General features: G+C 39.2%; 2 protein-coding genes across 2 annotated transcripts; one reads left to right on the top strand and one right to left on the bottom strand.

The window, feature by feature from the left end:
• The first annotated feature begins 1,708 nt into the window (after window positions 1-1,708).
• On the top strand, window positions 1,709-25,338 carry LOC120538754 (ADP-ribosylation factor-like protein 2-binding protein). Its single transcript, XM_039768207.1, has 7 exons — window positions 1,709-1,803; window positions 6,771-6,813; window positions 10,671-10,732; window positions 18,629-18,735; window positions 19,120-19,205; window positions 21,518-21,614; window positions 24,340-25,338. The coding sequence occupies exons 1-7, from the start codon at window positions 1,785-1,787 to the stop codon at window positions 24,424-24,426; spliced, it is 501 nt and encodes a 166-aa protein (XP_039624141.1). The 5' UTR covers window positions 1,709-1,784; the 3' UTR covers window positions 24,427-25,338.
• Window positions 25,339-25,590: 252 nt separating this feature from the next.
• On the bottom strand, window positions 25,591-61,603 carry LOC120538753 (cytochrome P450 2C23-like). Its single transcript, XM_039768206.1, has 9 exons — window positions 61,176-61,603; window positions 60,922-61,084; window positions 50,542-50,691; window positions 37,046-37,206; window positions 36,557-36,733; window positions 35,484-35,625; window positions 30,359-30,546; window positions 29,994-30,135; window positions 25,591-25,894 (listed from the first exon to the last, which is right to left on the bottom strand). Exons 1-9 carry the CDS (start codon window positions 61,257-61,259, stop codon window positions 25,713-25,715), a joined length of 1,389 nt encoding a protein of 462 aa, XP_039624140.1. The 5' UTR covers window positions 61,260-61,603; the 3' UTR covers window positions 25,591-25,712.
• Window positions 61,604-121,896: the final 60,293 nt, after the last annotated feature.

The following is a 121,896-nucleotide window of genomic DNA, read 5'->3' as shown; positions in this document are numbered from 1 at the left end:
GTAGCGCCACCCTTGCATCACCCCCAGTTCTGGAATGCTAAGTGAAATTAACATTCTTTTAGCTAATATAGTAAAAGGTCCAAAATCCATTTAATCTATCAAAAATGCTATAGACAATGATACGATATCAAAGGGTAAAGAATTAAGCATGAATCTTACATTTATGAAACTCTTGTGTAACCGGTCATACGATTGAGCAGTTGAGGGCGTGGTGGGCAGTTTTGGGGAGCCATTGACCGTTTTCCCTAGAGAAGCAAAAATGCTATATCGGCCATAGTCGCAGGTGACATTGGATTTATTGCTATGGACTTGAAAGCTCTGTCCAAATTTTGACCTGAAAATCTTAGTCTACACAAACATTTCGTAAAGGAAACGTCTGTGAGAATCACAACAAGCGACTGCATTATATTTTTGTGCTCATAAGAAAATGCTTTGAAATCACTTCAGTTTTTTTTTTTTCTGTCGCCAATTGACTGCCCGATACGAGAAAGCCCCCAGATATTGTTCGTCTCATCTTGTCCATAGGTAATAAAAATTAAGATGCCAAAGCAGTTCTTCAAAGTGATGGAATGGGGAAACTATGTTAGGTTCCTAAACGATCGTCCATACGGATGTTACAGAAATAATCTTTCATTTACATCCGTAACAGATTTCATAATAGATTATCACTGGGACAGGCGTCAGCTGAACCGAAGCCTTGCACTTGATAAGCGGAGGATATATAATAACACATTTGTGAAACATGGGTTCCTGGTTTTACAAGGACTCTCACATACACAATAACACGGGCTACGTTCAGGTTTTCTTGATCTGCCCGAATATTCTGCTATTGGTAGCCTAAAGGTTTCTGGTTTGTCCACAAACCTTTTCAAAGCCCAATGTCATATTCAAAGAACTCTTTCTCTCTTCTTTGTTAAGTAATGGTGCTACGAGGGTCAACATAACCCAGTAAAATACAGTTAAAGAATCAGTATTTCTAAAAGTTCGAATATGATGATTTATTTGATATTTCATTCTTTACTGGTGGTCCTAGCCTTGTAAGACCCACTCTCAGAAGGTAAAAATTACACATTTCAAACATAAGTATAAGAGTTATCGTTTCGGACTGTCAGCGATTACGAATATGATGTAATTTTTAATCTTTAAACATTTACTACGGATCTAGCCCTCTATGGACCTCTGTCAAAGGGTGGAAAATGACTAATTTCTGTTACAATTGATAAAACGTAGATTTTAAACATTTCAATTAAAACATGTATTTTAATATTTCAAACATATAACCATTGCTGTTTACTGTCTTTCTATTTCATAAAGTAAATCGTTACATTTCTTATAAGAAATGAACAACCCGAATTAGGGCAATTTACGGTAATTCATGACATTTTATGTTTAAATTTAAGAGTAAAAAAATACAATATTGAAAATAAGCCAATTAAATTATCCCAACGATCTCCTGAAACTTTAACGTGTAACCTTTTCAAGGGAACTAGTGCCTCGTCCAGGATCCCATCCACTCGACAATCAGGAAATCTCTCCTTGTAATTTTACTGTGTCTCAGTTGTGATTAATTCTTTGCTATTAATGGCATTTACTTTAATCAATGCATTGTGATTTACGTTAAAGTAGTCTACTGTATTTAATCGTACAGGATCTTACTTGCACACACAGGTAGTTTTACCTGGAACGTAAGTGTCCGCCTTTTGGTTTCCACTCGAACACGCAGGTTGTTGAAAGCGTCTCTCCGTTACTAGGAGACTGCCCGAGTAACTACACACGACAGGAAAATGGCAGCGATTGAAACGTGTAAGTTTTTAATATAACTTAACTAACATAAGTTATGATGAGAGCTTGAATGAGTCGAACCTTTTCAGTTTAAGCAAATGGCGATTAAAAGGAGACTTGAATGCAGTGTTTAAAATTATGAAGGAAATAATACAGTGGATCCTATAGCTGTTACTTTAAAATAAATTATGCAACAAGAACACGGGGATACAGTTGGAAACTTGTTAACGACAGATACGGCACACGTGTTAGGAAGCTGTCTTCACACAACACGTGGAATAAATTACCAAGTAGTGTGGTGGTAATGACATACGGGACCATAAAATGTCGACTTTGTTATTTTGGGCGATCGAGGTGGTTAGGATGGACGAGCTTGTTTGGTTGAATAGCCTATTCTCGTCTCAAGTGTACTGTACTCATACTCAATCAAATGTATTTATGTTCATCCTATAACTGTGGTTAGAGCACTGCACCGTGCTGTCAGGGCTTTTTGCGGCAATGCTGTTACAAACAACCAACATGGAAATACCGAGACGCACACCTAATGGGAATTAAGCCCGATAATAGGCTTTATTGATTTAACAATAACAATGATTACATCTTGCCTGAAGAAGGGGCCTGAGTTGCCTCGAAAGCTTGCATATTGTAATCTTTTTAGTTAGCCAATAAAAGGTGTCATTTTGCTTGGCTTTTCTCTTAATTTAACAACAAATAATTCACAGGGCTTTTAGCTGAATCATATACAACTAGGCAGGGTATTACACTCGTTTATTGTCACTGATCGTCCTTCTCCGTCCCTTCATTACTATCTGCATGTCGGTATTTATAATGCCCTGGAAATCTTCACCAGCCGTCTGGAGACTTCCTGGACGTGTAAGGTGCAACGAGAAAGTTACAGGGGTTCCTAGAATGCATACCTGTGAACGTTTTAGTGTCAATCATTCATCTAGCCCCGCCCATTTTAGTACTACAGTACTAAAAAATGTTACACCATATAATAGGCTCCAGCAGGCCTCCGCAACCCTATGCAAGTTTAAGACGGTTAGAAAATCACCGACAATTGCATTACCATTACAAGTCTGACTTTTAAAATTGTCCTTAAATGTTAATAAAGCAGTAAAATATTATGTGTAGTGGCGCAGGGGGAATGTCTTAATAACTGAAAGGCGTGATTTATAGGTGTTTAAAATGATACGTTAAGTGTAGGTGAGGCATTCAGTGCCGCGTGGCTGGAGGTCTCAAAAGCAGAGTTTTGGCACGGGGCTTTCTTGAAAATTTTGCTCATTACAAGGGTACGTCTTTAATAATAAAATACTATTTCTATTTTTCTGCCCTAACAGAGCCTCCTTAAAGCTAAAATTCATTGCGTGTGCGTTTAAGTAGCTAGTATAGCAAAGTTATCTCATGTTAAATAAACCGTAACGAAGATCAAGATGGGAAATGTGAGGCACACGCGGAATAGCAGTTACGCCCAACAACAAACGCGTGCATTTAACAAATGATAAACCGTCAGGAAACCTAACGTTCATAGACACATTTTCCTGGTGTTATGCGAAACACCTCATAGAAATAACAAGTACCGACTTAACAGTAATAATAATGATTCAGTTTGTACTTGGCACTAGACAGAAAATCACCAGTCTTTCCGTCTTATTCACCAAAGATCCTCATCGTCTTGTACATGCCTGGGGCTGCGCTTTATTTTCTCCTCTGAAAGTTTCCACCTGCAGTCTTGAATATTTTAGGGGTTGTAGAGTTTATAGAGTTTAGCACAGACCTTTCTGAAACCTGTAGAATGCAGTAGACTTGGTGGACCTCGCTGCAGCGTGCGGCACGGGGCGGTGTTAAACATTTAACTCATCCTGTAATTTATAGACATCACACGTTTGGGTCCTATCCTCCTCCATGTTAAGACAGATGATGAGAATTGCACGTTTACAGTATGTAACTTGGTTTACTCGACAGTCATCATTATTTGAGTCGGATAACCATCACACATCTGATCAAAACCATAGTGTAAGCAGGCGTATCGTGCTCAGTTGCTGTAGCGTGACGACTGCAACCAGCCGTGTGATGAATAGGACGTGATGCCTGTGGATTATGGGCGGAGTTAAACGTTTACTTCGACCCATATTTAGCTTTGCCCCATTACACAAGCTGCAGCGAGGATAAGAAGTCAATATAACAATTTCATATTTAAAAAAATATCTTAAAGGAATACTCCACCCATTTTGTATGTTACGTATCTAACATGGTTTTTACTGATAGCCTATAAAAAAAAAAAATCATATTTTCAATGCTAAAGATTCCTCAAATCCTTGTCTAAAACAACTAATCTAATCTAATCTAATCTAATCTAATCTAATCTAATCTAACTAGTCTAATCTAAGACAACCCAAAAGGTTGTTCATGTGTGAATGTGTTTCTTCTGCATGCACTACTCTGGGTTTCTGGAATACCTGTTTATCAATATTTTAGCAAAAATGCATTTATTTTGACGATTCTCAGCATACCAATAGAGGCCTTAACACATGATTTATGCAGTAGGACTAACGTGAGATTTTTTTGATGGTAGTTTTTATGCTGTTTGCTGTGTTTCAGCCTTGGTCACCATAAACATCCATTCAATTAGAAAGTGTTTTATCTCTGTTCTTCATGAAAAAATTACATTAATTTTTTTTTCTCAGTCATCACTACAAACTACATGAAGTAACACTAACTATTTGGGGGTACAAGAGACAGAAAGGTGGTGGTAGTTATCCCTGAAAAGGAGCACCTATTTCTTATCATCTGAACCCACTATCGGACACTCCTCCATGCTGTACAGGTTTTCTTCAGCTCGATGTGCTCCTGACTGCTTCATCACAGTGCTTGCACATACACACCACTAGCTTCATCTCATTCCACTCACCTAGGGTCAGAGGCAAACCATATGTTACACTTACCTCCGGCTCTATTAGCCAATCTAAGACAAGGATCGACACTGAGGATGTGAGGCTGCCACACACCCAGAGTGATGGGCCTTAGCAACAGGGAGACACATGTGACATTTATATTTATCTGTTTGACTGACGTCTTTATCCACGGTGACTTACAACATTTGAAATAACAATTGGTTACATTTCTCAAAGTGCTTATGCCCTGGTTAGATTAACAACTGGAAGTGCCTGTGTAGTGTTTTGTATGCTCTTTCAGGACTCTAAATTCTTTAGATTAAAGGGGCCAATCATTTAACCCTGGCATAGCCCTCCCTCCCCGTAACCCTACTCAAAATAAAGTGACAATTTTTTTTATTTTTTTTTTACAATTATTTATTTTTATTAACTACAAATGTTTAGATTTGGCCTCTGTCTCCCATATAAATTTGTTAATGAAGTTTTAAACTGAAAGTATGCTGCCATTATCACAGACTTGAGCTCAACTACCTTTTAGACAAGCTGCAAACTTAAGAGACGTTGAAGGTGAGCGTAGAGGATCTGAAGGCTACCATATGTTTACAACATCTGAGAAAATAATAGAGCCTGAAGAGCATAAAGTGGGGTATATTTATTAAATATTCATGTATTCAGGTGCTTAAGGAGCTCAGCTCATCCAACGTTGGAAGAGGTGAAAATCCAGAGTAAGCATAAAAGTAAGGTGGAAAAGTTTCAGACCTGGGCTGCCTTCATATTATGAGGAATATTTAATCACTTTTTAAAAAATTGAATCAGTTATCACATCACATGATGAGTCACAGCAAAATTAGTTACTGTGGTATTTTTGCTACTTCTGAGGACCATCTTAAACTTCTTATTTCAGATTCTGTTTAATGGTGGATGGTTTTTATCTGATATGATCAGACAGAGTGTAAAAGGCAAGAGGTGGACTAGAGATTTATGTGAATGAGCAATGACGAAAAAACAAGCACATCTAATACGTATATAATAAATCACTAGTGTCTGTGTGTGTCCAGTCCTTTAGAGCAATCAGATTGGTCAGTTTGTCATTGGTAATGTAATTGAAAGAGGAGGTGTGAGTGTGAAACTCATGAAGAGGAGAAAAGGCATAGGAGGCATGGTGAGAGAGTTTCCTTCAAAGATGGGAAGTATACAATTGGACAAGAGGTGAGGAAAGCGCCTCAAAAGTAATGTCAGTCTGAGAAGCAGGTTTTTCGGGAGATGGAGCGCCAGTCAAGAGAGGTTCAGGCATATGCAGATAACGAGGGAAGGCACTGAAGGTATATATAGGGCAAAAATGAACAAATATTTAAAAATTATTCTATAGCGTGTCTTTCACAGGTAGTGTGGCTAGTTACATTTAAAACTAAAACACGTGATACAGACTCTAAAATACTGACTGAATTCATCCAAGTTACCACCTAAGGTGATAAGTTACATCATTCTGGTTAATGTTTATTATTTAACCAACAAAAATCATTTACTCTCTTACTAACACTCTATTGATGAAGCATTCTGATTGTGGAATCCTGGTGACTTCAACCAGGGATCTTTGAAATGAACAAACATCTATCAGGATCTTCCATTAGTGGACACAACCAGCTGAATCATCTATCTATCTATCTATCTATCTATCTATCTATCTATCTATCTATCTATCTATCTATCTATCTATCTATCTATCTATCTATCTATCTATCTATCTATCTATCTATCTATCTATCTATCTATCTATCTATCTATCTATCAGTCAAATTACTCAGTTATTAAGGTGTGTGTGTTGTATGTGGGGTGGGGTGGTGGGATATGAGTTAACCAGAGAACCTTTTAGTGGCTGCTTTTGTCAAACCTGTTCGGTGCTGTAACCTTTCTGGGGGTGCAGCTTTCGGACACATTAGATCCCAGAAATTGAATGTTGAATACCATTAAAAAAACCTTGAACCTATTGAGTTATAATTCAAATGTTTGCTAAACAAAATGATGTGGAAAGGAATAGCAGTCTTTGATTATATTTTTCATCTCTTGTTCCTGTTTGTGGTGGATGTGACACAGCCGAAGGTGAAGATGTGGGAAAAGAAGAGTTTTTGGCATTGAGGTGAGCAAGTTGGCTATTACTAGATTTGAAGTGTTTTGTGGATGACTAACTAAACCCCAGGCCTGGTACACCCTTATCCTTTTTTGACATTGTTTCATTCTGCTGTTAGCTTGTAAGGGGCTCTTCTACATTGTAACTCTTGTGCTGTATATTGCACTGACTCCTTGAAAGATGATTAATTTGTAGATCTTCATGTGGTTGGATATTTTGTCTTCCATAATTACTAAGTTTCCAAAGGAATAAATTTAGACATCATACAGATTCATGGGTCAAATTAAGCATTTTTTAGGATCTACATAAAATAATTTTGATAGAGAAACACGATGCAAGGGACACTTTACATTTACATATTTTTTTGTATATTAAAAATATCCTGTGAGCAAAGTATCTGTGCCCCTTCTTTTTCTCCACACTTTATTGTGTTTCTTTTTAAATAGATTCAAATACCATTTTTGTCATTCAGTCAACACTCATTGATCCATAATGACAAAGGGAACTCATGATTTCAGAAAAGTTTGCAAATGTATTAAAATCAAACACTAAAATCTCTCATTCATAGAAGTATTCAGAACTTTTGCTGTTGCACTCCAAATTGGGGTCAGGTTCATCCTGTTTGCTTTAATTCTCCTTGAGTTGTGTCTAGGACTTGATTGGAGTTGACCTTTGGCAAACTGAATTGACTGGACATCGTTTAGAAAAGCACACACCTGTATCTATAAGGTCCCACAAGTTTCACAGCATGATAGGACAAAAACAGGTTATAAAGTCCAAGAAACTCTCTACAGACCTTTGCGATCAAACTGTGGCAAGACATTGACCACAGCAAGGGGATAAAATAATTTATAAAGCTTTGAGTCTTCCTAGGAGTACAGTGGCTTCAATAATTGTGAAATGGATGAAGTTTGGAAAAATAAGAAAACTTCCTAGAGATGGCTGTCTGGCCAAACTGAGTAGTTGGTCATTGAGGCAACCTAGAACCTAATGGTTTCTCTAACAGAGCTTCAGAAGTCCATTACTGAGTTGGGATGACCATCACTGCACTTAGCTGTTTCCTGTCTTGTTGTTAGTGCTGCCAGGACATAGCCTTCCCAACCCTGAATTGGAATACATTTATATATACAGTTTCCCCCTCCACTTGTGATGGAAGAGAAAGCTTTTATTATCCATGCAGTGCTATGAAACTGACCATAAAATACTTTTCACATGTGATTTTACAATTGTGAAACTCTGTAAAATTAGGTTATAGGGGATTTCTAAAGTTTTATGAGGCTGGAGAGTGGTGGATATTTACCACTAAGGGTTATTCCACAGCCAAAACCACTGTCTACTTCTACAGTCACCTTGATCTTCAACAGCTTTTTCCATGCAACTGCATGCACTCTTATTTTTCTGGTGCCACAAAGTTGGTATGCACATATCTCAAGAACTCAAGGACTAACTTCCATTTGATCCTGTGGCTTTTCCTGTGTGTAGCCTCTCATTTAGTTATCAGTTATAGAAAGCCCATATTGATATTCAGTGATGGACTCATCACTGGCCATACCAGGTGAAGTGGTAGGAGCTGTTGATTCAGTAGGGGTGGTGTTGGAGGACTGGTCATTAGAAGAGGTTATTGGGGGAAAGACAGAAAATCAAATTAAACAAATTGAGTCAGGGTGTTTGCTTTATCCATGTTCTCTTTCCCTCAAGCAACTGATCCCTGGATTACAGCAGTCTAGTAATTATGCCCAGTCTATTTGAAATATATTTTTTGTTCTGATTGGGTCTGTTTTGTATCTCAGCTCTGCAATCTTCTGTCTCTTCACTCAGCGTTTTCTTCTGCTTTGTCTTGTCACCATATTTGAATGGTCTCTTTGTGTCATTAAGGAGACTTTTTAGCTCTTTAGTAATCCGGCTTTTGTCGATTTGAAATCTGCACACTGTTTTTGGTGCACATTGCTTTTATCCAAATGAAGGCAGTCTGCAGAAGTGAAGTGAAAGGAGGCAAGTTCAGGGAAGCTTTGAAGAAGATACATTTAGCAAGTGCTTACTAGGAATTGTGGCTGTGAGTGTAGTCAGTTTTCCACTATTGATCAAATAAGAACGGTATTTAATGTATGTTACCCATCCTCCCCTTCATCTTATCCGCAGCTCTGTGCAAATGTCAAAGTTGGGACTATAATTCCCATCAGCCAGTGCACTGCTGTAGACAATTTCATCCGAACTCACAAAGTTTAAATAAGAACATCAACAAAAGCACCATGTCATCAATTTTATTTTCCTTCCCTCAACCTCCTTGGGATAACAATTTCATTGGATTGCACTGTTTATCTTAGAGCCGTGTTTATCAACCTTTACGACCTTGGGAGCCAGTTTTACCTTTTTTGAAGAACGGGGATTTCCCCCTTTGTGAATTAAGCGTGATTAAGAGTGCAGTGCTTTAGGAGGGCCCTTTGGTTAAACGAGCACAGTTAGAAATGGGAAAAATATCGTGTAGCATTGCTGATTGCTTCAGTGGACTGGGGGTGTGTCACATGTGGCAATAAATCTGACACAAACTGATTATATGACATTTTATTATCAACGCATTGCCTTGCATTTTTGAAAAAAACAAAACAGTTGTCCAACAGCATTTCATCATTAAGTTCATGATACCAATCGATGATCAGTGTTAAGTGCTTTTTGAAGTGAAAAAAAGCAAAGAGGAAATAAAAACAGAAAAAAAAAACTCATCAGATTAACTGAAGGAGCCCAGACACAACGGAACAGAATGAAGTGGGATTTTTTTTTCAATAGCTGATGGAGATTTCGCTTTTTAGAATGCGGTAAGAAGAGAATAGGATGGTGCTTTTGAATGAGTTTTTGTTGACATTTCTTCAAATCCACTGTATACTCTTTAGGTTTTGATGCTAATGGAGATTTCAGATTTTTAAAAGTCTTTAGCTTTGAATTAATTAACTTCAAATCACCATTGTAACATTACTGAATATCACTTTAAAAGCAAAGACTGTATGCCATGTTCAACAATTAGCAGCTTGAGTGAACTACTAATGTTAGCCACTATTAACAAAAAAAAAAAAAATACAAATAGCGTGTAAAAAGACACAAGAAACGTTAACAAGAGTCGAGGCACTGTAGTGATCCCCGTATATTGTAATGACTAAAACAGAAACAGAAAAAAAGTTTGTACAGGTAATCAAAGTTTTCTTGTTCAGACTTCCTCAAGAGCCAGTTATGATATCTGAGAACTGGAAGGGGCAGATTCAGGATGGCAGAAATTGTAAGTGATGCCAGAGATGGAAGACGTGCCATTCATCCTTTCTACAGAGGGGAAAAGACATTAGACAACAGCGCCACCCTCTGGTTTGGAGTGTAACAGTTATTAAATTATCTCTGTGGTTGTCTTCTGGATGCACATGTGTGACAACAGAAAAGTGCTTAGTTAAAATATACTTCTGATATATCCAGTTAACCAATGGTACTATAACTGAGGCCAATTGACATAGAAAATTTCCTGGGCAAAGCCATATAACACAGCTTGTAAGATTATAATACATGAAGAGAAAATTGTAGTTGAATGAACTGAGGCTGAAACAGTGATAGCTAAGATTGAAATTTCTAAGACTTGAAAAAAACTTAATTTTAGAAAAACTAACATTAGGTCCAATAGGTGAACCTGGAATTTGGTTTTAACGTGAAGTATGAATTGTAGAACTAAGCATGGAGACTAACCAGTCATCTGCTGTTGCTAGTGTGGCAAACTGTACTGAAAATCACCTGACAAAAAAGCATGGCATCAGAGCAGGGCATTTGCCAACTTTTTAATTACAATTAAAGGAATGCTTTAATAGTGTGTTTTCTTTTCTGTAAACCTTTAGTTTTTCTGGATCTGATGCAACATTTGACACGATCATTGGATACATTGAGCATGTGATTGTAGGTGAGTAAATATTCTTTTTTATTGTATTACAGCAATAAACACTTTAATGCTTTATAATAATAATTACTAATAATTTAGAACACTTTGCAGAGATATGTTTTTGTTTTGACGTTAAAGAGTCATTTTCTGTTAATCAACAACAAAAAATTGGGGCCAAATAAAGTCAGTCTATCTATCTATCTATCTATCTATCTATCTATCTATCTATCTATCTATCTATCTATCTATCTATCTATCTATCACCAAATTTAACCTGCTGTCAATTTTGTAGGATAGTAAAATGTGAAAATGTCCAAGGGGGTGATTACTTTTTGTAGGCACTGTAATTTGTGTACTCCATGCCTGGTAATTGCTTTCAATAAGCAATCCAATAGTTAGTGAGGTAGAAAAGAACTGGATGTGCCATATGTGTGTTGATGTACTTTAGAAATGAGCCTGTCCAAAAATGTCAGAATAATTTTGATGTGTCCTTTTGCTTATATTTTCACCAAAATATATCTTATTTGCGTTTTCAAAGTGTAGAATGTTGTTGGAACACACAAGTAAGTGTTTCATTGTAGCTTGTACACATGGCAGTTCTGCTACTGTTATTAATAGTGTGGTAAATATTTATCGATAATATCCAAATGTGTTTCTGCATCACAAACCCACAGTTTACAACAACATGTGACAATGTGACATAGTTACTTTATTTCAGCAGCACCATCTTCTAAATCATCTTCCAAGTTTCTGAAACACTATGCCATGTACGCCAAAATGGCTTCCAACCTAGGGTGCCCACACTCATAGGGTGTGCAAGATGATATTTCAGGGGGAGTGACAAAGTGGAAGGCTACATCACAATTGATCAAAATTGAGTGAGGAATGTTCTCTGCCTTCATGGTGGAGAAATTGGTGTCTTGTAGTGTGCCGTCATTTGTACGGCATTTATTGATTTGTGCCCCTCTTCAATGGTATGAAAAGAATGAAGCATTGTGCGCCCAGTTGTCACCTGTGAGTGAGCCACAGAAATGTACAGTGCATCCGGAAAGTATTCACAGCGCATCACTTTTTCCACATTTTGTTATGTTACAGCCTTATTCCAAAATGGATTAAATTCATTTTTTCCTCAAATTCTACACACAACACCCCATAATGACAACGTGAAAAAAGTTTACTTGAGGTTTTTGCAAATTTATTAAAAATAAAAAAAATTGAGAAAGCACATGTACATAAGTATTCACAGCCTTTGCCATGAAGCTCAAATTTGAACTCAGGTGCATCCTGTTTCCCCTGATCATCCTTGAGATGTTTCTGCAGCTTAATTGGAGTCCACCTGTGGTAAATTCAGTTGATTGGACATGATTTGGAAAGGCACACACCTGTCTATAGAAGGTCCCACAGTTGACAGTTCATGTCACAGCACAAACCAAGCATGAAGTGAAAGGAATTGTCTGTAGACCTCTGAGACAGGATTGTCTCGAGGCACAAATCTGGGGAAGGTTACAGAAAATTTTCTGCTGCTTTGAAGGTCCCAATGAGCACAGTGGCCTCCATCATCTGTAAGTGGAGGAAGTTCACACCCACTGGGACTCTTTCTAGAGCTGGCCAGCCATCTAAACTGAGCGATCGGGAGAGAAGGGCTTTAGTCAGGGAGGTGACCAAGAACCAGATGGTCACTCTGTCAGAGCTCCAGAGGTCCTCTGTGGAGAGAGGAGAACCTTCCAGAAGGACAACCATCTCTGCAGCAATCCACCAATCAGGCCTGTATGGTAGAGTGGCCAGATGGAAGCCACTCCTTAGTAAAAGGCACATGGCAGCCTGCCTGGAGTTTGCCAAAAGGCACCTGAAGGACTCTTAGACCATCAGAAACAAAATTCTCTGGTCTGATGAGACAAAGATTGAACTCTTTGGTGTGAATGCCAGGCGATATGTTTGGAGGAAACAAGGCACCGCTCATCACCAGGCCAATACCATCCCTAAAGTGAAGCTTGGTGGTGGCAGCATCATGCTGTGGGGATGTTTTTCAGTGGCAGGAACTGGGAGATTAGTCAGGATAAAGGGAAAGATGACTGCAGCAATGTACAGAGACATCCTGGATAAAAATCTGCTCCAGAGCACTCTTGACCTCAGACTGGGGCGAAGGTTCATCTTTCAGCAGGACAACGACCCTAACCACACAGCCAAGATATCAAAGCAGTGGCTTCAGGACAACTCTGTGAATGTCCTTGAGTGGCCCAGCCAGAGCCCAGACTTGAATCCGATTGAACATCTCTGGAGAGATCTTAAAATGGCTGTGCACCGACGCTTCCCATCCAACCTGATGGAGCTTGAGAGGTGCTGGAAAGAGGAATGGGCGAAACTGGCCAAGGATAGGTGTGCCAAGCTTGTGGCATCATATTCAAAAAGACTTGAGGCTGTAATTGCTGCCAAAGGTGCATCGACAAAGTATTGAGCAAAGGCTGTGAATACTTATGTACATGTGATTTCTCAGTGTTTTTATTTTTAATAAATTTTCAAAAACCTCAAGTAAACTTTTTTCATGTTGTCATTATGGGGTGTTGTGTGTAGAAAAAATGAATTAAATCCATTTTGGAATAAGGCTGTAACATAACAAAATGTGGAAAAAGTGATGTGCTGTGAATACTTTCCGAATGCACTGTACATTCTCGTGGGTTCCTTACTGCAGAAAATGTGTTTATAAAGGTCAGGAACTTTTTTTTAAGAGAATGGAATTTGGACCTTGTAATGATCCATATAAGGGCAAGGTCTAGTATTGGTTTCTGTGCAAGCCCTCATCATGAAACATCACTGATTTCAAAGTTTGATTGATATTTTTGCCAGGCGGGAACAAGGGATCTGAAATGGATGCAACTGCTGCTGATTACACTCAGCCCATCTGATGAAATTTAATGTCAGTGAATGTAAAATATTACACTTAGGAAGTAAAAATGTTAGGTTTGAATACACAATAGGAGGTTGGAAAATCAAGAGTCCACCTTATGAGAAGCATTTAGGAGTCACAGTGGACTCTATGGTATCAACTGCCATATAGTGTTCAGAAGCCATTAAGAAGGCAAACAGAATGTTAGGTTATGTAGCACGATGTGTGAAGTACAAGTCCAAGAAGGTTCTGCTCAACCTTTATAATGCACTGGTGAGGCATCATCTGGAGTCCTGTGTGCAGTTTTGGTCTCCAGGCTACAAAAAGGACATAGCAGCACTAGAAAAGGTCCAGAGAAGAGCGACTAGGCTGATTCCAGGGCTACAGGAGATTAATTATGAAGAAAGATTAAAAGAGCTGAACTTTTACAGTTTAAGCAAAAGAAGATTAAGAGGAGACATAACTGAAGTGTTTAAAATTATGAAAGGATTAAGTCCAGTGGATCGAAGCTGTTATTTTAAAATGAGTTCATGAAGAATACGGTGACACAGTTGGAAACTTGTTAAGGGTAAATTTCACACAAGCATTAGGAAGTCTTTCTTTACACAAAGAACGATAAACACTTGGAATAAGCTACCAAGTAGTGTAGTAGACAGTGGGACTTTAGGAATTTTCAAAACTTGACTTTTTTTGGAAGAAATCAGTGGATTGGACTGGCGAGCTTTGTTGGGCTGAATGGCCTGTTATCGTCTAGAGTGTTCTAATGTTCTAGTTTTCTAAATATTATATTACCTGTTTAGGAGGTATAAACATAAATCATTTTCTAGGGGTGCAGGGCATAGAAAAGTTTTGGAACCACTGGTGTAAAATAACATACCTTTAATGCTTTGTAGAAAAAAATATGTAGAACAGAGTGATTTTGAGTGCAAGAATGTACTGTTGTTTAAAATCAAAAATTAATAAAATGCAAAACAAGCCTGTACTAACTATGCACACACTCACTTCAATTCTTTGTTCTCCAATATCATTGCAAGCTTATAATCTCAGTAAGTGACAAGAGTGTTATAAAAAAATTCCCTGCAGGTGCCTTGTGTTGCTTCCTCTCAAATCCTGTGAAAATGACTGAATTCTGTGCCAAGTCTCTGCCTGTATGGAGTTTGCACCTTATCACTTTGTCTGTGTGTGCTTTTCCTCAAAGTACTGTTGTTCTCCTGAACGCATCCCTAAACATGTGCTTCTTAGGTTAATTGTCATAGCCAACTTAGCTTTATGTGAGTGTCAATGTGGCTGTTTGCATGAGTGGGCTTTGAGGTGGACAGCTGCCCCATCTGTAGCTGGTTCCTCTCTTGCACCCAATGCTGTCTGAGTAGCCTGTAATCTCTAATCTAGTTTAATTTCTAAGAAACAGTCAAGTCAAGTCAGGTTGGGGAGCATGCACTGGTACAGTGCATTGCCGCACCCACTACATGGTGAAACAACTCGGGATCCCGGTTGGCAACCCCCCAGGCAGACACACGGTCCAGTCCTACCCTCTGGAAATGACCCTCCATCTGCCGCAGCCAGGTGTTACGTGGGCGGCACCTTGGCCTGGTCCAGCCACTTGGGTCCCCAACAATGAGGATCTTATGAGCTGGATCACCCTCAGGGAAACGCGCCACATGGCCGTGGTGCCATAAGCGATACTCCCTCACAATGCAGGTAATGTGCCTCATTCGGGACTCCATGAGCAACTGCTCATTCGATACGAAGTCAAACCAACAGTACCCAAGGATTTTCCAGGGAGACACAGTACCAAAGGAGTCCAGTCTTCATCTCAGGTCACTGGATAGCGTCCATGTCTCACAACCATATAGCAAAACAGGAAGCAACAGGACTCTAAAGACTTGGACCTTCATCCTTCTGCATAGATATCAGGAGCGCCAGACTCCCCTTACCAACGACCTCATGACCCCCCCATGCTCTCCAAATCCATCTACTGACTTCACAGGAAGAGTCACCAGAGACATGAATGTCACTGCCAAGGTAAGTAAACCTCTCAACAAGGTCAACACTCTCTCCGCAAACAGACACACTGCTGATGGCCGTGCCCAAGAGGTCATTAAAGGCCTCTTTAAACAGAAACAGAAGCTCACAAATATTATTCCATTATTACAAAAAGGGCAGTTGGGCTAATCCAAGTAACTAGAGGCCAATATGTTTAATAAGCATCACATAAATGAAATTAATTATTAAGGAAAACAATGACAAAATCATGCAAAGAACAGGTGTGTTATTGAACACTTAACATGGGTTCAACTAGCAAAAAAAGAATATGATAAGAGATTTGCATATGTCATTATTTACCTTGATTTTCAGAATGCTTTTGATTAGGTACAACATGAAAGGTTGTGTATCAAACCAAAAAAGTGTGCATTCGTTGTGCTGATGTAGATGGGTGCAGAAGTTGCTTAAACACAGGAAGCAAAAGGTTATAGCCACGGCTATTTTTTTTTTCAAAATTAGGTGATGTTAAAAGCAGTGTCCCTCTGGAATCAGTACTTGGGACCTTGCTCTTTTTTAATATATATAAACAGTCTTGATAAGAATACAAATAAAAAGGTGGTTAAGTTAGCTGATGTTACATATATAGTTGAAATGGCAGATAATGTAGAATAAGCAGAAACATTAAACTATACAAGCTTATATTGTACAAGTTTAGTCCGATATCTTGTGGATGAAATTTTATTTAAATAAATGAAAAGTATTAAACATAGAAAGTAAAAATTGCATATTTGAAAACACAATGGGAGGTCTGAAACCTGAAAGTATCTGTAATGAGAAGAACCTGGGAGTCATAGTGGACTCATCACTATCTACAATCGGTTAGATTACAGAAGTGATTTAGAAGGCTAACAGGATGTTAGTTAGCCTATCTATCATAATGTGTGGAGTACAAATCAAAGGAGGTTATGTTTAATTTCTATAAATCACTAGTGGAGCCTTACCTGAAGTACTGTGGTCACTTTTGGTCTCCATATTACAAAAAGGACATAGCAGCACTAGAGAAGGTCCAGCTGAAGTGAAACAAGGCTGATTCAGGGACTGGCAGGTACAGTATGAGTTCTGAGGAGAGACTGAAGGAGTTGAACATTTTCAGTTTAAGCAAATAGACAGTAGGAAATGACATGATCAAAGTGTTTCAAATTAGAAAAACTATTAGTACCATGGATCCCATATGTTATTTTAAAATTAATTCTTCAACAAGAACACAATGACATGGTTGAAAACTTTTTAAGAAGAGGTTTTGCAGAAATATTACAAAGTTTCATTGACATGGAATGAATTAATCAATAGTATGGTGGTAAGAAAGGACTTTAGAGACCATTAGATCTTAAAATTATGCTATTTTGGAGAAATTAAATAAATAGGATCGACAAACTTGTTAGACAGAATGACCTTTATATATATTGTGGCAGATGGCTGGGGACCTTGCGCCACCGGATGCCTGGAGAATGGAAGTACTGGGAGAGAGGCAATATCTTCCCCGGGACACAAGAAGGTTGCCCCCCTGGATTGCATCGGGGCCATGTGACTGAAGCTTAGAAGCTCAACCCTGTTGGGTGTCCAGGCAGCACTTCTACCACACCAGGAAGTGCTGCATGGAAGTCATCAAAGAACACCTGGAGCTCATCCACCTCACTCCATTCAAGGAGCCGGCAGGCAGAGAACAGAGTTTGCGTGAGAGGAGTGGATGTGGTAGGAGAAGACAAAAGAAACAAAAAGAACAGAGCATTATTGATTGCTATAAAAGAAAATAAATATGTGTTTTTGGACTTTGGTGTCGAGTCTCTGTCTGGAGCCGGGCTGATCTCCACAATATATATCTTTCAGGAAAATCAGCAATGTCAAGGAGTATGCCATGGGCTGTGTTGATTTAATGGTCGATGTTGTTCATGAAATGGTCTTACTTCTCCCACTCTCTCCTGATGTCACTTTACGGTCATCGCTGTTTCTTCTTCTGACGTTGCTCTCATTTTTCGGTCCATTAGAAAGGGCATATTTATTTGAAAATTCCACATGGGACTCCAGAACATGTGATGTTACACACATTTCATTTACTGGTTATAAATATGATGGATGTCCTTGTTCAAACTCTTTGATCAGTTTAAATACATCCATTTCCCTTCCTTTCCCAAGCTGTAAACCAATTTGGCAATTTTTGTACCTGGCACCCATCTGTTTGCAGGTTATAAAGTAACCAATACAGCCTGAGGTATTATCTGGGTCTTCTGTTTTTGTTTGCACAGATGTTTTAAAAGTGAGGCACAATTTGGGAAGAGGACATGTTTTGATGTTAAATTGCCACCTTAAGTGTTAAATTCATCGTCTCCCACTGAGCAAAAATTAGTTTTAAGGTGATACAATCTGTTAACTGTACTTGTAAGATTAAGTTCATATTTATTTATGTGGGCAAAAAAATAAAATCCATCCATCCATCATCCAACCCGCTATATCCTAACTACAGGGTCACGGGGGTCTGCTAGAGCCATTCCCAGCCAACACAGGGCGCAAGGCAGGAAACAAACTCTGGGCAGGGCACCAGCCCACCACAGGGCACACAAACACACACACCAAGCACACAGGGACAATTTAGAATCGCCAATGCACCTAACCTGTATGTCTTTGGACTGTGGGAGGAAACCGGAGTACCCGGAAGAAACCCACGCAGACCCGGGGAGAACATGCAAGCTGCATACAGGAAGACCTGGGAAGCGAACCTGGGTCTCCTAACTGTGTGGCAACTGGTGCCACCGTGCCACCCAAAAAATAAAATGAAATGCAAAATTTTAGAAACCACGACACTACAGCCATTTAATTAGTATTTTAGTTTGTACTACTGGAAATGATGCTACAATGCATGGGCCTCATTATCAATCAATCAATCAATCAATCAATCAGACAGTGTACATTCCATCTTCACAAAGCTCTTTAGACAGAATTACAGTACAATAATAATGCAAATTACAAAGTATACATTTCTTTTTCCTGGACAGATGACAAGTTTCAGCAGCTACAGAGAAACTTCATGGAAAACTACTACCTGGAGTTTGAAGAGTCTGAAGAGAACAACTTAAACTATCCAGCTTTATTTAAGGAATATGTGAGTTTTGCCGAGGTTCCTCTTTGCTAGCATGGAATTATTTGGTATACTCTTTGTTTTGTACAATGGTTCAGTAGGTACAATCACCACCAGACAGCACTACAGCACCTGTTTAATTGCATGTTCTCCCTGTGCTTACAGATGGACATTTTGGTTAACAAGTCAAATGCATCTTGAGTTAGTGAATTTAAATATGTGCCAGGCATTGTGACCTAATGACTACGGCAATGGACCTTAAGATAGAAAAAAAACACTGTTTTAAACCCAGTGTCTGAGCAAGTCATTTAAATTGCATGTGCACCAACCTGCATTGGTGCATTCAAGCTTACAGTACATTATCGACAAGCTGTCTTTCCAAATAAAATAGATGCTGTTGTTTTTCAGAAAGAACAGCTTGGAAAATACATTGAAGAGCAACTCGTGGCAAGGATGCCGGGATTCAGCATGGAAAGCTTTACGGGTTCTTTAGAGTGAGTTCAGGTTCACAATTTTATCTCATGAAAGTACATTTTCTTTTTTTTTTTTTTTTCTCAAAACCAATGCATAAAATAGTTTATAAATAGTCTCATTATTCTTTCTCCTGGATGAAATAATTGGTGTTAGTATTTCAGAAATCGCTAAATCAGAGGCGATTCTAGGCAGTCTGAAGGGAAAAAGTCTCCACAAAGCACTCCAACTCCTCACCTTCCCATGAGTCACAACATGGTAATATGTATTAGTTAAGAGCAACAATGTAAATTAGTAAAATCAAGAGGGAGGATATAACATACAAAAAAAAAAACCTTTGTTTTAATGTAGTAAAAAAACAGATTAAGTACAACACAACAAATAAATACATTTGTATAGCAAAAGAAAAACACTAGAATAAAGTAAATGTTAAAAATCTATATAAAATGCAAATAATTATAAGGTGCACATGCAAAAAAAAAAGAAATACAAGTTGCACATTTGAATATTTAAAATAAATATATAAAAATTGCTCATAAAATAAATAAGGCTTGTAATGGTATTACTGTAACTTTCCAAATCTCTGTTGGTGGACTTTGACTACAGCAAGTGCAGCTGCTATGTCTTCCAGGTCCAAACACCTCTGAACACTGTGTGCTACTGATGTCAGCACTCGGACTGAAAGCCTCTCCTGGCACGCGGTAGAGCTGAAGTAAGAGTTAACAGCTTTAAAGATACTAACTTCTCTCACCAGAGGCAGTGATAAGAATGTCCAGGACCCCTTTTGAGCTTCTTAGACCTCCATCTTACTGTTACCCACTCATCCTGCTGTTGAATTGGTGCTGCTGATTTTGGCAGCGCACTGACCAAGGTGGGGTCTGGAGAGATTGAAGATGAACCAGAAATGGCTGAATTGTCTAAACAAACCGAGTCAATTTTTTTTTCCAGACATGTGAATGCTCTTCTTGATTTAACTTTACTAAAAAAAAAGTCATTTTCCTCACAAGCACTGACAGTCTCTCAACAGAAATGGGAGCCACCTTGGCTCCTTCTAGTTCAGGACCACAGGAAATTGCCTGTTCTGTTGTTGTGCCTCTGCCTCTACATTTATGTTGGTGAGCTGCGCAATCTCGACAGCAGTAGCGTAACATACGTTATCTAGTCCGATTATTTTTCAAAGTAACAAGTATCCTAATGCAACACTTGTTTTTATTGAAGCAAAAAGATGCACTGGGTCTAACTCAAGAGGCTAACGCACCAGTATGCAGGTCCTTATCAGGGCTCCATTGTGTAGCCAGGCTGAAAGAGTGCGCCGTGTGCAACCCAAAAGAAACATATTAATAAGTTTGTAAGTTTAGTTTTCATCAATCTGTTTTCTATAGCTATGCTGAAACAGCGTTATTGGGTGACGCAGAAGAGGCTCAGGTCGAGGATGTAAAAAGGGGACAGATGTTATTTACTTCATAGCACATGAACGACTAAACGCATTTATATGACAGTAGAAAATGATCACATGCTTCGTCCTCATTTTCAGATTCACAGTGTTTAACTCTTTTTTTTGTGCAGTTTAATAATGTTGGAGCATTTTGTCAAAGGAAAACTCCAGAAGAGCACACTCTTCAAAAACAAAAAAGGTGCTAAAGTGGTTCTGGAGAGCGATGCCACAGATGAAACATTTTTGAGTCCTAAAAGACCCATCCACATGAATGTTTCAGAAAAATGTATTTATTATTTAGATCCGTACCAAGCTCCATACAGTAAGTACAGTAAGCATCAATAGATGATAACAGATTTGTGGGTCATAATTTTAAAAGGACTCTTGCTTCAAACAAGAACATGGCCTCTGCTATCACCCTGCTAGGTAGACTACCATACATTAGAGATTTTAATTTTTCCTTTTTTTTTAATTATTAGGAAGTATTTCAAAACACAAAGAACCGACTTCATATATGAAGATCCCATTCCAGAATGAAATGGCGCTTTGTCAAGCAATGATCCACAACCCACTAAAGAACCACAAAATGCCATTAAAGGACAATTATTTTTAAGAGTAATACTTGTACATGTAAACACAGGTTTTTAAGAAACTCAAGCTTTCTGCCTTTAACTGGGTTACTCGCTTTATCCCGGTTCTGTATGTGAATGTAAACGCACATTTACTGACAGGAATATTTTTGTGAACTCAATATAGAAATTTACACTGAATGTGAAAAAACGAGTCCACCAAAATGTTTTATGTGTAATTTTTAAGACAAACTGTTACCTACTGTGGCAGTATTTAGATAGTTGTGTACAGCAGGAGGAAACAATTATCTTTCTATCTTTATTTATCCAGGAAACATAAGGAGAAGATTACAGAAGAGATATTTGAGATGTTGCTGTCCTTCAAGAACTTTTTGGCCTTCAAGAAAATGATTTTAGATTACAGAGCTGTAAGTATTTTGTCAGAATTGCTTGTCTGTTAGAAACCAATGGCATTACAGTTGACACTCATTTTAATACACAGAGTAGCTGTTGTTATGTCTTAATTTCATAAAAATACTATAAGAAGAACAAAGAAAATTATTGAAATGCACTATAAGGTCAGTAGACAGAGCAGGGTATCTCAAACAGGGTTCTTCCCTTGGCTGTGGAGAAGTACCTTGAGCATGGGAAAGGTGCTATATAAATAAAATGTATTATTATTTCACTATTATTAGAGCGTTGTTTTTTGTCTTTTTTGTTCTTTGTTGAACTGTTCATTTATAATATTACTTTTGATAATCACCTGCTGTATTTGCTTTGCTACCTGTCTTATGTTATATATGTTTTGTGGGTAGCCCCCAAGGAGTTGCAGCCTCCTGCCAATCACTGTCAAGAACTGCCCTCCGCCCTATCAATCTGGAGGGTCTCCCACAGCCCCTGGTAGTTAATTTTGAACATACAGTACTAGGAGGGAGTGGTGAGTTCTTATGCTCTGTGTTCTACTCTGCTTTTTGATTTTTTGACTTCATGCTCCATTTTTGACTTGCCATTTTGTTCTTTCTGTACTGGGACTCTAGTTACATTGGATTGCCTTTTTGTTAAAGGTGAATCATTTTGCCTTTGCTGTCTCTGGGGCTTCATTGTTATTGAAGCAAATTTTTGTGATATGAACCTTTTATTTGTAAAGATTCTTCAAGGCCTTGTTTGTGTCTAGTCAGGGTTTTTGGCAGGATGTATCCCTCTAGTGGGCATTTATGGAAGTGCTTTTGGTACTCCCACTCATAATATACTCAGCAAAAAAAGAAATGTTCCTTTTTCAGGACTGTGTATTTCAACAATAATGTTTTAAAAATCCAAATAACTTTACAGATCTTCATTGTAAAGGGTTTAAACAATGTTTTCCATGCATGTTCAATTAACCATAATCAATTAATTAACATGCGCCTGTGGAATGGTCGTTAAGACCTTAACAGCTTACAGAAAGTAGGCATTTAAGGTCACAGTTCTAAAAACGCAGGACACTAAAGAGACTTGCCTACCGACTGTGAAAAACACCCAAAGAAAGATGCCCAGGGTCCCTGCTCATCTGCGTGAACGTGCATTAGGCATGCTGCAGGGAGGCATGAGGACTGCTGATGTGGCTAGGGCAATAAATTGCCATGTCCGCACTGTGAGACGCCTAAGACAGCGCTACAGGGAGACAGGAAGGACAGCTGATCATCCTCGCAGTGGAAGAGCCCGGATCTCAATCCCATTGAGCACGTCTGGGACCTGTTGGATCGCAGGGTGAGAGCTAGGGCCAGTCCCCCCAGAAATGTCCAGGAACTTGCAGGTGCCTTGGTGGAAGAGTGGGGTAACATCTCACAGCAAGAACTGACAAATCTGGTCCAGTCCATGAGGAGGAGATGTACTGCAGTACTTCAAGCAGCTGGTGGCCACACCAGATACTGACTGGTACTTTGGATTTTGAGCCTCCCTTCATTCAGGGACACATTGTGCAACATTTTTAGTTTATGTCTTATGGTGTTGACTCTTTTAGTGTTCATACAAGTATTTACACATTAAGTTTACTGAAAGTAAAAACAGTTGAAAGTCAGAGGACGTTTATTTTTTTGCCGAGTATAGTTTCACACTCATGTCTTTACAATGTGAAGTGGAAAATGGAGTAACCAGATAAATCCTTCTTGGGTGTACAAGAAGATGTAAACATCAGATAGACAGTCACCCAATAAATGTAATCAATACCAGGACAATCTGAGGTATCCGGCTAACCTAAAAATAATATTTTTGGTATGTGGGAGCAGACAACAGTATTCTTGGACAAAAATGTTCACGCAGACACTGTGACTGGGAAAAAAACAGAATCCAGGTCCTAATGATGCAGTGTAGCACATTCGTGGTTAGAAGTCATCACCCACCTCGAAAGAGTTAAACCACCTCACCTGAGATTATGTGAATGTTGGAGGTCCTGATTTCTCCTCAGAAAGGTAGAAAAGTAAAATGCCATCTAGTGGATAATAATATGGAACAGATTTGGGGTGAAACTAATAATTGACAAAGTATCTGACGTTAAAAGTAATGTAAATGCTATACGTAAGCTTGGTTTTCAGTATGTGCTGTCTCTTTCCAAATTTAATAAAGCAATAGTTTACAAATCCACTGCTGTAGGTTTTTACTCCAACCAACGTCACAATCCGTGCACCATTGTTACTTTAAAATCCAATACCATTGCTTAGTTATTTCGTTTGGGATAAACAAAATGACAATTGTAAAATAATTAAATTCAAAAGTAGTGACATATTTATATGAGTCAATAAACTGTGTAAAAAATGCATAATTAAATAAAAGTCATCTAATTATTATGAAATGCAATGTCCTCTGTCCTGCAGTTTCTATCTATTAATTTGTGGATGCAAGGACTCCCCTGCCCCTCCGAGCCCCTTACCCCCGTTCACTTATAATGGGTTGCTGTTATTCATTTAGTTCTTCCAAGGTCTGTCAGTCATTAAATGATGCCGTTTTAAGGCACATTGACAATACACTGGGAATGGTCAGACAGATAAATAATCCAAATATTGATATACAGAAGATCATCTGCATCAATGTGTGCCTATACAATTTCTTTACAGACCCTTTCTGTTAAAAACTATTAATAACTTCTTCATTCTTCATATTTGTGTTCTTTATTCTTAGGAGAAAGAAGGACGGGGTCCAAACCTCGAAGGAGGTCTTGTTGTGACAGCTTTATCGGCACCGACTTCGAGATCTGAAGGTCCCTAAAGTCATTCCCTACAGTCAGTCCTCATCCACAGCAGTAAACTGCGCAAAACAAAAGTCATCAGATCAGGACGGTCATATTTGTCTTACAGCAGTGTCTGCTTTAATACACTGCATACATTGCTGAGTTGGGTTAACACAGCTGATGGTGCCATCACAGTTCTTCATATCCGCAATGTGTTCTGATTAAGAAATATGTTTTTTAATTAATCTAAAATGTAGATCAGAAATTATGGTTAGTTGAGATTGTAAGGAATATGGCAGAAGGCAATTTATTCATTTTGAGACCTTAATGATATTCTGTTTGAAAACGGATGGAAAAGTTATTCTTAAGCATAACATTCATATAAGCACATATTAAGTATTAAGACAATCTGCCAGTGGTGGTGATGGTGGTTTGGGGGTTGGTTGAGGGGGGATCCTACTGTAGTGACAGCAGCACCACTGTGACCATTGTGAATGGGCATTGGCAGAGTAGTTAACAGTCCTAGGTTTGAAATCCAGCCTGGGTTCTGTCTGTGTAGTTTGCACATTCCCAGTATGTCCACATGGATTTTCTTCTTAAATCCTAAAGACATGCATATTCAGTTCATTGTTGAGTGTAAAGTGCCTAAGTAGATGTTAGTACTGTGTTGGAATTGTGTTCTCTCCAGGATCAATTCCTGCCTTGCACACAATGCTGCTGGGATAAATGGTGTCTCCTGGTAACTCTGAACTGAGTAAGCAGGTTAGAAAACGGCCATTTTAAGTTATTTTACATCATATTAACAATAGGTGATTTGCAACCATTTTGTCCTTCTCTTTTTTTTTTTTTTACTTCCTAATCATTTTAGTATTTAATGTATAAATATTGCAAAGTCCACTGCATATGTTTTAACTATAAATAAACAACTTTTCTCTGGATTATTTCGTTTAGACAGTCAGTTCCAATGTAATTTGCTTTCTTCCTCGGGTCCAAGAATCACACCTTCTTGGCTCTCACAAACTCTGAGATGTCATATGTACTGTGTATTGTATTGTCAGTTAAATTAAGTTCCTAGGTTCCCAACTTTCATATGTAATATTATCCTAAGACCTCCTACTACAGCTAAATAGACCTCACCTTTAGTAAATAATGGTATATTTATCAAAGTATTAATAATACAGAACTGCAAAGGTCCAAGCCTAAGCTTTGGTTTTCATCTTTTTAAATGAAAGCCCAAAGTGAAAACAGAATTTATTACCTTAGCATACAAACTGTCTTCCATGCTCAAAAACTGTAAATCACATTCTGTTACCCCACTATTTAGTTAACGGGGACTGACAAAACATTTATAAACTTGGGGGAGTTTTAGAAAAGAACTGGCATCAGGTAAGAGGCTGATGGTTTCAGGGTCCTCAGCAAAATGAAATGAGAAGTTTTGTAGAAGAGTCGAGAAAAACAGGAATAGTTCCATCCGGGCCAGACCCTCACCTGCACAAGCACGCTTCCCTGTGAAATGAAAAATTGGCATCAGGTGATACAGACTAGATCAGACATTTTCAGAAATATTCATGTTTTTGAGACACAGATGATTACATTTCCAACATGGCTGAAGGGTGATCTCTTACTTAGGCTGCCACAGATTAATCTTTAAGAGTGTTGTTTAAATTGAGTAATACTTTGCAGGCATTTACAGGTGGAATATATTTTCATAGTTCAGACATAACTATAATATTGGTCCCCTTGCATTTTATTAAAATAATACACTATTTTTCCTAAAAGGTACTGAAATATATATATATATATATATATTTTATACTATCCATACATGCACTTCTGTATATATATATATATTTTTACTATCCATACATGCACTTCTTTAGTTTTCAGTCAAACAAAACTAAATTGCCATGGAAATTCAATTCTTGCTTATTCTAGAGTCAGCCAAACACTGTTAAAGTAAAAGGGACACGACCGTCTTAAAGAGCTTTGTGCTATTGTGATGATTGTTGCCACTATTATGAAGAAGTTAGGGCCCATACAACTGAAACTGGTGTCCTTGGCAGTAGCCAGACAAAGAAAATTGACCCAAGAATTAAGGGGAAGAACCAAGGAAAACTTCAAAACCATGTTACTTTTCAAGCTCAAAGTGCAATAGTTTTTAAATCACATTGTTTGCTGCTGTCAAGATGAAAATGGACATGAAAGTAGAAGATCTAAACTTAGAAGGACCCCACTTCTAAAGAGAAACACCAAGAGGCTCTAGCGCAGGGGGTCCATTCTAACCATCTTCTTAATTAGTGAGCTGTTTTTGCTGCTGATTAACTTGTTTTGCCTTTGTTTTAATTGACGCAACTCAGACCCTTTAGTTGTTTCTTTTTCCTTAATGAGCAGCCAAACAATAATGAGACACAAAACAAGCTGCCACATGACCAGCTAACTTGAAAATAAAGAAAGGTGAAGGTCTTGGTCATGTTGGTCTGCTCGGGTCACTGAAACATCTTAATGGTGGTCTTAGAAAAAACAGAAAATTAACATTCTGCTGTAGCAGAATGAGAGCTGTAAGAAATCATGATATTCAATAACGGCTTTAATTAACAGCAAGCACTGGCTACTCATTAAAACTGGTTGGAGTGAAATTGGCTGGAATCTGACTTTCCAATTTAGCTGGTCATCTGTTGGCTTGTTTCACATCTCATTTCTGTTTGGTCGCCAATGTCAAAGTTTTCAAAGAAAACACTATCAATTCCTACCACGAAACATGGAGGAGGCTTAGTGATGTTTTGAGGATGATTTGCTGCCTCTTGGGCATTTTAATGTAAAATGTACAGCCTAGTGTCAGAAGCTGCATCTCAGTTGCAGGACACAGTTCCTCTTGCTGGATAAAGACCCAAAAAATACCTCAGAAAACATCCAAGAATGGAAGAGAAGAAAATGATGGACTGTCCTGGTGTCCTGCTAGAAGTCATGCTCTGAATCACATTAAACATCAGTGGAAAAAGCTGAAAAAGATGCATCTGGAAGAAGGTGTCAATCAGACTCGAGAGAACTAAAGAAGAATGGGCCAAACAACCAGTAAAGAAGTGTAGAAATCTCACTCAGAAATACAGAAAGCTCTTCATAGAAGTTACTGTCTCCAAAGGTTGTGCTACAAAATATTAGGTTGGGGTACCAATATTTTAGTCTAAGCCATTTTTATTTATTATTTAAAATAATGGGGTTTTTTCTTCAAACTCCAATTCCAAAAAAGTTGGGACAATATAGAAAATGCTAATAAAAACAAAAATGAATTTGGTTATTTTAAATATACACTCATGTCAAATGTGATGACTGTCACACTCTCCAAAAAAGTTGGGACAGTCAAGAATTTCTCCACTATGTAATGTCACCATTCCTTTTAATAGCACTTATTAAAAGTTTGGGTACTGAAAACACAAGTTGGTTACATAGCGGAATTTCCTCCCATTCATCCACTATGCAGGTCTTAAGCTGCATACTTATGCGGGGACTTCATTGCCATATTTTGCACTTAATAATGCACCACACATATCGGAGACAAGTCAGGACTACAGGCAGGCCAATCTCGTTCGTATACTCTGTGCTTAAACAGCTATGCACTTGTATTCTGGGCAAAATTTGCTTTCATATTGTCCTGCTAAAAATGCAGGGACATCCCTTGAAAATTTACCATCAGGATGGTGGCTTATGTTGGTCCAAAATTTTTAACCTGCTTTCTGCATTACTAGCGCACTTACAGATGTATAAGTTACCCATGTCATGGGCACCGATACTTACCCATACCATGACAGATACTGATAACATCTTTTTGGTACTTTTCCTCTTTGGACCAGAAAGCATGATTGACGTTTTACCCCATTTTGAAATGCTGACTTGCCAGACCAAAAAAACATGATTTCCCTGTGCTGTTTTCCATCTCAGATGAGACCTGTATATGGCTCCTGTTTTACATAGCAAAGCCTTAACTGAAACGTTTGGATGGTGATTGATTGACAAAGGCTCCATTACCCATCAATCTGTCCAGTCAGGAAGCACAAGTGATTATAGACGATGAAGGCATCAATGCCACTGACTGGCCCACATATCCTCCAGCTCTAATTGTGTAACGACCTTTCTCCTGGCATCTCCTCCATGCTCTTGAGACTGTGCTGATAGACACAGCAAATCTTCTTGCGATGGCATGTATAGATGTTCTACCCTGGAGGACATAGACTACCTGTGCAACCTCAACTGGCCTTCAGGTACTGCCTCATGCTACCAGTAGTGACACATGCACTAGCAAAACACAAAACTAGAAAAGAAACAGTTAAGGAGGATAAGGAGACAGCAATTGTCTATGGCTACCACCTGCAAAACCATTCCCTTTTTTTTGGTGGGGTGTCCTACTGTTGCCTCTCCAATACACCTGTTGTCACATTCATTTGCACCAAAGCAGATGAAGTTAACTCACAGTTTCTTATGCTTCCTAACTGGACAGACTGATACCCTTGTAGCTTAATGACTTGGTGTTTTAGACTGTGATGATTGTTTATGTATATATATATATATATATATATATATATATATATATATATATATATATATATATATATATATATATATATATAAAGTATAATCTGGACGCTATTTAGTGCCCGACCCGGCACAGAATGACGCAGAGGCACGTACAAAATAAGCACAGACTTTATTTTTCTTCAGCCGTGGGATATGTCTTCCCTGTGTCGCACAGCCCAACACAGTCCCAAACAAAACACCACCAAAACACTCTCTTCCTTTCTCCTTTACCACCACTCCTCTTCAAGCTTAGTCCTCCTCCTCCCAACTAGCCCATGAGTGGTGGTGGCTGGCCCCTTTAATAGCCCACCCGGAAGCGTTCCAGGGTGGGGCTGAAGACTTGTTCAGCTGGGCTGTTGACTCCACGCAGCACCCCCTAGCGGCCATCCCATCTCCCAACCTGGCTGTGGAGGACTCCATCTCCCATGGAACCAGGCGGGAGGCTGGGGAATCATAGTCGTCCCAGGGGAGGTATTGAGCGGTCCATGGTTGCTCCCCTGGAACATATGTAGCAGGGGCGTCCCGGCCGGGCATGGGACCCAGCCGTCCATCACACTATAATAATAATAATAATAATAATAATAATAATATATATATATATATATATATATATATATATATATAGCTAATCAGTACTACATTCAAATGCATAAACAAACATACACAATAAAATTGATCACTTAGGCCAAAGCACCCATCGCCCAAACCACCTCAAACAGACACACACAGGCATTCATCAATATTGTAAGTACTCTCTTGTGTAAAACTAAAATGTAAAAAGGTTCCTGATATCTCTGGGGCCACTTCCCATAAGCAAGTTTAATACCTCTGGCAATGAGGCAGTAAAACCCCAGTGCCAAAGGAGGAGGGTCATTTTGTGTATATTTATGTGTGCACTGCTCCATTCAGCTCAGTTTCTCACACACTAATAGGTTACAATCATCCATTCTTATGTGCCATCACATTTGATCAGTCTCATGCTGGTATGCACACAAGACACACGTTATGGCTATAAATTGCTACAGAAATTACATACCTGTAGAAAAAGGCAGAAACGCAGGGTTAATTTTGAAGCAGCCATTCTTATCCAGAAAATGTCCAGGATTGAAGGACTGTGGCGATTCCCATTGTGTTTTATCAAAAAGAACAGAGTGCAGTAAAGGAATCACCAATGTACCCTACAATATCATAAAAAAAACAAAAAACAGAAGACTCATGTTAACCTACATAGATTAGAAAAATAAAGAATCCACCACTTCCTTTTTACAAATCAAAAACACTCTGTTAAATACCTCTGTTTCTGTTTCATAACTCTAAGTACTACAAGGCACATTATGCCATATTTGTGGCATCAGCCATCTGTTTTGTTGGGTTACTTTGAACAAAGTGTTTGAGTCTCACCGCCGGGATGCTGTAACCCCTGAATGAAGTGTCCTGTGTGGTCAAATGGGGCAGGTTCATTGGAACAATGTCAATAAATCGCTGAATTTCATGGATTACTGCATCTGTGAAGGGCATCTTTTTGCGGTGCTCCATGGATGGTGGTTGGTCATGACCAATCACTTCATCAATTTCCTGACGGACCTTCTCTAAAGAAAAAAGTGAATAAAAATACTTTAAGGACATGGACTTAAATTTGACACAAAATATATAGTGGATATCAAACATCTACATATCCTTATTGAAATGTCTTCTTTTTTTTTTTTTAAATAAGAGTGGACATCACCATAAAAAAAAAATCATTCTATACATTTTTTCATATTTAATAGATATTATTGGTTATATGGTATTAAGCTAAAAACAAATGTATCATCTTTTAAGTAAAATAAAGCTTTTAAATGTCATGGCTGTATAAGTATGAACATCACATAACTAATGCTTTGATAACAGAAGAAGCCTATATGGATTAGTCTCTATCAAATCAGAATACATGGGTTTTACAGTTTTACTTTGTTCTCTTTAGTAAAAGTGTTGAAGTTCATTCAAATACTGCACAAACATCAATTCTTCCAATTCCATGGATATTTTGATAGGATTAAGATCCACTCCTTTACCAGTCCATTCCATGTTATTGATTTTCTTTGGTTGAAATGCCTTTGCTAGCAGTCATTATTGCAGGGGTGGGCAAAGTCAGTCCTGGAGGGCCGCAATGGCTGCAGGTTTTTGTTCCAACCCAGTTGCTTAATTATTAATTGAATTAAACCAAATAGTGCATGATAAATACACACAGGTGTAAATGGAAACAAGATAAACTGAGGACTGCTGGTTTATTTTGTCATTTGAATCTTATAGCTGATAAGGAGCAATTAAAAATCAAGAATACAGCTGTTTAAGCCTAAAGTAAGCAATAAAGGTTCAAAATTCTAACGTGTGACAAAATAAAAATAAGGCAGAAGTGTTATTTGAGCAATAAGCGCTTATTAAGCGATTGGGTTGGAACAAAAACCTGCAGCCACAGCGGCCCTCCAGGAACGACTTTGCCCACCCCTGCATTATTGTGTGATAGGGAACATATTCAGCTTTCTGGCAGAGCGTAGCAGATATTTCATGAAAATATTTTAAAATGTATGCATTTGTTCTGTCTGTCCTGAACTGAAGATAAACTGTATTGTAGCATGATGTGAACACCATCAACCTTATTGTATTGTGTTCTTTGGGTGGTAAGCCATATTGGATTTGCTATAAATGTATCTTTTGAAAATAACAACAAAAAATTCTAACTCAATCTCAGACTATAAGATGACATGTTTTGAGAGTACATCTTTGCCAAAATTATATGAGCCTTTGATGTTTTTTTTTGTGAGAAATTGCAGCTGTCTCATCACCCTATCCCACAGGTCAGGCCTGTGGAGAATTAGCAACATATTTTTAATATAAAGGGTATGCATTCTGCAACTGCTATATGTTCCTGCAGTTTCTTCAAGGTTAATGTTATCCAAAGCTGTATAGTCGAAGTTGGAGTCAAGGAGTTGCAAACAATGATTGGATTACTGGACACTGATTAAATGTAAATAGTAATATAATTTGTTAAAATTTCCATTTTCACATATTCAATTAAACTATTTTTTTAAACCTTTGATAAAAATACAGATTCATTTTTAGTTTTGTAAGTTTAGTCTTATGTTTAATGTTATTCAGTGTTTATAAGTGCTAAAAAGTAGCTTGATGATTCACACTGGCAGTGATAAAGCGCCTTGCATCTTATAGGATGTTTGCTTTTAATCAACATTGTAAATTAATTAGTTTAATGAAAAAGTGAAGAGTCTCAGTTGTTGGTACCAGAAATTTAAAGAATTGGAATTAAAAGTTGTGTGTGCTTTCTCCGCAGTCCTGGTGTTCTCCTCCAATTCTCCCAACCATATCTAAACACTACTGCTTAAAATCAGTAGACATTTCTTCTAATTCACTTTCACTTCCTTTATGTTTCTCTTTTCAACCTTTCCATCAGACTTATCTCCATCTCCAGGCTAATTTTGAGTCCACTGGTACTATTACAACATTTGCTTTGCACAGTCTCTTCTTGCTCAAGACTAAACAGGTTTAATTCTCGGAGCCTGTCAGATTAGGACATGACCTTAAAATCCTGAAATCCACTTGGTTGCTCTGTTCTGCACAACTTCAAGTGCTGCAGCTAGGTCTTTCTTATAGTGTGGCCACCAGAAATGCACACAATACACTGGTTGACATCACATCTGGAGTATTACACAGTCTGAGAGTAAGTCTTTCAATTTGTATTAAACTGTTTTTACTATAGAACATATTGTTTAATTTGTTTTTAATCGCTTCAACACATTGGTTAGATGATGAAAAAGTCGTGTTAGCATAAATCCTATAATCCTTCTCAGTGGTTGCTTCCTTTAGGACAGTGTCACCCATCTTTACAACTGACGTTCTTTTTGCCCATGTGTAAGCACTTTGCACTTTTCTACATTAAACTGCATTTTCAATGCGTTTGAAGAGTTCTGAAACTTTTGCTGCAACTTTAGTGCCTGTCATGCCTGTTCATTTCGTTATCAAGGATTATTCTTGCATCTATGTAAAATTGTGAAAGTTACAATGACAATAAAGATCTATTCATCTAAAATTCTGGTTTTATTCCACTCAAGTTTACTCCTTGCACACAAAACTGCTTCTTTTACAAAGTTACTATTTTTCACCTTCTTTTATTAAACTTTATCACACTTTTATTACTTTGCCATCCCCATATATTACCATTTAGTTTGTGACTCTAATTATTGCTCTCCAAATATATTCCGCCAATATTTATTTACCACATCTCTTGTACTGTTATACACTTCCATAGACCACATGTAACATTTCTTCTTTCTTACATCCCTCTTTTGGATATGCAAGAATCTCTTCCAGTTATCTTTTATACAATACTTAATATTGCTCCACGTGTGCTGGAACAGAAAGTCTTTGTTTATTTTTAAACTTATATTTTCTCCTTGCTTCTGTGTCATCTCTGGTATTTCCTCAACTTTTATACCCTTATTATTTTTTCTCCTCATGAAGTCCCAAATGGGGTACATTACCTGCATTGTAAGGGAGCATCAGTTATGGCACTACAGTTATGTGGTGAGATTCTCCAAGGGTGATCTGGCTAGCAGGATCCTCATCGGTGAGGACCCAAGAAGCTGGACCAGGCCAAGGGGACACCCATGTAACACATGACTGCAGCAGATCAATGGTAATTTCCAGAAGGTGGGCCTGGACTGCGTGTCTGCTTGTGGGGTTGCCAACCAGGATCCCAAGCTGTTTCGTCGTGTAATGGGTGTGGGTAATGCGCTGTACCAGTACATGCTCCCCAACCTGACCAGACATTTACTTTTTCTGTGTACTCTATTTCTTTTCATTTTAATCCGCTCATGTGTTCATTTGCAACTTTCTTCTATTTGTCTGGAACACTAAAGAGCACAGACTTACTCAATTCTTTGTATTGTTCAGCTTTGCCTTCCCTTATTCCACCCCTAGATCATATCTGACCACATACTCAAGTTTATCTTATCTGTGTACTTTCACTGACAGTTTTACATAATATAAAACTCAGTGCATTGCTTCACAAAAATTGCGTTTTTCTTTCAGCAAAATTTGTGCCTTTCACATATATATATTTCTCTTGTTTTGCTCCACTCCAAGTAATTCCTATCCCTTGAATTTTCTGTTCATTCATATAAATTGCAAATTATCCTCCCTGATAAGCTTTCTCCTTTCACAATTATCAGTTTTGATCTCTGCTTTGTCCTTTGTCCTGGTGTCTTTGAATTGAAAGCAGGACTCTTGAAAAATGAATGAGGGGGAGAGGCAGGTCTTCAATTTTAAAGCACAATCTTATGTGAAAGCATTTCCTGCTTATGATGTGCACAGACTTTTCCAGAAGCGTCTATTTAACAATACAGTCATGTGCCAAATTATGGCTTCATTTGGTACGAGCCATTTGGCTGTAAGTCAGTCAAAAAGTGTACAGGTCATTGCAAACTGAGGCTCTGTGATTTTGGTGTAGGTAACTAGTAGGCATACTTTAACTGTCGGTCTTAAAGTCTCGGTGTCCACACACCAAGTTCATGGTCAGACAGCTGGTGGGTTGCTGTTGTTGGATCATGAGTGGGTTATGATATGTCACGTAAGCCAGTGTTGCTCAACCAGGTTACCACCGATGGGTTGCGAGTTGCTGTTGTTGGTTCAAGAGAAGATCATGGTGGGTCACGTAAGCTATCGATGGCGCAGCAGGATATGTTTTCTTGTTTCTAAGTGAGCTTGTATTACCAAGTGGGACCCCTAATTGTGCTTGTTTCACCAAGGCAGCAATTACTTCTAGCAGGTCATCAATGAACTTAAAAAGGCAAAATTGAGTCACGGGACCAAAAAGTTTGAGAAACACCGGCGTAAGGGAGGGTAGTGTGGGCTGAATGCATTAGCTATGTGGAGCAGCATTGATCAAATCAAAACTTAAAGGCCTACCAAGAGTCGGAAAATATGAGATCCTGTGAAATAATAATGATAATAATGAAAGACTTATTACTGTGGCTGGTTTGGGCAATTTTTAGTACATTGTTATCTGATTTTTTTATCCTATGGCCCTCAGCTTGGTCAGCCGTATTGACACATGACAGTATTTTAACAAAAAAATTCCTGCATTTTGCATGTCGTGAGTGAATGACTGGATAACTGACATATGAATCATGTGACACAAGTAACATGAAAATTTCCATCCCATGGACATTTTTTCATATTGTTTTTGATGTACAGCTAGAGTATTAACCATCATTGCCTTGTATCATATCAAACTTTTTTACCTCTGTTCTTAATGAAAACAAGAGATTAAAATTATTTATCAGTTACTACTACAAAACAGATAGAGTTAGTAACATAAAAATTATTTTTGATTGAAGTATTTCTTTAATATCAAAATGCAGAAATCAATGATGATGCGTGGATTCACATCTACCTAAAAGTAATTAACGTACTTAACGTAATTAACTGCCTACAAAACAGCAGTTAATATTGTTAACTGAACATGTCCTACCTTGGATGTGCGGGTACTTCATGAGAATCAATAATCCATATCTCAGTGTAGTGCTTGTGGTCTCAGTTCCAGCCAGAAAGAGATTTAAAACTGTTGCTCGCAGGTTGTCAAAGTGAAATTCTGTGTCAGAGTAGACCTTTTCCTAAAAAAAAAAAACAGGTAAATAAAAGGAAAAAAGAAGTTCCACAATCACGTTTACTGGGCAATTATAAATGTCAAAACTGTATATATGTACTGAACACAATAAAAATGTTTTCAATTAGGCAACAGTAAAAGTATAGTATTTAACCAGGAACCATTCTTTAAAGTAGTGTTTTCATTTTTTTTTTTGGTTTTTTTTTCCTTCAATTGGTAGTATGAGTCTGAGGTGGACTGGCACCCTGCCCGGGGTTTGTTTCCTGCCTTGCACCCTGTGTTGGCTGGGATTGGCTCCAGCAGACCCCCGTGTAGTTAGAATATAGCGGGTTGGATAATGGATGGATGTATAAATACCACTGGTGGTACGTAATACATTACAGGGTGTTATGAGCGCAAAAAAAACAAAAACAAAAAAAACCAGCAAGCACAAGCAACAGACAGAGACAGAGAGGGAGCGCACACATATGTGAGCAAGCCCCAATGCATAGTTGTAGTTACACACCAAGAAGCACTTCTAGGGATAGAATTTTGCTGCAAGATAAATTTTGGCAAAGGATACTTTGACAGCACAATGTAGTGAAGAATCAACTGTCAATTAGCCAAGTTTAGTGACTTTCAAGATTATTCATAATTTTTTTTTATATCAACCTTGTACAGGGTGTCAAACTCGCATACAACTGATTACACATCATTGTAAAACAAAATGTGTTTAAAGTGTTTCAAAATTTCTGCCAATTCGTCTGTGCTATTGACCAATTCCATGAATTTTTGCATCCCTCCTTATAAATATGTATAACAAAGCCTTCAAAATTTTAAGCTTGAAGAGAATTAAAGTGAAAAAAAAATGCAAATGTTCTCTCATCTAGATCCCACTCCATAAATGATGCAATATTTATACTTGTAATAAGAAATATTTTGCCTCTTTTTTAAGACACCTGATTCATCTTGATGAGGAAGACATCAATATAATCCCGTGGATCATCATCACTCAATGTTTGTTTGTGGTCTTTGATCATCTCAGAGACAAATTCACTTAATTCTGTCCAATTCTTCTTTATCATGTTGAAAGTTCCAGGGAGAACATCCATCATACTTGGAAACACATTATACAACTGTGATGGAGAAAACATACAGAGACAGTTACCAATAAAAGAGAAAAGCCAAGCAAAATGACACCTTTTATTGGCTAACTAAAAAGATTACAATATGCAAGCTTTCGAGGCAACTCAGGCCCCTTCTTTAGACCTGAGCTGCCTCGAAAGCTTGCATATTGTAATTTTTTAGTTAGCCATTAAAAGGTGTTATTTTGCTTGACTTTTCTATACATTCATATTGGCTAACACGGTACAACACCCTAGTACTACAAATAAAAGAGGTAAATATTAACAGAGAACAGAAAAAAAAACAAAAAAAAAACCTCTAACCTGTCCAGAAGGGCTACTGGCCAATCGCACATTTTCATTAATAAGTTTCAGCAGATAGACAAATCTTTTATCCTGGTACTCAAAGCGTTGCCCAAACACAATGGAACAGATAACATTTGATACTGCACGACTCAGGAAATAGGTGGGATCACAGGGCGAGCCTAGGAGAAGGACACAGATTCAAATTAAAGTGAAATAAAACATGACAGCTTGTAAACTGTTTAATGTCTAGAATGTGTACACTATAGCTGTTAGGTCACACATCAAAGACTAGTAATGCTCTGCAGTCAGAGAGCTTATGATATTACTTACTATAACCTTCCATTCCCATCTGGACCTGATAATTAGCTGATCTCCACTTTGATATATTTCAATTTTTAGATTTATACATATACTATCTATAACCTCTTTAGGGAATCAACATTCTTAAAAATAAAGGTACAAAATAGTTCTTCAGAGCAATGCAATATGGGAACCATTTTTGGTTCCCAAAATAACCAACCATATGAAGGTTTAAAAAACAAACCTTTATTCATTTATATCTGCAGCGTTTCACATCTATCTACTATATAATAAAACACTGTGTCTGTGAGTTCAGTCACTCAGTGCAATCTGATCAATCAACTTAGATTTGGCATGTTTGATCACTTGGGCTTTGGTGATGCGACAAAAGAGGAAGTGCAAGTCTGAGATGCAGAAAGTGAAATAAAGGCCCACTCAGAGAGAGTCGCCTTCAAAGTTGTAAAGTATACAACCAGAAAATAATGAGAGTCTAACAAGCCTAGTTTACATGAACGTGCACGAGAAAAAGATGAAGAAATCTTTAGACACACATGAATACAGAGGAAAGATGCTGAAAGTACACGTAGGGCACGAGAGAGGAAATATTTTTAATTATTCTATTACCTGTCTTCAACAGGTACCGTGGCTAGTAGATATAACAAATTTGTGAAATACCAATGGGTTCACGATTTTAAAAAGATGGTTGCTGCACACAGTAACTTAAGCCGAAGTTTAGGTTTTCTTGATCTGTTAGTGTCCTCCTAGTTAGCCAACACTACATTAAAAGACTTCTGTTTTGTCGAGATATTTTAAAGACTATTTTCAAAGTCCAAATAACCAATTTTAATATGGAAAGGACCTTTCCTTGAATAAAATATACAACTAAAAAAAAAAAAAAAATAAGGGAATACAGTAATCCCACGCTATATCGCGCTTCGACATTCGCGGCTTCACTCTATCGCGGATTTTAAATGAGCATATCTAAATATATACCATGGATTTTTGCTGGTTCGTGGATTTCTGCGGACAATGGGTCTTTTAATTTATTGTACATGCATCCTCAGTTTGTTTGCCCAGTTGATTACAGCTCACTAGCAAAAGGTCATATCTTTCCCAAGAACAACACCATGGATCACCTGCAAAAGCTCGTATCTCTCCCAAAATAGTTTACCCATGTGTCAAAACTAAATTCCTTTCCCATTTAAATAGTTAGTGCCCCAAAATGCATCGTCCCTTTGGCATCGTGTAAGCACTGCAAGTCAAAATGCCTAGATGTTTTGTCACTATGGCAGAGGTCTAGCCAACAGAATACAATTATGTATAAAACTGAAAAAAGGATTTTACAGTAAGAGCAGCCTCCAAAGTTTGACATCAGACACACTGCACTCCTACTTCCAAGGAAATTGTAATCATTTTTATTGACACACATAAAGTAACTTCCATACATTAGAGTACATAAAATGTATACAGTATTCTGTACATGTACGAAATATAAACACAAACAAAAAACAAGAAAAATTATATCTAGCCTACAGTAGGGCTTACAGTAAATAAAGTTTCACAACTAAGGTAACTTTCACTGGTTGTTGTCGTCACCGTCCCTCTCCTGGCCACCATCCTCATCCTCCTGGCCCTCCACGCTGCTCTCTGTTTGGCCATAGATTCTCATCCACATCGCAGCGGATATTTTCCCTTCATACAAGGAAGAAACGGCGCAATGTCTCAACCATCCCCTACACTGATCCCCTGTAATGTCCTCACATGCAGCATCCATTGCATGGAGCAGGGATCTCTGGTCTTGAGCCTGATGTTCATAGACTTTCCACCTCCAAGCGGAAAAAAATTCCTCAATGGGATTAAGGAAAGGAGAGTATGGTGGTAGTAGCTCCATGAGCATCCTTGGATGGGTGGTGAACCAGGCCCTGATGAGCGCCCACGGTGGAAATTTACATTGTCCCACACGATCACATAGTGTGGTAGGTGAGGCCCTTCGAGACCTCTCTCATTTTCTGGGACCAGATGTGTATAAAGACGGTCCAAGAAAATGAGGAGCCTTTGAGTGTTATATGGGCCTAAACTGGGGATGTGTGTGGCCACACCATTCTCAGATATGGCAGCACACATTGTTAAATTGCCCCTCGCTGGCCTGGGACATCCACCGTGGCCCGCTGACCAATGATGTTACGCCACGTCTGCGGCCCTTGGCCAGGTTGAAACCAGCCTCATCGACAAATACAAGGATGTGAGATGTTTCATTCCCTTCCAATGCCATTATTCTCTACAATAGAGTAAAAAATCAAATCAGTCATATAGAGGAGTCATACACAACAGAAATAGAAAATTACATGGGATTGTTCTATGTTCTCCTCCACAAGTTCAATATAGCCTGCTACTGGCCACTACTCCAGTGGTTCCAAACCTGGGGTACAGGCCTATGCAGAGGCACTGCAGGGAGTATTTGACACAAAGAGGGAGAAACACTGTTGCAGTTTTAGGCAAAATGCTGTAGTCAGATAAAGCTGGATTCTAAAGGTAAAGAGGATACTGAAAACCAAACAAATTGGGAACCACTGCTTACTGTAATGTTACTATAATAGACAACCAATAACTGACTTACATGCACATACTGGTACCGCAGCTCTTTCACTCTGTCAGAATTCCTCTCAAATGGTACCCTGTAAATCTGCTTCATGGTCATCTGATGCTTCTTCAATACCCGGTCTATTGTGGAGATGCTGATAGAGTTGACATTTTGGAATATGGCATTGTCTTGAAGGATTGCATCACGGATCTGTCTCAAAGTGAGAGCATTATTTGCAATCACCATGTTACAGATCTCTTGTTCTTGTTGTTCATTGAGAAGTTTTCTTCTGCCACCCATGTGAGGTTGTCGTCCAATCCTAGACGTAGAAGTCAAAGGACAACACTGTATGACAATTGTAATGTATGCCGTATTTGTTACAGAATGAGTTACTGTACTGTAACATCATATTGCAACATCACATTGAGGTAATATATTACAGTACTGTAGGCCTACACACACACACGGAATGAAGAGTTTATACATGTCTTGCTTTACAGTATGCACAGTACTGTATACTGTAATGACTCCATCATTGACTGAGTACATACCTGTTTTCCCTGCGAAAGGTTTGGATGATGGAGGAGACAGTAGAGCGAGGCACATTAGGCTGCACTCGGCCCAGCCTCTGCCATTGTCAGGCGATGGTTAACCACATGGTCTACAATTGTGGCCCGAATCTCATCCGGGACAGCATGGTGTCTTCGTGCTCCTCGGCCTCTTCCCCTATTCCACCACCACGCATCCTCACTCCTCCTCCTCCTCTTCTTCTTCTTCCTCTTCCTCCTCCTCCTCCTCCTCCTCTTCTTCTTCCTCGAGCAGGAGGTTGCCCTTCTTGATTTACTTGGTGAGGTACCTCCATGTTCAAATGGTACTGGCCCTAGCCAAGCTCTATATATACACGTTTGGCAGCATTCACAACAATAGACAGCACCTGTCAGGTAACTAAACAAACTGTTTGGTTGGTCATCTGAGATGTGGGAAACTCCTCCTTCGTTGGTCAAGTTCTAATTTCACCTGATTGTCAATTACTGTCATGAATTTATCAAATGTTCCAAGAAATTCATATATGGTGTTCATGGTATTATGTTCTTGACTAGACTATTGTGCATATGATGACTTACACGATGAAATCGCTGACATGGCAACCATTAGACTGAGAATCTACCCAATCAGAGCATGTATTACATATTAAGTAAAACTCCTCAATGATTTAAGATATGCTTCCATTTGCAAGGTGGTGCTTGATTGTTCGCTTTCAAGAAATCTGTAAGTAAAACTCCTCAATGATTTAAGATATGCTTCCCGTGCGGTGCTTGATTGTTCGCTTTTCTCTCTCTCTCACTCCCTCTGCGCCTGACAGAGGGGGTGTGAGCAGAGGGGCTGTTTGCACAGAGGCTGTTTGCCTAGAGGATACAGATGCTCCTCTACAAAATGCCGCTTTATCGCGGTGCTTCGGCATACTTAAAAGCACGTATTGATTTTTTGATTGTTTGCTTTTCTTATCTCGTTCTCTCTCTCTGACATTCTCTGCTCCTGACGGCGCTCCTTTGAAGAGAAGATATGTTTGCATTCTTTTAATTGTTAGAAAGAACTGTCATCTCTGTCTTGTCATGGAGCACAGTTTAAACTTTTGACTAAAGGGTGTTATTTCATGTCTAGAGGGCTCTAATAATGTTAGCAGTGTGGGAGAGTTTATAAGGGCTTAAAATATATAAAAATAACCATACAAATATATGGTTTCTACTTCGCGGATTTTCATCTATCGCGGGGGTGTCTGGAACGCAACCCCCGCGATCGAGGATGGATTACTGTTTTTAATCATCTAACATCAAGTCGATTACACTGCAGCATTATCAATCTGTCCAGTTAGGAAGCATAAACGATTGTGAATAAAGTTCACCTGCTTTGGTCCACAAGAAAGCGACAACAAATGCACCGGAGAGGCAACAGCAAGACATCCCGAAAAAGGCAATAGTTTTGCAGGTGGTGGCATCAGACAATTGCTCTTTCCTTATTCTTCCTGACTGATTCTTCTCTAGTTTTGCATTTTGCTAGTGTCCTTGTCAGTACTGGTTGTACGAGGCAGTACCAGCCGGTTCTCCTCCAGGATGGCACACCCATACGTGCAGTTGCAAGAACATCATGAATAAGATACCAGGAGAAGGACCGTTACACAAGGAGAGCTGTAACATGCGGGCCAGTCAGTGGCATCAAAGCCTCTGTCATCCAGGAACTGCCTACACACTGTGGCCACATGAAGCCGGAAATTGCTCTGCACCAAGAGGAACCCAAAGCCCACTGCACCAGCGTAAGGTCTGACAATGGCTCCGTGGATTTCATCTGCAGTCAGGGTACCATTGCCTAGCACATGTAAGTCTGTGTAACCCTTCAAGGAAACACCTCCCCAGACCATCACTGACCCACCACCACACCAGTCACACTGGATGATGTCGCAGACTGTATAATGTTCACTGTGGCATCTGCAGACTGTTTTGTGTCTGTCACATGTGCTCAATGTGAACCTACTCTCATCTGAAATTAGTGAAAGTTTGCTTTTGTGTACAGTTTTGTGTTGCAGATTTAATTAAAAAAACTTGTCCATACATTTACACTTAACTCATAATGTCAATGCAAAATGTTTTCAGGAAGGTATCTAGTTTAAAAAAAAAAAAAAATTCAAATAAGAATTCAGACCCTTTGCTGTTGCTCTCCAAATTATAGTCAGGTGTATCCAGCTTGCTTTAATTCTCCTTCATATGTGTCTACAATATTGAGACCACCTGTGGTAAATTTAATTGTCTGGACATTGTTCAGAAAGGCATACACCTTGTACATGCCTGGTGAGGTATAGATAATGACAAACATAAGAGTTTGTTCTAAATATAACAGGAGCGCAATGTTCTTAAGGACTGTGAAATGGAAGAAGTTTGTAACCATAACAGCTCTTTCTAGAGTTGAGCGCCCAGTGAAACAGAATAACTGGGCACCTCTTGGTCAGGGAGGTTACTGAGAACCAAATGGTCAGTCTAATAGAGCTTGAGAAGTCCTCTGCTGAGATTCCAGAACCTGTCAGTGATAAGCATATAATAGCCAATTTGGAGTTTGCCAAGCAGCATTTAAAGGACTCTGAGAGCATGAGGGGGGGAAAAAGGATGTATTGGTCTGATGAGACAAAACTTGAACTCTTTGGGCAGAACTCCAAGTGCTCTGTCTGGTGAAAATGAGGCACTGCTCATCATCACCTGCCTTATATCATTCCTAAAATGAAGCATGGTGGTAACAGACTCATTCCATAGGGGTGATTCTCAGTAGCATGAACAGGAAGAATGTTCAGAACTGAGGAAAGGATGAATGCAACCAAATACTGTGAGGTCCTTGGGGGAGGAAAAAAAAAATATTCAGAGTGCATGCAATCTCAGACTGTAGCAACAGTTCGCCTTTCAGCACAACAGGGACTCAAAGCATACAGCCAAGACAATGCTGGACTGGCTTAAAGACAAATTTCTGACAGTCCTCAGAGTTGCCCAGCCAAAGCCTGCACCTAAACTCCATAGAACATCTGTGGATAGATCTGAAGAAGGCAGTTTACAGATGCTTTCCATCCAGTCTAATGGATCTTGAAATAATCTGCTAGGAAAAATGGGATTAACTGCCCAAATCCAGGTGTGCAAAACTTGGACAGTCCAGAGGAAGCAAAACTGGAATTTCTGCCAAAGGGACTTCTACAAGGTACTGATTTAAGGGTCTTAATAGTCACATAATGACACATTTTAGTTTTTGATTTTGGAAAATTTTTGCAAACCTTTCTAAAAACATGTTTCCATTTTGTCATTTTGGATTACTGAGTGTTGATTAAAATACAAAAATGGAAAATTTGTTCATTTCAACAGAAATCTACTACACAATAAAGTATGCAGAAAGTGAAGAGGTTTGAGTACTTTCTGAATCCATTACAAACTAACTTTAAATTAGCCTTCTTAATTGATTCTGTACTGAATGTAGATAGTGATAAGTTCACTAGGACTCCTATGACCTTCTTATTCACAATTGTTTTCAAAATCCAGGCAGTACAATTTCTTCAGTTTTATCAGACTTTAATTACTGCTTTGCACATTTTCACTGTGGGTGGAAAATATTTTATCAGTTATTAACAGATTGTCATAATGAGTGAAACAGCACTAATGTGCCACAGGCTGTACGTTATCTGCTAAAATCCACCAACAGTGACTGGAACCTGTAGTGCCTGTCAGGATGCATCAATGTGCTTTGTCCAAGTTGTTATATACCTACTAAGAATTAGTAAATGCTATCTACAGTATATAAGATGATGTCTCCCTATACGTAGTTTTTATAAATACACCACTGGGGGCACACTGGGGTACTGGCAAGTGGCTGACAAATCCACCAAGTCACAAAAAATGCTACATGATACCCTAAACAGGAGGAAATTACGTTTTAAGAATTTAGGCAATTTGAAAGCTATTGCACATATTGGCCTCTTTAAAATCAAAGAGAGCATAAGGATACAGCTGCCTTTGACTTGATGACACTGCTAATACATTAAACCATTTCTGACACCTAAAATGTAATTTAAAAGCAACCCTTACCCAGTAATAAGTCAGAGTGAACTGGGAAATGTTCACTTACGTGGCCAGGACCATAACAGAAACACTGCGACGAGATCTGAAATGTAAACTGTGTTCTTGTGGTACTGCAGATGTAGAAAAGAGAAGAAGCAAGGCCACCAAACATCCTGAGCAAAAGCAAAATTTTAGAAAGCAGAAAAATGCAGATGGAATCTGGGAGGACTATTCTGTTTTTTTTCTTGCAATTTCAATATTAAATAGAAAAAAAATAATATATATATATATATATACTGCTCAAAAGAATTAAAGGAACACTTTTTAATCAGAGTATAGAATAAAGTCAATGAAACTTATGGGATATTAATCTGGTCAGTTAAGTAGCAGAGGGGATTGTTAATCAGTTTCAGCTGCTGTGGTGTTAATGAAATTAACAACAGATGCACTAGAGGGGCAACAATGAGATGACCCCCAAAACAGGAATGGTTTAACAGGTGGAGGCCACTGACATTTTTCCCTCCTCATCTTTTCTGACTGTTTCTTCACTAGTTTTGCATTTGGCTACAGTCAGTGTCACTACTGGTACTATGAGGCGATACCTGGACCCTACAGAGGTTGCACAGGTAGTCCAACTTCTCCAGGATGGCACATCAATACGTGTCATTGCCAGAAGGTTTGCTGTGTCTCCCTGCACAGTCTCAAGGGCATGGAGGAGATTCTAGGAGACAAGCAGTTACTCTAGGAGAGCTGGAGAGGGCCATGGAAGGTCCATAACCCATCAGCAGGACCAGTATCTGCTCCTTTGGGCAAGGAGGAACAGGATGAGCACTGCCAGAGCCCTACAAAACGACCAGGCCACTGGTGTGAATGTCTCTGACCAAACAACCAGAAAGACTTCATGAGGGTGACCCAAGGGCCCCATGTCCTCTAATGGGCCCTGAGCTCACTGCCCAGCAGCATGCAGCTCGATTGGCATTCGCCATAGAATACCAGAATTGGCAGATGCACCACTGGTGCCCTGTGCTTTTACAGATGAGAGCAGGTTCACCCTGAGCACGTGACAGAAGTGAAAGGGTCTGGAGAAGCCATGGAGAACATTATGCTGCCTGTAACATCATTCAGCATGAGCAGTTTGGTGGTGGGTTAATGATTGTCTGGGGAGGCATATCCATGGAGGGTCACACAGACCGCTACAGGCTTGACAAAGGTACCTTGGCTGCCATTAGGTATCAGGATGAAATCCTTGGACCCATTGTCAGACCCTATGCTGGTACAGTGGCTCCTGGTGCACGACAATTCCTGGCCTCATGTGGTGAGAGTATGCAGGCAGTTCCTGGAGGATGAAGGAATTGATACCATTGACTGGCCACCACACTTTCCTGACCTAAATCCAATAGAACACCTCTGGGACATTATGTTTTGGTCCATCCAATGCCACCAGGTTGCACCTCAGACTGACCAGGAGCTCAGTGATGCCCTGGTCCAGATCTGGGAGGAGATCCCCACAACACCATCTGTCATCTCATTAGAAGCATGCACCGATGTTGTCAGGCATGTATACAAGAACACAGGGGCCATACAAAGTGCTGCGTACAATTTTGAGTTGCTGCAATTAAATTTTGGCAAAATGGACTAGCCTGCCACATAATTTTTTCACTCTGATTTTTGGGGCGTCTTTGAATTCAGGGCTCTGTAGGTTGATCATTTTCATTTCCATCAAATGATGTGGCATCCTTTCGTTCCTAACACATTACCCAGTCTATATCAGTATAGATATCCAGGAGGATTTCTTTTTCCCATTGAGATCTGATGTGTTTTCAAAGTGTTCCTTTAATTTTTTTGAGCAGTTTATATAAACATATATATACATACATATCTATATATACACACACACACATATATTATATATATATATATATATATATATATATATATATATATATATATATATATATATATATATATATATATATATATATATATATATATATATATATATATATATATATATATACACACAAACATATATACAGTCTTTGGGGTGTGAGCAACTGTTGCTGGGGGTGCCAGAATCCATGAAGGAAGTAAAATGAAAAACATTATTTGTACAAAATCTTAATTTATTTATCCATTCCTAAATAATTAAATGGGCAGGCTATTTCGTATCAGTGCAATACGCTGCTTGTTAAAACGGATGACTCCCGCTCTTACGTGCAAGTCTGCGTGGATATTATGAACTATCGCATCTGTTCAAGTTCTATTTAAATTTTAAATAGAAGGAATTTTTATTTAGTCGACGGAGTATTATTCCGGAATAAATCAACTCATACCTTAAATAACTTATAATATTTTGCTCTCCATCAAAATATATCCTGTCAAAATTATACAAATTCAAATATGAACATAAAATTTGTTCTTTTCAGCAATAACAAATTATTCAGTTGTCTTTGCTCTTATGTTATTTTATCAGATTTGGACGCGTGGCATTTTTTTTTGGCAACAAGTTCGTTTATGTTTGGTGTGAGATTCTGTGTTGTGGAGATTCTGAGGATGGACTACAGGTGCTCATCAGTGAGGCGACTCCTGTGTGCTATTTTGTTAGTCTTCATGACTGAGAAGAGCTTCTCACACAGATATGTGCTACCAAACATGCACAAGGTTCGAGCCGCATGTAGACGGAGCTGGAGCATTTCTGCGGGAATGGAGTGAATAAACTGTGCGGGCCATGCAGTATCATACTTTGCCTTCAGTGTGCCATTACACTGCAGCTCAATCACCTCCATCTGAATCTGCACAGGTGCAGTTTCCACATCGACGGCAAATGGGTTGCGAAACAACTCAAAATTCTTTTTTTGTTCTTCAAAGTCACCAAAGCGCCGTGCGAACTCAGTGCACAGTGCACTCAGTTTATCAGCAAAGTGCGTATTTGGGAACACCGTTGTGCCAATTTGGTTCAAGATTACTTGGCAAAAGGGAAAGTGGGGCAAGTTGCACTGATGCATTTGTGTCTCCCATAAAAGTAGCTTCACTTGAAAACACTTTGTGATTTTGCACGGGTAAAAACGTCTGCTGAAGTGTCAGATTCTTCTTTAACTCTTCTGCTTTCTGTATCTTGTGCATTGCATTCAGGTCTTTCAGGTTATCTTGATGTTTTGTCTCATAGTGCCGTCTTAGATTAAATTCTGTAATTACAGCCACATTAGCTCCACAAATGAGACACACGGGTTTACCGGCAATGTCAGTAAACATATACTCAGCCTCCCATCGGTTTTTAAAGGCTCTATGTTCAGAATCACCTTTTCTCTTCGGCATCATGTGGGCTAGCTTCGCAATAACTTGCAGCATCATAAGCTAGACTTGATTAACGCGGTAAGTGTTGGGCAAGGCAGCTGAAGCGCTGCATTATGGGATCTGTAGTTTATCGTGTTACCAGCGCTTCATATCCCCGGGCCATTAATAACAATAATACAGTATATAAAATGATCTCGGGGCTGGATATAATTACACGCCGGCCGGATGTGGCCCGTGGGCCTTGAGTTTGACACATATGGACTAAATAGAACTTGAAAAGAAATACTTTTGCCTGTGTGCCTCAATAAGTTACCCTCCCTCGCTCTTACTTTTTACCGTTCATCTAATGAATACACTGAGTATGGCTTTACCAAAACAATCATTGATCGTGAATAAAGTATCCATTATTCATAAAGCTTCAATTGGTGATCTGTCTTTCTCGTTAACCACATATTTTTCATACGTCTCAAACCAAGGGGATGCGAGGCTAAAATGAATCGAGAAGCGTACATACTTAGTGCATCCCCTCTCGAATCGAACCTCGGAAGTTAGCGCTAGAAGCCTCTACTATTGCGCCCGCGTGTGGTTTGTCTATTTGAGCGTAGCAGTGTAATTCGGTTTTGTTCAGCACTCTTTGGAACTGTTGCTTTTGTCTGCGCTCGTCAGTTCAGTGAGCCACTGAATATGGTTTTATATGTCACTCGCTTCGCTTCTAATTGTTTAGCTGCCTTCTTAATTATATAATGCATGTTTTCTTCAGCGCTTTTGTAGCTCTTCCTGGTTTTCTACGTAATGCGTGATTACGTGAGGCGTGATGATGTCACCGAAACTCCGCCCCCACGGCTTTCGAGCTCAACTCCATTACAGTAAATGGAGAAAATAGCTTCTAGTTATGACCATTATGCGTAGAATTTGAAATGAAACCTGCCCAACTTTTGTAAGGAATGAGCCTGCCAAATTTCATTAGAATTAGTGATGAGTCAGTCAGTCAGTGAGGGCTTTGCCTTTTATTAGTATAGATATAGATATATATATTGTGGACTTGAACCCGGACACAGACAGACGGACATCTTAAGTTCATCACACACACATTTATTTTACAATATTTACAGTGCACTCCCAGTGCCTCTTGCACCGTTCCCCAATGTCCAGGCCTCACAGTCCTTTGTGCCTTTCTTTGTCCTGGCTGCCTCCAGTCCTCTCTCAGCTCCGTCTCTCTTCCACTCGACTTCCGCTCTCAACTGAAGGAGGCCCCTAAATAGGAACCCGGATGGGCTCCAGCTGCTTCCTGGCATTCCTCCGGTAATCCCTCCTCAATCGCGGGGGTTGCGTTCCAGACCCTCCCGCGATAGGTGAAAATCCGCGAGGTAGACACCATATGTTTCTATGGTTATTTTTATATATTTTAAGCCCTTATAAACTCTCCCACACTGTTTATAAATATTCCCCGCAGAGTTATACAGCATAATCCCTTTGTATTCTCTTAGATATTAGGTAAGATTAATTGAAATTATGTATATAAACACACTGTTTATATACAGTAAAACCTAAATATTATTTTAAAGATATTGAGTGTCTCCGATATCACATGTTACAGCCATTACGATAGACATGCCACCAGCAATAAATACGTACAATGCAACAAAAATAGTATACAGTAAATGTGTGTACAGTGACACTAAACGTACGTATATGTACTAAGTACTGTAAGTAGAAAATTAATTATGGTTACTCACCAACAATGACACGATGACTTGTCTGATAACAATGAGTTTTATTTTACTGCACAACAAAGGAGAGCGTTACAGCCCTTAAAGGAGCCACTTCAGGCGATTGTGTAGCACTGCCGTTGTTCTTCTTCTGGCAGTCTTCAATGCAAATCCCTAAAGCAGATTCCATCCAGACTACTGCCTTATTACATCCACTTACAACTCGTTTTGCACCCTGGTTAAAAGGACACTGCGGCCATAGATCTTATATTCCTTTCCTACTTTTTAAATAAAAAGAATCGTAGCCTTCAACAAATCCAAAACGTTTACCTTTTCGGCAATCGTTAACATCTTCCGTTTGCGCTTGGGCACAGCCCCTGAAGCAGTAGCAGATCGTTTTGGAGCCATAATGAAGGGCTTGACTATGCACAAAGATAAACACAAAAGAGCACAACTCTTTACACAGCGAAACACGTTGATGCTGAATGAGCGAGACGAGACTTCCTGGTTAACACTGCATTCAGCAAGCAGGAACTTAACTGCGTGCTCTGATTGGTTAGCTTCTCAGTCATCCGCCAATAGCGTCCCTTGTATGAAATCAACTGGGCAAACCAACTGAGGAAGCATGTACAGGAAGTAAAAAGACACATTGTCCGCAGAACCCGCGAAGCAGCGAAAAATCCGCGTTACATATTTATTTATGCTTTCATATAAAATCCGCGGCCATATTCAGGGCCATTTCCTACCCGATATCTGATGCTACTGGCAAAATATCTACCCAGGACCCTAAATGATACCAAGCAGGTTTGAGAATTTTATGTTACTTTTAAATTGCTTAATGCTAGAGATAGGGTTTACAATCTCAAAGGTGTTCCCCAGGTGTTGCATGGATTCTTCCAGCTTTTCCTTTTCCACCTACTATACTACTATATATGTCCTTATAATATCCCTGCACAACACATTCACGCACACTCACATAAAGGAGAAAGTTTTCATTACATAATGCTTAAAACAAAATCCAACAACAATCAAAAGTAATGAGCTTACTGGTATTTTTTCTGAATTCCTCAGTTAGATGTCGGGCTTCCACCTGAATCCATTCTTCGATGCTGCGTTTCCCCATGCCAAAATCTCTCAAAGTAGACAGAGTGAAACGTCGAAGTTGTTTCCAACGTTCTCCATTACTGAGAACCAGCCCTGCAAGAAAGACCAAGGAGATTATTAAGGACTGCGCTTAAACACCCTACAAGAATATCAACAGAAATGCTCGACAATTTATGTGAAATTTGTTACATTTCTCTTCCACACTGTCTGTGGACTATTGTAACGTTGATACGTCAGAGCAGAGGTGACTTCATGCAATTCAGAATATCTTTACCTAAAGTGGCTTTTCTAATATCTCAAAGTTATAAAGACAGATATACTGCTGTACCAAGTGGGTTCTTTACAAAACCAAAGTATTTAGTAAAAAGAAGTTCTTCTACTCAAAGAGCTCAGCTTACACAAACTTAGTTGGAATGCTGTGCCTTTCAGCATTTTGTCCCCTAGCCCCAAACAATTTGATGTCTGGCAGTTTTAAACTACATAAACTTCTTACATTTTATATCACTCTTTTCACTGTAGCGCACATGGATTGGCTCTTTCCCTTAACATTTAACATTCAACATTCACTGTCAATGAAATATATAGGTACTCCAGAAAATATTCAGACCCATTCACTTTAACATTTCATTATGCCTTATGGAAAATTTGTTTACAATTTTTTTATAAATCAAGCAATGCTCAATACCCCAGAATCACAAAGCAAAACAGGGGTTTACAAATGATTAGGAAAAAGACACACACGTCTATAGGAAGCCCAACAATTGAGTAAAAACCAAGACATGAGGTTGATGGAATTGCCTGTGGTGTTTAGAGACAGGACTGTGTTAAGGAATAGATCTGGGGAAGGCTACAAAATATCCCTACATCAATGAACATTCCCAAGAGCACAGCGGCCTCCGTAATTCTTAAATGAAAGAATTTCAGAAAAAAAACACAACGCTTCCTAGAGTTGGCCACATTGCCAAACTTAGAAATTGTGCAAGAAGGGCAATGGGAAGAGAGATGACCAAGAATCTGGTGATCACTCTAGCTAGACAATGAGCACAACACAAAGACAACACAAGAGTGGCATAGGTACACCTTTAAGAATGTCCTAGAGTGGCCCAGACAGAGGCTGGACATGAAACAAATTGGGCATCCCTGGATTAACTTGAAAATAGCTGCCCACTATTCAATCTGACAGAGCTTAAGAGGATCTTCAGAGAAGAATGGCAGAAAATCCTCAAATACAGCTGTGCAAAGCTAGTTGCGTCAAAGTGAAGACGACTCCAGACTAGAATTGTTGCCAAGGGGGCTTTAACCAAGTACTGAAAAATGATCTGAATGTGAGGTTTCAGATTTTTAAGATATTTGACAACATTTCTTAAACCTTATTTTCACTTTGCTATTTTTGAGTATTGGGGGTTGCTTGATGTGTGAAAAGAATAACTGAATGGCTTTAGCATAAGGCTGAAACATAGTAAAATGTAAAAAAAAAAAAAATTGATGGGGTCCAACTACTTTCTGAATCAACTCTGTCTTTGCAATTACTAGGTTCAAAATTTATAGATACTTTGAGTAAGTCGAGTATAATTGTGAAAAACCATTTAGATCAGTTAACATCAAATGTAAACGTGGAAAACAATTTAGATCAGCTAACATCACATTATAATGTGACCTTGAGAGATGCTCTGGACACAGTGGCTCCCCTAAAACAAAAGTGATCAAAGCACATAGAAACTCTCCCTGGTTAAATGAAAACACTTGAGCTCTTAAATTAGAGTATCGAAAACTGGAGCGCAGATGGAGAACAACAAAGCTATGTGTCTTTCAAATTGCATGGACAGAGAGTGTTAATAAATATAAAAAAGCCCTCTTTAAAGCTCGCTCTGAATACTATTCTACATTAATAAATAGCAATAATAAAGATCCTCGGGTACTGTTTAGAACAGTGGCTAAATTAACAAATGGGAATTCAGATCAACAGTGCAAAATACCAACAGATATTAGCAGTACAGACTTTATGAACTTTTTCAATGAGAAAATTAAAAATATAAGATCCCAGATCTCTGCATCACAGTACAAACCAAATACTAGCTTAGCAGACCCTGTCTCACATTGCATTCAGCACTTTAGTAATTTTAATCCTGTAACTGAGCAGGAAGTCTTAACTTTAATTTCTAAAATGAAGCCCACTACTTGTTCCCTAGATCCAGTGCCAACAAAACTAGTAAAAGTGCAATGGATGTTCTTGCAGCGCCTATTCTAAACATAATCAATAGTTCATTATTGCATGGCATAGTACCTGATGCACTAAAAGTGTCAGTCATTAAACCTTTACTTAAAAAGTCAGACCTAGACCCACACATACTAAATAATTATAGGCCTATTTCAAATTTACAGTTTCTCTCTAAAATACTAGAAAAAGTAGTCGCCATTCAGCTTCAGTCACACCTTACACATTACAATTTATTTGAGAAATTCCAGTCTGGTTTTCGCACTGGTCATAGTACAGAAACGGCACTAACACGGGTTGTAAATGACATTCTGATATCTTCTGATGAAGGAAACTCCACTGTAATTATGTTGTTGGACTTAAGTGCAGCATTTGACACCATTGACCATTCTATTTTACTGCACAGGCTAGAAAACGATGTTGGGCTTACAGGCCCCGTGCTCGCTTAGTTTAGTTCTTATTTATCAAATCGATTCCAATATGTACAGAAATGTGCTGACAGTACTCCATCATTATACACAGAAGTTCAATATGGTGTCCCGCAGGGCTCAGTACTGGGACCTTTACTGTTTTCACTTTACATGCTTCCACTGGGATCTTTCATTAGGAAACATAATGTTAATTTTCACTCGTATGCAGATGACACCCAGTTATACCTTTCATTTAAATCAAATGAAGTTTCTCCGATGTTGTCTTTAATTAGTTGTGTTAGTGAATTAAAGGAGTGGATGAATGAGAACTACTTGTCTTTAAATACAGATAAAACAGAGATGTTAATTGTTGGAGGGAATGACGCTGATCACAGCAATATTTTGTCATCATTTAACTCAGTTGGAATCCCAAATAATTTTACTGAATCAGCCCACAATCTAGAAGTTATTTTTGACTCTAGCATGTCATTTAAAGCGCATATTACAAAGTTGTCCAAAACATGTTTCTTCCATCTTAAAAATGTTAGGAAATTAAGGTGCTTTCTAAATAAACAGGATTCTGAGAAATTAATTCATGCATTTATCTCTAGTAGGATTGACTACTGCAATGCGGTGTTCACTGGCTGTTCAAACTGTTCTCTATACAGCCTCCAGTTAATCCAAAATGTGGCTGCAAGAATTATTACAAGAACAAGAAAATATGAACACATAACTCCAGTTCTTAAATCCTTACACTGGCTCCAGTTAAGTTTAGGGCAGATTTCAAAATCCTCCTTTTAACATATAAAGCATTAAATGGCCAAGGTCCGACTTACTTGTCTGAACTTATCATGACTTACAAACCAGAGCGCACATTAAGATCTCAAGATGCCGGTCTGCTTATGATTCCAAGGATTAATAAAATAACAGTGGGAGGTCGAGCTTTTAGTTACAGGGCCCCTAAACTGTGGAATGGTCTGCCTGCTTCTATAAGAGATGCCCCTTCAGTCTCAGCCTTTAAATCCCACTGAAGACTCACTACTTCAGTTTAGCATATCCTGACTAGAGCTGCTGATTTACTGTACATACTGCATCTCTGTTGTCAGTCATTAGCACTAAAACATAAGTAACATGACAGTTAATTAAATACTAACCCTCACCTATTCAATTTCTCTTCTCGGTACTCAAATGTGACACTTGGTGCCATGGCCCACCTGCCAAGTTGTTTTGCCTGCCTATGGTAAAGTCATCCCTGATAGAGGATCGCAGGAATCATGGGAATGAGGGGTTCCTTTCATTGGATTGGCCGGCCCAGCACTGTTTCAGCCGTGGATTGGCCAAATGGGCGAGGCAGCTTGATGGATGAGGTCTCCAGGACTCTAAAAATATCCAAATCTTATTATATGACATCATCTACTGTTATATTCTGCTCCGTACTTCTAAAATTTTTCTTTTTATGCTGTATTGAGGATTTGTTCTGTTCTGTGTATTGTATTGTATTGACCCCCTTCTTTTGACACCCACTGCACGCCCAACCTACCTGGAAAGGGGTCTCTCTTTGAACTGCCTTTTCCACGGTTTCTTCCATTTTTCCTACAAGGTTTTTTTGGGAGTTTTTCCTTGTCTTCTTAGAGAGTCAAGGCTGGGGGGGATGTCAAGAGGCAGGGCCTGTTAATGCCCATTGCGGCACTTCCTGTGTGATTTTGGGCTATACAAAAAATAAATAAATAAACGGTACTGTATTTCCTGAGCCAGCAGACCAAATGTATTAAAAGGTGTTTCAGAAATTACGTAGTTTTTGAATTGTGAGGGTTTTTTTTTTTGTTTGAACGCTGTCAGCACTATTCCTATCATTTTCATTATGTATTATCACTCCAATTAGAAGACCATTTGTTGTTTTTCCATTTCATAGCCATGGAACGGTTCAGTATAAAGTAATGCATTCTTATTGTGAAAACTCATTACAAAAATGGGAAGTGCTACACAGAGACTGCTCATAAACTTTGCGCAATCTTTGGACAGGATAATGCCCCTACCACAACAACAGTTTCAAGGCTGGTACAGAAATTTGAAGATTCTGGGTCAGTAGCAACCGGAAAATCGCCCGGTCGAAACCGTAATGTTCGAACGCAACAAAACATTGCGGCAGTGCAAGACAGTGTGAATGTGAGCCCTGTAAAGTTGCTTTGCCGTCATTCACAACAGCTGGGAATGTCACCATCTTCGGTTTATCGAATATTGAAAAAAGATCTTCATATGCACCCCTACAAGATTCAGTTGACACAAGAGCTGAAACCAGATCATGCAAAATGGCGAAGATTCGCCGATTGCATTTTGGAACAAGAGGATGACAATTTTTCAAAAAGAATAATCTTCAGTGACGAGGCGCATTTCCATCTCTCGGGATATGTCAACAAATAAAATTGCTGCATTTGGGGTGACGAAAACCCTAGAATGATCCAAGAGAACGAAATGCATCCCTTACGAGCCACAGTTTGGTGTGGTTTTTGGGCAGGAGGCGTGATTGGCCCCTTCTTTTTTGAAGATGATGGAAATTCACTTACTGTAAATGGCAACTGTATCGGGATATGTTCAGTAACTTTTTGTGGCCTGCTCTGGAAATGCCACATGCAGAAGTTTTCAGATGACACTGCCATTGTGGAGTGTGTCAGGGGTGGACAGGAGGAGGAGTAGTATGGGGGTCTGATAAATGACTTTGTAGGATGGTGTTGGTCAAACTAACTGTTGTTAAACACTTCCAAATCCAAGTAAATGGTTGTGGACTACCATAGGTCTAGACCACCACTAAGACCGGTCTCCATTGAAAGGGTTGATGTGGAGTGGGTCAAGATGTACAAATACCTTGGAGTACAGGTGAATGACAGGCTGTACTGGTCAAAGAACACAAAGGCTTTGTTCAGGAAGAGAAAGCTCGCTCTGCAGTAATTTCTGGGGATGGACAGTTCCTTTAACTTATGTAAGAAGCTCCAGCAGATGTTCCATCAGTCAGTGGTTCCCAGTACTCTCTTCTATGCCATCTCATGTTGGGATGGCAGCTTGAAGAACAGAAATGCTGAGTGTATTGACAAGCTGATCAGGCAAGCAAGATCTGTGGTTGGCATGGAAATGGACTCTCTGGTGACAGTGGCAGAGAGGAAGACAACATTTATTATGAACAATGTACATCACCCACTATACACCACTATAATTAGCAGCCTACCACTAAACAAACTCCTCTGCTTATCACAGAGCTGCAATACAGAAAGATGCAAAAGATCTCGTCCACTGAGCCATTAGACTCTTTATCTCTTCCCAAAAGGGAGCGGGAAGAAGTTAGCAAGTTAGCAGCACTGATTTCTATTCACTGGTTGAGTTCTTGGCCTGATGCTCTTTCTCTGCTCATAAACTACATTAACGATGCACTACATCTGATGTCTCACTACTTGATCACTACTTTAAACGTTACCCTGTCAGCATAATCCATTTTACTTTAACATTATGCCACTTTAGTATCTGTAACTTCAATATTATGTGCCACCTGTCACTTTGGTAGTAGTATTATTTGCACAATTCCTATTGCACTGGCATTATTATACGTACTATTTTCATTACCTGTATCAGACTGTATTTCAATTCCCATGTACTGCGATTGTATACGACAGTCTGTACTTCCTTAATGTTATTTGTATAGTTTGCACTTAAACGTTTGTATCTAATTTGGTATACTTCTTGGCTAATAAGTACTTACGTTTCCCTTCGGGATCAATAAAATATATAGATATATATCTATTGTTGTCTTTTATAGATATCCAGCTTAATTTATAGTCAAGAAAATGATTAACATGCTTTATCCCCAGGGGTGCGGAAATCCAACTCCCGACTCATCTGACATGGGTAAATTGACCGTCGGACAAGCGTGTTTTTCTGGTTTCAGTTGTATGCGGACAAATGCAATTTTCTGGAGAAAAAAAAAATTGTGTGCTGTGCAAGGGCACATTTTTAACACTACTTTCAAATTTTAAACATTTGTGTACGTACTTCGTGCGGAAACGGTCTACTTAGGCATGTTCTTCATGTCTCAGATTGGTCTTCATTATTGTTTACAAAATGACAGCTGATTTTTCAAAGGGGAAGCACCCATACGGTCTTACAGAAGTATTTTACCCTACTATTTACATGCTTGAAGATGCGATCATTTTTTTTTATGTCGACATTACGATGTAATCAGATGATATTATAATCGATAACTTTTATAGATTATTGATAAAATTCTTTGTTTCTACATAAAAATGCGGTCATTTTACTCACAATGCAAATGTTTTCACAACATAACAAAGCTTGTTAGGCAGTTAATCTTTCCTGAAATTTGCGATTTTGTGTAGGTTGTGATATATTGACGAGTTAAGAAATTTATTGCATGACAACATCAATTTTGATGAGCTGTCTATAGATCGTTTTTGTTTAGAGAATTTTTCATATAAAAACAAGTTGGTTTTGGCTGTCAGTTTGTTAAAAATAAAGAAGAAAACATTCTAACAGTTTCCAAATGTTATGAAATATCTAAAAAAATCTTCACTTAGGCGCGATTATTTTTCCACCCAACAACATCAGTAATATTTACTATATTTATTTTTGTGAAGACAGAGATGTTCATGATCTCCTGGAAAGTATGGTTCAGTATATACTTACCAGATTCTCTGAACTTGATAAGCCTCCTGTGTCAGATATGAGGGTGTTTGATTTCAGAATCTGGCCACACACAGTTTGAACCGAGCACTTATGGAAACTACGAAATCAAGAACGTGTGTCTGCAGTATAGTGATTTGTTGACTGATGAGGAAGTTAAACATGCACCATCTGAACGCAAGCACTTAAAGTGCAGATATCAATGCAACGGCAGTACCATCCACTTGCTGTATATCCCTCAGTTCTGCAGAGCAAGGAAGAATCTCTGAAGAATGTTAGTGTGCTGATTTCTTACAGTTTCTCCTTCTAGAGCTTCTTGTGAGAGATTATTCTCCAATATAAATTTAGTAAAGAGTTCTCCAAGAACCCATCTGACTCAGGGAAACCTTCAAAACCAGATGTGCATTGTTGTTGATGGCAAACCTTTAGAAGAGTTAGACCCACTACCAGCTGTGGAATTCTGGCTGTCATCTGGCAATAGGCACATCACTCATAAAAAAACCGGAAAAGTCATCAGCATCCACTTCTGCAGGATCATCAGTCCAGGAACCATGCAGTTCAGCTCAAGCAGAAATGAACAACATTCAACCCATGCTGTCGGAGATGGTAAAGATTCTTGGGGGAGAAGATGTTGCAAGACAAAAGCTGAAGAACATGGCAGAAAATGAATCAGAATAGTGTTCTGTTATGTAACTGTAATATGTGAAACAGAACTAGTGCAGCTATAATGAAGGCATCATTTATTAGTGAGTTAAAATGATAAGGGAATCTTTTATATAATGTTCTAGAGCAAGGTGGCAAAATACTACTACCTGAACGAACTTTTTTTCAGTTTTAAAATGGAAGGCAGTTTTGGTATCAATAAAAGAGATCAGAAAAAATAAACTATTTTTCACTTTTGTTATTTTTTTTTATGGGCAAGTGAATTTAGCTGGCGGACAAGTGGATTTTCTAAAGTTTACTTGTCCATGGACAGGGCCGCTGCTGGCCAAATGGGTGCCCTAAGCAGAAATTTACTTTTGTGCCCCCTCCCCCAAATATTACAGAAGTAAAAATAAAATAATAAAAAAACACCTACTATAGGGGCCAAAATAGAACTTTATTCAAATAAAAGTAAATACATAAATAATCATTTATAAATTACAATTGTAGCTCTACAGCAAAAAATGCAAACTAAAATTACACTTTAAATAAAACATTTATAATAAATAAAATAAACAATAATAAACTGAAAAACAAAACACAATCATCTGCTGGAGTTTTCCAAAGTTCAAAATTTACAAAGGCACACTTCTGCTTTTTCTTGAGGCAAAGTCGTAAATGAGCTCTTCATATGATAAAGCCTTTGCTAATTCAGAGTTGATGCTGACAATTGCCAGACCACTCATGCGCTCTTGTGCTATAGATGAGCGCAAGTACGTTTTGATGAGCTTCATTTTAGAAAAACTTCGCTCAGCAGAGGCAACAGTTACAGGGAGCGTCACTGCTATGCGCAGAGCAATCCAGAGATTTGGGTACAACTCTTGTAGGTGGCTCAATGGGCTTCATCTTGGGCTTTTTTTTTCTTTCGTTTCTTGGCGCCGGGACTGTTGATGTCTCTTTCCAGGACCAGGCATATTGTTCAATTATCATCATTTTTGGCCAAATAGGCAGCTGTAATAGAGGTTAGGGCCGCGCGCGTCATCACGTGTGCTTAGCCTACTCTGTGTTCACCGTAAAATGCAATATATATGTTTATATTTTTGTTTATTTGTATATGTATATTATTAATATTCATTTATTATTATAATATATAAAAACAATTTTTTTGAGCAGCTGGGATGGTGACCCCCTGGGAGTTGGTGCCCTATGCAGACTGCGTACTCTGCGTATAGGGAGTGGCTGTACTGTCCATGGACAAGTAGAAAAAAAAATTGATTTCCACACCCCTGGTCCAAACATCTTGTAAAACAGATGTGATTTAAGCTGTCTACTTTTTATATACTTAATCATTTTTACAATTCAGTCTAGTTAATTTTTTAACTCAGTGTTTTCCCAACAACCAGATTCTGATGGAGAAATTAGTATGTTGTTATTTCTTTATTCTCTAAAGATACAAATCCTTTCACTGAGCCAATCATTGATGGAATCATATGTATACATTCTTGGAAGGGTGCTGTGCTGCACTGACACAAATAGAATTGGCCAAGTAGCAATACCTCAAGCTGATTACTAGGACCGGCTTTGGTGCCCATCCAGCTTGCAAAGCCAGACTTTAAGACTGCAACTAAGGCACCATTAATCTACAAGTAGAGTAAACTGAGTGAATTTTGCAGAATTCTTATTAAGTGGAACTATATATCTTCTGATGTAAAACTCAAAACTATATCCATACCACAGCTGACAAGCAACATCAAGCCCAAAAAAGTGCTGTAATAACATACATATTAACTTTCTAACCTTACCTGGCTTAACGTAATCAGCATCACACCTAGGCAATTTTGGCCACCTGGCTGAAAAACACAGGAGAAACCCAACACAAAACACTTGCAAAAAAAAAAAAAAATCTACACAATTATCAGTATGTAATGAGAGAAAAGTCACATAACAAATCATATGCCAAAGAAAAACATTCAAAATTCGCGCGCCAGGTGACACGTCATCAGAAAAAGATAACTTTTAAATAACTCAAAATTTTCCAACACTATATTATTTGGGCTTCGGAGATTCAGCACAAGAAGCCACGAATGTCAAACGTCAAATGAATTTTACTTCGGTTTGGAACGATACCTGTAATCAATGCCTGAAGTGGGCTGGTAATCACCGGAACTTCTCTCAATTTCTCACCCCCATCTCCGAAATAGTTTCAGCATATCAGCGCACTTTCGAACCTTCTAGAAGCTGTGATATCGACATTGCGTCTGGGGCATTATACGTGTAGCAGAAGGATGAAAAGGCAGAAACAACAGCGAAAACTGCCAGTTCTTTTTCTTCCCACTCCAGCCACTGACGTTAACAAATCAGTTCACCTACCGAAACCTCCTAGAAGTCGTAACGGCAATGGAAACTGCGCTCTGCCAGCGAAAGCGTCGGCTTGCTGCACCAGGGCCTCCTGCACCGCTTCGTGTCCGACCAGAACCACAGCGCGACGTCCTCCCAGGTGCACCGTCATTACGGGTCCATACGTGTTACTGAGCTGCAGAGTGAAGAGAAAAGGAAGTGATTTTGTGAGCTTCGGGGTTCACTCATTCGACTGGGTAGTTGTTGGAAACATCATCAACAGTCACCTTTAAAAGTCTCTTGTAAGGAGTTTTGCCGTTTACTTGTAACAGGTTACCAATCACTGGCAGCGGGGTCGGACCGGGAGGCATCTTCGCTTAGCGAAATGAGTCTTTTAGTAAAAATATATAAAGCAGACCCAGGATGATTGCGGTCAGAAACAACGTAACGATAAGCTCCATATTTACAAAGCAAATATGGATTGTGGAAAAGGGGCCCGCCTGAAGGTTTAAGTCCGGGGGTGTGTCCGAGAGGCCACAGTGCCTTGACTTTGGCAACTTTAATCATCTAAAGATAACGAACAATTCCTCCTTGAAAATGATTTATCTGAAAGTCCATACTGCGCAAGTAAAGAAATATTAGAAATACTAAAACAACGTAAAGTTAATTACTTAGCGCATACTCGGTTGTCAGTTCATGGAAGAAGCACAGCTAAACAGCAACACCCAATTAATGTAGACGGGGCGGGGATTCTATTTAAATATAGGCGTGGTCGAAAGTCCAAGAGGCAGTCTTGAGGCGCGCTCCAGGCAGTTGAGAGTTCGTCATATTTTATCTAACGCGACCTAATTGATGTCGTGTGCGTGACATTGCATTGGTGGGTCTCCGTGACGATTTTAACTTTAAAGTTGGTGGGTCTAATCGTCAGTCGTTTATTTTATATAGTATTCTTCACAGAAGGGGTTATTTCATTGGCCGAAATGAATGCAAAACTGTAATAATTCCTGAATTGTTTTAACGAGGTACGCCAGCTTTGGTTTTAATTTTTTTCTTTCTATTTAATTATTTCAGTATAACATCATACTTAGAAGTACTTCTCATTCTGAAGTCATTCAGGAGTGGCTTTATACTGAACCATTTGTAAAACTTTGAGATTAAATTGTTTGCTACCTTTTTCACAGACTAAATGGAACGGTTTAATGTATTCTGGCTTAGAATTGATGGAAAAGTAAAATGTACTTATTTCCTTTCACAATTTTTGCACTTAAGGTTGAAAATTTCATATACACTCACAGAACAAATTATTATGAAACCCTGAACGCCTTGCAGTTCTCTAATCTGCCAGTCATGTAGCAACAGCAAAATGTGTAAAATCATCGAAGTACAGGTTAGGAGCTTCAATTAATGTTCACATCAAACACCAGAATGTGATCTCAGTGATTTCGACGGTGGCATTATTGTTACTGCCAGACCAGCTATTCTGAGTATTTATGTAACTGCTGATCTCCTGGGGCCTCATGTATAAACGGTGCGCACGCACAGAAATGTTGCGTAAGAACTTTTCCACGTTCAAATCGCGATGTATAAAACCTACACTTGGCGTAAAGCCACGCACTTTTCCACGGTACCTCGTGCCTTGTCGCATAAGTTCTCCGCTCGGTTTTGCAGACTGGCGGCACCCAGCGTCAAAGCAATGGTACTGTACTTGTGTGATTACTCCTTATTTTCATGATGCGGCTTTATAAATACACAGAAACTAACCGCATATTGTTTATTAGTGTAATGCATCTGATTGTAATTAACTCGTAACAATATAATGGTCCAGGGAACAGCCATAGTATTCCAAATGCCAAACCTGCTTTAGCGTTGTTACTCTCACTTCTTCTTCTTCTTTCAGCTCCTCCCGTTAGGAGTTGCCACAGCGGATCATCTTTTTCCTTATTACTCTCACTGCACGACTCGGAGTATTTATATCACTGTATCTGTGTGTGAATCACAGCAGCAGCTGATTGGAAAGAGAATTATCGGTATACAGCTTTAAGGACACGCTGTCTCAGCCACTGCAAAATGTTTTAAAGCCTTTCCTGTACAGACCTCGCGGTACAGAAACAGTTTAATCCCAAGAACTTTAAATGCATTCAATTGTAGAACGGTTTGTACTTATAAGTACAATCACCCCACTGTAAACTTGCACTACAGTTTTAATATCTCACAACCTGGGCCATTTTATAAAGCGTATTTACATATGATGACGATATCATTTTTAAGGTGAAATGCAGCAAAATATGTTTGTTAAATTATACACATAAAACTTTAACTTCATTTAAATAATCTATATTCTTCACTGGGAGTGTCGTGAAGGATAGAATAATTAAACATGTACTACGAAGATATTTCAATGTTCTTTAAGCGTTTTGAAGAATCGGCTAAGCTTACAGATGGCTTAACGTCTATTACAGAGCTGATTGTATGGCGATCGGTTACTTGGGGAAAGAAAAGCACTGACTGCAGTGACGGCTACGCCAAAATATATTGAATATAACACAGAAAGAGAAAATAACAACACAGCTAAAAACGCAGTGGCAATGCTTGTCATGAGCACGAGGCTCATGAAACACGTTTAATAATGTGCTTTAGCTCCTATCATCATGAAAATGACATCATGTATACATCTCAGTATTTTAGTTATTCAGAGAGCTGTAATATCACAAATGTAATGGACTCTGTGTCCAGTTGGAGGAAGAGAGCCAGTTTAAGAAGCAAGTAGTGATTCACACACATAGATCACATACGAGTAGAAGATCAAATACAAAACAAAGCATTTAACGTGCTACTTTAATTACGATGTAATTTTGAGAAACTGGTTAATTAAACGATTTTAAGATGAAGTTTATAATGTTCTACTAAATGACAAAATAAACTACGTGATTAAAGTGGGAATGTCGAGATTAAAGTTGACATTTCGTGCTTTTTCTCCACTGTGTGCCTTTTTTTCTCTGTACCCTAATAAGCTTTCATATGACACTCAGACAGTGGGCTACAACTCTTCTTTTCACGGCAACTTTGATATGTGACTTCTTTTTTATTTCCGGCACTGTGCGATTTTGTGAATGTGATCTTTCAAGTTTCTCCAACACGCTATGTCACTCGATCAACTTCCTTTTGTTGATTATACCACGGTTTATTTGAACAAATAGTATGTTTTTCATTTGCCTCCACTTGGTATTCGCTGAAATTCTTATATTTTCCCCGTGCTCTTCCCATTGTCTTTTCACAGAAGGCTGCGCTTAAGGGCGATTTATATTGATTTGCATATTCAAATAGGCGTAATTCTGGGAGGATTTGGGGCGTTACAAAATCGCGCGCACGGCGTTAGTTTTCACGCTGATCGGGATTTATGTAGCGGAAGAACGTGGAAGTTGGAGTACGCACAGATTCCTGCATCTGGATTTTTCTGTGCGTAAGCACATTTCGGCTTTTGTGATTACGCCATGTTATAGTGCGAGTTCTATGCACGGCGTTATACATGAGGCCCCTAGTAATTTCACACTGAGTTTACTCAAAATGGTGAGAAAAAAATCCAGTGAGTGGCAGTGAAGTCAGTTGAGGATGGCCAGGTTGGTTGGAACTGACAGAAAGGCTACAGTAACCTATAATCACTCTGTACAAGTGTGGTGAAGTATCTTTAGAATTTGCAACATGTGAAACCTTGAGGTGGATGAGGGAGAAGAGCGGAAGCCCATATCTGGTTCCATTCCTGTTCCCCAAAACCAGATCACTGAGGCTGCAGTGGGCACAGGCTCACAAAAATTGAACAGTTGAAGACTGGAAAAATGTAGCCTGGTCTGATGAATCTCGATTTCTGTTAAAACACACAGATGGTATGCTCAAAATTTAGTGACAACAGCATGAGTCCTGCACAGAAAAAACCTTGCGTCAACAGTCCAGGTTGGTGGTGTTGGTGTGGGAAATGTTTTCATGGCAAACATTGGGCCTGTTAATACCAATCAATCATCATTTGAATGTCAGGGCCTAATGGGTATTGTTGCTGATCACGTGCATCCATTCATGGACACAATTTACCCATCTTCTACAGGCTACTTCCAGCATGATGCAAAAGTTGTCTCAAACTTGTTTCATTAATATTACAATGAGTTCAGTGTTCTTCAGTGGCCTTCCCAGATCTAATAGAACATTTTTGGGATGTGGTAGAATGGGAGATATGTCATATAAATGTGAAACTGAAACACCTGACTGATGCAGTCACGTCATCATGGGACAGAATCTCAAAGGAATGTTTTCAAAATCTTGTGGAATCCATACTACAAAGAATTGAATCTGTTTTCATAGCCAAAAGAACCCTATCTACTATTAGGATAATGTCCCTAAACATTTTTCTCATTTTTCTATGCAAGCATTAAAGCATTATAAAGACTGTCTCAGTTGTAGATTTATATCTCAGATGGCCCTAGGCCTTCCTAGAATGACTGCTTAAAATGTCCTGACAATATGCATATTCCTTCTCTGGAGGGTCCTGCAGTAAGTGACAGCCCCTCCTGCTTCACCAAGCTGAATATACCTTATTTAATTTGAAGTCCTTTAAATTTATTTTACTGTTTAGTTTATGAATGCCTTCCATGCTGTGAATTTAAATACTGCTGCCAGTGTCTTTGCTGAATTGCTTGATGGTAGATTTTCTCTATTATAATACAGTGATATGAAAATATATGAAGTACAGTAATCCCTCGCTACTTCGCGGTTCACTTTTCGCGGATTCATGACTTCGGGGGTTTTTAAATATAGTAGTAGTGTTTCCTAGTCTAAGAACAACGAAACAAGTTCGGTGACTAAGTGCGTTGTAACACGGGCTGTGATTGGTACATGGGAGGGAGACGACAAATCACAGCTTCCCGCTTTCTAATTGAGCCCGTGATTGGTGCTTTGACTGATGCCCAGATCCCACAGACTGGCTAAGGATCTGCAACAGCAGTCACAGGAATGGGACAACGATATGGTCCGATCGGTCCAATTTTGCAACAAGGTTGATGACATCATGACTGCCTACAAGCTGCTCTTCGACCGTAAAAAGAAGCAGCGGCAGCAACTGACGATCACAATGTTTTTGCAGCCTCGCAAAAAAGAGCCTGTTCCTACTACTACTACGGATACACTTTCGGAAACCGTGGAAGAAGTGCCTGGAAATGGCACCGCCATCTGAAGAGACGTAAAATATAGTCATCGGCTGCGCAGTAAAAGTCATCATCACCTTCATCGTCATCACTTTTACTGCACAGCATATTCATCACCATCATCACGTCATATATAGCTACGTGTACTTCACTATAAAGTAATTGTAAACTTATCTACCGATTTCATATTGCTTAACAGTTGGCCCTGTTAATAATAGAGTAAAGGGTGGGTTGTAAACAGTACAGGGAGGGTTTAAAAACGTTCAAATACACGTTAAATGATTAAATAAATATGGTGTCCCTACTTCACGGAAATTCAGTTATTGCCTTGAAACCTATCTCCCGCGATAAACGAGGGATTACTGTATTGTACTACTTACTGACAATTCAGTAAGTATTCAAACCCCTTCAATTTCTACACACTTTATTGTGTAATAGATTTAATTTTAAATGAATAATTATGCCAGTTTTGCCCTTCAGTCTTCACCCAGATACACATAATGAAAAAGTGAAAACATTTTCAGAAAGGTTTACAAATTTATTAAAAATTAAAAACTCTAATGTCATTTATGCAAGTATTCAGACCCTCAATTCATTGCTTTGTATAAGCCTCTTTGGCTGCATTTATAGCTTTGAGACATTTTGGAGTGCATCTCTACAAGCTTTGCACTCCTGGATTTGGGCAGTTTATCATTTTTTTCATGTCAAATCCCCTCAAGTTGTGTTAGACTGGATTGCAAGTGTCTGGAAACTGCCATCTTCAGGTCTCTCTATAGATGTCCTATAGGGTTTAAGTCTTGGCTTTGGCTGGGCAGGATCATCATGCATACTTACTTCTGGTGGTGGGATCAGTTTCTTTGCTAGTTCAAGAGCGTACATGCTGGAAGAAAAATGCATTGCTCTTGCAGTTGGCTGGAATGAAACGGGACATGTAGGAAATGAAGTGTCCTGCTTGATGTCTAAAGGTATGTGCTGTAGCGGTACGGTGCTGCTAAGATTCACACCGTCGAGGAAATGGTGATTTATTTATTCTCTTTGGTGGAGATTCCAGGGACGCCCCCAGCCACACTCACAAGCAGACACAATAATAAAAGAAGTAAAGAATGTATTAAACACTAATAAATGAAATATAAGTAAATGCTAAATAATTCCACCCCAGTCCCTTTACAGCGATGTACAATAAACACAAACAAACCACAACAATACACACTCACTATAAAGTCCATGGAAAACAGCAACTGAGGAAATGCAGTGATGGAGGCAGATAGTCCAGAGATCAGCACGTTGAATGGGAATGTAAAGATAGTCCTACCAGTATTTACTGATGAAAATGAAGACAGGTGAATGGGACCAGGAGTGCTCCTTTCTTCACAGGATGACAACAAATCCTTGGACAGTCCTCATGTACAGGAAGACACCAGACAGACCATAGCCCAAAACAAGAGACGATCCAGGACAAAGCAAGCATCCACAGGTATCAGAATGAAGGTAGGCAGACAGGAAACTTCAGACACGAAACAGAAAATACTTCTCTTCATTTGGTATCACTGGCTCCCTTTTAAATGTCACACTGGCCTCCTTGTACCTAACAGCCCCTGCACCCTCAGATGATGACCAATAACAGCCACTTGCAGGGACTGCTGGGAGTTGAAGTTTCAATCCTCAGTAGCACCACTACAATGCTGTAATGGATGATATAGCTGAGTTGAAAGAATGTAAAGCATGTGTGAATGACATAAAAAAGAAATAAATGTAATGACCCGCTTTATCAGAGAAAAAGCAGCTTGTACAAGTTATCTCAATTAAAAGAGAGATAAGTAAAATTATTCTGAATAAAAACAAAAACCAGGTTTAACAAGCATACTGGAAACACTTGAATTTGAAATGTTTTAGCTCACATTTTCAGGTCACGGATTAACATAAAAAGACACATAGACATTAATAAGAAAAAAATGACAATTTACAACACTGTTACTTCCATTTTTTTATGGATTTTGGGTTGGATCAGGTAATGAATAGTGAGGGTGACAGACAGAGTGAAGTATACAAAGGACTGGGTTACAACTAGAACATTGTGGCGAAGTGGCACTAGTGGCCAAGCTGTTCCAGTGAGTGCCAGGAAGCAAATTTTGAGTGCTGCCACCTGGCCAACAACCAAAAAGCTGGGATGGACAGGAATTGTTTTGTCACCTTCCATTTTGCAGGTTTGCCTACAGAGCAGAACAAAAACACAGGAAAAAAGAGCAAGAACAAAGAAATAAAGAAGAACTGAAGATACTGAGCAAGAAAAAGACAGCTACTGGGAGTTTAAGTGAGTCAAGTCCATAAATCACACAATAATAGGAGTAGTTGTAATAGTAGATTTCAAAAGTATACTAGGGACTTAGGGTATTCACACACAGGGCAATTGAATTCAATTACCATTCCAAGAGGCCGAAAATGTGCAAACTAGTTATGAATACCAAAATTAAGGACAACCATTTTAATCTTATAAAGTGTTGATTCTGGATATTAATTAAATAGTTGTGATAACTAATATAATTAATACTATAGGAATAGACACACACTAAATTAGAGGACTTTTCAAATAAGCAAATGCAGCTGGTACAATTATAAATCAGGTAGGCTCTGGTGATTGGGTTTAGTCTACACGGTAAAAACACAGAGTTCTTGCTGCAGTTGTCAGCTGTGACACAAGCACAGGGCCAATCAACAAATTCTTAACTGAAGTGTATAGCACAACAAGTATGTATGCTATCATCAAGCAACCCTAGAGGTGGACATCTTAGGGAATGACAAGGGTTGTTTACCAATGTTGAGCAGGTAGACATTTGGTGCCCGTAGTAGTGATGCCAGCTTATGTGCCCAGCTGGGATGATTTCAAGGTTCCTTACCCAGCCAGTAATTGGATGAGAAAGAAGGCAGGGCATTCCCTGCCTCGGTCAGAAGATTGGCAGAAGGTGACAACGTCACAGCAGAAATGCTGGCATCTTGGAAGGACTCAGTCGAAGATTGTTACACTGCCAGGTAACCAGTATGCTGAACGGATAAGTTGAAGTAACCTATTTGAACAATTTGTTCCCCCGAGACAGCCAAATCCCTGGGCTATGGTACCTGTACGGACACTCCCAGGGCATGCAGGCAACTGTAGTCCTGCAGGGTGGCTCTGTTGGGTTCCGTGGGTGCTACCATGGATACTGTAGGGAATTTTGGGGCTTTTGCCTAACCCATAATGGCTTCCAGGTCTGATAAACGAGTAGCAGCTCTGCCTCATTCAGGTTAAGCTGGAATCCAGGAGCTGGAGAACAATTGACTGGAAGGAGTGGAGATGAGAGGAGAGGAAGATTTGAATTGCTGTGCTTTGCAGCCTTGTATTCATGAGAAAGAATCCTGTTTTAGTTTGTCTGTTGAATAAAAGAAAGTGTTTTAAACCCAGGGCTGTGTCTGTACAATTGTGTTTGTGGTTTCAGGTTCTGTAATGCCCTCTAGTGGTCACAAAGAGTTAGTTTATGAACAGTTTATGTTGAGGCACATGTGTCTCACGTGGGCAGAGCTGGTTGGCACTGTCACCTGTGGCATGTTACCTTTCATATTTTTGAAGCTAATGCAACCCCAGTTTCCAAAAACATTGTGATGCTATGTAGATGGAAATTAAAGTAGAATATGATGATTTGCATCCAGCTTATTATCAGTACACAGTTAAAAAGCCCAAATCCCAGATGGCATGGGGGTGTATTAGTGCATATGGTAAGGATAGCTTGCACATCTGGAAAGGCACCATTAATGCTGAGTGATAACACAGGTTTTGGAGCAACATATGCTGCAATCCAGATGATGTCTTTTTCAGGGAAGGCCTTCCTTATTTCAGCAATACAATGCCAAACCACATTTTGCACATTGTATAAAAGCATGGCTCCTTAGTAAAACGGTCCAAATGCTAAACTAGCTTGCCTGCAGTCCAGACCTGACACACATTGAAAACATTTGGCATATTATGAAACGAAAAATATGACAAAGGAGACCCTGGACTGTTGAGCAGCTGAAATCCTGTATCAGGAAGGAATGGGACATTTCACTTTTATAACTACAGCAATTGATTTGTTCAGTTCCTAAACATTACCAGAGTTTTGTTAAAAGAAGAAGTGATGCCACACAGTGATTTTTTTTTAAACCATTTCAACATTTGATATGTTGTTTTTTACTACTGTGAGATGTGGCCGGCTTGTCATCCCGGCCAATACCCCCAGGCCGCCAGATGGAGCCCTCCCTGCAGTATGGAGGTGCCCAGAAGACCAGCAGGGAGTCATGGGACATGTAGTTTTTATACAAGACCCTGCTGAATACCACAGGGGTCGCAAGAGGGAGATGCAGGGAGGACCGAAGACTTCTTTGTGCCCTTTAACCCGGAAGTTCGTCAAAGGAAGAGCGACGGGCTTCCGGGGTGAAGAAAAGAACATTTTACCTGACCCAGAAGTGATACAAGATCACATGGACTGGGGATTGAGAACACTTCCAGGGTCAGGGAATATAAAAGGACTATAAGAGCTCCCAGATGGCGAGCTGAGCTGGGTGGAAGGGTGGCAACGCGTCTGGGAGCGGAGAATTGTTTATTATTGTTATTTGTGATTATTTATGAGTATAGTGAAGGAGAGGGTGCTTTGTGCACTGTGGCATTTAAATAAAGTCAACTTGTGGACTTTTACCTGGTGTCTGGAGTCATGGACAGGGGTTCAAGGGAGTGATAGTGCCCCCTATCTGTCACACTACTTTCAATTAAATATAAGATTTACATGATTTGCAAATCGTCACATTCTGTTTTATTTTATGTAGCATCTCACATTTTTTTGAACTGAGGTTGTATCATAGCTGCATGTGCTGTGATGAATAATTTGGGACAGTGGTTTAATTAGCTGTGACACAAGACTATCATACATTTGGTGGAAGAATAAACAATTTACACAGAACAGATTTAAAGTGAAATTGGGATGGTATAGGGGAAGGAGTGAACTTGTCTCATTTCTAACCACTAAATCTGATCATATATAAAGAACTGCAAAATGTTAAAAAGAAGAATAAAACAGAAAAAAGTCATCAGTTCTTTGAAACAGGAGTGCATCCAAGTTATTTAGAGTGTCTCCAAAATAAAGAAATCATTGGTAACACATCACTTGGAAATGAATCACCTACAGCCAATGATGTACTGAACACACGAAAATCCATGACTGCAACTCATAACAAGATTTGTGAAACTGACTGTTAAAATAATTAAGACTGTTTAATTGTGATCATGATTATATTACACAAAAATTTTATCAAGAGGTGGAATGTGGTGGAGTATAAAAATAGAATCTAGTATATAGGTTGATGAATAGTTTGTATGTTGTATTTGTAAAATTATTTTTATACTTGTAAAAAATGTAAAGACAAATGACTTAATTGCATCCTATCTTTCTTGTTTGTTTGAGCATGCAGAAAATACTGGACTGCATGAGCGTTTCATTAGTGAGTGGTATACCCAACACTGCAAAGCAGCTGAACTAACCTAAGCTCTTTCATCGGTGAGTAGGTTATCAGAGGGCATTATGAGAGAGGCTTGCAGTGGCATGACCTTTCTGTCATTTTCTATCCTGAAGAGAGCAGACCAAAAATGATTATGTGGGAAGTGATAAACTACATTACCTGACAGTGTGGTAAGAGTATAGGATTTCAGATACTTTGGTAAAGTCCACATAATTAATAATAATAATAATAATAATAATAATAATACATCCATCCATCCATCCAATCCGCTATATCCTAACCACAGGGTGAAGGGGGTCTGCTGGAGCCAATCCAAGCCAACACAGGGCGCAAGGCAGGAAACAAACCCTGGGCAGGGTGCACCCACACACCAAGCACACATTAGGGATAATTTAGAATCACCAATGCACCTAATCTGCATGTCTTGGGACTGTGGGAGGAAACCGGAGCACCCTGAGGAAACCCACGCAAACATGGGGAGACCTCCACGCAGGGAGGACCTGGGAAGCAAACCCGGGTCCCCTAACTGCAAGGCAGCAGCACTACCCACTGTGCCGCCCCATAATAATAATAATAATTCATTTTATTTATAAGGCACTTTACATTTGTACATAAAGAAAATTAAACAAAGACACAACAAGATAAAATAATAATTAGAGGCAATTTTGTTTATATGCTTTCCTAAATAGAAAAGTCTTTAACTGTTTTTTAAAACAGCCCACTATCTGCTGGGTTCTCAGGTTCTCTGGTAGAGCATTTCAGAGTCGTGGAGTAGCGGCTGGAAAGGCTCGGTCACCCATTGTATGAAGTTTGGTCATGTGGAGGGGTTTCTTGTAGTGGATTGTAATATAAGAAGTTCCTTAAGATATTGTGGAACATTTCCATGGAAACACTGGTGACTAAGCAGACAAAGTTTATATTCAATACAGAGGTGGATAAGGAGCCAATAAAGTGATCGAAGGATTGGTGAAATGTGTTCATATTTCCTCACCCTCATTAGGATCCTTGAAGCACTATTTTGGATTTGTTGTAACTTTTGAAGGCTCTTGCTGGGGATCCTGATGTGGAGTGCATTACAATAGTCCAGCCTGGAGGAGACAAAGACATGAACCAGTTTCTCAGCATCACAAAGGGAAAGGCTATGTTTCGAAGATGAAGGAATGCAATTTTACAGAGGTGATGGACATGTGTATCAAATTACAGATGGAAATCTAATTTGATGGCCAAATTAGTAACAGAAGGGGAGAAAGTAATGGTATGACCAGAAAAGGAACTAAAATTTATAGAGGAACGAAGTTGATTGGGGGTACCAATTAAAAGAGCTTCAGTTTTGGTGCTGTTCCTCTTAAGAAAGTTCTTGGACATCCAAGTCTCAATCTCATCCAGACAGGAGGAAAGAGTTGATGGAGAGTGTAAGAGTAGTCAAATCCAGTCTCACATAGAGCTGCATATCATCCGCATAGCAATAGAATGAAACTCCATGCCTGCAGATGATGTGACCCAGGGGTAGCATATAGATATTTAAAAGGGTCAGCCCAAGGACTGATCCTTGTGGGATCCCACAGGTTACAGTGTGGGTATGAGATTTAGCGTCCCCCAGGGCCACATACTCAGCCCTATCTGTAAAATAGGACTCGAGCCACTCCAAAGGAATGCCAGCTGTGAGATTCAGAAGGACAGAACATTCATCTTAAAGAAATAGCATAAAGGGTTATTAAATGTCGGAAGCCAGATAAAAGGTCAAGTGAACAACAAAATGTACTGAAAGATGACTAAGAGATGACTAAGAAATCAGCAGATGTCCTGAAAACAACCAGAATGTTGTTATATGTACAGAAATTTCAAGGGTGGTGGCTCAACTCAAGGGTATAAAGTAGAACCAGAATATAATATAACATACTTTTTATTTTATAAAAGTCATTTCGGTGTAAACCAACGAACCAAGCAGAGTAAAATGTATGCATTGATTGACACTGTATGTAAATTTAACAGTTTATAAAATGATCCTCTATGCTTTGTTTCTCTGATCATTCTGACCAGGCTGTAACAGACTACTTTTGAAGAATGCTCCCTCTAAAGCATTTTGCAGAGGAGTAATTAAAAGATACCATGAATGGCTTTTCTTCTGTCTGATTACTGATTTGTCCTGTTAGGGGATTTTTCTTTCTTTAATAAGTTGTTAAACTTGTACCACACTTTACAAACTGAGCACCACTAACTGTCATCTATATAGGTCCAGACTGCATCCTTAATATATTGTATTAACTGCCATCTGGGGTGGCTCACTGCTTGGAAATGAAGACCACTCAATGCTCCCATTTTTTTGACTTCCATGTTGCTTCACTTGGGATCTGCTGGCTGGTTGGGGCTGGTTATGAGTGAGAATTATCCTCTGATATATATACATTTACAATGCAAAATTGTATTCCAAAGTCTAGCATTTTCTATAAATTAAAAAAATATCTTGCTTGTCCGGCACGCTGCCTCGCAGTTAGGAGACCCGGGTTTCCTTCCCGGGTCCTCCCTGCGTGGAGTTTGCATGTTCTCCCCGTATCTGTGTGGGTTTCCTCGGGGTACTCCGGTTTCCACCCACAGTCCAGACAATACTGGTTTGGTGCATTAGTGATTCTGAATTGACCCTAGTGTGTGCTTGGTGTGTGGGTGTGTGTATGTGTTTGTGCGCCCTGCCTGGGGTTTGTTTCCTGCCTTGCACCCTGTGTTGGGTGGGATTGGCTCCGGCAGACCCCCATGACCCTGTAGTTAGGATATAGCAGGTTGGATAATGGATGGATGGATGGATGGATGGAACTTAGCAGGTTATCTTGAACTGTGTTTAATTCTCCTCAACTAATCATTAAAACACTAAGTGATTGTCATAGTTGCTACTTTTCTGTCATTGGGAAGAGCTGCCCAGCAGATGGCACTTCAGCACTGCATGAAAGAAGCCTTTAAAACAAAAGGCCTCATTTTGCTGCTGAGATACGTTTGTAGTTAGTTGGATTGAATTGTTCTGAAGAGTGTGAACATTCAGTCCGACTACAGAAAGACACCAGGACACACGGAAGTCCAAACACACGCTTTTATTTTTCTTCTTCTTTATTGCACCTGACACAGTGCACCAACAGCCACAATACAGCTCAGTCCTTTCTTTCTTTCTTTCTTTCTTTCTTTTTTTCTTTCTTTCTTTCTTTCTTTCTTTCTTTCTTTCTTTCCTTTCTTCTCTGCCGCCCTCACTCCTCCACTCACAAGCTCTATCCTCTGCCTCCCGACTCCAGCTCCCCGAATGGAGGGAGGTGGCCCCTTTAATGTTGTACCCGGATGTGGTCCAGTTGCACCCTGGTGATTTTCCTGCAGCACTCCCTGGTGTGGTGGAAGTGCTGCACTCCAGGGCTCTGGGATCGTCCCAAGGTTGTGCCTCCAAGCTCCAGTCCCGTGGCCTGATATAAACCAGGGAGTCTGCCCTCTTGTGTTCCGGGGGGGATATTGTCTCTCACCTGGACCTTCCATCCTCCAGGCATCCCGACTGAGCCAGAATCCCAGTCATCCATCACAAGAAATATTTTTAAAGGCTGAGAAAAAAGGCACATAAATGCTGACACAAAGCTCCTTTTATTATGGGATGCACTTTAACCACCTATTGGGAATGCTCCTTATTTCCCTGGCCATCTGAAGAGTTCTGCTCCAGGTTGTGTCTGAAAGGACAGCAGGATTTTTATCCATCTGAAACTCTGGTGGTGTTATGTTTCCCCACAAAATAAATAGGGTCTCATTTTAAGAGTGCAGTCTGGTTTGGTTCTAAGTTTACAACTAGGCTGATTTATTTTTGTTTGTGTGGAGTGTACACTGTAGCCTGGCCAGGAAAGCAGACATGGGTTGATAGGCAAAAGGTTGGGATACCAGCCTGGTAACCCTTTTTAGTATATCAAAAAAGAAATAACAGTAGGAAAATGTCTCAAAATAAAGTGTTAGGTTACTGGTTAGGCAAATAAAGATCAGGAGCTCTGTCTGCCTTGGGTGTCAGTTTAGCATCTGACGCCATCTTCCAGGAGTGGGCTGAATTTGTACTGGAAGGCCAGGGCCTTTTCAAGGCATCAATGGGAAGTTAGGCATCTTGCTTAGGATTGTTTCCTGGCTGCGGAGGATGAAAGAGAAAATATTGTTAGCATCAGCGCCCCTTCTTGTCCTTAGGTGGAATTGCTTACCTCACCAGAGCCAGGAAGGTGGTCACCAGGCGAGCATGTGGGACAATACCCACATAGGGACTCTCCTGTTACTTATACAGTAATATTAGCCTCTTTAACTATTAAAAAAAAAAAATTGATCTAGTGGACAATGATTGAACTTGGGTTCTGTTCCTAGCATTGCCACCATTTCTCTGTACTTTCATGTTATCCCTTGTAATAGAATGAACGCTTGGTGGCACTATTGCCCACCTTTTCCCCAACAGACACACTCTGGACACATGCTAAAAGCACTAAGAAGACTTTTAATCTTTTTTCTTTTTCTCTAATAGTGCTTCCAAAGCACCACAGACACAATAAACACAATAGTAAAGTAATATTAATTCCTAATTTCTCCTCCACACCTCCCAGCAAACTCTGTCCTACTGCCTCCCACCTCTGGCTCTCTTGCTGGGCCTCAAACAGTCCTTTATATAGTCATTGACCCAGAAGTGCTTCTGTCCTTCCGTCCACATGTCTTGCTCACACTTCCGGGTCATATGGAGAATTAGCTTTTTCCTGTAGCCCAGAAGTACTTCAGGGCCCCAGTCCTCATGACTTAGTGGTACTTCCAGACTATGGATGAGGCATGGCTCCTCCAGTTTTCTCACAGCTCCTCCTGGCGGCACCCATGGTACCCAACAGGGCTAATAAACTGTATTCCAAGTCCAAGGATGCCCTGTGGGAATCTGGGGCACCATTACACTCCAGGGGAGCTGCCATCTAGGGGTTAGGGGGAGACAGTGTCCTGGAAAAGTAGCCTTCCCCCATCCTTCCATCTCAGGGGTGTCCTGGCCAGGATGAGCTGCCAGTCGTCCACCACACCCTATTTAGTCTAAGGTCTTTTTATTAATTTTTCATCCCAAAGACGGACATTTTAAGTTTATTGTTTACTGTAAACTGAGTGATTCTGCATGAATGACCCAGCACCAAATTCAGTCCTTATATCTCACTGCATTTTTTAATATGTGAGGGTAATTCAATAATTATCTGCACTTTCTGTGATCATTTTGTTTGGGATAACTGTACCATTTTCTTCATGCGCACGCTGAAGCGTGTGCTTGTGGTCACAGTGGTAAAGTTTCGACCTTGATCAATCAGTTTCTCTTATTGTTTTCTAGGAGTAAACATGGCTCATCCACTCTTCAAATGTACCAAAGAAGACCACTCAGCTGTGATCTGCTTTTAATAGGCTGAAAATGTTCCAGGGGTTAAAATGCATAGAAGGCTTCCTGTACAATATAAAGATAGTGTTTTACCACAGGAGAGTGTTTATGAATGGACTGAGAAGTTTAAAAATGGTTGGACAAGTGTTAAGCATAAAGAAGGAGTGTGGCACCTGTCCACATCCATTACTGATAATGAAACTGAGCAAAGTTTCTACCATAATTCTGATGAACAAACAAGAATGTTACTAGAGTGATTTTAAAATAGATGTTTGAGCAATCATTTGAACTAGAGAAAGACTGAGTTTGAGGAGGTGTTGAGGGAAAGAATATGATCACTACAAGCTGTTACACATGTGTACATGGGGAATCACCTTCTTGTCTCTGCTGAGGCAAGCAGTGCCACTGTAGGACAAAAGGGGATGCTCATGCTAATTGTCTCTCCTTTTCCACCCACTGGTGTGAGAAGCTACAGGGCAAAAGCAACTAACCTGACCACATTGTTCAGAGCTGGTCTTGCACCTTCACGTCAGGGATCTAGAGTGTAGCTTCTGAATTTGAACCTAGAACCCGACCTGGAGCAGGCTCCATTGAGTTATGCAAGCCTCCTAAACTAGGGAAACCTTTTGCCTGTTGGGCTGATATGCCATCTTTTTTTGTTTTGGTGCCTGTTTTTTTTTTTTTCATTTTGCATTGGTTTATTAAACTGGTGCCCTATCATTGAAGCAGCTCTTGGTATTCTGTCCACTGGTTACAATTGAAATTGGAGCTGAGCAGGAAGGAGTGAAACTAAAACTAATGTTAGTATTGTTTGCAAGAAAGTCAAGTGATGTGCTTCACGATGGTAGCTTTAGATTCACCCCTCATGGATTTTAGACAGGGAATTTCATTTAGTAGCCTGGAAGTTGGACAACAACCTGGTTGTTATAAATAAATATCTAAGTGCCAAATGGGCTAACATATTTGAGCATTTTCAAAGTCACTTGCTCTGATATGATGGCTGTCACCTTGCAGACCCCTTGAGGAGCAAACCTTGAGGTCACTGCTCTTTAGCACCTTAGAAAGTTAAGTGCTAAGAAGTGGATATTTAATATAAACTTTGGATGGTAGAGTAAATTTTGGCTAATAGTTTTCTTTTTGTGGGGAGGATTGCTCTAAACAATTAAATAAGAGATTAAAAGTAGTATGTATAAAAGTTACTTACAATTCAAGCAATTACTTAAGAGTAATTCTGCTTGTGAATAGTAAGATGTGTGAGCCTCTTGTGATATTACAGCATTTTGTACAAAGACAAGACCTTGCAACTACCACAAATTAATTTCATAATAAATATTAAATATACAAAAACACTCGGAACTTTAGAAACCAGAAGTCTAAAAATAAACACCACAAAAAGCTTATTTTCAAGGGATGAATGCCCAGCATCAGATGACTTTGCATCTGGCCTTTAATTGGACAAGTCTATAATAAGCATCCATTAATTTTGTCAATTTATTTACTTCATTACATGGTTGTGGGTCATAATAAGTAAATTGAATCAAATTATTTTCGTCAGCATAATTCTAAGATAACATTCTCAAATCCACTTAACCAGTTCAGACTAAAATGGGCAACACCTGCCACACAGCAGAAATTAGTCATGGATGTAGTGCCAGTCCATTGCAGGGAACATTCATAATCACCAGGCCAATTTGAAATCACAAGTTAACTTATCCTGAATGTTTTGAAGAGATGTGGGTGGGAAAACCACACAGATGCAAGGAGAACACAATCAATGACGGGGCTTGGGGTCTAAAGTGAGGACACTGGCTCAGCGACAAAGCAGTGTTACACTCTGTACCACCACAACATCCAAACCTTATAAATCTCTATAAATAAAAATCATAATCTGTTTTCTTTTTTCATTGATCATGCAATAACAGTTGAAACAATTTTCACAAAATATTGCATGTGTGTTTCCTTCATTTTAAAATATAGATGATATGGCATATCAGGAAGAGAGGTTATATTAGCGAGCAGCAATGCAAAGTCCAGTGCCAGGTGAGGACTACAAATCCCATCATTCAGCTGGAGAGAGATAGGCTGATGGGTTTGCAGCATGCATAAAGTTTTGTACTGGCTATCTCATTTAAAACCACAGGCCTAGGATTTTCTTCACAACTAATCTGGGTAAAAATCTCATTGTCTCCCTGGAGTACCGCTTTTGTCTAAGAATATGTCTTTTTGTTTCATTGTGGGTTATGTTTATCAACGTTGAATTCCCAGATTTTAACTTATTTTTTTCATGTACACCCATTTCTGAGAAATATAGGGGCCAAAAAGGGGTGCAATGTGTTACCAAACTCTTGAGAAGAAATGCTCTTTTTTTCAATACCCTAAAAACATTTAAAATTGCAAAAACACCATTTCAGTAAATTTTGCAGTCACAAAATCACATACAAAAAATGTTTTGCATTATTCTCACAAAACTGTATGTGTAAGGAAACATGACTATTTTGCTTACCAATCCCTATTATTTTTCGATATGTTATTATACATAACCAGTGGAGCGAGATTTGGGTCATCAGACTAGGACTAGGCCTGCTCCTTGTTGGTGAAACATGCAGTTAGGAATTTCATTGCATTTTGTACATGTGACAATAACTGTGAAATTAACACATTAACAGATGACACTACATTTTTTTATTAAAGAAAATCCTTACATTTTTTAAAAAGTCAACACCTGGACATCATTACTTAATACAATAGAGACAAGCCACAATGAAACAGTAAAATGGTACTTTTTATTTCATGCTGAGCCGTTGTTCAGAATAATATCAGAAAGAGAAGGACTGAGGATGGAGTTAGTAACGTTTACTGTTTCTTGAAGGTAGACATTCGCTCAAGTCCGGCTTATAGGCTTTGATACTAATACAGCATTGTGATTTGTAATAATTTTAAATCAGTGTTAAAGGAGCCAGCTTCGAAACAACTTTATTACATTGCTGAATACAGCTTCAGGTGATGTCTCCTGTAATAATATGGACACCACAACAATACCCTGCACCCCCTACTGTAGATTATTTTTTTGGTCCATGGATTCAACTGTTAAACAAGCTATCCAGCTTACAAATGCAGAATTAAACATTTATTCATGAAACTACACTAACTCAGAAAATACAAAGAGGTAGCATTCATGGCTCCAACCCAGGAAGGATTTACCACAATTATGGAATCCAATCACACTTATGAAAGCAGAGACATTGATAGTTATCAGACAGGTAGCGTTGATGACTGATGGGATGGATAACAGAAGGGTCAATGTTTAAAAAACATAACATTTGCTTTATTACCTTAACACATCATATAAATATTCTCAGGCAATCCCAGGTAGTTCCACTAGTACTATTTATAAAAATATATGTAGTTTTTATCATTATTATTCTCATCAAGGTTTTGTGAAGTGCCTCCTTAGAAACCAAGAAGTAATGAACCAGGTGCACTCAAACTCCTTACACCAGGCTTGAAGTTGATTAGTTAGTGTGCAGTTTGAAAGCCCAGGTAATAATAACAATTGTTTGTCTTGGTGAGTATTCAGACCAAAGATGATCTAGTGATTAGGATCAATTAAATATTTCTATTACACCAAAAACTCATCACATGTAGATGTATACTAATATATAAAGTTAGCTGGAAAGCATTTTGTTTTTATATAACCCTACTGGTAAGTATAAAATAAATACCACATTGTTCAAATTTAATGGATGGCATCTCCCATCTTGTACTACAGCTTTTATTAAAAAAAAATCATCATTGTTATTGTGACTAGTATATTAACTCCATTAGGAACCTCTCTTTCCTTTAAAATAACTATACTACACCCAAAAGAGTATAGACGAGTAACAGACAATTTGGCTACTCTGTTTTTCAGCTGCTTTAGTGCTTCATTTTCCACTAGGAACACCATCTTGAAAGTACACCTCCTCAATATCATTAAAACATTTTGTACCATTCCCATTTAGTTCTTCTTAGAGAAATGTCTAATTCTCAGGGATGATTTGCCAGCCTAGAAGCTGAAAGCTCCGTAATCAAAGCTGTCAAAGTCCTGGTCGGCTGACTGGTACTCAAAACTGTCAAAGTGTGGGCTGTCTGCTTCCTGGGAGCAGGTGGAAGGATGGTAACCCAGGTCCTTAAAATCCGGTGGCGGTGTTTCCAAAGAGTTCCCACCTGATGTTGCCAAGGTGACCATGTAACCCAGACTGTGTCCAGCAGCTGCCCCTCCCATCAGCAAACATACAGCCTTCATGGCATGGTGGGAATCCCTGCCATGTCGTAGGCAACTGGCTGAACGTTTTCCTGTTTTACTTCGAGATGTTCTGTCTGCCAGAGGAAAAAAAAAAAGACAATAACTGTAAATTAATTTAGTACATCTGGTTTCTTTTAATATACCAAAATATATTTATTTAGGAATAAAATCATTATCTGTATATTGGATAATTGGGGGCCTACTCCAAGAGTGTTAGTTGCATTTCCTTTTCATTGGGACAGGTGCACAGTGTACTGAGGCAAACAGTAATGTAAAAGTATTTTCCTCTCCTAACTGATTTCATCTATCATTTCAAATTTGGTGTTGATTGACTTTGCTCATTATTGGTGATGAGCGAAATGTTTTGTACAAAGCTGAATTGGCAGCAAAATTAGGTGTTTCAATTCACAAAAAAAATTAGTAAAATAAATTGTTTTGCCTACTATGAAATTTGTGCCAATCTCAATAGACAAAAGTCCTTTAATTCTTGTCTGGAATCATGCAATAATTCCACAAAGATAATTTTTTATAGAAGTGTAGTATTTGGCGGAGTGTGCTGAATGAGTTTCTCAGTTACTTGCAGCCGGTTCCCGGGAAATACCGCCAGGTTCCAGCATCCTCAGTGACATCACTTCCGGGTCGAGCCCAAAGATGACACCACTTCCGGTCCCAACAACATGACGTCCGGGTCCGACCCCAGAGACGATGTCACTTCCGGTCCCAATAACACCACTTCCGGTTCTGGCCCTAAAGATGACATCAATTCCTAACCGAGCCTTTAAAGCCCCCATCTTTATTGTCTTTGATCAGTTTTGCTTTGGACTCAGTCTTGTGAATATCTCTGTTCAATCATTTCAATTTTAGCAGCCAGGATACAATATATGAGAGGCTGCCCCAAACTCTTATCATGTCTTTTGGTCTTTCTTGTATGATGTATGATGTACAGTAATCCCTCGCTATATCACGCTTTGACTTTCGCGGCTTCACTCTATCACGGATTTTATGTGAAAGCATAACTAATTATATAACGCGGATTTTTCGCTGCTTCGCGGGTTCTGCGGACAATGTGTCTTTTTACTTCCTGTACATGTTTCCTCAGTTGGTTTGCCCAGTTGATTTCATACAAGGGACGCTATTGGCGGATGACTGAGAAGCTAACCAATCAGAGCACGCAGTTAAGTTCTCCTGACTGAGAAGCTAACCAATCAGAGCACGCAGTTAAGTTCCTGCTTGCTGAATGCAGTGTTAACCAGGAAGTCTCGTCTCGCTCATTCAGCATCAACGTGTTTCGCTGTGTAAAGAGTTGTGCTCTTTTGTGTTTATCTTTGTGCATAGTCAAGCCCTTCATTATGGCTCCAAAATGATCTGCTACTGCTTCAGGGGCTGTGCCCAAGCGCAAACGGAAGATGTTAACGATTGCCGAAAAGGTAAACGTTTTGGATTTGTTGAAGGCTATGATTCTTTTTATTTAAAAAGTAGGAAAGGAATATAAGATCTACGGCCACAGTGTCCTTTTAACCAGGGTGCAAAACGAGTTGTGAGTGGATGTAATAAGGCAGTAGTCTGGATGGAATCTGCTTTAGGGATTTGGATTGAAGACTGCCAGAAGAAGAACAACGGCAGTGCTACACAATTGGCTGAAGTGGCTCCTTTAAAGGCTGTAACACTCTCCTTTGTTGTGCAGTAAAATTAAACTCATTGTTATCGGATAAGTCATCGTGTCATTGTTGGTGAGTAACCATAATTAATTTTCTACTTACAGTACTTAGTACATGTATGTATGTTTAGTGTCACTGTACACACATTTACTGTATACTATTTTTCTTGCAATGTACTTATTTATTGCTGGTGGCCTGTCTATCGTAATGGCTGTAACATATGTGATATTGGAGACTCTTTAAAATAATTAGGTTTTACTGTATATAAACAGTGTGTTTATATACATAATTTCAATGAATCTTACCTAATATCTAAGAGAATACAAAGGGATTATGCTGTATAACTCTGCGGGGAATATTTATAAACAGTGTGGGAGAGTTTATAAGGGCTAACCCTAACCCTAACCCTAATATATATAAAAATAACCATACAAACATATGGTTTCTACTTCGCGGATTTTCACCTATCGCGGGGGGGTCTGGAACGCAACCCCAGCGATCGAGGAGGGATTACTGTATATGCATGTATGATCCACACAAATGTTACAGCAGGCACACTTTGACCAGGCACTTAACTGTGCTTCATTTCATTCATTGAATTAAGCTGCGATCGCAGCAGCACTCTCTTTTAGAGCCTGCAGGTTTACTTGTAATCTTCATCCATTAACTATTTCTCATCTAAGATTGCTTCTATTGCAAGTATTTCTGCTTTCACTTTGAGCATAATAGACTATCGTGCATGTGCGGCTTCAACTTTATAGACTGTAATGCATTTCAACAGACTGACCCGGATTTTCTTAATGGCCTGCTTTGTTATATCCAGGCTCTGCAACAACATGTGGAAGAAAAACCACAAAATTAAAATTTAGTTCATCATGATATTTGATGTATTTTACAGAAAGGACTATTACAGACTTGCCATGACTAGGACATTTTTATTTCTGTCAGTCCTTCAGGTTATCAAAGTGCTGGTGTGTGTAAGATTAACTATTTACATATAAAACTCTACTCTTATTTAGCCGTTTTCTAAAAATCTTTCAGGCTACCCTCTAACTTCACAACTTGGTGGTTTTCCAGATAATGAAGACACTGCTTTATACTCACAGATTTGTCTTTCTCATTATCTCTGTATACAGTGGGTATAGAAAAGAATCACCTCCTTCAAAATATTCCCATTTTATTTTGCTTTACAGCCTTAAATGAAAACACACAAACCAATATTTTCTCAGCTTTACTTACTCAATGCAATCTATAACATCCAAGTGAAAAATATCACAGCTATAGTTCAGAAGAATTTAAAAAAATAAAAAACAAGAAATACTGAGATTAATAAAGAAATCATCCCCCTCCTAAACTCAATCAGGTGTAAGTGCCCACCATTTTCATTGTAGACCATGGTTACTGTCTTCCACCTGTAGTCAATTGTAATCAGTGTGATTAGTGAAGCTGTTCCTGGAGCATTCATTCCCTTGCTTGGTAGTGCAACTGAGAGCAAAAAAGTGAATATGGTGGCAAGCCACTTTCAAAAGAACTCAGGGATAGAGTTGTGGACAGAAATAAGGCAGGAGATGGATTCAAAAAAATCTCAAAGGATTTATCGATCCCAAGGAGCACGATAAAGTCCATAATGAAGAAGTGGCAAATGTTTGGTACTACTAGGCCGGCCGTCCCTCCAAACTGAATGGATGAGCAAGGAGGAAACTGGTAAGAGAGGCTACCAAGAGGCCAATGGCCACTTTGAGGAGTTACAGGATTTTATTGCAAAGAGTGGTGATTGTGTGCACGCGACAACAATTTCACAAGTGCTCCACATTTGTGGTTTGTTCAGGAGGGTCGCAAGGAAAAAGCCACATCTCAAGAAAGGCCACATTAAGGCTCGTTTGAGCTTTGCCAGAATGCACCTTGAAGATTCTGATGCCAAGTGGAAAAAGGTCTTAAGGTCAGATTATACCAAAATCGAACTATTTGGCTTCAATACCAAATAGTACACTTGACGGAAATCCAATGCAGACACATCCATAACATACCATACCTGCAGTAAAGCATGGAGGTAGCAGTATCCTGTTATGGGGGTGTTTCTCTGCCGCAGGGCCTGGGGCTCTCGTTAGGGTAGAAGGAAAAATGGATTGGGCAAAATACCATCAAATTGTTGAGAAAAACCTGCTATCTTCTACCAGAAAGTTGAAAATGGGCAGAATGTTCACCTTTCAACATGACAATGACCCGAAGCACACAGCAAAATTGACCACACAGTGGCTGAAGGAGAGAAAAGTGAATGTGTTCGTGTGGCCCAGTCAGAGCCCAGACCTAAATCCCAATGAAAATCTGTGGAAAGAATTGAAGATAGCAGTCCACCGACGCTCACCATCCAATTTGACTGAACTTGAGCAGTCTGTAAAGAAGAGTGGGCAAATATTGCTTTTGATTTTTTAAACTTTTTCTGAACTGTAGCTGTGATATCTTTCACTTGGATATTATAGGTTGCATTGAGTAAGTAAAGCTGGAAAGAAATGTTTTTTGTGTGTATTTTCATTTAAGGCTGTAAAGCAAAACAAATGGGACTATTTTGAAGGGGGCGATTATTTCTATACCCACTGTATGTAAAATGCGACGTCTGTCTGTCTATCTGTAAGTCTCTTTGCTTTTCATTAGAGAACTACTTAACAGATGTACAGTAGATCAGGTTTTTTTCTATAATTTGCTTCAACATTCCGGTTGATTTTGCGACTTTTCTCATCGTGCTAAGTATTATAGTTCAGTTGCAGCACCGATTTATTTGAGTGAATCTGAGAGACAGACTGTGGGCCGAGGGGAGGGGGAGGTGGGACCTCAGGAGTAGGGAACCAGGCGGGGTCCTCTTCACTCACGGGGCAGCCTCCGTTCGAATCACTCTACCACTCCCCACATGTTGGAGTGTACCTTGCCTCCGCTGAGCTAGCGAAATCTGTTTGTCCAGCAGACATTATCATCTACAGATTATTAAAGAGTAACATTTGACGTTTTTGAGAGAGAGATCTCAGCTACATGTGTTTTAGAGGGTAGCTGCTCATTGACAGAGATATCACGCCCACGGGCTGTTCTCCCCATGTGGGGGACACTCTCCTGTCAGAGCTGAACATCAGATACAGTGCCTGCGTTTGACATTGGAGCAGGTACCTTCTGCTTGGCCAGAGATACCTTGCCAACTTTTTACATTTTTGGCAAAGAGATCACAGCTACATTTTCACCCCTGATAGCAAAACCAAAAATATTGTATATTAAGAGGCCCTCAGATAAAAAAGCTATAAATATAAGTTATTCTCAATACAAATTATAACATTTTTTAATTTTTTTTTATTGATTTTTAAAATTGCTCCTGTTTCACTACTACACGGGTGGAGCCACGGGGGACAGCTAGTATTTGATAATTGTAGGTTTAATGAAGTTGGCACACATTCCACCAAAGAAGCTGAAAGAAACTGGAGGACCTAGAGAAAAACCTACTCAGAAAAAAGTGACAGAATGTGTACAGACTCAACACAGACTGGAACTGGGCCTGTAGCTGCAGGGCGGCAGCTCCCACCACAAAGCCGATGTGTCACTCTTCTCTGTAATATTACAAAGCTAAAATCAAGTCACAGTGGTCTGCCCACAAGCAGCACGTTATAGTCAGAAATAGCCAACAGATTTCTGACACGGAGTTCTTTATGTAATCACTTAGTAAACTAAACGGTGGAGCACTATTTAAGTATGGTAAATCCTTGTAATTTGAAGATTTCAACTTATAGACTTGAGGACTTGAGGGCAACTTCTTCACAATGAAAGAAAGCTTGAGAGAATTAGAGAGTTTTCAGTAGATAAGTCAATCAATCATCCTCCTTTGCTAGTATAGCATTGACTTTCTTTTATTGTTTAATTTTAGTTTTCTTTTACACTATAATTAGCTGTTAGCTACTGTACCAAGGACCATATCACTGTTTCAAACAACATTTCCAATGACCTAAATTTACAGGAGTTTTTTAGAAAAGGACCAATACGCTGATGTACAGTTAGGTCCATAAATATTTGGACAGAGACAACTTTTTTCTAATTTTGGTTCTGCACATTACCACAATGAATTTTAAATGAAACAACTCAGATGCAGTTGAAGTGCAGACTTTCAGCTTTAATTCAGTGGGGTGAACAAAACGATAAAAATGTGAGGCAACTAAAGTATTTTTTAACACAATCCCTTTATGTCAGGGGCTCAAAAGTAATTGGACAAATTAAATAATTGGAAATAAAATGTTCATTTCTAATACTTGGTTGAAAACCCTTTGCTGGCAATGACAGCCTGAAGTCTTGAACTCATGGACATCATCAGATGCTGGATTTCCTCCTTTTTAATGCTCTGCCAGGCCTTTACTGCAGCGGCTTTCAGTTGCTGTTTGTTTGTGGGCCTTTCTGTCTGAAGTTTAGTCTTCAACAAGTGAAATGCACGCTCAGTTGGGTTAAGATCAGGTGACTGACTTGGCCATAGAAGAATTTTTCAATTCTTTGCTTTAATAAACTCCTGGGTTGCTTTGGCTGTATGTTTTAGGTCATTGTCCATCTGTATCATGAAACGCCGCCCAATCAATTTGACTGCATTTAGCTGGATTTGAGCAGACAGTATGTCTCTGAACACCTCAGAATTCATTCGGCTGCTTCTGTCCTGTGTCACACCCCCAAGCCATCACACTGCCTGACTCCACCGTGTTTTACAGATGATGTGGTACGCTTTGGATAATGAGCTGATCCACGCCTTCTCCGTACTTTTTTCTTGCCATCATTCTGGTAGAGGTTGATCTTGGTTTCATCTGTCCAAAGAATGTTTTTTCCAGAACTGTGCTGGCTTTTTAGATGTTCTTTAGCAAAGTCCAATCTAGCCTTGCTATTTTTGAGGCTTATGAGTGGCTTGCACCTTGCAGTGCACCCTCTGTATTTACTTTCATGCAGTCTTCTCTTTATCGTAGACTTGGATATCGATACGCCGACCCCCTGGAGAGTGTTGTTCACTTGGTTGGCTGTTCTGAAGGGGTTTCTCTTCACCATGGAAATGATTCTGCGATCATCCACCACTGTTGTCTTCCGTGGACGTCCAGGTCTTTTTGCGTTGCTGAGTTCACCAGTGCTTGCTTTCTTTCTCAGGTTGTACCAAACTGTAGATTTTGCCACTCATAATATTGTAGCAATTTCTCAGATGGGTTTTTTCTGTTTTTGCAGCTTAAGGATGGCTTCTTTCACCTGCATGGAGAGCTCCTTTGACCGCATGTTGTCTGTTCACAGCAAAATCTGCCACATGCAAGGACCACACCTCAAATCAACTCCAGGCCTTTTATCTGCTTATTTGATAAGACACAGCGACGGACTTGAACACACCTGCCCATGAAATAGCCTTTGAGTCAATTGTCCAATTACTTTTGAGGCCCTGAAATGGATATTGGATAATGGATTGTGTTAAAAAAATAGTTTAGTTGCCTCACATTTTTATGCAATCTTTTTGTTCAACCCACTGAATTAAAGCTGAAAGTTTGCACTTCAACTGCATTGGAGTTGTTTCATTTAAAATTCATTGTGGTAATGTACAGAACCAAAATTAGAAAAAAGTTGTCTCTGTCCAAATGTTTATGGAGCTAACTGTATGTAAATATACAACTACATTACAATTTCACGACACACAGACTATCAATGGATAATCCCTGCATTTACTAGTTTGCTCCAAGCACAATGGTTACCTTTTGCTTCTTTCTCCATTCTTAAAATGTATTTTGTTGGGGATCCTTAATGAGAGTGGGCCCATTCAAGGTAGAACATTGTTTGACCCGGATTTACCACTGTGGTAAAAGAAGAAGGTCAAGCACACTGGTCATTTTTCCTTCACTTGTTAATGGCTGTCTTCTTAGTTCTATAGTGTATGGGGACTCACGTGTCTTTTCAGCAGATTCAGAAAGTATTCAGTCCCTTTCATTTTTTTCATACTTTGTTATTTTTTGCAGTCTTGTGCTAAATCATTTAAATTATTTTTTTATCTACATCAAACAATACTCAGTACCCCAGAATGATAAAGCCAAAACATGAATTTTCAATTTTTATATTAATATATTATAAATAAAATACTGAAAACTCATGTTGACACAAGTATTCTAACCCTTTACTCATTTCTTAGGTAAAACACCTTTGGAAACCATTGGTGATCAGCTATTTTTTAGTCTGTCTAGAGATGTTTGATTGAGTTGTGTCTCTCAGCCACTCCTGTGTTGTGTTTACTTTGTGCTTAGCCTCATTTTCCTGTTGGAAGATAAAACTTTGGCCCGATGTACTCCATTCAGGTTTTCCTGAACCTAGACTAATCTATATCATGATGCTGTCACTACCATTCTTGACTGTTAGAATGGTATAGTGCAGGTGAGGAGCAGTGCCTGGTTTCCTACAGAAAAGATGCTAATCTTGGTTTTATCAGACTATAAAATTTTCTTTCTCACAGCTGGAGAATACTTTAGATTCCTTTTCACAAGCGCCAAGTGAGCTACCATATGTCTTTGATTGAGGAGAAGACTCTGGCCAGCCACTCTATCAGAAAGCTCAGATCGGTGGAGTGTTGTCATGATTGTTGTCCTTTTGCCAGTTTCTTCCATCTCCAGACAGGTTTCGTGAAGCTCAGTCAGAGTGACTATCCTGCTCTTGGTCTCCTCTCTTACCGATGACCTTCTCCCACAATTGCTCAGTTTTGCTGGGTGATCAGCTCTAGAAAGAGTCATGGTTGTTCCAAACATCTTCCTTTTAAGAATTATGAAGGGAAATGTGTTCTTGAAAACCTTCAGTGTGGCAGGAATATTTTGTAGCTTTCCTCAGATCTGTGCCTCAACACAATCCTTTCTCTAAGCACTTCAGGCAATTTCTTTTGGCTTCGTAGCTTGGTGTTTGGTCAACTGTGGGACCTTCTATATGCCCAATCAATTCAATTGACCACTGGTCAAAAAAAAGGTATGAAACATCTCAATGATGACCAATAGAATGTGATTTACTCAAAACAGAATAGTTTGAATACTTGTGCCAAGAGGATATTTCAGTTTATTTAAAAAAAAAATGCCAACATTTTAAAAATCTTGTTTTTACTTTGTCAGTCTAGTGTTTTTCAATGTGGGAAAAATGAATTGAAATGAATCTGACACAAGGCTGCAACATAAAATGTGAGTAAAGGGAGGGGATGTGAACACTGGAAGTGTTTATTTAATAATATACTGTTTGTTTTGAGAAAACTGAAATTTTAGTGATCAGCAATAATGGATACAATGAGGCTATTAGAAATAAACTGGATACATTAGGATTAAAAGTCAAGACGGAGGTAAAAAGCTTAGGGGTGATTGTTGACTGTAATCTGAATTTTAAATCACATATTAATCAGATCATTAGGACAGCATTTTTTCACTTAAGAAACATAAGTAAAGTTAGACCTCTTATATCACTGAAAGATGCTGAGAAATTAGTTCACGCGTTTGTTTTCAGTCGACTAGATTACTGTAACGCACACCTCTCAGGACTACCCAAAAAAGATATAAATCGTATGCAACGAGTGCAGAATGCAGCTGCTAGAATCCTAACTAGGAAAAGAAAATCAGAACACATCACACCAGTCTTAGCATCACTACACTGGTTACCTGTGTCATTCAGAATTGACTTTAAAATTCTGCTTATGGTTTATAAAGCCTTAAATAATCTCGCCCCATCTTATATATCGGAATGTCTGACACCTTATATTCCAAATCGTAACCTCAGATCCTCAAATGAGTGTCTCCTTAGAATTCCAAGAACAAAACGTAAAAGAAGTGGTGAGGCGGCCTTCTGCTGTTATGCACCTAAAATCTGGAATAGCCTGCCAATAGGAATTCGCCAGGCTGATACAGTAGAGCACTTTAAAACACTGCTGAAAACACATTACTTTAACATGGCCTTTTTATAACTTCATTTTAATCGTAATTTAACTTAATCCTGATACTCTGTATGTTCAATTCATCATAACAACTATTTATGGTGGCTCTAAAATCGGTACTGACCCCTACTCTCTTTTCTGTTTCTTTTTCCAGTTTCTTTGTGGTGGTGGCCTGCGCCACCTCCACCTACTCAAAGCTTCATGATGCTCCAACAATGATGGACGGATTAAAAGGAAGAAGTCTACGTGACCATCATCATCATCAAGCCCTTCCGTGAGAATCCTAAATCCACAGAGGACTGTTTCATTTATGTTAGGTAGAATGCCCAGAGGGGACTGGGCGGTATCATGGTCTGGAATCCCTACAGATTTTATTTTTTCTCCAGCCGTCTGGAGTTTTTTTTTTTCTGTCCCCTGGCCATTGAACCTTACTCTTATTCGATGTTAATGTTGATTTATTTTTTATAATTATGTCTTTCATTTTTCTATTCTTTAATATGTAAAGCACTTTGAGCTACTGTTTGTATGAAAATGTGCTATATAAATAAATGTTGTTGTTGTTGTTTATGTTTCAATGAATACTATAACAGGACAGAGGCACAAAGAACAAGCAGTGTAGTGCTCCATAAGACAGTTGTTGCCAGTGTTCTTTTCTTTGCTGCCATATGTTGAGAAGGCAGTATGACAGATAAGAACATGAACAGGCTGGACAAGCTGGTGGAGAAGGCTGTCTCAGTGCTAGGTAGAACTGTGGACTCAGTGGGAATGGTAGTGGAAAGGTGTATGGGGAAGAAGGTACAGACCATCAGTGACAATAGCAGTCACTCTCTCCACAGTGTTTGGCAGGTTAGAGAAGTTAATGTAGCAGTTGTCTTCTCTCATTGCACCGTAGAACAGAACACTTTAGAAGATTATTTGTTCCTACTCCTGTGAGATTTTATAACTCTGTTGTCAATACAAGTGATTCATGACCTGGTAATCACTCTACCTTCCAACACTGTAACAACTGACCATTTGCACTTTGCACTATTTATTTATTTGCATATGTATGTATGTCTGCGGTAGGCTGGCACCCTGCCCGAGGTTTGTTTCCTGCCTTGCGCCCTGTGTTGGCTGGGATTGGCTCCAGCAGACACTCGTGGTCCTGTGGTTAGGATATAGCGGGTTGGATACTGGGAGGATGTATGTATGTATGTATGTATGTATGTTTTGTTCTCCTGGCCTTTTTTTAAATAATTTGCATCATTTTTTGCTGATGTGCTTGAGATACAGAGCACCTGAATTTCCATGAGAGGATGAATAAAATATCTATCTATCTATCTATCTATCTATCTATCTATCTATCTATCTATCTATCTATCTATCTATGTTAAACAGTTATTTTTTTTGCTTTTCTAAGCACAGGCAATCACTTAACCCTAATACACCTAAACATATTTTCTTTATTATCAGTAGCCACCGGGAACACCTCCAAAACATCAAACACACATGTAGATATCAAGGAAGATACTCACCTCGTTTTCTGCTCCCTCGTGTACACGTGAAACCATGTTGCACTCACATTAGACCTGTATCTGTGTAGCCGAATCCTCACAATCTCTCCTTCAGTTTGTGGTTCCTAATTTATTGTTGCTGACTCCTGACACTCTCTGCACTTCCTCAACCTCTGTTTAATTATAGACTCCCATTGCTCTCTTCTAATGTTTAATTTCCACAATGCCCCCATTAAAATCCCCCCGGGACTCCATGAAATAAGTTTCCATAAGGTGGTGGAAATGCCTTACATTTTTCTGGAAAGGAAGTTAATTCTCCAGGTAGTTGGTTCTCATCTTCAATAAGAGCTTAGCCACACAGAACAATAAACAGACCCTCACCGGTAGTTGGCTGCTGCCTGTTCTCTCTGTCAACTGGTAAAGTATTAAACTGTCTAATTATTATTTTTTGAGTTATGAGACTCCTAACACCTACTAACATCACAGTTCTACAGCTGATAAAGACTGTAATTCAAAATCAGTAGGTTGTGCGCATACTCACCAGTGGCAGATCTTACAGAAACCATTGAATGGCTCTACCACACTTTAATTGGTTGAAATGCACTGGCCTAATTTGAAAAAAAAATGTCTCTTGATAATGTAAAGGACTGCAGTATTTTTTTTTTTTCTGAGAATCCTTATTAAGCTTTGAGGTTCTTACTTTGTTGACCAGACACCAAGAACATCCAAGGACAGTCCTGCATATCAGCCCCAAACTAGAAGTTCCAACTCTGTTTGTCCCATATTCCAAACAAAGTCACATTACACAACTTTTTCTTATGTGGCCTGTCAGACATGCTGACCACAGTTGCTAACACACTACATCAGTTTACATGACAAAAAATCACTGGCGATTTCTATTTTGCTGACTGAAAACTGACCTTCCAGTACTGTCATACTTCTCGTGATAGCCAATAATGTGTTGCCTGATGGAGCCAGAGTTGTATGAAGAGTCAAAAGCTATGGTGGGTTTAGCCGCACTCTCAGCCTTTTTTTTTACTTTTTTCTATTCTGTCATATGTAAAACACAAGACATCAGGTAGACAAGCTTCTCCCCTATTTGTGATGTCTAAAACAGTTGTGTTTGTTATTCCTCATTGCTGCACTATATGTATTGTACTTCCAGATGTGCATTCATTTGTTGTCAGCTGTCATTCACACATTGCCCACCGCTACGAATAGAGTCAAAACCAAACCTTTTTGATTTTATTGGAGGGGGTTGCATAGAATGTTGGACTGAGTCTCTGCACATGTCACCTTATGTGATCAGCTTAGTGGGAGCCCATTGCTAACTACCTCCAATTTGCTAAGATTATGTAAATGAAGGCTAGCACTGAAAGTCGCTGGATAAATCGCATAATGTTACGTAGCCTTAATGTGACACCAACTTAAATGACAAAGGACACTACTTTGAGGACTGTAAAGCTGATGCCACATTAAGGTTAAGGTGTCAAGCTTGCCGATCACAGTCGCTGGTCTTGTTACTGCACCATATCAAATTACATGACTGAAAATCGCAGCTCATGTCACATTTACCAAGTGAGTCCCAATGTTCCAGAATAGCCATGCTCAACCCCTTTTCTGACAGCCAATAGCATGTTGCCTGATGGAACCAAATCTATAAGAAGGTTTAACAACTGCAGTGGGTTCAGCAGCAATCTGCTTTCTGCTTTCTTTTTTCCATTGTTATGTTTCAAAAAACATGAGACGTCAGACTGATGATCTTCTCTTCTGTTTGTGAGGTTCAAAGACCCCACGCTGCCTTATGGAGCCAACACTGTGTGAAGACTTAATATCTGTGGTGCATTTAGCTGCAGTCCATGTCCTTTTTCTTTTTTCCTGTTCTACTTAACTACATAGAACATGAGACATCAGACAAACGAGCTTCTCTACTATTTGCGTGGTTCAAAAACCACATGTTCCTTATTCCTTTTTGTTACATTTAATGCATTGTACTTCTGGCCCACCCCCTGACCAAACAGAAAATCAAATCTGTTAGATTTTATCCCAGCCAGTCGCAGACTAGTTGGTCTCAGTCGTTAAATTAGATGATCGGCTTCATGGGATTGTGCTGCTGACTGTCTTTGACTGGCTAAGATTATTTAAATCTGAAAATTGCTCAACATGTCGTCTAATGATTGACGTGTTGATTGATTTTAAAGCTCTTTAAAGGAAGCTGTCTATATCACTCTGGAACAATCTTCCCTAAACAAGGGGTTTCTGATACCATCTATTAGGCGCATACAATGTTGTCTAAACAGCTTTACCCTGGCAGTTTCACAATTATTTACACCATCAGTCATGCAATATGCTTGCCTGCCTGTGGAGGTTCTTAGCACTATGGTGACAGGGTTATGGTAAATGATTGGATTACAATTTAGTGTTTAAAAGTTTGAAGAAGCTGCTTGTATGCGTGGAGAAACATCTTCAAGAATGCACAGTAAGCTTTTTTGCTTTGCACTAACTACTATTAAATACAGCATGATCTGGATGACTGATAATCTCAAGAGGCATATTGTCAAGGTAGCACCATATCACACGCATTTGATGTTTTGCTGAAATTTTTAGTTAAAATTGTTGCTGTATAATTTATTCATGCCTTCATTGTTTATTCTTTTAAAGATTTAAATAAATTAGAATACATTTTCAAGAAGCATATATACATGTCATATTACCTTCCTCCTGGCAAAGAGAATCATGCTTTGGGGAACCACCCTCTCGGCAGCCTTGCAGAGACGAGCTGAAATGACGTCTGCAGGATCTCAAAGGAGAGCGGGGCACTGTACTCTTCGGCAAAATAAAACAATAAATAAGTAAACAAACAAACAAGTAAATCAAGATAACTTTTCTGAAATTTCTCAGTCACAATGGGAAAATCTACTAAAATGATGAATGAAAAAGGATCTTTTTTTTGGCTTGAATGGCAGCATTGATATTTCATAATACACGACATAGGAACTTCTAATAAAATATGTTTAAACAGGTTTTGGTTGAAAAGTGTTTAGCTATTAAAAGTAGTGATTAGCAAAACAGGCAAGTTTCAATTCACGAAACAGATGCTGAAATTTGTTTTGCAGGTGATTTCAAAATTGCGCAACATGAAACTTTTGTCATTTTTACATTTTTTTTTTTTGAGTGGACAACAAGAAAAACTGCTCCCTAATGCCACATATACACTGCAGCTGCAAAAAACATGTAGTCCATACCACACTTGTAAAATCAATTCTATTTATGTCTGTCGTTCATGTCACCACTGAGGAGTGCAGTACATTGTTTAAAATGAGATACACTGTATATTTTCCACTTGAAGACACATAAAAACACAATATTGTACACATCATGTATTTTCTCTACTGAAAAACTCAGTCTATGGAAAGTCACTGCTGCCAACCACCCCTTCCCAACATTATCGAGAACCTGCCTTATCCTAGCTAAGGACCTGCACACTTGACTAGAAGTGATTTTCTATTTCACTTAAGGCTTTTATTCAAATATTAATGACAGGCAAACACATGTGCATAAAAATGCATCCTGACAGGAACTAAATACCTTTCTTCTTGTGTGAATGGCACACATTTTGCAGGGATAAGCATTTGTCGTGGACCAAAAAACTCAAATAGCGTCTCTGCAAATTCAGTTGTGTATGGTTCCTTTTGCTCATCACTAATTAAAAACACTAGACAGATAAATATAAATGTATTTATACCTCTTGCTTGTTCTTCAGCAGAAAATTTTAAGTGTGGGCTAATATCTGTTTAGGGTGGGTTTCAAGTCACAGACCTGTAACCCAGTGGCGTAGCTGGCTTGCTGAAGTCCCCTGTGCAGCGCCCTGAGGTGGGCCTCTCCTGTCTGGCATAACTGTTAGTAATTTATTCGCAACCAGATCCTAGGGGACGGCTGGGCAGTGGTGTCCGCGACCGCCTCACTATCAGATCACACGCTGATTACAAAGAAACCGGCTCTCTAAATGGAATTTGTCATAACATTTTTAATCACTGTATTACAGCAGCTGTAAGTTAGCAAAAATAAAATAAATTGTGGGAATGGAATTTGGGAGGTGTGGGTAGTACATAAATATATGTAAGATGTGGACCGGTTTACTTTTCCAAGACAACTTTGTGAAGGAGGATGATTAAAATGTAACATAAGCTAGAAAGTAGAAACTGTTCTGTGCTATAAAATGAAGCCATTTCAATTTGTAACAAATATACCATATACATATTCAACCTGTTTTAAGCAAGTTCTGAGAAAATGGACATCATAAAGTCAGGTTTCAATGGTTCCAAGAAAATTGCCTTATCGGTAGGAAATTGTTTTGTCATATACTGTATATTGCTTGTTTGTCTTCAGTAGTTTCTCCATTTTTAATGGTTTTAGCAGATAACACCTGATCTGAAGCCGTTGTATCACTACTTCCGGAATCAGTATAACAGCAACCATTTCACTCATTACACTGGCTACATAACCTGCTTGCGACCAGCATCGCCATTCTCAGTCACTACCGCTGGCCCTTGCTCAGTTTTGAGAAAGGTAGAAATCTTGGTAAGCTTAGCGTTTTTCAATTCCTGTTGGCGGCATGACTTACGTTCATCAGTACCACTCTTATAATGTTTGCTGGATCTGCTGCTTTTGGCCGACATGGCATCGTATGGCGAGAGAATAAAAAGCATAAAATTGTTCAATTATTCAGCATTTGCTGACTAACAGGGACCATAACTTAACAACAGAATTGCTATGATTTACCGTTTACGAGTTCAAACTTCAAAAACCATTGACATCAAATCAAAGTACAAAAGTAACAATTATTTGCGACAATGATGTACTGTATATTTACATTATTCACTGACGTCCTTCAAAACATCTTCCATTCACATCCGCTATGGCATGCCAAAGGTCGCCAAATTTGTTGTGACTCCGATTAGGCTCTGAGCCTCGGAACTCCCGAAGTCTACAATTGTGTAAACTGTAGGCCTGCTGAATACATAATATCATCATGGATTGGATTGGACTTTCCTGGTGATGGTGTAAACGTCACTGAAACTGTGAATTATTAACACAATGAACCGTGCAAGTGATTTAAGTTATTCCATTTTTTTTTTAAATCTATATGCCCCGAGGGGTCTCCCCAAGCTTGTAGGCCCTTGTGCTTTGCACAATCTGCACAATCTATTGCTTCGCCACAGCTGTAACCGTTTGGATAACAAGATGGAACTAATTCTTGGCAGTCATTCCCCATCCATAAGATTTCTTTTGCCTGACTAGAATTCCAACCCTTGGTTTAGATTAAGTTGAGTCACTCAGTGTGAGTCACAAAATGAGTCACAGTGGTCAGTGAATGTGTGTTTTAAAATCCTTTGCTTTAGTCACCAGGACAGATTTTCTGTTCGATGCAGAAAAATAATTTTCTAACAAGTGGAAAAACATGCAGTTTGTCAAAGCCTGGATAAAGAGGAAATAGTTGATATGTTTTAATTTATAGTTACAGAACTGTGGAAAAGTATTTGCCTCCTTTCTAAGATTCTCTAGTTTGCATATTTGATACAATTAATGGCCTCAGACCTTTAGTCAAAATGCCAAGGGAACAGAACATATACTTATTGAAAGCATTAGTTTCTTTATTGAAGGAACAAAGGTATCCATCACCCATGTGGAAAAACTAACTGCCTCTATAGTTTCAATACATGGTTGCAGCACCATTAGCAGCAATAATCACAACTAAATGCTTACTATAATTTAATTTAAGTCCTTCATATTGCTTTTGAGGAATTTTAGCCAAATCTTCTTTGTAGAACTGCTTTAATTCATACACTTCGGTAGATTTTCAAGTATGAACTGTTTGTTGCATACCCTGCCTCTACAGAACTTTAATTTTGTTTCTTCTGAGCCATTCAGTTGTATAGGTGTCTTTGTATTCTGGGATATTAAACTGCTGGATAACCCAATAACACTTTAACTTCAGGTCTAGGACAGATAACTAGATATTCCCTGATGCATATTCTGGTAAGGTGCAGAATTCATGTTTCAGTAATGGCCTTTATGTTACACAACATCCCAAACCATCACATTACCTCCCCATGGTTTATTGCAGGTATGATGTTCTTACTGCTGAAACTTGCATTAGCTTTACACCAAACATCTAAAGTGATCTAATTTTAACTTGGCCTTACATAAAGCATTGTTCCAGAAGGCTTTGGGATCATCCACATGTTTATTTGCAAATATGAGGTGGGCACTGACATTACTCTTGGATATCAGATCCTTCCAATTTTCTCTTTTACCACGAATCCCCTTTTTAGTGTTCTTAGTGTGCAGTCATGAACATTGACCATACAGTACCTGGGGGTAGAGAGGCCTGAAGGTGTTTGGGTGTTTTCTCTAGAATCTTCTGTAACATCTTGAGTGAGCTGTCACTGTCCCTTTGGGGTAATTCTGTCAGGCCAGCCATTCCTGGGAAGATTCACCACTGTTCTACATTATTCACCATTTGGAGGAGATGAGGAGATGTCTCTTATTCTGGTGCTGTGAAGTATCAGAGCCTTGGAAATGGTTTTGTAACCTTTTCCTAGTTGTTAAGTTTCAACAACATTTTTCCTCGTTTCTTCAGGAAATGTTTTTTTTTCTGATTGAGGGATGTTCTTCAACATATTGTACCTGATGGTGATCAGTTTTATTGTAAGGGTTGCTATATGGTGGGTTCAGAATCAACAGGGCTCTCTGTTTTCAGTCAGCTGAGTCTAATCATCCATTAACTTCGGTCAACTGTTTGAGGGAGAAACTAAGGGGTCAATTACCTTTTCACACGAGCAATACATGTGTTGGATAATATTATTACTTAAATATCTATAATGTAGCATTTTAGAAATGCTGTTACTCTGCTTCCATTTATTTAACATCACTTTTTGTCTGAACTTCTGAAACTTTTCAATGTGACAAAGATACAAAATAATGGATATCAGAAAGGGGCCAAAAAGATAGATAGATAGATAGATAGATAGATAGATAGATAGATAGATAGATAGATAGATAGATAGATAGATAGATAGATAGATAGATAGATAGATAGATAGATAGATAGATAGATACTTTATTAATCCCCAAAGGGAAATTCACATACTCCAGCAGCAGCATACTGATACTTTAAAGCATTGTAGAATGCCCTGGATGCCTACCAAGGAGTTTGTCTACCTGACATTGCCCACGTGGAGAAGATCCAGGACATGCTGGGATCTTATATCTTTTACCTGGTTTACTAGCTCCTTTCTTTAAGGGGATTTCTTCAGGGGGAACTAAAAAAGATGGTGGGCCCTGGGTAGCTTTGCATGTTGCCCCCATAAAAGCAGGACAGGTAGAGAAAAAATGAAGGGAAGTCAAGGTAATAGTTGATAAGCTTAGTAACATACCTCTTTCACTTTCCGAAGCATGTTAAGCCACTGACTGGAAAAGAAAAGAAGAGAAAACACCATGGGCACCGGCCTGAGTTCATATTCAGAACATTTGTGTTTCAGAGAGATTTCACAGATTCTGTGATTTCGAGTAAATTGTTATTAAATAAACATCATTTCATAAGAAAATGTGGAAAAATCGATCAGTTCAATATGAACTGTATTTGGCCTTTCCTAAAATATATCTGGAATAGATAGAACTATATTTGTCTACATGGGTAAAATTAGTTTTTTTTTTACAGAAGCTCTTTAATTAAAAAATACCTAAATATAAAGACAAATAAATAAATATACAAATACTATGGCCTGAACACACACACACGAATGACTAAAAATGAAGAATATTTAAGAAGAAAGAATACTTCTGACATGGCTCTCACAGGTGAATTGCTGTTGGTACAAAGGAGCGCCAGTCGCATTGCTTGACACACTTCTACTGATGTATTTTGGGCTAAATTTTCCAAGCAGAATGCTTTTATTCCACATTGAATTTTGTAAGATAATGTGAAACATTAAATTCTCAGTGTCATATTACATATACACTCACCTAAAGGATTATTAGGAACACCATACTAATACGGTGTTTGACCCCCTCTCGCCTTCAGAGCTGCCTTAATTCTACGTGGCATTGATTCAACAAGGTGCTGAAAGCATTCTTTAGAAATGTTGGTTCATATTGATAGGATAGCATCTTGCAGTTGATGGAGATTTGTGGGATGCACATCCAGGGCACGAAGCTCCCGTTCCACCACATCCCAAAGATGCTCTATTGGGTTGAGATCTGGTGACTGTGGGGGCCATTTTAGTACAGTGAACTTATTGTCATGTTCAAGAAAACAATTTTAAATGATTCGAGCTTTGTGACATGGTTCATTATCCTGCTGGAAGTAGCCATCAGAGGATGGGTACATGGTGGTCATGAAGGGATGGATATGGTCAGAAACAATGCTCAGGTAGCCCGTGGCATTTAAACAATGCCCAATTGGCACTAAGGGGCCTAAAGTGTGCCAAGAAAACATCCCCCACACCATTACACCACCACCACCAGCCTGCACAGTGGTAACAAGGCATGATGGATCCATGTTCTCATTCTGTTTACGCCAAATTCTGACTCTACCATTTGAATGTCTCAACAGAAATCGAGACTCATCAGACCAGGCAACATTTTTCCAGTCTTCAACTGTCCAATTTTGGTGAGCTTGTGCAAATTGTAGCCTCTTTTTCCTATTTGTAGTGGAGATGAGTGGTACCCGGTGGGGTCTTCTGCTGTTGTAGCCCATCCGCCTCAAGGTTGTCCGTGTTGTGGCTTCACAAATGCTTTGCTGCATACCTCGGTTGTAACGAGTGGTTATTTCAGTCAAAGTTGCTCTTCTATCAGTCGGCTCATTCTCCTCTGACCTCTAGCATCAACAAGGCATTTTCGCCCACAGGACTGCCGCATACTGGATGTTTTTCCCTTTTCACGCCATTCTTTGTAAACCCTAGAAATGGTTGTGCGTGAAAATCCCAGTAACTGAGCAGATTGTGAAATACTCAGACCGGCCCGTCTGGCACCAACAACCATGCCACGCTCAGAATTGCTTAAATCACCTTTCTTTCCCATTCTGACATTCAGTTTGGAGTTCAGGAGATTGTCTTGACCAGGACCACACCCCGAAATGCATTGAAGCAACTGCCATGTGATTGGTTGATTACATAATTGCATTAATGAGAAATTGAACAGGTGTTCCTAATAATCCTTTAGGCGAGTGTATTTTCAAATACGTCCTGCATCTAATATTTGAATGCTTAATTCTTGAAGGGTACAAGGGTGCTTAAGTTAGGACCTGAAGGGGCACATGAACTGCCATTTTCTCTTTGAAACCAGTTGTTAATTAGAAGCCAATCCTTGCCAATAACAGAACTTTTTTTATTTTATGGCTTGCTAGTGTTTTCATTCTGCCATGTCAGGTCATTCTTAGATTTTTCCCTTTCTGAGGATATCGTTCAAATGATTTGTGGACCAGAGCAGATTATTCATTTTTTGTCCTTCATTTGTTTCCTCCTTTTCATTTGCAAACATTTCATTAGAAAAGATATATCCTAAATGCATCTGAGTTAAATGATGCCCTGCTGGCTTTTTTGTTATTTGCATCTCATTGTTAACTGGCAGATTGATAAGAAAACAAGAAGCAATTAAAAGAGTGAATAATAATAGTTATGACTTAAGCTACATACACACTACTACTGCACATCTTCATTTTGAAACAGTGTTTGTAAATGAAAATAATCTCTGTCCACACTATTATTTTCACATCATTTATAAAAGTGTCTCTTTGTACAAAGAAATGGCCAAAAATGCATATGATGTAGCCATTCATATCTTCTTGACAGGCTGGTTATGCTACCAGTCATTGGATTTATTTCAGAGCTGTAGCAATCTGTAAATTATTTGCCTTTTGTGCATGTATGTAACATTCAAACGGTACAAAATGTAGTTTAGATGCATAGAGGTAAGCAAGACAGCAAGTACCATGGAAAGCAACTCCTCTACATCCGCTATGTTGGAATATGGTTTTCTTCAGGGAATGATATGTTGTAATGAGCAGCATCCAAATAAGGGAAAGGCCATGTAATAGTCATGAATCAATCAGAGTGTGATGAAAGTATGCAGTTATGCCCGTTCACATTATGAACACTGAGTCAAGGTTTATAAAAGGTAATGACTCTGGATAGCATTTTTAGAATTTTTCTTTTTCAGGCTTAAAAATGCTGAGTAGTGTGGATGATAGGTGACAGATTTTGCTTGATCAATGATTGTTTTAGCAGCAATAATTGGCTTCTAATTAAGAAATTCAGCCTTGCTAAATTCAACAGACTACTCCAAATTTTGTATTTTGTGGTTTTTTTTTTGGAGCTAGAAAGTTATAATACTCAAGGCCACCAGACGGAGCACTAACCACATGGCCATATGTGTTTTTTTAATGGACATTACATCTTGCCTGAAGAAGGGGCCTGAGTTGCCTCGAAAGCTTGCATATTGTAATCTTTTTAGTTAGCCAATAAAAGGTGTCATTTTGCTTGGCTCTTTACTACATTCATAATGGCTAACACGGTACAACACCCTAGTACTACTTAACGGCTATTATAAACCCTGGAAGTGGTCTCAGACTGGAAGTATGAAGCCAAACCATCCCTCCAACCTACTGACCTTAATGATGGGAGGACAGATGTTTGCAAGGATTCAAGAGTGTTGAAGAAGAAAGGCCACTATTAAAAAAGTGTTGTTATTAGGTGGGAGATAAGGAGATGGCATTATGTGGAACCATGAGTGAAGTAGACCATCATGGGTCCTTCTGTCATGAAATTAGACAGCCGTCTTCGACTGCACTGTAGAATACGTGTTAGGGGATGGGTGGCCAGTTGGCCAAGGTCTCTAAGATTCACTGCATCTGACATTGTCTTGACTTTTGCTGTTATAATTAACCACACAACCCTCATTTTCATCAGGGATTCCATTGAGTAAGGTGTATGTGTATTTTTCTTTCCTTCGATGTCAACTAGCCTTAGCACAATCATTAATTAAAGGACATGTAGTGCTGGGCTTCATTTATGTTACTCAGTTTCAAACTACTTTGTGCCTTTATCACTTTATTATGTACTTGGTAAAGTTTGTATTTGCATTTTACCTGAGAAGTTGTCACTGCATTCTGTACCTGCACTCAGTGAAGAGCGCTATACAAAAATAAATTGAACTGAATGTGTTGATGTAGGTTGTATTAGCAGTTCTGCTTTGTTATTTCCCTTCCGTTGTTATACCTTGTGTTTCCTGTGTATTGTCACCTTTCCTTTACTAATAAAACCCATTTTGATTTCTTTTATAGCTTTCTAGGTCCTTACTTGGGTTTGGTGATATCTTGGAAGGCCTTCCTTTTACTCACAAATGGAAAAATGAATGGTATAAGCATGGTATTACCCTTATATGTTACCTGGTTTCTTCACTATGGAAAAATACACTGTCAAAAAACATTGTTAATGTTGACCAAAAAACAAGTTAGAAGTAAACATATAAACTTCACCAACCCATCCCATAGTGGTTTCACTACACAGCTTACACTTGGTACAAATATGCATAAATATATATATGTGAGCCTTTGATCTTCATTGTCCTTCGGTCAGCCACTAAACAAACTCCAAAAAAAGCTGCCCCACCCCACCCGCTGACCCATCTTATTTTGTGGAACAGCCCCTTGAGATCCATCACTGGATTGAATAGATTCAATCCTCATTTATGGAAATGCTATTCTTTTGGCAAAGTGATAAACATTTTAGAGTAATACCTTATGAAGATCTCAAGTTTTGCTTCACTGGCCACTTCTTGACCTGCATATTGTAATTGTGTCTACTGTACTTTGGAGCAAAATCCAATTCACAACTAATTCTTCAACAAAGACATGGGTACACTGACAAAAACTAGTTAAGGATAAGTTTATTACAAATTTAAAAAAAAATTTTTTCAGAAGCATAGAATATGTTACTGAGTAGTGTGGTAGAACTTGAAATTGTATGGACTTTCAAAACTTGACATTATGTTGTTTTTGAAAAAGCTTTATTGGGTTGAATGGCCTGTTCTCACTAAATTGTTCTAATGTTCTAATAATCCTCATCATTTATCTTACCTGCATTCCTGTCGATCAGATGCCAATAGCAGTAGGTATTTGCCATCTCTGAGGGCCAGAGCCAAACAGCAATCCTTGTGTGCACCAAGGGGAAGTCGAGGAAGATCACTGATCTCTGTTCCCTCCAGAATTGCTTCACAGCTGGAGTGCAGACCAATCTCCAGATCTGGCGGGGAATCCACATCTCGACATATGAGCAGGTTTCCATCCAGTGAGAGATACAAGAATTTCTCCTTCCACTGTTTGAACAAGAAACCTCCTTGAGGAGAGAGGGAGAGATGGTACAAGTCAGGATCATGCAGAATACATCCAGGTAGAGTTGTTCAATTTTGGAGTCTATGCCAGGATACGCATACCTTCACCAAGTCCAGTTTATAGTCGTCAATGAACCTAACATGCATGTCTTTGGAGTGCTGAAGGGAAACTTAGTAACCGAAGAAAACATGCTGAGATGCACAGAAACGGTGGAAATTCACCACTAAAAGTGACCAGAACATGATTTTAACCCGATCTCTTATATTTGCTACCGATATGCAAAATACTCTATGGTAATCAAAGAGTCCCATTAGTGCTCCAGTGTTTTATGTTGCTAAAATAGAATATACAATTAGTTACAGTACATATAATGCTCTCAATTAACACATTTTAAGCAGACAAATCGCAGCATAAATGGATACATAATCTGTAGACAAAAGCCACACTGCTTCCTACTTCAGATCAGCATGATACAGAACAGACATGTTTTATTACACATACTGACTTCTCTGCAGGAGTACAGAAACCAATAACTCACTATTCATAACAGTGCTGATGCTAACTATAACAGCAATGAAACCTTCACTTGATATTTCTTCATATGGAATATTTTCATTGTACCACTTGACTTTTTAGAAGCAAATCCAGTTTTACAATGAAAGAACAATCATTTTCTACTCTTAGATTCAGAGCATATTCAGGCTAAGTGACACATCAGTGGATGAATGAGTATTTTATTATTCTGATAAAGGTGCAGTGAACGAATCAGCTCACAGACTAACTAACTAAGTAACTCACAGTTAGTTGCTATGCTAACAACAAGCCATGGATTACAAGTGACATCAAAGGCCTTTTGAACCAGAAGAAAAGAGCTTTTAAAGACGGTGATAAGCATGAGCTCAAGCGCGTGCAGAAGGATCTCCAAGTCCAGCTCAGGGCGCGAAAGAGCAGTACAGGAGAAAGCTGGAGCAGAAGTTGCAGAATAACAGCTTGAAGGAAGTGTGGGATGGGATGAAGATTATCACTGGCTGCAGCTCGAAGCGGGGTGCCACCATCGAGATAGACGTGGAGAGAGCAAACCAAATGAACAACTTCTTTAATAGGTTTGATCACAGTAACCCACTCTCACCTCGGAGTACTGCATCCTCCAACCATCCTTCTGTTGATACCAGCATAGGTGAGACATCCCCACCCACAATTACAGTTTCCCCTTGGGATTAATAAAATATCTATCTATCTATCTATCTATCTATCTATCTATCTATCTATCTATCTATCTATCTATCTGACACCTCACCACAGTCCAGCTCCAAAGCTCTAGTAATTTAAGAATATGGAAGGCAGAAGCACATCGTTTTGAAAGTAAAGCAGGTTAAAATAATAGCAAACATTTCAATAAGGACCATCTTCTGAATCCATAGAGTAACACCTTAACATTTTTTTTAAATTAGTTTTAGGGATACCCGACAATTTTGATTTTGAAACTTTCAGGGGATCTGAAGGACAGTCGAACTATCCAAGTTCAAGTTTTTACTTAACACAGTGTGATTGTTACTTGCAAATCTCCCAGAGGCTACTAATTGTGACACAATACTAGCAACATTTTTAAACTAAATTGTATTAATCATAATTTGATTGAATTGTAAAATATCCTTTACCCTCAAAAATACCCTCTTTACCCTAGATACAGCACCTAAAGAAATAATTCACCCCATGGAATAAGAGTGGATTTAATTTGGCTTTTTTAACATTGATCAACAGAAAGACTCTTTAATGTCAAAGAGAAAACAGATTTCTTCAACAGGAATCTATATTAATTACAAATAAAAGAATTGATTGCATAAGAATTCACCCCCTTCTTGTCAGTATTTAGTAGATGCATCATTGGCAGCCATGACAGCTATGAGTCTGTATGCACAGGTCCCTAACAGCTGTGACATTTCTGCCCATTTTTCTTCTTCTTCTTTAAAAAAACCCCTACAGTTTGTCAGGTTTCATGGGATTTGAGAATGAACAGCCCTTTTCAAGTCCAGTTACAAATTCTGAATTAGACTGAAATCTTGACTGGTATTTATTTATCAAAGACAGAGAATTAAGGACAAGAATTTGTCCTACCTCAGAGAATATACATTTGAGAACAAATTACATCATGACTTCTTAAAGCCCTGAGCCACAAATTGGAAGTCATAATGATGTTTTGAAGTTTTCAGATACTCACACTAAGGTTGTACCACAAATATAATAATAATAATAATAATAATAATAATAATAATAATAATAATAATGATAATGGGGCTTCGCCCCCTGCTTGCCATGCACACTGACCCCCCCGGCCTGTGCTACGTGCCCACCACTTCACATCTCTGCCGCTCGTGTATGTGGATTTCACTTTCACCAAACAACAAATCTTTTAATTCTCACAGATACACCACTTAATTGGGAAGAAACACTACTTTTCACTGATGGCAACACGAATTAGACGATTTACAAGTCTCCAACTTAAAGTTTAAATCCGAACAATATATTCAATCTCTTTTCGCTGTTCCGTTATTTCAGCAAGTAATAATTTCCGTTTGTTTGCACAAATGCAATCTTTACTATCGTTTTATTTGAGACTTTCTACTTTGTCATCTACTCTTTGTCTTATATTTCCGGACCACGGCAATGGTTAAATCTCTTGGCATAAAGTCTCGCCTCGCGGGACGTGAAAGTATCTTTATGAAAAAGTCACGTCTCATCCCAGGATTTTTTTTATTATAATAGAGAGATAATAATAATCAGTGTAGAAGAAGAAAGGAAAAATAATGAGACTGGATATTTTTCTATGCTGCATGTAATTGTTGCCACTTTGTAACAACATAAATAATGCTGTAAGGAACACTGAGATGGAAAGACTAACACACACACATTGAATAAAAATAAAGCCTGATAATGGGTACATTTATTTAACAATGAATGCTGTAGAAATTGTTGCTTATGAAATATGCTTGCTGGCCCAGACTTCAGCTTCCCTGTGACCCTGCTCAGGATAGAAATGCGGGTTTAGTAAATGAATAGATGGCTGGATTGGTGATCCACAGCCATATTTTTCAGAATAATCGCCCTCCCACTGTTATGCCAATAGAAAGCACCCTGTAAGTTAACAGTTTTACTCAAAGTAGCTGCAATTATTCTTGTGCTGTTTCTGAAATCACGTTTACTTTTCTAATGACCTGATTGTCTTCCACTGTGCCATGCCGTGTCTCTATCTGTGATCCCCCTTATCTTCTGTGAGGTTGTATTTATCCAGTGCCCTGGGAATCTCTGCTAGTCTTCTTGAACCTTCCTGGGCTTGTAAAATGTAACAGGAATCTTCCCGGGATTTGTAGAATTCAAAATTCAGCGTACCTGTGTGACATTTCAGTGTCACTCACCCATCCAGGCCCTGTCTATTGTCAGAGTAATATGCTGGCTACTACAGTACAGTTTGCATCAATAACTACGTGAATGATGGGACCGTGACATCTTTTGTGATTTGCATAGTTTGCTCATGCACACTTGGGGCAATGATCATGGAGTCGGGGGAAATGTATACATTTGCATATTACCTCACACATTGTACGGGTGTTTAAACTTTTGTGTAAAATTCTAGAAAGGCGTAGTTTTGACATACACAACTGAAAAGCTTTTACAATTAACATTACATTTTCATTTTGGCTAACAGCACATGGCCTCTCCACATAGATGCAGTGTTCATGTAACATAAAAGATTTGTTACAAGTATTATTCCATCTCTGTCAAATTAATATCTTTTAACAAGTTAATTGTTGTCTGGTGCTTCTAAAATATTTTGCCTTTCCTGCAAGATCTCTGTCATGCTATCTTCTGGCAGCTCTTCGCATGTTAGGACAGCTCACAAGCTCTTCTAAACCCCAGTGAAGTTAGGAGTAGTTTACTAAATAAGGAAAATTGATTAAAAGATTTTACTCCTGCTACTAAGAGTAAAACTAAAATTGTGTTACTCTGAGATTTTTGAGCCAGTTAGGACCATTTTCCTTCTCCGAGACACTTAATAAATATGGACACTGGACTCTGACTCAGCCACTCCAGTATATTAACATTGTTGTTTTTCAGCCATTCCTCTATAGGTTTGGCTCTCTGCTTAGGGAAAACAATTTTCACTCAAGATATAAGCTTTTTGCATGCTGCATTATGTTTTCTTCTGGAATTTCATCATATTTTGTTGTATTTATTTTACTGTCATATGCCTTCCAGTGCCAGCTGTTGAGAAGAATTACACAACTTAATTGTGTGTTCTTGATAATGTGCAATGTCATATGGCGTTTAGGTAAAAGTCTTAATTTTGACCTCATCAAACCACAGAATCATCTTATTAACCAACACTTTGATGAGCCAGGGGCATATGTGAGGATCTTGTTTTGTGGACTTTAGCTCTACTTTCAATACAATCATCTCAGAGCTCCAAGATAAGAAACTTGCCCAGTTCAACCTGCCCTGTTCAATCTGCCATTGCATCACAGACTTTCTTACAGATAGGAAGCAGTACGTGCGGTTGGGCACACACATGTCTGACCAGTTAACCCTTAGTACTGGTGCACTGAAGGGATGTGTCCTTTTCCCATTACTCTACTCAATTTATACAAATGACTGTACCTCTGGCGGTTAATCTGTCAAACTTCTTATATTTGCAGATGGCAAAACATTAGTAGGCCTCCCTCAAGCAGTATCGTTTCATCCATCCATCCATTTTTCAGTTGTACACAACCATCATCAAGTCTATTCTGCCCTGATCTATAACTGTCTGGTTTGGTGCTGCCTCTGTTCAGGGTAAGGTTAATCAGCAATGCATCATCAAAATCTGTGAAAGGATCATAGGCTGTAACTTACAGAACATTGAAGCCCTATATGAATCCCAGAAAAGGAAGTGGGCCGCAAAGATCATTGCTGATCCGACTCACCCAAGGCATCCCCTGTTCCAAAAACTTCCCTCCAGCAAATGTCTTTGTGCAGCGAAATCTAAAACAACACGTCACCTAAACATGTTTTTACAATGTTATTTTTGCTAATCAGGTCTGAGCTTCTGCTCTGTATCTATGTATATCTGCACACTACAAGTAGACTGCCTGGACATTTTAACTCTTTGAGCAGTGGTTCTCAAACCTGTGAGGCGGGCCCCCCTAGGGGGGCGTGAAGTAACAAAAAAGGGGGTGCGAAGATGTGAAAAAAAGAAAAGAATCCAAAATATGAAAAAAACATATGTTGAAACCAAAACAAATTAACTTAAACTACATTCTGATTCTAGAACAATAAATATAGAGTTAGATAAATGTCGAGAAAAGTTAAGTAGGTATAATAAAATATGCATTTACATTTCAAAAAAATGTTAGGGGAGGCGCGATTAAAACTGTTATGAAAACCCGGGTCGCAAATACTTAAAGGTTGAGAAACGATGTTTTTGAGGGCTGAATATTTTTTCCAGTTTTCTGAAAAGCACACAAAGCAATAGTTTCACACAGAAATCGATATGAAACATCTTTTGCTGCATGTCGTGGCTGAGGTCGGCACCCATTTGGTGATTCTGGCAGCAGCTCATTGACCAGCAGGGATACACGATGGGCCGGCCGCCTGGCTGTCTTCACGCAGCAGTAGTGGTCACAGTGGGACACTATCTGGTTTGTCATCATAAGAGGTGGTCCTCTCGGGTGAACGTTGGTGTAGGTGCATTAGCTACATGGACATGTTCAGCATCACGATCAGCTGACGCTGGCCCCTCACTTTTGTTTTCGATCTCTAGATTACTTACATCAAAATCCGACAACTTAGAGTCCAACTCGGCGATACAATATGCCAAATGTTGTCCACGGAGTATTTTGCTTTGTACATTCGCTTTGGTCTCTCATCAGATTTCGATGCCATGTGAGGGCTTGTTTGCTCTTTGCTACTCACGCACGAGCAAGAAATGTCGGTCAAATCAGCAAAGCTAACTTTAAAGAGAGTTGAACTAAAACATAACAGCTAGTTTTGTCACACTTTACAGTCGATTACCGTCCTTTACCCCTGAATTTCGACAAAAGTCAACATCCGCCCTGAAAGAATTAATCTTACTGTCTCTTTATTTTTTGTATTGCCCTTGTATGATACATCATACTTTATCATTTTATATTTTATTTTCTCATATTTGTCTTATGAATGAATGTCCTTGTATGTTGTATCAATACTATCAAGACAAATTCCAAGTACACATTAGTGTACCTGGCCAATAAAATGAATTCCGATTCTACTTCTCCCGTAGAGTTGTCTGCTCATTCTTAGCAGTTGCAGAATGTAACTTCTTATGAGTTCTTGTATGTCTCTTAATGACCTCCTTCACTAGTCTTCTTCTTGCATGATCGTTTTTTGTCAACAGCCTGTTTTATTAGATTTACAGTTTTGCCACACCTTTTCCATTTCTTAATGATGGATCTAACTGATTATTCAGTGGCATGAATATTTTCTTGTCTACATCCTGATCGCTTTTCAATCAACTCTGTGCAGAATAGCTTGTAGTGTTTCTTATTCTTCATTGTGTAGGTCAGACCACCATACAGACTTGCCATAAGTTCGACCTTCCAGATAAAGGGGCATGTAAACTAAAATTAATTCAAATCCCGTAACTGCAAAAAGATGATCTCCATTGAACTAATTATTATTGTGATATGGATTCTCAAACATAATAAAATGGTTGTGCCTCCTCAGAGGACTATAAAGGCAGGGCAACACCCTAACCAGCCAGCACAAAGAGACTCATCCCAAGTCTAGCTAGTCTCAAAACTGCTATCTGAAGGTTTACAGTCTAGCAGACCCCAACCAAGGGGATTTGACAAAATAAATAGAAAAGTCCAGAAATGTAACAAAAAGCCGAACATAAGAGAAAATGACATATACCTCAGGCTTGTGAGTATAAGAAGAAAATTTGCTTAAATGGAAATCCAAAGCAAACAAGCCCCAATACGCAATCCAGAAACCAAAATCCTTAAACTAAAGCAAGAACATCCAGAAAAAAAAAATTACAGAAACAGCAATACTCACTGAATCTCTAAATACAAACTGAATGAGGTCATACTCCTGAGCCTTCTCTGCTCCTTCTTAAATACAGTAATCCCTCCTCGATCGCGGGGGTTGCGTTCCAGAACCCCCCATGATAGGTGAAAATCCGCGAAGTAGGAACCATATGTTTGTATGGTTATTTTTATATATTTTAAGCCCTTATAAACTCTCCCACACTGTTAACATTATTAGAGCCCTCTAGACATGAAATAACACCCTTTAGCCAAAAGTTTAAACTGTGCTCCATGACAAGACAGAGATGACAGTTCTTTTTAACAATTTAAAGAATGCAAACATATCTTCTCTTCAAAGGAGCGCCGTCAGGAGCAGAGAAAGTCAGAGAGAGAGAGAGAGATAAAAGCAAACAATCAAAAAATCAATACGTGCTTTTAAGTATGCCGAAGCACCGTGATAAAGCGGCATTTTGTAGAGGAGCGTCCGTATCCTCTAGGCAAACAGCCCCTCTGCTCACACCCACATCTATAGATAGATAGATAGATAGATAGATAGATAGATAGATAGATAGATAGATAGATAGATAGATCTTTATTGTCACTTTTACAAAGGAACAATGAAACTGAAGGTGCAGTCGACTCAGTGTGAGGCATAAGAGTTAAAAAGACAAAAAGAGAAAATAATAACAAACTGAATAGTAAAAAAGTGCTTTACAAAACATACAAATTGCACTTATTATATATACAAATGGCACTGATTAAATGTACAAATTGCACTGGTTGACTTAAGGTCTATATTGCACATTGGAAGAATGATATGGAGTAGTTTTCTTCTGAGTTCAGGGCCATGATTGCTTTTGGATAAAAGCTGTTTTAAGGCGGTTTGTCCTGGTTTTCATTGCTCTGCATATCTTGCCCGATGCCAAAAGCTGGAAAAGGCAATGACCAGGATGTGATGAATCCTGTGAAACGGCAATTTCCTTTTTTGCGGCATCGGGAGGTGTAGATTTGTTACGGGGTGGGGGGTTTGTTCTTTCTGCTGTTCTGATGACCCTGTGGAGCACTTTCCTTTCTTAGGAACTGCAGCTGCTGTACCACACACACAGACAGATATTTGACAAAACAACAAGGTCTGAAATTTCCATCTACTTTTACACAATACAATGCCTGTGACATTATGTGCTAGGATTGGTATGTGTACATAAGGCTATACAACATGCATTGTTTGATCTATCAATAAAACAAACGGATGGACGGACGGACGAACGGACAGACGGACGGAGGGACAGACAGACAGACAGACAGACAGATAGATAGATAGATAGATAGATAGATAGATAGATAGATAGATAGATAGATAGATACATAGATAGATAGATAGATAGATAGATAGATAGATAGACCTTCCAAACTCGACTTGATATTGCAGTATATTGGAAGAATTAAGTGGATAGGACTGGTTAGCTTTGCTGGGCTAAATGGCTTGTTTTTGTCTAAATCTTTCTAATGTTATAGATATTAGTAGAACAGTAAATTCACAATACAATACAAAGTATCAGCTTACAGATACCAATCATGTTTCTGGTCATTATGCTGGATTGCTAATTCAATAATTTTTTATTTTATATTTACTTTTAAATTCATGTCAGATTGCCACATAAAAACTCTTACTTATTTATTAATTCTATCATCCTGATATGCATCTGTGTATTTCCTGGAAAATGGTGCTTAGACTTTGTTCCGTTCCATCAGATTATGATTCCAAAGGGTAAATATGTTTTTTATTCTTCATAAATTGAAAGAAAAATGCCTGCAGGTGCTCCAATGTTACTTAAAATATAAATATATAAATTTAAATGCCTTCACGTTTCCAGATACTGTACTAAAGCACATTTTCCCAATTCAAGTCTGTGTTGATGGCCTCAGGGTATTTACATCTATAGCATTAGTAGGCAGGACCTTAGTTAGGTTTCCACAAAAAGGCTCTTTGTGAAAGATGCTCACTCCCTACCCCCAAAGCTTTGCAGCATATTGTTTAGCTGCACTGTGAGTGCTCTCAACAGATCCCACATTTCTGCTCCTCTGACAGGCACTTCAAGACAGCTTGGTGGAGCTGGTATGGCATTGCTGCTCTTTCATTGTATAACCCACAAATTTAAACAAGCTGGATCTCCATCTTTCTTCACTGTGCTTATCTCACATTAACACATCACTACCGTAGGTTTAACTTCATTTAGCTCTCAACCAGCCTCATTCCCACGGACTGGAAAAAATACACGTCAGTGTGGGAACACAACAAATAACATATTTTATTTCTATAGCAGAATTTCTTACAAAGAATGTAGCTCAAAGTGCTTTACAAGATGTTAAAGAGAGAGTTAAAAGAAAATAAAAATCAAATAAGATTAGGTAAGAATAAGGATGAATAAGTAAAAAAGAAAAAAATGAAATCCATATGATCTTATATAATATATATATATATATATATATATATATATATATATATATATATATATATATATATATATATATATATATATATATATATATATATATATATGTAAGATATGGCCGCCATGTACCCGCCAATACCCCAAGCCGCCAGGTGGAGCCCTCCTTGCAGCATGGAGGTCCCCAGAAGACCAGCAGGGCATTATGGACCATGTAGTTTTGTGCACCGCCCTGCTGGATGCCATGGGGCCAGAGAGGGAGCTGCAGGGAGGACCAAGAATTCTTCATGCCCTATGACCCGGAAGTTCGCATAGGAAGAGCGACGGCTTCGGGTGAGAAACATTATTTACCCTGACCCGGAAGGAATAAGGACTTGTGGACTGTTGGGAAGGAACACCTCCGGTCAGGGAATATAAAAGGACTGTAGGGGGCTCCCAGACGATGAGCTGAGTTGGGAGGCAGGGTGGCTAAGCGCCTGGGAGTGGAGGATTTGTTATTGTTCATTGTTTATTGGAGTATTTGGGAGTAGAGGGTGCTTTGTGCACTTTTTATTATAAAATAAAATATCATTATTGGACTTTTACCTAGTGTCTGACGTGGTGTCTGAGGGTGCAAGGGTGCGAGAAGCATCTTATTCTGTTACAATTGGCGTAGCTCGCAGGATTCTCTGGCCGTCAGTTTGGCAGAGGACCTGAATTTAAAAATTTATTGTGGACAGAATATCCCGGAAGACAGCGTCACGACACACACAGAAAAATCGCCAGAAACCTCATCTTTATCAAGTCCGTCATGGGGAAGAAGAAGACAAAGCAGAGCGCCAGCAACAGCGGAGGTCTAGCGCCGGCATTGCCTGCGCCAAGAGGAGCTATGGAGCTGCTACGCATTTCGGGAGAGATTTCCGGAGGAGGACGTCACCGACGAGGTATGTACGGGGAATGTACTGAATAATCTTTTTAAATTAACACATGATGTCCCATGTACATACCTCCCAGATGTCCATCCAAGGCTCTGCGGAGGCAGAAGACAGACCAAGGCGATGGCACGCCTCATTCAGGCAAACGAGTAACCCAAGCACTTCCGCATTACGGGTGCCGGCGAGGGACACGTGACCTACCACAAGGGATTCCAGGAAGGTGACGTTCCGTATCCAGCTGTTTGTGGCTTCGCCAAGAAAAGACGGACTTGAGTTTTTCAAGGGGAAAGGGGAGGCGATCAAGTACCGCTATCCCTACAAAAAGGTAAGGAGGTCCGGGAAATGATTGATCGGTCCGTCGATAAATTGATACAGACGGATCACAGTCAGCCAAAAGCGGCACCGCGTCCTCCAAAAGAACTCCAAATCCCAGGCTCCCTTGCGGGACCTGTCTGAGCACGTGCCAGGAGCGGCCGTGTTTATTGGCTCCCACCCGGAGGGTAAGGCTAATGATGGCTCGAGCATGCCTCCGGGTGAATTAAGTAACTTTTTGGACGTGCACGAGCTGGAAAAGTTGCTTCAGCCCGCACAAATTTTACAGGTGGTGGAGACAATAAAGAAGATCACTGGGGATCTGGGAGCAGCGGCCGAAGCGCCTTTAAGGAGGGTGGATGAATTCCTACGGCGATTTGGTCAGGAGTCTCCCATTATGATTGATTTGGCGGTACAGGTGAGTTTTACCGGTACCGTACAGAATAAGGGGACACAGAGTGACGCGGGCCCTGGTTAATTAGTAGCGGGTGCCAAGTCACTACGAGCCCTACAAACGAGTGTGGTGTGATGACAGAAGGGGCGGTGGAAGCACTGATCGTACCAGAGCAGCTGAAAAGTGCTGTCTCGGAGCGATGCGGTGCTGAAGACGCCGCCTCTGGTTTCTTTAAAGTCAACGGGCATGCAAACAGCAAAGAGGCTCTCTTTCTTAATAGAGAGACTCAAGCTGTGCGCCCCAGAGTAAGCAGGAGATCCCGAATACAGTGGGTCTCCTGACAAGGTGGGAAAAAGGGCGGAGAGCAGCGAGGCGCCAGAAAACCCTCCTTGGCGGGGAAAGGGTGGAGCTGACCGAGTTCCCGAGATGTTTCAGGTCTCGAAAAAGAGCCAACCAGGAGGACTTCGCCGGTGCTACAATTGCCAGCGACCGGGTCACGAGTGGCCAATGTCCCCGGGAGACAGGAGGTACACCGCCCCCAAGGTTTGCTCGAGGACAGGGCAACGCAGTCAGAGCCCGGATGACGCGCCTCTTGGAGGAAGACTTCCTCTCGGGGCAGGCCGCCCGAATCTTTATAATTGCCGCTGGGGAGTACTGTAAGATATGGCCGGCCATGTACCCCGCCAATACCCCAAGCCGCCAGGTGGAGCCCTCCTTGCAGCATGGAGGTCCCCAGAAGACCAGCAGGGCATTATGGACCATGTAGTTTTTGTGCACCGCCCTGCTGGATGCCATGGGGGCCACGAGAGGGAGCTGCAGGGAGGACCAAGAATTCTTCATGCCCTATGACCCGGAAGTTCGCATAGGAAGAGCGACGGGCTTCCGGGTGAGAAACATTATTTACCCTGACCCGGAAGGAATAAGGACTTGTGGACTGTTGGGAAGGAACACCTCCGGGTCAGGGAATATAAAAGGACTGGGGGCTCCCAGACGATGAGCTGAGTTGGGAGGCAGGGTGGCTAAGCGCCTGGGAGTGGAGGATTTGTTATTGTTATTGTTTATTGGAGTATTTGGGAGTAGAGGGTGCTTTGTGCACTTTATTATAAAATAAATATAATTATTGGACTTTTACCTAGTGTCTGACGTGGTGTCTGAGGGTGCAAGGGTGCGAGAAGCATCTTATTCTGTTACAATATATATATATATATATATATATATATATATATATATATATATATATATAATTAGTAGAAGGGTAGCGTCCTTACATACAATATCATAATGTACTATAAGTCCGGTGATCAGGTCAGATGGCCAGTTCCAAAACACCACCCAGCACCCTACCTAACATAACATGTACTTAAATTATTCCTTATTGTTTCCAGACTTGCAGTCGGTCTCATGGACCACTAGGGGGCACATATACTAAACACAGGAGTTCCCAAAACTCACTTTGGTTGACCCCATGTGGCTGCATGTTTTTGTTCTAGCCAGCTTCTGTTTTTAATTGGATTCCTTGCCTAATTACGGTAGCTCTAATTTCTCAGTTCTGTTTTGGGGTCAGGGTAGAAATTACGAAACCACAATGTTTATTAGAATTTACCAAAGATTTATGTACAGTATGTCACTTAGAATAATTTAGTGAGTTTTTAATATGGTTTTTAAATTTTTCATCATCATTTGCATTTTGCTTTTCCAGATGTTCTGGGTCCTCATGCATAACACTGTGCGTAGAATTCGCACTATAACATGACACAAGCACAAAAGCCGAAATGTGCTTACGCACCAAAAATTCCAGAAGCAGGAATCTGTGCGCTCGCCAACTTCCACGTTCTTGTGCTACATAAATCCCGGTCAGCGTGAAAAGTAACGCTTGCGCACACACCTGCTGTCCTGCTCAGCTCCTCCCATAATTACCCCTCTTTTAATATGCAAATCAATATAAATAGCCCTTAAGATCAGCCTTCTGTGAAAAGACAATGGCAAAACCACGAGGAAAAATAGAACAATTTCAGCAAATACCAAGTGGAGGCAAAGGAAAAACGTACTATTTGTGGGTTTAAACAGTGGTATAAACAACAAAAGGAAGCTGATCGAGTGACATAGCGTGTTGGAGAAACTTGAAAGCTCACATTCACAAAATCACACAGTGCCGGAAATAAAAAAGAAGTTGTCAGATATCAAAGTCGCCATGAAAAGGCGAGTCGTAGCCCACTGGCTGAGTGCCATATGAAAGCTTATTAGGGTACAGAGAAAAAAAAAGGTGCACAGTGGGGAAAAAAGCACGAAATGTCAACTTAATCTCAAAATTTCCACTTTAATCACATAGTTTATTTTGTCATTAAAGTAGAACATCATAAACTTCATCTTAAAACTGTTTAATTTATTAGTTTCTAAAATCCCATCGTAACTAAAGTAGCATGTTAAATGCTTTGTTTTGTATTTGATCTTCTATGTGCTCTATGTGTGTGAATCACTACGTGCTTCCGGGCTTTCTATTCCTCCAACTGGACACAGAATCCATTACATTCGTGATATTACAGCTCTCTGAATAATTAAAATACTGAGATGTATACGTGATATCATTTTCATGATGATAGGAGTTAAATCATGTTATTAAACATGGGAACACAGTGGCACAGTGACTGTTCATGTCTCAGATGAAGGTGCGCGACCTTCGATAAAATGCTTTATTGCAGCAGTCCTGTCTCTTTCAAACGTACTAACACCCAATTCCTGTCCTTACTTTTCTTTCTCCAAATACCCAATCGCCACACAATCAGCTCTGTAATAGACGTTAAGCCATCTGTAAGCTTTGAATGCCGATTCTTTAAAACTTTTAAGGAACATTGAAATATCTTCATAGTACGTGTTTAATTATTCTATCCATCTATCCTTTCAGTGTCATGCCAGTCCCAGCAGGATTAGAGCGCGAGGCAGGAACAATCCGTGAATGGAGCGCAAGCTAATAGCTAGCGCTGCAGCACCGTGTCCTGGCATGTTTAATTATTGACAATATAGATTATTTAAATGAAGTTAAAGTTTTATCTGTATAAAATAATAAACATATTTTGCTGCATTTCATCTTAAAAATGATATCGTCATTCCTTAGCGATGCGGTCTAAATTTAACGGGAATAAATTTAAACTTAATACTGTTCTTTAGAATTCTCTTTTGTTATTTTCCTTTTTTAACTTTCTGATACATATTATTTTTTTTTTCTTGTTGTTTTCCTAGTTTTATGAAGTCATTTGTTATATAGGTTTGACTTGATTGTATGCAATGTTAATTTCTTCAAATACAATAAGTATTTAACACAATTTGATAATCAAGTGTGTGGGGTGTTTTGTATTGCTATTATATATATATATATATATATATATATATATATATATATACTAGCTGAAATACTCAGGAGGAAAATAAAATTCATTTTTTTTTGTTTTTTTAAATTGTTTTAGAAAAATATAATTAAACAAACACAACTTTAAAAACAAAAATAAATTAACAAACAATGAAGACTCACTAATGTGTTTGTCTTGTATGTATGTTATCATCTAGAACCGGCCAATTCTTTTTAATTTCAAAATTGGTACTCAAACATAAAGAATGCTGGTAGTTTGCCCTCTGGTGGTTGTTCTGAGTGTCAACTGAATGATAACATACATACATGACCGCAAGTTCATCCCCCACCCTACCCAGAAGGGGGTGGGTTAGGGTTGATTTCACCCTATAGTATTTTAAGTCGACCACTGAAAAACATGTGTACCAAGTGTCATGAAAATCACTCCAGCCATTCGGAAGTGATGCTGAAACATACATACATACACTAACTTAATGAAACAGGACAAACTTTAAAAATCAATAGACGTTGGCACCATATCTGAATGTGTTCAGCTCTGACGGGAAAGTGTTCCCCGCGTGGGGAGAAAAGCACATGGCCGTGACATCTCTGCCCATGTAAAACACACGTAGCTCTGATCTCTCTCTCTCAAAAACGTCAAACAATATTCCTTAACAATCAGTAGATGACAATGTCTGTTGAACAAACAGGTATCGTTAGCTAAGCAGAGGTAAGGTGCACTCCAACACGTGGCAAGACATAGACTAACTCAAGCAGAGGCTGGGGAGGGAATGAGGAAGGCCCTGCCCCATGCTCTCAGCCCACAGCCACTCTGTTGGATTTGCATAAATACATCAGTACCGCAAGCGAACTATGGTACTTAGCGCGATAAGAGAAGTGGCAAAATCAACCGGAAAGTTCAAGCAAATTATAGAAAACAAGCAGTAATTTTCTCGTGAAAAGCGGACAGACATACAAACAGAACGCGCTTGGACCACGAAATTTTTAAAACTGTTTCTTAGCGAGCAACTATGGGCCAAAGGTAACCTACATTTCAAATTTCAAGTATACAGTATACTCACTGTGTAAGCCCGTGCGGATCCTAGAAAGTATTGAAATCATCAGACCTACTCTGGGAATCTCTCTCCTAGGTGGATTCGTGTTGCCGACATGCTCGCATCGTTTGTGTATTAGTAGCTAAGTGACTGTCTTTCTTTGGAGGTTTCATTTTGCCAGTGTACTGGCCTTGCTTGTGTATCCTTGGGTCTGATTTCCTTATCCTGACTTTACCACTTACTTCCGGGCCAGACAGAGACATACACTTCCACGCGTAGACATTTATATATGAGATACTGTATATATGTGGCTGTTCGAGTCACAAAGACAGAATGAGTTCCAAACATAGTTGGGATGCCAACCGGGCCAACTCTACTTAATTTCAAAAGCAACAGGGGTGCGGTGCTGCTCAAACATAAAGAATGCTGGCAGTCACCTTCAGTTCGCCCTCTGGTGGTCGTTCTGAGTGTCAATTGGATGATAACATGCATACAAGACCGTAAGATCATCCTCCACCCTGCCCAGAAAGGGGTGGGTTAAGGCTGATATTACCCAACAGTATTTTTAGTCAACCAATGAGGAACATTTTTACCAAGTTTCATGAAAATTGCTTTAGCCTTTCGGAAGTGATACTGGAACATACATACACACATTGACTTTTATATATAGATATATGTATTACATCAAAAGGTGGAGGGGGGTGCCCCCTTAAGGTTTCAGGCATGGGAAAGATGCTATATAAATAAAATTAATAAATTATTTATTTATTGTAAATTATTATTGTTGTTATTGTTATTATCATTATGCTAATAGAGATATATTATATCAAACAGAGGGTGTTGCCACACCAGGACACTACCATTTATTGCCAATGCTCAGCCGCTGAAATGGAATACTGCCAATCTTTTGCATACTGGCCCATTCCAAGCACTATTTCTACCCCAAAAAACATTTAAAGCCTTGCAAAAGTGTTTGTGAGTTTCATATTTCACAACTGTGAAATCACCAGCAAAACAAACCTTACTGTCAATTTTGCAAAACTGCTGTTACTAATGAGCACATTAGTGGGTCTAACACTGAAGAAGTCGCAGCCCTTCTGTATTCACTGTTGTTTGCCTGGGTGTCTGCTCTACTTACTTTTAATTGTTATTATTAGGATACAACTAAGGGAGCAAATTACACCAAAAATTAATAGGAAAACAATAAAAGTATTTGAACATAGAGTGAAAGTACAAATATTTGTAGAAATATTTGTAAATGTCTTATAAATGTAAAACTCATCAGAAAAATATTAAATATTATCATGATTGGTTTATGTGCTTCTATCTGTTCCAGGGATTTCATCTTTGAGGATTCTATCTCTATCATCCATCCATTATCCAACCCGCTATATCCTAACACAGGGTCAAGGGGGTCTACTGGAGCCAGTCCCAGCCAACAGAGGACTCAAAGCAGGAAACAAACCCTGAGCAGCGCGCCAGCCCACCGCAGTATCTCTATCATAATTTTTATTATTAAGTTGGGATAGAAACACCAATTTTTATTTATATTTTGTGGCGAGTGGCTGGGGATGGTATCTAGCTGGGACACCCAGGCGGACCAGAGGAGGGCTTATGCCTCCTCCAGACCACGAGGGGGCGACCA

This window comes from Polypterus senegalus, chromosome 11 (genome assembly GCF_016835505.1).
Source record: "Polypterus senegalus isolate Bchr_013 chromosome 11, ASM1683550v1, whole genome shotgun sequence".
NCBI classification, from domain to species: Eukaryota; Metazoa; Chordata; class Cladistia; order Polypteriformes; family Polypteridae; genus Polypterus; species Polypterus senegalus.
This window is presented reverse-complemented; position numbering and strand designations above follow the sequence as displayed.

Bases quoted from the DNA above. Each gene is read 5' to 3' on its own strand.
- LOC120538754 (XM_039768207.1), top strand. The intron at 6,814-10,670 runs GTGAGCAAGTTG...GTAAACCTTTAG, and splicing joins GAAGAGTTTTTGGCATTGAG to TTTTTCTGGATCTGATGCAA. The intron at 19,206-21,517 runs GTGAGTTCAGGT...TTATTTATCCAG, and splicing joins AGCTTTACGGGTTCTTTAGA to GAAACATAAGGAGAAGATTA.
- LOC120538753 (XM_039768206.1), bottom strand. From the start codon at position 61,259: ATGCCTCCCGGTCCGACCCCGCTGCCAGTGATTGGTAACCTGTTACAA. The intron at 36,734-37,045 runs GTTAGAGGTTTT...TCTCCATCACAG, and splicing joins CCAGTAGCCCTTCTGGACAG to TTGTATAATGTGTTTCCAAG. The intron at 30,547-35,483 runs GTAGGACATGTT...TTTTTTCTTTAG, and splicing joins GAAGTACCCGCACATCCAAG to AGAAGGTCCGTCAGGAAATT.